At 40.8% G+C, this 130,281-nt stretch overlaps 1 protein-coding gene and 2 pseudogenes across 6 annotated transcripts; 1 reads left to right on the top strand and 2 right to left on the bottom strand.

Moving 5' to 3' along the window:
- The first annotated feature begins 818 nt into the window (after positions 1–818).
- Positions 819–1,535, top strand: LOC139002179 (ubiquitin-conjugating enzyme E2 R2 pseudogene; annotated as a pseudogene).
- Positions 1,536–21,524: 19,989 nt separating this feature from the next.
- On the bottom strand, positions 21,525–116,820 carry CD86 (CD86 molecule). Of its 6 annotated transcripts, none has more exons than XM_070406308.1 (9): positions 83,694–83,855; positions 69,109–69,158; positions 59,459–59,797; positions 56,360–56,665; positions 53,568–53,717; positions 46,360–46,405; positions 45,017–45,087; positions 44,515–44,562; positions 21,525–23,158 (listed from the first exon to the last, which is right to left on the bottom strand). In XM_070406308.1, exons 1-8 carry the CDS (start codon positions 83,777–83,779, stop codon positions 44,516–44,518), a joined length of 1,095 nt encoding a protein of 364 aa, XP_070262409.1. In that variant the 5' UTR covers positions 83,780–83,855; the 3' UTR covers positions 21,525–23,158; position 44,515. The 6 variants fall into 6 exon arrangements, with proteins under 6 accessions (XP_070262409.1, XP_070262406.1, XP_070262410.1 ...); XM_070406305.1 differs by lacking the exon at positions 44,515–44,562 and adding an exon at positions 24,707–24,827; XM_070406307.1 differs by lacking the exon at positions 21,525–23,158 and adding an exon at positions 44,247–44,322.
- LOC139004682 (small nucleolar RNA SNORA28) lies at positions 90,755–90,865 on the bottom strand (annotated as a pseudogene).
- Positions 116,821–130,281: the final 13,461 nt, after the last annotated feature.

The raw sequence follows: 130,281 nt of genomic DNA, 5'->3' as shown, positions 1-130,281 counted from the left end.
TATTTGCAGGGCCACTTTCTTGGCTGGGGCCTGTTGGACCCTCCAGATGGTCCTGGGGATCTCAAAGTTATAGTTGGAAGGCTGGACTTGAATGGGGGCCTGTAGCTGGGTGTTGTTCAGGATCCCGGGGGTATCTGATTGGCCAAGCGGCCCCGACCTCTGCCAGGGCCGCCTCAGAGGCCAACTGTGCTGCCATCGCCAGCCCACCCACGTGGCCCCCTCTCCCCCCCGGGCTTGCTCACCCCCCCCACCCCCAAAACACTCTCCCTCCCCCTCCCCACCCCCGGCCGGGTCTTTCCATTCTCTCTAAAAGTCAATGGGAAAAATGTCCTTGGGTAGGGATTAACAACAACAACAAAAATAATCCTCTAGGTGATATGGTTTCATACTAATCCTGGGGTATAGACATTTAATAGGAAGGCGGGTCGTTAGGGCTAGTGTGCCGTAAAAATGAGTGACTCTTGATTAGATTATGTGTATGGAGGTTATTTAGGGAGATTAATTAGGGCGTGAAATTAATCCTATCTAAAGACCTCTGAAATAATATCCTTAAAAGAAGTAGGCGTGGCCTTTAGAGAATCAAATATAAGGACACTCATGGAGCACAACTTAACCTTCTCCAGAACAGAGTGTCTTGGGAACTCACCTGGCTGGGGACACTTCTGGAAGAGACTGCAACCACACACCGAGGCTTGATCCTTGAGCTGACCTCTTCCTATTTTTCCTGCGACGGAAAGCCCTGCATCTGCTTCGTAGGTGAGCGCACAATTGCCCATTCGCACTATTCTAAAGAAAAGGCCGGTGGTTGGGTCGGTGAGATGGCCCAGCAGCGGAAGACCAGCTCCCAGAAGGCCCTGATGCTGGAGCTGAAGTCCCTGCAGGACGAGCCGGTGGAGGGCTTCCGCGTCACCCTGGTGGATGAGTCCGACCTCTACAACTGGGAGGTTGCCATCTTCGGACCCCCCAACACCCTCTACGAAGGCGGCTACTTCAAGGCGCATATGAAATTTCCTACTGACTACCCATATTCACCACCTACCTTCAGATTCTTGACCAAAATGTGGCACCCCAACATTTATGACCACGGACACGTATGCGTTTCAATTCTTCATCCACCCGTAGATGACCCACAGAGTGGTGAACTGCCCTCCGAAAGGTGGAATCCGACTCAGAATGTCAGGACTATCCTGTTAAGTGTCATCTCATTGCTTAATGAGCCCAACCCCTTCTCCCCAGCCAATGTGGAGGCTTCAGTTATGTTCAGGAAATGGAGGGACAGTAAAGGAAAAGACAAAGAATATGCTGAAATCATTAGAAAACAAGCTTCAGCCACTAAAGCCGAAGCAGAAAAGGATGGAGTGAAAGTCCCCACGACCCTGGCGGAATATTGCATCGAAACTAAAGTGCCTTCCGATGACAACAGCTCAGATTGGCTTTATGACGACTTGTACAACCTTGACATTGATGATGAAGATGAGGAGGAGGAAGATGCCGACTGTTATGATGATGATGATTCTGGGAATGAGGAGTCGTGATCTGCTCCTTCAGAGCCCCTGGACTGCCCTGCCATCTCAGGCCAAAGGGAGGGAAGCAAGTGGGGACCTAGCAGTGGCCCCTCTGCAAAAACCTATCACCGGGGGTGGGGAAAACAAACATGGTTCCTACTGACTCCCTTGTGGATCTCAGTTTGCTCCTTTTGATGGACCTCTTAATGGAGAAAAGGTAATTGTGAACGAAAGGGGCCACATGCTGACCTGACAAGCTCAGGGGAGGCCTGCATGGCAGTCTTACAAACTCAGAGACCTAAAGTCACCACAAAGGATGGTCTGTAATTAAACTTTAAGTAAAAGCACTTATGGTGGGCAGTTTCGTCCTAGACGGGTATCTTACCTGACAAGGTCAACCTTTACCTGCACCCACCTAAGTATGTATCCATCATTTCACTTTTATCCAACCCCAGGGGTTTCCCTGCTTTGCTTTATCCCTCCTCCTTAATCTATCACCAATGAATTTCATGTAACCCACCTATGTCCCTCCTTTTTTTTTTTTTTTAAATATATTTTATTGATTTTTTACAGAGAGTAAGGGAGAGAGATAGATAGTTAGAAACATCGATGGGAGAGAAACATCGACCAGCTGCCTCCTGCACATCTCCCACGGGGGATGTGCCAGCAACCCAGGTACATGCCCTTGACCGGAATCGAACCCAGGACCTTTCAGTCCGCAGGCCGACGCTCTATCCACTGAGCCAAACCGGTTTTGGCAATGTCCCTCCTTTGATTGCAAATGTATAAATACAAATGTAACCCCGCCATTCTCTGGAGCATTATCTCAATTTGTTGAAGTTCTGCTTCCCAGCATATGTCGATAGTTTGGCTCAAATAAACTCACAAAAATTCTTAAATAAATAAATAATTAATTAATTAATTAAAAAAACAAAACAAAACACGTAGGGAATTCAGCCACTGTGACTTTCTTGATAGCTGTCTTTCCTCCTGTGTCCCCAGTCTCTTATTTACTCACATTCTGTAGGGTTTTCTCACACTCTGACCTGTGGCCCATGTCATCTTTTTATTTTACCTCCTCTCAGGATACTTTAAAAACACTCAAATGGGGGCCTATCTTTTTTGTTTGTTTTTATTGATGACTTTTATTGAAGTATAACATGTTTAGAAATACGTGCAGTTTGACCAGCACCGATACCTTTTTCCATTCTATAAAAACCAAGAGAGTTACTACTATCCTGCCTTACAACACCATGGATTACTTATGTTTACATTAGTGGAATCAGTCAGTAAATACTCTTTTACATCTAACTTCTTTCATTCCACAATTTATGAGATTCAACCATATGGTGGAGGCATTTGTTTCTTTTCATTGCTGTATAATATTCAATTTTGTGACAATATTAGTTTAGTGATTCATTTTACTGTTTGTTGGCATTTGAGTTGCTTCCAGTCTTGAGCTATTATGAGTAACTAGAGGCCTGGTGCATGAATTCATGCATGGGTGGTGTCCCTCAGGGTGGCCTGTGGGGGTCGGGGCCAAAACCCTCAGTCCAACACTGCCTGCAGCTCCTACCTGCTGCTCTCGCTCATCCTGGCCCCACTGTGCCTGCTGCGGGCTCATGCCCAATCAGTCCCGATCGAGACAGGTTCACAGCGCCACAGCAGCTCTCACCAGCCATGAGCCCTGTGTCTGCCACCCTCCTGAGGGGAGTGGCCTGTGGGATCGGGCCGAAACAGGCTCTCTGACATCCCCCGAGGGGTCCCAGATTGCAAGAGGGCACAGGCCAGTCCAAGAGACCCCCACCTGTGCACGATCGTGGCCAGGGAGGGACTTTGGGAGGGCTCCAGAGCATGTCTGGCCCATCTCACTCAGTCCCGATTGGCCAGATCCCAGCAGCAAGCTCACTGACCAGTTGGAGCGTCTGTCCCCTGGTAGTCAGTGCACATCATAGCAACTGGTTGACCGGTCAACTGTCTGCCCCCTGGTGGTCAGTGCACATTATAGTGAGCGGTTGAGCGACCTTAGCATATCATTAACATATTATGCTTTGATTGGTTGAACAGTCAACCAATCACTGCACAACCAGACACTTAGCATATTAGGCTTCTGTTATATAGGATGTTGCCATGGATGTTTCTTTATGTGTTTCTTGGTGTACATGTGTTTGCATTGGACTATATATAGGAGTAATATTACTAGGTTAAAAGATATGCATATGTGTAGCACCAGAAGATACTACCAAAGAATTTTCCAAAGTAGTCATAAAAATTTATATTTCCACCAGTAGTCAATGAGAGTTCTTATTCATTCACCTACTTACCAGCACTTGTTATTACAGATATCTTTTGAAAAACATTTATTACTCTTGTGGGTGTAAAGTGGTATCTCATTATTGCAGTTTTAATTTGCATTTCTCTTATGACCAGTGAATTTGAATCCCTTTTTATATATTTATTATTTGAATATTCTCTTTAATGAAGTGTCTCTTCATGTCTCCCTCTCCCACCCCTTTTAAAAAACTGAGTGATCTCTACTTCCATATGTGTTTATTTTTTATTTTTTTTAAATATACTTTTTTATTTTAGAGAGGAAGGGAGAGATAGAAACATCAATGATGAGAGAGAATCATTGATTGGCTGCTACCTCCTGCACACCCCACACTGGGGATTGAGCCCGCAATCCAGGCATATGCCCTGACCAGGAATCAAACCTGACCTCTTGGTTCATAGGTCGATGCTTAATCACTAAGCCACATTGGTTGGACCATATGTGTTTATTTTTTAAAAAAATATTCTAGGTTTATATTCTAGGTTCTTTATTAATTATTGATATAGAAAATAATCTTTTCCAATCTTGTGGTTTGACTTTTCACTTTCTTTAGAGTGCTTTTTCCATGAGCAGAAGTTCTCATTTCTAATGCAGTTCAATTTATCTATTTTCCTTTTACGGTTAGTGTGTTTTGTCATGCTTAAAAAAAATCTTTCCCTATACCAAGTCATCAATATATTCTCCAATGTTATCTTTTTTTAATTTTTTATTTTTAATTGTTTTATTGCTTAAAGTATTACAAAGAGTATTACATATGTGTCCTTTTTTCCCCTCCCTTGACAATCCCCTGGCCTCCCCTTCCCCCCAGCATCTTATGTCCATTGGTTATGTTTATATGCATGCATACAAGTCCTTCGGTTGATCTCTTACCCCCTCCCCTCCTGCCCCCCATCCCTCCTTGGCCTTCTCGCTGTAGTTTGATAGTCTGTTCGAGGCTGCTCTGCCTCTGTATCTATTTTTTTTTAAATTGTTTTATTGCTTAAAGTATTACAAAGGGTATTACATATGTCTCCTCCCCCTGCCCCTCCCCCCCGGCCCTTGACAATCTCCTGGCCTCCCCTACCCCCCAGCATCTTATGTCCATTGGTTATGCTTATATGCACGCATACAAGTCCTTCGGTTGATCTCTTACCCCCCCTTCCTGCCCCCCTACCCTCCCCGGCCTTCCTGCTGTAGTTTGACAGTCTGTTCGAGGCAGCTCTGCCTCTGTATCTATTTTTGTTCATAAGTTTATAATGGTCTTTATTATCCATGAATGAGTAGATCATGTGGTATTTTTCCTTCATTGACTGACTTATTTCACTTAGCATAATGCTCTTCAGTTCCATCCATGCCATTGCAAATGGTAAGAGTTCCTTCTTTTTTACAGCAGCATAGTATTCTATCGTGTAAATGTACCACAGTTTTCTAATCCATTCATCTGCTGATGGGCACTTAGGCTGTTTCCAGATCTTAGCTATGGTGAATTGTGCTGCTATGAACATAGGGGTGTATATATCCTTTCTGATTGGTGTTTCTGGTTTCTTGGGATATATTCCTAGAAGTGGGATCACTGGGTCAAATGGGAGTTCCATTTTTAGTTTTTAGTTTTTTCCATAGTGGCTGCACCAGTCTGCATTCCCACCAGCAGTGCACGAGTGTTCCTTTTTCTCCACATCCTCTCTAGCACTTGTCGTTTGTTGATTTGTTGATGATAGCCAGTCTGATAGGTGTGAGATGGTACCTCATTGTTGTTTTGATTTTCATTTCTCGGATGATTAGTGACTTTGAGCATGTTTTCATATGTCTCTTGGCTTTCTGAATGTCCTCTTTTGAAAAGTGTCTATTTAGGTCCTTTGCCCATTTTTTGGTTGGATAATTTATCTTTCTTCTGTTAAATTGTATGAGTTCTCTATAGATGTTGGAGATTAAACCCTTATCACTGATAACATTGGCAAATATGTTTTCCCATGCAGTGGGCTTTCTTGTTGTTTTGTTGATGGTTTCTTTTGCTGTGCAGAAGCTTTTCATTTTGATGTAGTCCCATTTGTTTATTTTCTCCTTAGTTTCCAATGCCCTAGGAGCTGTATCGGTGAAAAAATTGCTTCGGCATATGTCTGAGATTTTGTTGCCTTTGGATTCCTCTAGTATTTTTATGGTTTCCTGTTGTAAATTTTAGTCCTTTATCCATTTTGAGTTTATTTTTGTGTATGGTGTAAGTTGGTGGTCTAGTTTCATTTTTTTGCATGTATCTGTCCAATTTTCCCAACACCATTTATTGAAGAGACTATCTTGACTCCATTGTATGTTCTTGCCTCCTTTGTCAAATATTAATTGAGCATATTGGTTCGGATCCATTTCTGGGCTCTCTATTCTATTCCATTGATCTATATGTCTGTTCTTGTGACAGTACCAGGCAGTTTTGAGAACAGTGGCTTTGTAATAGAGCTTGATATCTGGTATTGAGATCCCACCTACTTTGTTCTTCTTTCTCAGGATCGCTGCAGCTATTTGGGGTCTTTTTTTATTCCAGATGAATTTTTGGAGAGTTCGTTCTAGGTCTGTGAAATATGTCGTTGGTATTTTAATGGGAAGTGCGTTGAATTTCTAGAGTGCTTTGGGTAGTATGGACATTTTAATGATGTTGATTCTACCAATCCAAGAACATGGTATGTTCTTCCATCTGTTTATGTCTTCCTCTATCTCTTTTTTCAATGTCCTGTAGTTTTCTGAATAGAGGTCTTTTAACTCCTTAGTTAAATTTATTCCTAGGTATCTTAATTTTTTTGGTGTGATGGTAAATGGGATTGTTTTTTTAGTCTCTCTTTCTGTAAGTTCACTATTGGTGTATAGAAATGCCATAGATTTCTTGGCGTTAATTTTGTATCCTGCTACATTGCCAAATTCATGTATTAAGTCTAGTAGTTTTTTTGATGGAGTCTTTAGGGTTTTTTTATGTACAATATCATGTCATCTGCAAATAAGGACAGTTTTACTTCTTCTTTTCCAATTTGGATGCCTTTTATTTTTTTCTTTTTGTCTGATCACTATGGCTAGCACTTCTAGTACTATATCAAACAGGAGTGGTGAAAGTGGGCATCCCTGTCTTGTTCCTGTTCTTAGGGGAAATAAGTTTAGTTTTTGCCCATTGAATATGATTTACGGATGTTGTACCATCCTTGCATCTCTGGGATAAATCCTACTTGGTCATGGTGTATGATCCTTCTGATGTACTGCTGGATCCGATTTGCTAAGATTTTGTTGAGGATTTTGGCATCTATGTTCATGAGAGATATTGGCCTGTAATTCTCTTTCATTGTGTTGTCTTTACCTGGTTTTGGTATTAGGGTGATGCTGGCTTCATAGAATGAGCTTGGAAGTGTTCCTTCCTCTTGAATTTTTTTGTAGTAGTCTGAGGAGGATAGGTTTTAGTTCTTCATTGAATGTTTGGTAAAACTCCCCTGTGAAGCCGTCTGGTCCTGGGCTTTTGTTTGCTGGAAGCTTTTTGATGACTGCTTCAATTTCTTCCATAGTTATTGGCCTATTGAGATTTTTAGATTCTTCCTGATTGAGTTTTGGAATGTTGTATTTTTCTAGGAATTTGTCCATTTCCTCCAAGTTGTCTAGTTTGTTGGAGTAGAGTTGTCCAAAGTATTGTTTAACAATCATTTGTATTTCTGTGGGGTCTGTTGTTATTTCACCTTTTTCATTTCTGATTTTGTTTATTTGGGTCCTCTCTCTTTGCTTCTTGGTGAGCCTGGCTAGAGGTTCATCAATCTTGTTTATCCTTTCAGAGAACCAGCTCTTGGTTTCATTGATTTTCTGTATTGGTTTTTTGGCCTCTATGTCATTTATTTCTGCTCTAATCTTTATTATCTCCTTCCTTCTGCTCACTCTGGGGTTTTCTTGTTGCTCTCTTTCTAATTTTTTGAGTTGTAGAGTTAGATGATTTACTACCATTTTTTCTTGTTTTTTGAGATAGGCCTGTAGAGCTATAAACTTCCCTCTCAGGACTGCTTTCATTGTGTCCCATAGGTTTTGGATTATTGTGTTTTCATTGTCATTAGTTTCCAGGATGTTTTCTTTTTAACTTCTTCTTTGATCTCATTGGTAACCCAATCAATATTTAATAACATGCTATTCAGCTTCCAAGTGTTTGAATATTTTGGGTTGTTTTTATTGTAGTTTATTTCTAATATTATGCCACTGTGGTCTGAGAAGATACTTGGTATGATTTCAATCTTCTTGAATTTGGGGAGACTTTGTTTGTGGTCCAATATGTGGTCTATTTTTGAAAATGTCCCATGAGCTCTTGAGAAGAATGTATATTTTGTGGCTTTGGGTTGAAATGTTCTGAAGATGTCAATTAAGTCCATCTGATCTACTGAGTCATTTAAGATTGCTGTTTCTTTGCCGATTTTTTTTTTTGTCTAGAGGATTTATCCAGTGATGTCAGTGGTGTATTAAAGTCCCCTACTATGATTGTATTATTGTCGATCTCTCCCTTGATATCGTCTAGGAGTTTTTTTTTATGTATTTGGGTGCTCCTGCATTGGGTGCAGATATGTTTATTAGGGTTATATCCTCTTGTTGTATTGATCCCTTTAGTATTATGAAGTGGCCTTCCTATCTCTTGTTATGGCCTTCACTTTGAGGTCTATTTTGTCCGATATAAATTTTGCTACCCTAGCTTTTTTTTTCATTTCCATTTGCCTGAAAGATATTTTTCCATCCCTTCACTCTCAGTCTGTGTGAGTCCCTTCTTCTGAGGTGGGTTTCTTGTGGACAGCAAATGTATTGGTCATGTTTATTTATCCATTCAGCCACTCGATGTCTTTTGATTAGAGCACTTAGTCCATTTACATTTAAAGTTATTACTGAAAGGAACTTGTTTGTAGCCATTTCTATTTTTTGTGGCTGTTTTCTTTCTGAGCTTTTTATTTCTTCTTTTTACACCAGTCCCTTTAGCACATCTTGCATTGCTGGCTTGGTGGTGATAAACTCCCTTAGCCTTTTTTTGTCTGTGAAGCTTCTTATTTCCCCTTCAATTTTGAATGATAGCCTTGCTGGATAGAGTATTCTTGGATTCAGTCCTTTGCTTTGCATCACTTTGTAAATTTCCGTCCATTCTTTTCTGGCCTGATGTGTTTCTGTTGAGAAATCATTTGATAATCTAATGGGAGATCCCTTGTATGTAACTTTCCGTCTCTCTCTTGAAGCCTTTAAGATTCTCTCTTTGTCCTGAACATTTGCCATAGTAATTATGATGTGTCTTGGTGTGGGTCTTTTCGGGTTCACCTTGTTTGGGACTCTCTGTGCTTGTGTGACTTTTTTCTTCCCCACCTCAGGGAAGTTTTCTGATATTATTTCTTCCAATAGGTTTTCTAACCCTTGTTACTCTTTCTGTTGTTCTGGCACCCCTGTTATTCGTATGTTGTTTTGTTTCATCTTGTCCCATAGCTCCCTTAGGCTCTCCTCCTGTCTTTTAATTTTTTTCTCCATTGCAGTGCAGTTTGGGTGTGTTTTGCTTCCCTGTCTTCTGATTCGCTAATTCGGTCCTCTACTTCTCCTAGTCTACTATTGAAACTTTCAATGGTGTTTTTTATTGCAGCTATATCACTCTTAATTTCTTCTTGGTTCTTACATAATTTATTGATTTTTTCATCTGTTTCTTTCTGATTCTTACATAAGTTGTTGATTTTTTTCCTCCATCTGGTTTATGCATTCTAGGACCCTTAATCTGAATTCTTTTTCTGTCATGCTGCATGCCCCTGTCTCATTTAGCTGCTTTTCTGGCAAGTCCTCCTTTTCTTTCCTTTGGGGGTTTCTTTCTCTACCCATGTTTGATCTCACTGACATATCTAGATGTTGAGTCGTTCAGGGGCCGCTCCTTGGGTGGCAGTGGCTCCTCGGGCTGTGGTTGCTCCTCAGGCGGTTGTGGTAGCAGCTGCTCCTCAGCTGACAGCAGCTCCTCTGGTGGGTGCTGTTCACAGCTGTGGTGGCTCCTCTGGCTGGTGGGGGGAGGCTTCACACACAGCTGCTGTTCCTCAGACAGAGGGTGTGCTGATCATGAGGCTGCTATTCCTTGGATGGGGGCGGGCTACACTCGCAGCTGCTACTCCTTGAACTGGGGCGGACTGCTCATGTGGCTGCTGATCCTTGAATGGGGGCTGGCTGCACATTGCTGTTGTTCCTCTGATGTGGTTGGGCTGCTTGTGGGGCTACTGCTCGTATGACCGGCTGCTGCTCGTCGGACAGGTGCAGGCTGTTGTGGCTCTGCTCCTCGGACCGGTGTGTGCTGTGTAGGGCTGCCGCTCCTCGGATGTGGACTGTCTGCTCGTGTGGCTGCTGCTCTTCGGACCGGGGTGGGCTGCTGCTGCTCCTCTAATGGGGCCGGGCCGCTCGCAGAACTGCTGTTCCTCAGATGGGGGCGGGCTGCTCTCACAGTTGCTGTTCCTTGGATTGGGCAGGCTGCTCACGCAGCTGCTGCTGCTTGGGCGAGGGCAAGATACTTGTGTAGCTGCTGCTCCTTGGACTAGTGCAGGGTGCAGGCTGTGCGCAGCTGCTGCTCCTCAGATGGGGGCGGGCTGCACAGGGCTGCTGTTCCTCAGAGATAGGAAGACTGCTCGTGCGGCTGCTGCTCCTCGGACAGGTTGGACTGCTCACGTGGTTGCTGCTCTTTGGACGGGGAAGCGGCTGCTCACACAGCTGCTGCTCCTTGGACAGGGGCAGGCCACATGAGGCTGCTTCTCTTAGGCTCGAGGCAGGCTGCTCACGGGGCTGATGCTCCCTGGACAAGAGCGCAGCGCTCACGTGCCTGCTGCTCACGTGGTTGAAAAAGTAATGTGAAAAGAAGTAGGAAATAAAGGAACAAACAAAGAAACAAACAAAAAAAAGGAGAACAAAGAATGAAGCAAAAAAAGCAACAAAAAAGCTAACAAAATAAAAATAAAAATGGAAAATTGAAATGTCATTCCTTTGGCTGGCTTAAGATCCCAGTTTTCTGGAATGTCTGTGATTTTTGTTGTTGTTGTTGTTGTTGTTGCTGGGAGTGAAAGCCCCTCTATAGGCCAGACCCTGTTCTCCAATGTTATCTTTTAGGAATCTTACTGTTTGCCTTTTAAATTAAGATCTACAATCTTCCTGGTTCAACTTTCATTTTCCCCCAATGAATATCCAGTTGACTTGTCACCATTTATTGAAAAGATCAACCTTTTCTACTGTTCTGTGTATCACCTTTGCCATAAAGTACCCATGTATGTGTGGGTCTGTTTCTGGACTCTATTGTATCTCATTGGTCTATTTGTCATTTCTTTTGCCAAAATACTACACTGTCTTATTTATTGTGGCTTTAAAGTTTTGAAATTTGGTACAGTAAGATCTCTAAATTTATTCTTCTTTAAGATCATTGTGGCTCCTCTTGGACCATATATATTTTTAGAATTAGCTTGTCCCCCCCACACACACACACCAATACATTTTAAAAAATTGATATGAAAGAGATACATTGATTGGTTGCTTCCCGTACACTCCCCAGCAGGAAATTGAACCCACGGCCTTCTAGTGCACAGGATGGCATTCCAACCAACTGAGTCACATTGGCCAGGGCACCAATACTTTTTTTAAAAAAAATTAGGACTACATTGAATCACTAGGTCAATTTTGGGGGAAATTGACATCTTTATAATATTTAGATATGCCACAAACATGGCATATCCTCCCACTTGTTTAAGTCATTTTTAGTTTCTCTCACTAATAATTTATAGTTTTCTGTTTATCAGCCTTGCACATATTTTGACAGATTTGTTTCTAGGTTTTTATGCTTTTTGATGTAATTGTACCCTTTTAAAATTTTAATCTTAATTGTTTGTTGCTGTAGTTTTTCCTTAGGACAAATCACCACCTGACATATATTTATGTTAATGTCTCACAAAAAGTAAATTTTGTGAAAATAGAGATTTTTGCCCATTTTGGTTACAGTTTTATCCCATGCCCCAAAACAGTTCCTAACACATAATAGGCACCATAAATATTGCTGAATTGAGTAGAATATATTGTTGAGTATATTGAGCCGAAATCTTCTTGCAACCCATACTTCCTTCCTCTAGGACAGTGGTTGGCAAACTGCGGCTTGCGAGCCATATGCAGCTCTTTGGCCCCTGGAGTGTGGCTCTTCCACAAAATACCACGTGCGGGCGCGCATGTACAGTGCGATTGAAACTTCGTGGCCCATGAGCAGAAGTCGGTATTTTGTGGAATAGCCACACTCAAGGGGCCAAAGAGCCGCATGTGGCTCGCGAGCCGCAGTTTGCCGACCACTGCTCTAGGACAATACAGAATACATTTCATTCTTTTTTATGATGGCTCTTCTGCTGTCCCGCAGCAGCATATCCTTCCCAAAGCCAAGCACTTCAGTCCTTCAGAAGTTCCTCACAGGCAAGTTTTAGAGACTTTCATCAGATTGTCTGCTCCCTTATATGTGCTTTGGTTTGCCAATGTTCCCTCTCAATCTGGGCTCCCACAACTGATTTGACCAATGCATATGGTGAATTTAGAATACTACTTGCCTGAGCTGGCTCATTTTTTATTTGCTGTGTCACAATATTGATGCATAGTAAGATTGTAATCAGACGATACCCCCCAGCCTATATTATTGAAATAAAGTTTAGTTATTTCAACATAAATGCAAATTTTTTTTTGCCAGAGTAGTTATACCCTAAAGCTAATGAAAGCTTAAGCTTCAAGGGCCTTCATTTGTCAGGCCCCTGTGAATGCAAGGAGATTCTGAAAGCTGAATAAAGTGAGCTAACACCATGGCTGTGATGATTTCTTTATTATGTTAATAAATATTTACTTTTGTACTTTATTTTTTGTATTCATAATGTTACTTTTTTAAATTAAAGAGGGGCTTCCAAATTCTATAGGCTTCAGGCCTCACGAAACCTGGATCTGACTCCACTAAATTTTAAACTAGAATTCCAGTTAATTGAGATCATTTTGAGTCTTGATGCGATCATCAATTATATTATTAACTGCCTTATATATCTAGAAAACTTGATGAGCAGGTCCAAGTAACTTAACACCTATAAACCTAGACAGGGCTAAAGTCCAGGTCCTGCTGCTCTTCACTTATTTATACCTTTGGGTAAATACCAATCCCTTTACCAACCCTCTTTAGATGTATTTGATCAGTAAGCTACAAAATTGCTGACCATATTACCATCTAGTTCTTATTTAACCATCCAAGTAACTTTACTTTCATGAGAGACTTGCTAAACTCAAGAAATCTAATAACACCTTCCCTATTGTATGCCCAGTAATTCTGTTAAAACAAGAAGCAATTCTATTATTTTGGTTCAACTTGTATCAATCAATTCAATATGACTCTTGACTCTAAATACTAAAAAAAGTATTTAATAATTTATTTTGTTTTCTTGAATTTTGCCTGGAATCAACACTTACCTTATCTGTCTCTTGTGTCCAGAATCCATTTGTTGTCTCTTATTTGAAAATAAGGCAGAAATTGGCAGAATAGATAAAAAACATGAGTCAACTATATACTGTGACAAGAGATATACTTTATTTTTTTGATGTTGAATTTCTTTTTTTTAAATAATTTTTTTTATTGTAGAAAGTATATGTCCCCTTTTCCCCCCACTGACTCCCTCCAGCCTACCCCTGCCCTCTCACCCCAGGCCTTCAGGACACAATGTCTCTGAAGAGACATACTTTAGATTAAAAAACACACATAGTTTTAAAATAAGAAAAAGATATACCATGCAAACAGTATCCAAAAGAGAGCTGGAGCATTTATACCAATATTAGACTAAATACACTGTAAGACAAACATTATTGACAGAAACAAAGAAAGTAATCTTTTAGTGATAGAAGGGTCAATTCACCAGAAAGACAACAATTATAGACATATGTGTCATAACAATAAAGTGGCAAGACACACAAACTAAAACCTGACAGAAATGAAGAGAAAAATAGACAACTCAATAACAATGATGAAGACTTCAATTCCCCACTTCCAACAATGGATAGAACAACTAGGAAGAACATCAACAAGGAGATAGAAGACTTGAATAAAAGTATAAACCGATTAGAACTAAACAGACATTTGTAGAACATAACACCCCTGAATAACAGAATACACATTCTTCTCAGTTATACATGGAAATTCTCCAGTATAGACAGTACTATAGAGTAGACTGAATATTTGTGTTTCCCCAAAATTCATATGTTGAAACCTAATTCCCAATGTGATGGTATTTGCAGATGGGGCTTTTAGGAAGTGATTAGGTGATGAAGGTAGAGCCCTCATGAGTAGAATTAATATCCTTATAAAAGAGGCCCAGAGAGCTCCCTTGCCTCCTTTCCCCATGTGAGGACATGGCAAACAGTTAGTTATCTCTGAACCAGGAAGAGAGCCCTCACTAGACACCAAATTTGCAAGCTTCTTAGTATTGGACATTTCAGCTTCCAGAACTGTGAGAAATAAATTTCTGTTGTTTATAAGGCATCCAGTTTGTGCTATTTTGTTATAGTAGCCTGAACAGACTAAGACAGATCATATGTTAGGCCATAAAACAAGCCTCAATTAATTTAAAAAGATTAAAATCAGACAAAGTCTGTTTTTTTTACCACAATGGAATGAAATTACAAATCAATTACATAAAGAAATTTGGGGAATTAGCAAACATGTGAAAATTAAACAACATACTCCATATAGCCAATATGTCAAAGGAGAAATCATAAGGTAGATTAGAAAATTCTTTGAGATGAATTAAAATGAACAACCTAACAAAATTTATGGGATGCAGATAAATCTGAAGGAAATGTATAGCTATAAACATCTGTAGGGAAAAAGAAGAAAGATCAATAATCTTGCCTTTCACCATAAGAAACAAACAAAAAGGCATAAAAACTAAACTCAAAGCAATCAAAAGGAAGGAAAATAAGTGAAATAGAGCATAGAAACTAATAAAGAAAATCAATAAAATAAAATTTGGTTTTTTGAAAAGATTGACAACATTTTTAAAACTTTAGCTAAACTAAAAAAAAGAGTTAAGACATGCATTATTAAAATAGGGAATGAAGAAGAGAGATTACTACAGACTTTATAGAAATAAAGAGGCTTACTAAAGAATATTATTAAAAACCAGAGGCCCGGTGCATGGATTTATGCACTGGTGGGGTCCCTCGGCCTGGCCTGTGGGGATTGGGCTGAAACTGGCTCTCCGACATCCCCTGAGGGGTCCTGGATTGCAAGAGAGTGGTTCTTGGGTGATGCACCCTGGAATCGGGCACTCTCCTCTCTGGTTCTGGGTGTGTCACCTGAGAACTGCCCCTTGGTGGTCAGTGCGCATCATAGCTACTGGTTGGATGGTCAAATGGTCTGATGGTTGCTTAGGCTTTTATATATATAGATAGTATGCCAACAAATAAAAAAACCTACATGAATGACTCAGAAAGAAATACAGAATTTGGAATAGGCTTATAACAAATAAAGAGACTGGATTAGTAATAAAGTAACTTCTTACAAAGAAATGTCTAGACACAGATGGCTTCACAGATGAATTGTACCAAACATTTAAAGAATTAACAGCAACCCTTCACAAGCTCTTCACAAACATAGAAGAGGAGGATATACTTCCCAACTCCTTCTATGAAGCAAGTATTACTCTGTTACCAAAGCCATTCATAGACATCACAAAAAAAGAAAATTATAGACCAGTATCCCTTATGAATATAGAAAAAAAAATCTTCAACAAAATACTAGCAAACCAAATCCAGCAGTAACACAGAAAGAATAATATATCATGACCAATTGGGATTTATTCCAGTAATGCAAGTTTGGTTTAGCATCAGTAAATCAATTACTGTGATATAGCATATTAATAAAATAAAGGACAAAACCACATGGTCATTTCAATAGATGAAGGAAAAGTTTTTGACAAAATACGGTACCTTTTCATGAAGATAAAAACATTGAATAGACTAAGAAAAGAGAGATCTTTCTCTACCTGGTAAAAGACATCCTTTAGAGGTCTACATAAAGGTTAAAGACTAGATGTTTTTTCCTTCAGATAATAAACAAGACAAGTATGTCTGCTCTCACTACTTCTATTCAACAGTGTTCCGGAAGTTCTCTTACATGGATGTTTCTCTCTGTCTTCCCTCTCTCTTCCACTCTCCCTAAAAATCAATGGAAAAACATCCTCAGGTGAAGATTAACAAAAGCAAACAAACAGAAATTGTTATGCTAATGAAAGAAGTCAGACACAAATGCCACAAATTGTTTGATTCAACTTTTTGAAAATTCATAGAAACAGAAAGTAAATTAGTAGCTGCCAGAGTTTGAGGAGGTAAAGAATGGGAAATAACTATTAATAGGTATGGAGTTCCTATAAGGAGTGACAAAAATCTTCTGGAATTAAATAGTAGTGATCAATACACAACTCTTTAAATACCACTGAATTATATACTTTAAACAGATGAACTTTTTGGCATGTGAGTTGTATTTCAATAAAACTGCTATTAAAATTTAATCAAGACAAACTATAATATTTGAAGAGATCAATAAAATAGAAGAAATAGAAAAGTAGTCCAAGTAAATAAATGGAGAGTAATGCCATTCTAGGTATAAAAAGTTTTAATACCATTACCAAGAAATTTTCACCAGATCTATAATAATCAAAGAGTAATATGCTAATTAGACTGGACATCTTCTGGATGTCATTCTGGACATCCTTCCAGATGAAGCCGGGGCCCAAGGAAGCCAGCCCGGGTCCCGGGTGCCGGAGGGAAGCCAGTGCCAGCAGCCAGGGGAAGGAAGACCTACTCTTGCACAAATTTTAGTGCATCGGGCCTCTAGTCAATATATAATTCAGTGTAATATCAATGAAAAATTAATTGATTTAAAAAGTAATTATCTTCCAGATTCTTTTAAAGTTCATCTACTAAAGTAAATACATAAGAGAGACCAATAACATTTTAAAACAGGAAAAATATCAAAATAACAAAAGCTATTATGAGGTTAATAATTAGAGACTGTGAAACTAGGTCCAAGAAAACTATGGCTTTAGTTTGTGATAAATGAACAATTGTTCATCATTTTTTAGAAAAAAAAAAAGAAATAAAATCACACTTCATAATATATACAAAACTAAATTCCATATAGATTCAATAGCCAATTTAAACATCAAAATGATTAGAATAAAACTTCTGAGAATATTTTTATAATCTTGGGTAAGACTCTCCTCAGCTAGACAAAAGCAGTTACCAAAAGGGAAAGATAGATGGATCTGACCATACACAATTTAAACTTTGTGTACAATAAAAATATAAGTAGCTAGTAATATGAAAAGATGTGTAGCCTCTCTAGAAGTTAATGTAAACTAAAATAATAAGATATTTTGACCATCAGATTGAACAGAAACAGGTATTTGAAGTTTTATAATAACCATAGTTGCAGAGAGTATAGAAGAATGAGTATTTTCATACACTGTTGATGGGAATTCAAATGGCATGGCCTAGTTGGGAGGCAATTTGGTATTACCTACCAGTATCTAAGAAATGCCTGTCAACCTCTAAAAATACCTGCCAGTCTTAACATCTCCCTCCAGAGAATAAATGGAACTTAATAGCAGGCTTCCCTTGTGCAAAAAAACCTGAGATTCTCATCAGTATTGATGGGAGGAAAAACAGCTTTACTAATATTTATCAAAAGTTTGAAAATTTCATACAATCTGACCCAGTATATTCCATTACTGGTAATTTGTCATGAGGAAATTATCCTATGATAAAACCTTTATACATAAATATGATCCCTAGCATTATCAAACTTGCTAGCAAAAAATTTTAATGTATTCAAAAGTCCAAAATGGGAATAAATGAAATAATCCTTGGAAAATCTGCTCAATAGACTACAATTTGAAAATGGTATTTATGGAGATGTGTTATTAACATAGAAAGTGTTTTTGAGATTATATTTGCAAAAAGGTCAGGGTACTAAATTAATATGAATTATCATATTAAGCTCCTTTCTATATAAGCCCCAAGGTCCTCTATCCCCATCTGTGTATTTGCCCATTCCCCGCCCTCCTCTGCAGGGTTTCTCTCGTGTCTCTATGAGTTTGTCTACTGCAGCCTGCCTTTCCATTGTTTTCTGGCTTCTACATTTTTTCAGCATCTGGTCCTTCCCTCCTTACCTCCCCGCTTCCCCCCGCAGGCTTCACTCCATTCAGGCACTACCCTTCTTCTTCCCCAAGGCTTCAGGAATACAGGTGGTTGTCTATACTAGATACTGAAGGGGTAGAGATTTCAGAGGGGAATTTGAACATAGTTCTGAAAAGAGCATCAAAATGAATGTACATTACTGTTGCTGGAACAAATTCTCTTCTCTGTGGTATTCTGGTGCCAACTATTAAAATAGTACTGTGCTTTCCTCTCCTTCTAAAAAAAATAATATGCATCTTTGAACTAAGGAACTATATGGTGGTTTAAATCTCACATGTCTACTGTGGTTGATGGAGCTGCCAAGAGCTCTGTCTGCTGGGGCTGGAGGAATAGCGCTGGCATCTGCATGGCCCAGGGAGGCCGCCAGTCAGCCACCTGAGTCAGGAGAATCAAACCTTGATAGCAAACCTGGTGATCAAATAGGATTATAGGCTGAGCCCGTTTCCACAGGCAAGAGAGGAAATTAAATTCTGCAGTCTCCGAATAGGAACAGCTTTTGCTGTCCCAGAAGCACGTTGGACAAAATTGTGCTTCCTGCAAATGGTGCTGCTCTCACATCCGTGCGCTGGAAGAAAGATGACTCCTGGGGCTCCGTGCCCTGGTCAGCCACGTCCACAGGAAGAGCAGGAAATGACCCCGAGTTGCTCACCGCAGTTTACAGCTGGAGGGGAAAGCGGCCAGTGTCTTCAGGATTATTTAATGGGAGCTGCAATCTTATTAAGCTCCTGTTAATAAGCACCGCTTCCTTATTTATCAGCATAATGCGGTCTGGGATTAGAGAGAGAGCCTAGTCTTTAGCTTTCAGGAAATAAACTATTTTTTTTCTGTCTTACCCCACAGCTGTGAACCCAAGATTAACCATTTTTACTGTCACAGTATTGACCTTAACTGTGATGTACCAAGTTCATATCTGAGTGTTTAATTATGTCCCAATTCTTGATTTTTAAAATTGTTGCCAGGTAATTAATAAGAAAACCATAATTACAAATATCAAACGTCCTTTCCAAATAGTGGCTCAGGCTCTTTTGAGAAGAAAAATTCTGGCCTTATTTTCCTTTGTGGTAGAAGCTTGTCTCTTTGAATTTTAAATGATTTAATTGATTGGGTCCATCAAATTTTCCGTCAGAATTTCTAGAATGACCCTTACCCTCTTAGGTAGAGACATGCAGAATGTCTCTCTTCTCCCCTGAAAATCTCTTCTTCTTCTTTTTTTTAAAAAAATATTTTTATTGATTTCAGAGAGGAAGAGAGAGGGAGAGAGAGAGAATCATTAATCAGCTGCCTCCAGCACAGCCTACATTGGGGATCGAGCCCACAACCTGGGCATATGGCCTGACTGGAATTGAACCCTAACCTCCTGGTTCATAGGTTGACGGTCAACCACTGAGCCACGACAGACAGACAGCCAGAATCCCTTCTTATTCAGTGTCATGGACTGATTTGGGACACAGTGCAGCTCAGAGAGATCCCCCTTTTACCCAAATATTAGGCCCCCATGAGCAGAGTCCCTGCAGAGCTGAAGCTGCCATTAAACACCCAGGGAAGCAGCTAGAGGAGGGGGCCTTGTAGGCAGGTGGCCACCCCAATTCATGTGCTCAGCGCTGTACTGGGTGGTGAAGCAGATGACAAAATAGAGAAGATACTTTCTGCAGCTCCTTTGGGAAAGTTATAACATGAGCTTCCTGAAAACCACCAGGCATGGGATAGAGCTCTGGTCAGGAAAGAGAGCTCAGAATCCTGGTGTGGGGCCTGGAACTGGGTTACTGTCCTGCTGGGGAAAGCCCACTCTATGCAATTTTGTGTTGGGCAGGTGGTTGGCAAAGCCTCCCTGGCCAGCCAGAGTTTTCCTTTTAGCGAAGCTTGACTAAGAATGTTCATAAGCATTACCCCGTGCTTTTTATATATTTATTTTAAAAAAATAGAATATTCAAATTGTTCTCTTGCTTCTGTGACCATGTCTTCCTAGGAAGGTGGGAGATAAATGGGTCCAGCAACGCACTTGGACCAGGTAAAGGGAGGAAGTCTTTTCCATGCTGGGGGCTTAGCTGGGCTCAGCCGTCTTGGAATGCCTTTGGGTGAGATCACCAGGCCCCTGAAAGCCTCTGTAGGGCGGCAGAGACCACCTCCACATTTTCTCAAACATGCAGCCTCTGTATTTGAGAGAGGCCCCAATAATAAAAGCTAATTCAAACAATAAAATATTTATTGGCCACCGAATATGTGCTCAGCACTGAACGGGGTACTGAAAAATTATATATTATAAAGTTATAATGCCTATCATATTTAGCAGCAAAAAATCGATGAGTAGCCCATTATTATTACACATTATATACATGAAGAAACTGAAGCAAAATAAGGTTAGAAAAAAACCTCCCTAAGATCATGCAGCTGATAGAGCAGAGATTGATTGTACTAGTCAATGGCAGGCCCTGAGCTTGAGGAAGACACTAGAATGTCCTTCCCTGTCATTTTAGGACTTCTGAGATCCTGGACCTGGAGGATATAATGGTTTATTTTCCAGACGATGATGATAGGGAAAATTTGGATTAATTAGCTGCATATTCTGTCTTCTAATTTTGTCCCAGTCCATACATTTAGGTTTGGGTTTGTGACAAGATTTCTATTATAACTGTGAGGGCCTTTCTCAAGGTACAGGAGGCATTTCCACACCACCGTTTCAAACAGTACTCAAATGTACTTTTATTTACTTCACTATCTGTTGGTTCATCTGAGCACGGAGTATTTTATCTGGATCAGGTTCATCTGATAATTCCAAAGTGATTTTTCCACCCCTACATGCTCCAAATCCCTTGCGTTAGGAGTTTTATTTTTCTGTCACCGGTTTGTTGGCTCATTTTTCTCAGAACTTTGTTTCTCAGAGCAAGAATGACTCATACCTGTGCTAAGTCAGCAGGGTGGCCAGGAGAGAGGGAAATGGAGTCAAACCTGGAGTTTATCCATGTTAGGGATGATGGTTCAGAGAGAAATGCTGTCGGACAAAAGATGAATTGGTGGCCAAGGCATAAAAACCACAGGGTTCAGACAATTAGAACAAGACATGATGAGAGCTGGCCTGGAGGTGAGCCAGGCACAATGAAGCTCCAATGCCCATTTTCTCTCACAGCACCTGTTCTTCGTTTTCATTGTATTTACTACAATATATCATTGAGTTTGTGGAAATTTGCTACAGCAACTTTAGGAAACTAATAAAGTGAGTGATCTGGTAAATGTGTCATTTCTATATACTGCAGGAATAAGTTTACTTTTCTGTGGAAATTGTCATACATGTTGGTGGGTGTTTAATTTGGAACAAGCTCCTTTGGAAATTAGTTTGACTTTCTTTAGTAAAACAGAAGCTAAGCATATCTCACGACCCCATAAACAAATCCTAGTGTACGTGTATACCAGGACATGTGTATAAGAATGTGTTAAAAAAAAAAAACCACCCACAGAATTCAAGTGAGTACATTTGAAGACCCAATTGACTTTATTAGATGACATAAGAATTGGGCAGCAAATAGAAAGGCGCTATGAAGAGTTGAACAAAATGGAAAGGTTTTATGGACAGAAAGAGGGTGGGGCAATGGAGCTTTTGCAAAATAAAAGAAAGGATTGTTTCAGGCCAGGTCATCTTTTATTTGAGGGGAAAGGGAGAGGCAGGGGTCTCATGAAAATTATCTTACTAGTGCTAATCAGGATACTTTTGATTAACTGCTCGAAGTTCACATTCCTAGAGGAGGATCTGGCAATTAGGTCTTGGTTTGCTGTCATGGGGGCAAATGACTCCATTTTGGGCTTATTCTTTCATTTTTAACAATTCCCCCCTTTTGATCAAACAGCTGAGAGATGCGACAAAAAATTAAGGCATTAGTGCCACTCTCAGCTACCACTTTCTAGTTCTTGCAGCTTTTGCTGATGCTTTGTGTGGTATTCCTAGGTCATGACATGGTGCTGAATCTTGGAACTCTCACAGGCTGTGACCCCTGGCCCACAGCTTTCAAGACTGTCACTTTCTCTTCCCTCTCAGGTACTCCAGTCCTAGGGAGGTCATTTGCTGAGTAGTTAGCAGCTGTGAACATGCATTTACACTTCCCCAGGAGTGCTGAACCAGGTACAGCAGGTAGTGTTGGCCACAGCAGACACCTCCTCGCTCAGCAAAAGTATAATAGAAGGTTATTCTATTATCAAGAACAACTTTGGCTAGAGAATGTAAAGATTGGGATGGGGGGTGAGGGGTAGCTATTGCTTTCACAGCAGATTTCTGCCTCATTTGTATTTATTCCTAAACCAGAGAAGTAGGGACCTGCCAAAGGTCCTTTTAAAATTTAAAGTGAAGCCTCCTGTAAGTACTTTCTAACTCAACAATGTAGATTCAGAGAAGTTGACCAATGAGGAATCCCAGTTCATTTGTGAAGTTAGGGTTACAGTTAGATAATCTAAGAGGCATTGCCTGGCTGTGTGCTATGGCAGAACTGTGAGCAGACTCATTTTTCAGGAATTTCTGCATATACCTGTTCAAACCAGGGGTCAGTTAGATTTTTAATGCATATGGGAAGAGAATCTCCTAGCCTGAAACAAAGAGTCATCCTATATGCCTTGTAAAAATGGGTGCTGCTGTTGAGGACTCTTAATAGGTAGAGGAAAATCTTAGCTTGTTAATTATGTATAAATTGGAATCTTTGATAACAATCCAGCAATCTGAAAGGTCATCCTCTTAGTAATGGCCTGCGAGATGCATGATGGTTAGCTTTCCAGGCCAATGCTGGAGTAAAGGAAAGTAAAAGAAGACGAAAATGTTCCAAATTTATTGAAGTGGGAAGTCTTGACCCTTTGTCTTGAACAGAAGCACTCTAATTGATGTCAGCTCCTTCTCTTCCTCATCAGTTTGATTTGGAGGTCTCCAGCGTCTATACAGGACCAGATGTCAGGTAGAGCCTGATGCACACCCACAGCTCAGTTTTGTAGCAGTAGCACTTGGAAAGGTCCTTTCTAATGGGGCTCATGGGCTGTCTTCCTCTCATGATGCTTCTGGAATACCAGGTTCTAGACTGTAATGAACAGGAATCTTTGAATTGGGATCTGGTAAGTCTTCTTTAACCTGTTGACAATAGACTTGTATTAGAAGACATTAAAGATGTACAGTAGCTGATCATACTAGCATGGGCAACAAGGGATCAGCAGATGGTTGTATCCCAAAGCCCTGACTGTTCATTTAATTTACAGACATTGTTTACCCATCTTAATACTCTACTTCTGGAGCACACTGTTACCATGTCATAAGAGCATTAGGATGGCAAAAGTCTGGCAATGAGGGATCATTTTTGGCAGGTCAACTTTGAACCACTAGAGCCACATTTCTGGCCCTACAGAGATTTGCAAGACAAAGATAGTTGTTTTCAGTTCCCCAAGAACTGGATTGCAGCCTGAATAATATCAAAGCAATGACCCACTCATCCACTTACTGTTGGAATGGTTCTTTTCTAGTTTTAGCATAGGGACAAGGTGTTAAAAAAAAATTCCTACCAGGCTCTGAATATCAGCTTCCAATTTGACCAAATTTGTGATCAAAGGTTATTAATTCCTTTCAAATATCTTGTCAGGTTTTAGTTAAGACAAACAGTAAATATTTCTGTTTCCTGTTTGCTGTTTAAGAGAATAGCATAGCAGTTTTCTAGAAAATCTCTCAAGAGTCCCATCAATTTTAAGAGGGGCTCCTATGTGGCCCTCCTTTGAAGGTAGGTGTGAAGGCCTTGGATAATTTGCAAAGGATCTTGAGGAAAATTTCTTCTCCAGTGTTCCAGTTGATTACAATTAAGACATCAATTTCTGGGCCAGTGTTTTGATACTGAGGAGAGTATAATGTGGAGGCCTAAGGTGTTGTTTTAGATACCTTTCGTAGCTTTAATTTTTTATTATTAGCATTTTGCAATGAATCTTTCAATGAAGGCACTTTGGAGTATAAAGGCTTTTGTAAGTTTCTGCATATCAATTAAGGTAGCCATTCCATTTCTTTATGTTTAACTGGCATCCTTTGCTCTCAAGTGCATTTCTTAAGTGAACATTTTTGTCTAATTGGACCATTCCCTATGATGACCATTGTTAATACTTGGCCATTTTGCTAAATATCTGCAGTTTTGGGGACTATAGTTGTCAAATTTTTGGATACAAAGGATCCCATTTCCCTTAACCTTTACCTGTAGAAAAAAAGACAAACAAATTTGTGCACCTAAATATATCAGCAGTAACCAAGAGATATTACTGCATCCTGGCCAAGAAAAGGCCCTGTGGACACCACAGACAATTCCCACGGAACCATGGATTAGGGAAAGAATTGAACCAGAAAATCATAGGAATGGGACTGTGGACTAATTCCAAACAAATAGAGAATTGCAACTGCTACCACACCAACAGTTCCCAACGTGGAATCTGGGAGCAGAATCAAGGGCCAGAGTTTTCCACTACTAGTATATTGCCACTAACCAAGCGATGTTACTGAGTCCTGGCAATTGTGGTCTGAAAGGCTAGGGGCTTGGTTCTGGGGAGAACGCCCTAGCCAGCTCAAGCAGACCTACCCAGTAAGGGAAAGCCAATTAAATCGGAAGCTTAAATGCAAAGAGAGTGGAGCTCAAAACTGAGAGGAACTTACAGACAGCCCCGGAAATGGTGGGAAAGACAGTGAACTCAAAAGGGTTCCTGGGTACCACACTCATGTTTCTCTTCCCTGATGCCACTGGAAATCTCCTTTGATTGCATCACTGCCCCCAAATCTGTCATAAAACAAAATTTAACCAAGTAAATTTAAAGATCTAATTGGCTTTATTAAGTGATTCATGAATCAGGCAGCACCCCATCTAGCAACTAGAAGGGTATTCCAAGGAATGGTACAAAATGGAAGGTTTTCATAAGAAGAAAGAGGGTGGGGCATGGGAATTATTTGAAAAACCAAAGAAAGGTTGGTTTGGGGCCAGGTCATCTTTTTTAAGGGGAGGAGGGTAAAGAGAATGGTAGGGTATTATTATGCAAATTACCTTACTGGTGCTAATTGGGAAATTTCAGATTAATTGTTTAAAGTTCACATTCCTGGGAGAGGTTGCAGTTAAGTTTTGGTTTGCTAACATGGGGGTAAATGACTCCATTTTTATAGCCCCCATTTATTGGCCTGTTATTTCTTTTTAAACAAATGTTAACAATAGTATGCTATTTAATAAAAGGCTAATATGCAAATTGACTCAACGGTGGAATGACCAGTTGCTATGACACACACTGACCACCAGGGGGCAGATGCTTCATGCAGGAGCTGCCCCCTGGTGGTAAGTGCGCTCCCACAGGGGGAGAACCGCTCAGCCAGAAGCTGGGCTCACGGCTGGCGAGTGCAGCAATGGTGGCAGGAGCCTCTCCAGCCTCTGCGGCAGCACTAAGGAGCAGTGAGCCCAGCTGTAAGGAGCAGTGAGCAGGTGGGTGGTAAGGAGCGAGGGGTCCTGGACTGCAAGGGGGATGTCCAACTGCTGGCTTAGGCCTGCTCCCGGAGGCCTAAGCCATCAGTTGGACATCCCCTGAGGGCTCCTGGACTGCGAGAGGGCACAGGCCGGGCTGAGGGCCCCCCTGCCCCGAGTGCATAAATTTTGTGCATTAGGCCTCTAGTTCTTCATAACATCCCTAACTTAGGAAAAATTAAATTGCTCGGCAAGAATAAGTGAATTCTCAAAATTATGCTGAGTGAAAGAAGCCAGTCAAAAAAGTATACATACTCTATGATTTTCATTTATGGAAATTTATTATCCATAAGTTAATCTACGTAATCCATGATTTATAATGACAAAACACGATTGATAGCTGTCTGAGGGCCAAGGATGGAGAGAGGGATGGACTGCAGAGGGAGTGCTGAATCTTTTGGGAGTGAAGGAAATGTTCTGAATCTTGGTTTTGGCAGCAGTTTCATGGGTATACAAGCAGTATGAATTAAAAACTTGAATGTAGATTGACAACCAAGATGGCGGCATAGGTAAACACGGGAGTTTGCTGCCTCGAACAACCACTTCAAAAATACAACTAAAAGACGGAACGGACATCATCCAGAACCACAGGAAAGCTGGCTGAGTGGATGTTCTACAACTAGGAGGAAAGAGAAGAGCATACCGAGGCTCAGAGGAGGCGCAGTGCTGAAGTAAAATACTAAGGTTCGGAGTGCATGTGGAGCGGGCTGGAGGCTGAGGGCGCGGTTGTTTTCAATCGGGAGGGAGTCTCAGGCTCTGAGCTCCAGTTCCGGGCGAGTCTCTAAGGACCCAGACTCATACGGGAGAAGCGGGACTGTCTGGCATCGCTCAGAACCCTAGGGCAGCTTTCTCTCTGTGGGGCTTACAGCGACTACTGGGACACTGAGAAGCAGAGCCTCTGAGGGCAAGACTGAGAGCAGCCATAATTGCTAACCCCGCCCTGTTGATCCCGTGGGACCCGCCCCGCCCAAGCCCTGCAGGGAGGCTTTTGCTGGATAGCCTCAGGCAAAGGCTAGATTAGCACCTCCCTAGAGATCCAGGAGCCAGGAAGCCCAGAGGTCAGAGTGGGACCATCCAGCTTTAAGCTCCGTGGAACCATAAAAGACACACTCAGGAGGCAGACTCAGTGAGCACCAAAGCCCCATCGAAGCAAGTCTAGCCCCAGAGGGGTGTCTCCAGCACAGAAGTTCTCCCACCGCAGACACAGCTGATTCTCACAGCCAATTGACCTGGAGGTCAATTCCTCACAGTGATAACTACAACAATCAAGGCTTAACCACAACAAGACTGTGCACAAAGCCCACAAGGGGGTGCACCAAGAGTGTCTACCTTAGGTAATTGGGACACTTAGCACAGAAAGGCACTCTATCGACACAGCGAAGCATAAAAAAATGCCGAGACAAAGAAACAGGACACAAACGACAGAATTGGAGGAAAGCAAACTGTTGGATATAGAGTTCAAAACCACAATTTTAAGGTCTTTAAAGAACTGTTTAGAAGCCCTCGAAAAGACTGGTAAGACTGCCGATAAATGTAGTGAGATCCTCAAGAAATCTAATGAGACCCTCGATGTTGTGATAAAGGACCAACTAGAAATTAAGCATACACTGACTGAAATAAAGAATATTATACAGACTCCCAACAGCAGACCAGAGGGTCGCAAGGATCAAGTCAAAGATTTGAAATACGAAGAAGCAAAAAACACCCAACCGGAAAAGCAAAATGAAAAAAGAATCCGAAAATATGAAGATAGTGTAAGGAGCCTCTGGGACAGCTTCAAGCGTACCAACATCCGAATTATAGGGGTGCCAGAAGATGAGAGAGAGCAAGATATTGAAAACCTATTTGAAGAAATAATGACAGAAAACTTCCCCTACCTGGTGAAAGGAATAGACTTCCAAGTCCAGGAAGCGCAGAGAACCCCAAACAAAAGGAATCCAAAGAGGACCACACCAAGACACATCATAATTAAAATGCCAAGAGCAAAAGACAAAGAGAGAATCCTAAAAGCAGCAAGAGAAAGAAAATCAGTTACCTACAAGGGAGTACCCATACGACTGTCAGCTGATTTCTCAACAGAAACTTTACAGGCCAGAAGGGAATGGCAAGAAATATTCAAAGTGATGAACACCAAGAACCTACAACCAAGACTACTTTATCCAGCAAAGCTATCATTCAGAAGTGAAGGCCAGATAAAGAGCTTCACAGATAAGAAAAAGCTAAAGGAGTTCATCACCACCAAACCAATATTATATGAAATGCTGAAAGGTATCCTGTAAGAAGAGGAAGAAGAAGAAAAAGGTAAAGATACAAATTATGAACAACAAATACACATCTATCAACAAGTGAATCTAAAAATCAAGTGAATAAATAATCTGATGAACTGGTGATTGTAATAGAATCAGGGACATAGAAAGGGAATGGACTGACTATTCTTGGGGGGGGAGGGGAGAAAGGGGTGTGGGGGTGAGTGAAGAGATTAGACAACAATCGTGCACCTATGGATGAGGACAGTGGGTGGGGAGTGAGGGCAGAGGGTGGGGTTGGAACTGGGTGGAGGGGAGTTATGGTGGGAAAAAAGAGTAACTAATGTAATAATCTGAACAATAAAGATTTAATTAAAAAAAGAAAAAAAAAAAAAAAAAAAAAAAACTTGAATGTAAGACCTAAAAGCATAAAACTCCTAGAAGAAATCACAGGTGGTGAGTTTCTTGATGTATGTCTTAGTAATAATTTTTTGGATTTGACACCAAAAGCAAAGGCAACAAAAACAAACAAGCAAACAAACAAACAAATAAATAAGTGGGACAACATCAAATAAAGAAACTGCAAAACAAAGGAAACCATTGATAAAATGAAAAAGTAATTGAATGAACATATTTTCAAATAATATATTTGATTAGGTACTAAAACATCAAAAATATATAAATAACTCATACAACTCAATAGTAAAAAAAATCTGATTAAAAATGGGCAGACAATCTAAATAAATTTTTCCAAAAAAGGCATAAAGACAGCTAATAAGTATATAAAAAGATGTTCAACATCATTAATCATTAGAGAAAAGTCAATCAAAACCTCACACCAGAAGTGGATGCTGCACAGACATGCTCCCAGGAACAAACTGATATTACAACTAAAATACAGAAAAACTTCCTGAATAACCAACAGAAAACTCACAGGAGAGAACCCTGACACCTGAGGACCGAAAGTGGAGACTGCATAGAGATTGGTAGGAAGGGTGGAGGCGTGAAAGGGTGGTGGGGCGCCCACAGATAGCAACTGAAGTCCTGGAGAGATACTCAGATGTGGGGGGTTGCCACTGAGAACTCTGGGATCTAATCCCCAATATGGGCTCCCCAGCAGAGAGCACCAAAACTGAGGCGGGTACCCACATAACATCTGGCTGTGAAAAGCAGTGGGGTGCTGTCTGCCAGAGAGTAACAGCTAAAAATTCAGGCACCCTTTTAAAGGGCCAATGCACAAAATTGCCCATGGAGCCATCCACCTTGTGCTCTGGCAGAGGAAGGGGGAAGTGGACTGGAGCTGTGAGAGCAGAAGCCAGGACTGGGGACTTGTGGCATAGAGCTCAGAAGGCAGACATCCCAAGTTTCCTGGGCTGAGTCATTCCCTCACACAGCGGAAGACATCTTTTACACATAGACATTTGTCTTGACTGGGGGGAAGACAATTGACACATCCTATTAGAAAACACCTTGCCCTGAGGCCACTTAAAGAATAAAAATAACAATTAGCTTCCAGGCAGAAGCAACTGCCCCACCCTGTTGAAAAAAACCTCTCACCACACCTGAGGACAATTGCCCAGGGGCAAGTCAAGTGGAATCCTGTCAGTCTGTAGGAAGAGAAGATCTCTGGAGGCTTTGAGTCTTTGCCTGATCTAATTAATCAGAAACAGCCTTTAACACTGTCCTGCACTAGAGATTGAGAGGTGTGGAGAATCTATCCTAATACATAGTCACAAAACCAAATAGAAAGCCAAAATGAGAAAACAAACAATCCCCAAATGAAAGAACTAGAGAATTTTCCAGAAGAAGAGGTAAATGAAGCAGAGATAAGAAATTTATCTGAAACAGAGTTCAGAATAATGATGGTAAAGATGCTCAACATCATGAAAAAAGATACAGTAACTATGAGATAAAGAATGACGTAACACAAATAAAGAACACATTGGAAGGAATACATAGCAGATTCGGGGAAACTGAGGATCAAATAAGTGAATTAGAAGACAGAGTTGAAAATATCACTCAATCAAAGAACCAAAAGAAAAAATAATTAAAAAACAGGAGGACAGCTTAAGGAAGCTGTGAGACAATGTGAAACATAACAATATTAGAATAGCAGGTGTGCCAGAAGAGGCAGTAAGGGTGAAAGGCATAGAGAAGGTGTTTGAAGAAATAATGGCAGAAAACTTCCCTAACCTGGTAAAGGAATAAAATCACACAAGTTCAGGAGGCACAGAGAACCCCAAACAAGAAGAACCCAAATAGGCCCATGCTCAGACACATCATAATTAAAATGCCAAAAATTAAAGACAAAGAGAGAATCTTAAAGGCAGCAAGAGAAAAGAAAATTGCCTAAACCGGTTTGGCTCAGTGGATAGAGCGTCGGCCTGCGGACTGAAGGGTCCCAGGTTTGATTCCGGTCAAGGGCATGTGCCTGGGTTGCGGGCACATCCCCAGTAGGAGATGTGCAGGAGGCAGCTGATCGATGTTTCTCTCTCATTGATGTTTCTAATTCTCTATCTCTTTCCTTTCCTCTCTGTAAAAGATTAATAAAATATATTTTAAAAAAATAAATCATAGTATATTCTCAAAGTGGAATTAAAAAAAAGAGAGAGAGAAAAGAAAATTGTTACCTACAAAGAAGTTCCCATAAGGCTGACACCTGATTTCTCACCAGAAACTCTACAGGCCAGGAGGGAATGGCATAAAGTACTCAAGGTAATGGAAAACAAGAATCTGAGACCAAGATTACTATATCCAGTAAGGCTATCATTCAAATAGATGGTCAAATAAAGAGCTTCCCACACAAAAAAAAAGGCTAAAGGAGTATATCACCACCAAGTCAGCATTACAAGAAATGTAAGTCAGCATTAAAGAGATTGCTATAATGAGAAGAAGAAACAGAGAGAGAAACCTAGCCATACAGAATTAAAATGGCTATAAATAAGTACCTATCAATAATAACCCTAAATGTAAATGGACTAAATGCTCCAATCAAAAGGCGTAGGGTAGCTGAATGGTTATAAAAACAAGACCCAACTATATGCTGTCTACAAGAGACCCACCTCAAAACAAAAGGCACACATATGATAAAAGTGAAGGGATGAAAAAAATTTGCCATGCAAATGGAAAAGAAAAAAAAAGCTGGAGTAGCAATACTCATATTTGACAAAATAGACTTTAAAATGAAGGCCATCACAAGAGACAACAAAGGTCACTACAAAATACTAAAGGGGTCAATCCAACAAGAGGATATACCCCTGGTAAACATATATGCACCCAATATAGGAGCATCTAAATATATATGAAAACTTCTAGAGGACTTTAATGGAGAGATTGACAACAATATAGTCATAACAGGGGACTTTAACACCCCTCTGACTTCACTGGATAGATCTTCCAGACAAAAACTTAACAAGGACATAGAGACTCTAAAGGACACACTGAATCAGATGGATTTAATTGACATTTATAGAACATTTCATCCCAACGCAGCAGAATATACATTCTTCTCAAGTGCACATGGATCATTCACAAAGATAGACCACAGGTTAGGACACAAAGCAAGTCTCTACAAGTTCAAGAAGATTGAAATCATATCAAGCATCTTCTCATATGATAGTGGAGTGAAATTAGAAATCAACTACAGTAAAAACACCCAAAAACATTCAAATAATGGAGGCTAAATAGCATGTTATTATACAATGAATGGGTTACCAATGAGATCGAGAAAGAAATAATAAAAACTTCCTGGAAACAAATGAAAATGAACACACAACAACCCCAAATCTCTGGGACACAGCAAAAGCAGTCCTGAGAGGGAAGTTCATAGTACTACAGGCATGCCTCAAAAAACAAGAAAATTCAGCAATAAACTGTTTAACCCTACAACTTAAAGAACTAGAAAGATAACAACAAGAAGAGCCCAGAGTAAGTAGAAGGAAGGAAATAATAAAGATTAGAGCAGAAATAAATAACATAGAGACTAAAAAAACAATACAAAAATATCAATGAAACCAAGAGTTGGTTATTTGAAAGGATAAACAAAATTGATAAACCATTAGCCAAATTAATCAAGAAACAAAGAGAGAGGACCCAAATAAAGAAATCAGAAACAAAAGTGGAGAAGTAACCACTGACACCACAGAAATACAAAGGATTGTAAGAATATACTATGAACAACTATATGCCAAGAAGCTGGACGATGTAGATGAAATAGACAAATTCTTAGAAAAATACAATCTCCCAAGACTGAATCAGGAAGAATCAAAAAACGTGAATAAGCCAATAACAACCGATGAAATAGAAGCAGTAATAAAAAAAAACAACTCCCACCAAACAAAAGCCCAGGTCTGGATGGCTTCACAGGGGAGTTTTACCAAACATTCAAAGAACTAACACCTATACTCCTCAAACTATTTCAAAAATCCAAGAGGAAAGAACACTTCCAAACTCTTTTTATGAGGCCAGCATTATCCTAATTTTAAAACCAGATAAAGATACTGCAAAGAAAGAGAATTACAGGCCAATATTCATGATGAACATAGATGCTAAAATCCTCAACAAAATCTTAGCAAATTGCATCCAGCAATATATTTAAAAGATCATACACCATGATCAAGTGGGATTTATTCCAGGGATGCAAGGCTGGTACAATATTAGCAAATCAATAAATGTGATACATCACATAAAAAATTGAAAGGCAAAAATCACATGATCATATCAATAGACACAGAGAAAGCATTCAACAAAATCCAACACCCATTTTTGATAAAAACCCTCAGCAAGGTGGGAATAGAGAGAGCATATCTCAACATGATAAAGGCCAAATATGACAAACCTACAGCCAACATCATTCTTAATGGGCAAAAACTAAAACCGTTTTCCCTAAGAACAGAAACAAGACAGGGATGCCCAGTTTTACCACTCCTGTTCGACATAGTACCGGAAGTATTAGCCATTGCAATTAGACAAGAAGAAGAAATAAAAGGCATCCAAATTGGAAAAGCAGAAGTAAAACTGTCCTTATTTGCAGATGATATAATATTGTACATAGAAAACCCCAAAGACTCCATCCAAAAACTATTAGACTTAATAAATGAATTTGGCAATGTAGCAGGATACAAAATTAACGCCCTGAAATCTACGGCCTTCTTATACACCAATAATGAACTCACAGAAAGAGAAACTAAAAAAACAATCCCATTTACCATTGCACCAAAAAAATTGAGATACCTAGGAATAAACTTAACTAAGGAGGTAAAAGACCTGTACTCGGAAAGCTACAGGACATTGAAAAAAGAGATATGTTGATGATAGACATTCTGACAGGTGTAAGATGGTACCTCATTGTCATTTTGATTTGCATCTCTCGGATGATTAGTGATTTTGAGCACGTTTTCATATGTCTCTTGGCTTTCTGAATGTCCTCTTTTGAAAGGTGTCTATTTAGGTCCTTTGCCCATTTTTTGATTGGATTGTTTATCTTCCTTTTGTTAAGTTGTATGAGTTCCCTATAAATGTTGGAGATTAAACCCTTATCACTGATAACATTGGCAAATATGTTCTCCCATGCAGTGGGCTTTCTTGTTGTTTTGTTGATGGTTTCTTTTGCTGTGCAGAAGCTTTTCATTTTGATGTAGTCCCATTTGTTTATTTTCTCCTTAGTTTCCAATGCCCTAGGAGCTGTATTGGTGAAGATATTGCTTTGGCATATGTCTGAGATTTTGTTGCCTTTGGATTCCTCTAGTATTTTTATGGTTTCCTGTCTTACATTTTGAGTTTATTTTTGTGTATGGTGTAAGTTAGTGATCTAGTTTCATTTTTTTGCATGTATCTGTCCAATTTTTCCAATACCATTTATTGAAGAGACTGTCTTGACTCCACTGTATGTTCTTGCCTCCTTTGTCAAATATTAATTGAGCATGTTGGTTCGGGTCGATTTCTGGGCTCTATATTCTATTGCATTGATCTATATGTTTGTTCTTATGCCAGTACCAAGCAGTTTTGAGAACAGTGGCTTTGTAATAGAGCTTGATATCTGCAATTGAGATCCCACCTACTTTGTTCTTCTTTCTCAGGATCACTGCAGCTATTCAGGGTCTTTTTTTTTATTCCAGATGAATTTTTGGAGAGTTCATTCTAGGTCTGTGAAATATGCTGTTGGTATTTTAATAGGGAGTGCGTTGAATTTCTAGACTGCTTTGGGTAGTATGGACATTTTAATGATGTTAATTCTACCAATCCAAGAACATGGTATGTTCTTCCATCTGTTTATGTCTGGAGAGGAGGCAGAGAAAAAGGAACACTCATGCACTGCTGGTGGGAATGGAGACTGGTGCAGCTACTATGGAAGACAGTATGGAGTTTCCTCAAAAAGTTAAAAATGGAAAGCAGAAACATCAATCAGAAAGGATATATGCATCCCATCTGTTCATAGCAGCACAATTTACCATAGGTAACATTTGGAAACAGCCTAAGTGCTCATCAGCAGATGAATGGATTAGAAAACTGTGGTACATCTACACAATGGAATACTATGCTACTGTAAAAAAGAAGGAATTCTTACCATTTGCAACAGCATGGATGGAACTGGAGAGCATTATGCTAAGTGAAATAAGCCAGTCAATGAAAGAAAAATACCAGATGATCTCACTCATTTATGGATAATAAAGACCATTATAAACTGATGAACACAAATAGATACAGAGGCAGAGCAGCATTGAACAGACTGTCAAACTACAGCGGGAAGGACGGAGAGGGTTGGGAGGGGGGTAAGAGATCAACTGAAGGACTTGTATGCATGCATATAAGCATAACCAATGGACACAAGACACTGGTGGGTAGGGGATTCCAGGGGAAGGTCAAGGGGGAAAAAAAGGAGACATATGTGATACTCTTTTTAATACTCTAAGCAATAAAACAAAATTAAAAATAAAATAAAATGTTATTTACTGCAAAAAAAAAAGAAAAAGAAAAAAGAGATAGAGGAAGGCATAAACCAATGGAAGAATATACTGTGTTCATGGATTGGTAGAATCAACATCATTAAAATGTCCATACTACCCAAAGCAATCTCTAGATTCAATGCAATTTCCATTTAAATACCAACAGCATATTTCACAAACCTAAAACATACTCTCCATAAATATTTAATGTTTATTGCATGTAATGCTATATTTAAAATGGTTTTTCTTGAAATTTAAAAAAAACCAAAAACCTCACAATAGTTAGAAAGGCTATTACAAAAAAGACAAGAAATAATAAGTCTCAGTGAGAAAGTGGAGAAAAGGGAACCCTTATGCACTATTGGTGGAAATGCAGTTTGGTGCAGCCAATATGGAAAACAGTATGGGGGTTCCTAAAAAAATTAACATAGAACCATCACATGATCCAGCAATTCAACTTCTGAATATCTACACAAAGAAGACTAAAATACTAATCTGAAAACATATATGCACCCTCATGTTTACTGCAGAGTTATTTACAATTGCTAAGACAAGGAAATAACTTAAGTATCCATCGATGATAAAACCAACTTTTAAACGAAGATAGAATTAGGGGAGGAGGTTCCTGTATGAGTAAGGGCAAATCTCAGAGAGAGGGAAGCTGTGGGTTATCAGTCAACATTCACAGCACCTGGGGAAGAGGTGCATTGGCCAGGTAAAGGGGTCCTGGGTGGGACACCAGCAACAACCATTACACCACCTTTCCTCCGTTCCATGTATTTAAGTTCGGTTTGATTCCATTCACCTAGGATTTGGGGGAGGGAGCAAGAGAGAATAAGTTCCAAAATCCCTAGTCATGGTCATAGCTTCTGGGATAAACTTGTGACTTAAACAAGCCCAATCAGCATCCTCTTAAGGACATTCTGCTGGATCCAACAGAGAAGATACTCTGGACAACATAAGCTGGAGCTGCTTGTGGCCACCTTTCCTGGCTGCATTGAAGGAACCTGCTTATAATAGGAGAGGATATCAGCAGGCAAAAAATCTGAGCCAAAATAAAGTTGAAGAGAGAAAGAGAGTGGCCTGAAAATACTGATTGTGCCTTTAGTCTCAGCCGGGCCAAGGCTTTCCCATTCTGTAATGCAGCGGTTCTCAACCTGGGGGTCGCGACCCCTTTGGGGGTCGAACCACCCTTTCACAGGGGTCGCCTAAGACCGTCGGAAAACACATATATGATTACATATTGTTTTTGTGATTAATCACTATGCTTTAATTATGTTCAATTTGTAACAATGAAATTGGTGGTCACCACAACATGAGGAACTGTATTAAAGGGACATGGCATTAGGAAGGTTGAGAACCACTGCTGTAATTTATCAATTCAGAACATTTTGTTGTCTTGAACAGAAAGTCTGACTTAAGGAATAAAATCAACTCTAGGAATAAAAAGGGATGTGAGGAGAGGAGAGGGAGAGAGAGAAAAATGACTTATTGGCTCACATAACTGAAGAGCCCAGGAGTAGATTTGTTTCAAGGATGGCTGGAGGGGCCTGCCTGACCTCACTATGATCCATCTCTTGGATCTACTTTCTTAGGACTGCCTCCATCTTTGGGTTCAATGTGAATTAGACAATAAGCTGAGTGACAGATATTCTGGTTTCCTCAAAATCTACTTACTCCGTTTAATAATAGTCCCATGATTCCTGAATCAAACATCCAAACCTGGGTTCTCTCTTTCTTTAGGATAAATTATTTCTGAGTATTGCCAGTTCTTCCCCATCACTTCTTTCCTCATGATCACTTATACCAGAGCCTTAGTGTAGGACAATTTGGGTTCACATTTCATCATCCTGCCCCAATACAACAAAAATGGTAGGTCACTAATCTACTGCTCTCATAATTCTTTTATCTTCTCTATATTCTCATACTATCTTACTTCAGTATGCTTTCTTTTTGGTTCTCCTAAAAGTTACTAAACTTCTAAAAGATGATGCAAACTTTTCCCTTCTTCCCAAGATAATACACGTAAACTGTTTAACATAGTTCCTGGCACATGGTGGGCTCAAGAAATAGAGATGAAGATGATGATGCAGAAACATCTCTTCCTTACATAGGTTTGGGAAGATTTGAAAGTTGTTTCCAATGCTTCATACCCTAATGTAAGATGTTCTTCATGTTTCACTGATATTTTCTGCTACAAATAAACCATTGCTAGTAAGTTCTGGATATAAGCAATTACTTTGAGAGAATGAAAGTTTTTAAAATTCTCATTGATCTGCCATCTTGTTTCTCTAAGTCTTGCTACAGTACTTTTTTTTTTTTTTATCCAAGACTGTTTAAACCCTGAGAACATTCATACATGTTAATAATATGCATGGCTGGTTTGGACACAGAAACAGATTTATTTTTAATGTTTGAAAAGCAATCCTTTTCTTTTTTTTTAAATTGATAGAGTCTCAAACTCTGACACACTAAAAGAATTCAATAAATAAATTTAAAACTAGAGAAAATATTAGTAAATCCTAAAAAAAGAGGACTGATTTGATTGTTTGGATCAGCTTTTTAAAAATGGAATAGATGATGTTTTCCCATCAAGTGGACACAGCTCACTTGTTCTTACAGAGGTTGTGAGGTCTGAAGCCTGAGGGCAAATACGTGATGTGTACAGTTAAAAAGTGGCAGGTGGACTGGTGGAAACAGCATATAACTGGTAGTTTGTGCTACCAGTCAGCAAGGTAATCATACCCTGGCACATTTTAAACTTCACATATATGCTTTGGGTTGCCAATACGAATTTAAGAAATTCGTATCAAATTAATTATTTGATAGTCAGGGATCTGGAAGCAAATAGCCCTTGCTTTTCGTTCTGTGTCTATTGTCTCTCATATCTGAAATTAACCTTTGCCCTAACTCATGCTGGGTCTGTGATATAGAAAAGGACCTTTTCACCTTGGTGACTAAATCAAAGACTGATGTATAATACTATTTTTAGTCTTCTAGCTATGGCGGATCATCTAGCCTTTCCAACTTTGTATTTTAGGATTTCTTTCCTCTCATTCAGACTGAGTACAGAGAACTCCTGTGATCTACCTCTAGTAGAGCAACTCCCTTAAGGTTCCATTTCCCTGTCATTTGGATTCACTTCTGTAGTGGAGTCTACTCGGCCATGCCCTGGTCTAATGAGCACAGGCACCAGGATCCACTCTGGAAATGTCAGGAGGCTTTGCCTAGTTCGGCTTCTTAGAAATGTCATGCTTGTGCCAGTTTCCTAACTGATTTTCCTGCCTCTGATATACACACTCATCTCCCCCACAAACCATCTTCTGTATGAGTGCCCTCTAAAATGGATGTCTTTCAAAATCTTGGCTAGGGATCCCTGCCCCCCTCCCCCCTTTTTATCTCAACCTGACTGCTTAGAATTTTATGTTCTATTTAGCAAGAACAGAGCTCTTGCTAAATATCAACAGAGGAGTAGAGATTTGGGCAATGTCTGGAAATAATCTTACAAAGGGGAGGTAAGGAAGGTCTTAGAAAGATGGCTTTGGCCTCAGATAGTAAAGATGGAAAAGTCCCCTGGGCTGAGATGCTGAAAGGCTTCTTCATGTGATGCTGATGTAGCAATGATTGTAGGAGCATTTGTGGCTTTCATCAGGGTGTGCAGGGACTTCTGGTTTGAGAGTCATATGAAAATCGACACCCACCCCTATTACTCCATGATGACTTCCTGTTCCAATTCTCTCACTACTAATCCTCCCTCATCACTCTTAACCCCACTCTAATTACAGGTTTGCTGGGGCTCTTCTCCTCTCCTCTCCTCTCCTCTCCTCTCCTCTCCTCTCCTCTCCTCTCCTCTTTTCATTTGTATAATCCTCATATCTTCTAGATTGTCCTTGATCTCATGAGGTATGTATGTTTTATTAAGCCTATTTATACATAAGGAAACTGAGAATCAGGGAGATTAAGTAATTTGCCTAAGGTCACAGGCCAACTATAACAGCGTCAGGTCTATCTGACCCAAAGTCCATGCTCTGGCTGTGTTACACTGTGCTGACTCCCACTTCACAGCTCTTCCAGGGAACAGGAAGAACAGAGGGTCTGAGTAAGGTGGAAAGCACCTTGGTCTGAAGATTGGGAACCTAAATTCTGCTCATGGCTCTCTTTGGTGTTTGGCGAATCTTCTCTTTGCTCTCATTTGCCACAAAAAAAGAAAAAGAAAAAAAAGGATACTTTCTACATGTCTCCCATTTCTAGTAGATTGTTAGGACAATTTAGTGATTTTTTCCTCTGCACTCTATACATTTGGGAAACCCATGAGTTCACAGCTTTTAATCTCAGAACAATGATATACAATTAGGTTTTGGGAAGAAGTCACTCTGCCATATGCTATGAGTAGCGCTGAGCTGGCACCACTGTCAGGCTAGAGATATACTTTCTGAAATAAGTTTGTGTATATTTTAAAAAGGTATATTTTCATAATAAAAACACTTAAAAAGTACTGGGCACTCTCATCTCTACGTTACAGTTGTTTATAAAAATACATTATTGTTCTTGTGTATATACGAATAGGAAACAGTATGATTGGTGCCAGGATGAGGAGGAACACACACACACACAAACCTCTTCTCTCCTTTGGCTCCCAAAATGCTGACAGCCAGACTTCTACCTTCCAGGCAAAATACTGCAAAACTACCAGCCTAAGAGAAAAGACCTTTTAAAGAAAAGGCTCACCAGATTCCTTTATAATAAAGCTAAAGTTAATAAGCCCATCCATAGATTCAGATCCTCCAAACAAATTTTCAGCTTCTCACTCTTACTCATGAATAGACAATCAAAGTTAATCAGACATCACAAGGAGCCTCCAACATAGATGCTATAGACCAGTGGTTCTCAACCTTGGCTGCACATTTGAATCACCTGGGAATCTTTTTAAAATCCTGATTTCTGGGCCTCATCCTCCGGAAATTCTGTTTCTTTGTTATGGGGTGGGGCCACAACATTAGTAACAAAGAAACAGAATTTCCGGAGGATGAGGCCCAGAAATCAGGATTTTAAAAAGATTCCCAGGTGATTCTAATGTGCAGCCAAGGTTGAAAACTACTGCTACAGACCAAGGTAAACAAACAGGAAGAAAAAACTTGGAGGATACAGAGACAATACAGGAAAAAATAACACTTAAAAACCTACCAATATCTTCAGAGAGTTAAGAAATGATACTGAAACAATTAAGGACAGGCTCCTTAGAGAAAGAAATATTCAGAGAACAAAAAGGAGCTCTTGGAAATGAATATTTGATAGCAGAAATTTAAAAATACAACAGAAAGTTTGGAAGATAAAGTTATGGAAATCTTTAAGAAACAGAGCAAAAGACAAAAAGATGGAAGAGGACAGAAATGTAAGAAAATAGAAAGATCAGCCTAGGACAGTGGTTGGCAACTCATTAGTCAACAGAGCCAAATATCAACAGTACAACGATTGAAATTTCTTTTGAGAGCCAAATTTTTTAAACTTAAACTATATAGGTAGGTGCATTGTTATTAACCTAATTAGGGTACTCCTAAGGCTTAGGAAGAGCCACACTCAAGGGGCCAAAGAGCTGCATGTGGCTCACGAGCCACAGTTTGCCAACCACGGGCCTAGGAGATCCAACACTGAAATTCAATATCCTAGAATGCAGATTAGAGAAATAGAGAGGGGGAAAAAAATCAATGAAACAATTCAAGAAATTTCCCTAGAGTAAAGGATGTATGTTTTCAGATAGAAAGTACCACCTCAGTGCTAACCACAGTGGTCATATAGGCATTTCATTACAAAATTGAAGAACAATGAGATAGACAGAAGATCCTAAAAGCTTCCATATAAAAAAATAAGGAGCCAGAATATCTATAGATATTTATAAAGCAAGACTGGAAGCTGGAGACAATGAAAAGAATTTCTAACTCCAAATTCTATATCAAGACAAATGATCAATTAAGTAGGAGGGTAGGATAAAGATATTTTCAGATACACAAAAATCTCATTAAGTTTACTTCTCACATATCCTTTCTCAAAAAGCTACTGGTGGGTATGTACAACTGAAGTGAGGAAGTAAGTCAAGAAAGACAAATATATGAGATGCAGGTAATAGGAGATCCAGTTCAGAATGACTTATTCACTAGACCTAGGGTTTAACTTGTTATGATTGGAGCACGTTCAAAAATTTGTGTCTAAGGACAGTGCAAGACTTTGTATATGTTTGTATTTTTCCTCCTGGAGTACACAGGTGGCGATGATGAAAGCCAATGGAACCTCACTTTTATTATAAGTTCCACAAGAATGCTGGTATATGGATGAGACTGAAAACTGAGTATGTTTGTAATCATCTTAACAAGAGCTTTATGTTTATGTTGATTAGGTGTAGAATAAAACCAAACCTGAATGAAATACATATATATAAAACATATGGAACACATATAAATAAAATAAATATATACACATATATGTGTGTGTATATATGTATATATGCACTATATATACACATAGACTCATACACACTATATATATGTATATATGTATATACATAGTGTATCTATGGAAGGATACATAAGAAGCTGGAGATTAAACTCGCCTCTGTGTGGTTAGGGAAAAAAAAAGAATGTGAGAGAGATCTTCTTTTCTCTATTTACCTCCTTGTTCCCTTTTTAAAAATTTATTTATTTATTTATTTATTATTGTTTAAAGTATTACATATAGTATTACATATGTCTCCTTTTCCCCCCATTGACCTCTCCTAGTCCACTCCCCCCTCCCAGAACATGCCCTCACCCCCCTAGTGTCTGTGTCTATTGGTTATGCTTATATGCATGCACACAAGTCCTTTGGTTGATCTCTTACTTCTCCCTCCCGCTGCCTTGTGTCTTTTGATATTTTGGACAAAATGCAGGGTAAGAGAGAGAGTAGACTGGGGTCATTTTGGTTTTGATTGTCAGTTCTTGGAAATAAGAGCCTGGCCGAGAAAAGGAGTGGATGCTGAAGCTGGAGGGACTTCTGGCCTGGTTATGACCAAATGTGGCAATACAGTGGAGGTGGCAGTGGGTGTTGAGGGAAAGGTCGGAGGGCAGTAGTCAGAGGTGACTGTGCTTTCTAGCTTGGGTTAACACGTGAAGTCGCTGAGTGGATGAAACTGGCTTCAGAATGGTGGAGGGAGGAGAGTGAATTGCAAAAGAATAGTAAGTGGCAGGGGTGTAGGGGGAGGCAACAATTATAGTTCACTTCCCCCCTGACCAAAAACTCATTTTCACTGGCCACATCATAGGCCTTATGAGATGATGAATGACTTCTGGAAAAATCAGTGGCAGGTCCTCTGCAGGCACTATCTTGGGTGACTGAGCTAGTGTAACAAAAGATGTGGTGTAAGCACTCACCTGCTGTCTCTTCTATGGTCAGAAAACATGGGGCTGGGAAAGAAAGGAATGAGGGGTGGGGATAATGCTTTTAAAAAGTTTCCCCAGCTCTGCCACTTACTAAGTTGGAGACCTGGGATAAATTGCTTTGACTACTCTGTGCCTAAGTTTCCTTATCAGCAAAACAGGCATCATATCCCAATACTGATATCACAGGGTCATTATGAGGATTAAGTGGGATAATACATTTAAAGGTTTAGAGGAGTCCCTGTTACAAGGTGAACCTCTTTTAACCTTACTTGGCTTTCTTTTCCCCAGACTTGGAACACAGAGGTCTAGATAATTTAATATACAAAGGAGGGATTTTTAAAAACCAGATATTAATACTGAATGAATAAGTATTAATGTTTCATTCAATAGCTAAACAAGTAGTTTTGAGGTTCTGTCTTAGTTTCCTGGGATTTGTTGGTGAAGAGGTTAGATCACATCCCTGCTCTCACAGAGCCTAGACAGTTTCCCCCCAGAATTTCCCTACATTTATTTATTTATTTTTAATTGAGATATAATTGACATATAATGTATTAGTTTTAGGGTTACAACATAATGACTTAATTTATTTATATACTGTGAAATGGTTACCACAATAAGTTTAATTAACATCTATCACCATACATGGTTACAAATTATTTTTTCTTCTGATGAGAATTTTTGAGATCTATTCTCTTAGCAACTTTCAAACATAAAGTACAGTTATATGAATTTATTTTATAGTAATGTATTTTTAGAAATACTTTTTCATTAGCCTTTGTTTAGTGACTATACAAGCACATAATTTTAAAGTTACACAGTATAAAAGTTTATAAACTGAAAAGCAAGTATCCCTTCCTTCACTCTAAATTTCCCAGTTGTCTTCAGAAACAACCTGTCTTAACTAATCTTTTATGTGTTATTACTGAGATTAACATATAGAATTATATTAGCTCCTCTTTCTCATACAATGGTTAGGGGAAAGGGAAGAGGAGAAGGTTTGGGATGAGTCAGAGGCTTCTAGCTTGGGTGACTGGAGAATGGGGCTACCACAGAGACGTCAAGAGGAAGTATATTAGGAAGACAGAGGGAGGAACATCAGACTACAAGCGCTGAGTAGTACTCCGGAAATAGAAGCCAAACATAAATTTTTACATCAACTTAATGAAAATTTATTGAAAACTTCTCTGTACAAAACTCTAAGCAAGATGCTTAGAGTCTAAAGAAGGCAGGAGCAGGATAGAACACACAAATGGCAATTTTACAAGGACAAGCATGGCTAGCACGGCTGTCTATAACCCTCTAGGCCGGCTCTACAGAACTATTTCTATAGCGTGAGCCCCCCAAAGTCCTCTTTAGGTTCGAACCGAAGCTGCCCCATCTCTTAGTGATGTTGCTTTAGAGCCAGGGTCTCTTAACTTATTTCTGCTGGGTTAGTATTTTTGTCTCTTGTCACCCAGTTTTCTTATTGTTGAAAATGATGCTCATAGTTCTCAGACACAAGTTCACTAGCACTGCTCTGGGCTGGCCAATATGTTCGTAGGGCATCTGTGGGCTAAGTCAACTTCTGGAGGATTTGCATGCTGGTCAAACTAATTTTATTCCAGCTCTTTGTCTCTCAGCCATCAGTTGGAAAAGTTCGAAGTCTCCTTCCATTTATCCCACGATCAAGATGATAGCTCTCTACCCCAAGCTCTGCTTTCAGCCGGGTAAAACATCACAACCACCTGGTATCATCGAAACCCCTCACTGGCCACCCAGGAAACTACTGTCTGTTTTAAGTCCATTTGGACAAACTGTCCATCTGTGACTTGTCCCCAAGGCTTGTCGAAGGACGGGACAGACTGAACATTCATGGTCAAGATCTTTCTCTTTTCCCTCTCTCTCTTTTTTTTTTTTGAGTATTGTGATCTCTCTGTTGGTTCTTGCACAGTTGCCCAGGTCACGATCTCAGTCAGTTTTTTCAAGAAGAGAAGTAGGGTTCACGAGGCACGGCACTGTCCTGCATTATCCAGCGCTCTCTCCTAAGGCTTATCAATCGCGTGTTGGTCACATGGATCTTCCTTAGTGTTAGCAACAGCCCATATAGAAATGGCTCCAGGGTCCAGAGTGCTGCCATCTCCGTCTCTCTTAGTCTCCCAAATTTTGAGTTTGTCTGCTTTCCTTACTGACCCTGACAGAAGAACAACAACTCCTTGGCAGAGGGTGGACATTTCTCAAAGCACATAACTACATTAGTAGAGTACATTTTTTATATTTCAAAATGTTAATATTAACACTATAAAGCCATAAAATATATAGCCCCCTCTCAGACTGAAGAGGTAGGTGTTCAGTCATAGGTATACAAGATTGGTTGTAGCATTACCTTAGAATTCAGAGTAGATAAAAGTCACTATTCCAGGTAGTGGGAGTTCTACAGAAAACACAGTTTGTAAAATTAAGAAAAGAGGCCACATCTGACACAGAAGGCATTAGTCCTAAACATTAGGATCCAATCCAATCCAATCCAAGTGTGTTCTGAAAAGAAGCAGATAAAATCTGCTCCTGGCATAGGGAGCCGAGATGGCATTATAAGGAGGCTATTTGTATAGAGGGAGTCCTAGAGCCTCCACTATTATTTATGGTAAAATTTTCTCACCTTCTGGGAAGGTTTAGAGAGACAAAAAAAAAGTCAGCCAAAAACTTGAAAAGGAAAGCATATGTATCATAGAATTTGTACACTTGAAATCTACATAATTTAATAATCAATGTCATTCCAATAAACTTAATTTAAAAAGGGAAAAAAGAAAGAGGAACCACCCACATGGTATAAAAAATAGTCAAATGGACATTACTCTTTAATTAAAAATGTGTAGCACTTTTGTCACCTGAGTCTGTCTTTGAAATGTTGACAATACACTGGGCTTCATTAGATCTTTCAGGTACACGGTTTTCTACTCTGGAGAAATAGAAAAAAGAATTAAGTCAGATTTCACAGTGGAGCCACTTCCTTTTCTAGATTTCAATGACAGGGCCAAATATAGGGGACATTGCAATAACAATGAGGAAGAACAAACTATTGAAGAGCGAGGTGAAGTGTCACCCACACTTTTTTCAATAGCTACCCTTTATTTTTGTCTGGCCTGTCCCTGCCCTAGGCTGAGTCCCTGCCACCTTCACTCTGTAGGCTCTTCTGGACTATTTCTGAACTAAGTCTGACAAGGGCAGGCAAGATCTCAGGACCCTGACTCACCATCCAGGACCCCGACTCACCATCCAGGACTCCTAGACTCACAGTGGCTGGAATATCCATATAAGTGCTGGGCACTCTGGGTCCCATGTGCCCTTGGGTCCCAGCTGTGTCTCTGTGACCAGGCTCTTCACTGAGGGCTGCTTTGAGCCCACAGCCATGCAGCCAGAGCCGTGATATTTTTGACAAGCTCAGTTCCTCAGGAGGGACGGAGGTATGGACAATCTAATTATACCATGTGGTGAAAGGACTGATCACCAGGAATCTTCATGCATCCCTTCATGTATTCATTCAATCTTTCAACAAATATGTATTGAGCACCTACTATATGCCAGGCACTGTGCTGGTTGCTAGCAGCACAATGATTAGTTTAACTAATATGATCCCTGCTCTCTCTAGAGTCTAGATTTATAGAGTTTAATAATATGTTAATACTGTTTCTTTATAAAGAAAAAGGACAGGTACACATGACACTATAATGGGCTGACATAATCTAGTTTGGGATGGGTTTTTAAGAAAGTGCTGCTTGAATCAAGATCTGAAGAATGAGATGAAGAAGTGGCAGAAGAATATGCCAAGCAGAAGGCACAGCAGATTCAAAGACACAGAAGCTAAATGGAACATATTATCATTCCTCGTTTATTCATGTACTCATTCCACACATGTAGGAAAGCCACTAGTCAGGCACTGTGCTAGGTACTGGGGTTACCGTGGTGAATAAGATGCAGCCCATGCTCCCCGTGTCAGGCCCTTTTGGTATTGATTGTTTACTTGGCCATGACTGAGCATTGTGCATTGGACTCCCTGCCATCCATTTACAACTAGGACATTTCCTCCTGGTCCTATTAGTTTCGCTTTCCTTTCCCTCTCCATTAGTTCATGTTTGTTGGAGTCTCAGCAGGCCTCACATGTCAGTCTATTCAGTTACAGACCCTCTGGGAATCAGACCTCTTTCAACAATGTTATAGGGTCTGGACTCACCTTTCCTTGGCCTGTTCACTCTCTTCCCCTTCCACTCTGATGACTTCTGAAAGAGAGCAAAACAATCTCAGAAAACGTATTGCCCATTCATCCTAAAAAAGGGAAAGTTTGAAGAGGCTCCAAAGTCCTACTCGGAGAAAAATCCTTGTAGCCTTACATGTGAAATAGACGGTTACTTGATGCAATTTCAGGGGGAGTGAGAAGGAGCTCCTTGCATCCAAAAAGTAAATGCCTTTACTTGCTCACTGTGCCTTAAGTTCTAATGTTGGAAATAGGATTTTCGCTTACAAATCTAGTCTTTGCTAAAATAAAAATACTAGTGGCAGGGGGAACACATTTAGTTTTAGCAATCATTTAGTGATCAGACAAGAATTTCCAATCCTTTTCTGAAAATAAGACTTAGGAGGAAAAGGAAATCTTGAAGGTGTTAATGCTGAAGTGGGTTAGCCAGCGGACACTACCAACTACACAATACCGCAAGGATGGACCCACGTGAGAAATCTCCAGCTGGCTAGATCTCCCAAAGCCTGAGTTGCTACTGGAATGGACTTACTACCGACGCAACTTGGAGTGTAAAGTCCTCTAGGTTGACTGCTGTGACAGTGCTATTGTCCCACTTAGAGCCTTACAGCAGGGGTTGTTAACCTGGGTGTCCACTGAGGAATTTAGGGATCACGGGAATCCTCTCAACAGCTCCCCTGATGGTTTTGAATATTTTCTATCATTGGCAGTTCATGCGTACACAGGTGCAGGTATGTGTGTGTGTCTCTGTGTGTGTGAATGCGCATGTGTGTGTTGAAAAATAATCAGCTTTATTGAGATACTAGAGGCCTGGTGCACGTGCACTGGAGGGGGTGTCCCTCAGCCTGGCCTGCACCCTCTCACAGTCCTGGAACCCTTGGGGGATCAGGCCTAAGCCAGTAGTCAGACATCCTTCTTGCAGACCGGGGCTCTCGCAGTCTGGGACCCCTCACTCCTTACCCCTCCCTCCCACCTGCAGCGGAGGTGGGAGAGGCTCCCGCCACTGCTGCTGTGCTCACCAGCTGTGAGCCTGGCTTCTGGCTGAGTGGCGCTCCCCCTGTGGGAGCGCACTGACCACCAGGGAGCAGCTCCTGCATTGAGCATCTGCCCCCTGGTGGTCAGTGCGTATCATAGTGACCAGTCTTTCCATTGTGCGGTGGATCTGCATATTAGCCTTTTATTATATAGGATAATTAATATACAATAAAATTCAATCAATTTTCATATAGATTTTGGTGAGTTTAACAAATGTATGCAGTCATGTAATTACCACCATAACCAAGATATAGAACATTTATATAAGCCCCCAAAGCTGCCCTTTTCTCCCACCCTGTTCCCTGGTAACCACTGATCTGTTTAATGTCACCAGAGTGTCACTTAATTTCATGTAAGTAGGATCAGATAACGTGTAGTGTTTTAGTGCCTGGAGTCTTTCACTTAGCATACATAATGCTTTTGAAATTCATCTGAGTTGTGGCATGTTGCCAGTACTATACCACTATTAGTTTATTCATTCACCAATTTGGGATGCCAGGTTTTCAGTACCATAGGCTGCTGTAAAGATTTGTGTAGACATGGTTTTTCTTTCTCAGTAGAGGCCTGGTACATGAAATTTGTGCACTTGAGGGGGTGTCCCCTCAGCCTGGCCTGCACCTTCTCATGGTTCCAGACCCCTCGTGGGATGTCTGATTGCACTTGGGGGGGTGTTTCCCTCAGCCCAGCCTGCACCCTCTCATGGTCCCGGACCCCTCGTGGGATGTCTGACTGCCAGGTATCGGGTCTAAGCCGGCAGTAAGACATCCCTCTCGCAATCCGGAATCCCTTGCTCCTTATGCTTGGATCACTGCTCCTTAGCCCTGCCGTGAAAGCAGGAGAGGCTCCCGCCACCGCCACTGAACTCACCAGCCATGAGCCGGGCTTCTGGCTGAGCTGCCACTTCCCCTGTGGGAGCTCACTGACCACCAAGGGGCAGCTCCTGCATTGAGCATCTGCCCCTGGTGGTCAGTGCACATCATAGCGACTGGTCGCTCAGGTAGTTCTGCCGTAATGGTCACTTAAGCTTTTATTATATAGATGGGTAAGTATCTAGAATTGCAGGGCTGTATAGCAGTGCATCAGGATTTCAGCTGTTTCACATCCTCTTCAAAACTTGGTATTTATTAGTCCTTTTAATCTTTGTCATGTTAGTGGGTGTGTAATGGTATCTTGTTATGCCTTTAATGTGTATATTCCTAATGATTAATGGTGTTGTGACTGTGTGACTATGTTTACTGGCCATTTATATACCTTCTTCTGTTAAGTATCAGTTCAAGTCTTTTGCTCCCTGCCTTTTGTTAAGTGAATTTTTTTTCTTATTACCCAGTAGTAATCTATAATTATATATTCTGGATATAAGCTCTTTATCAAATATACATTTTTGCAATATTTTCTCCCAGCCTGTGGCTTGACTTTTCATTTTTTTAACAAAGTCAAAGGATAAAAGTTTTTAATCTTGATGAATTTCAGTTTATCAATTTGTGTTTATTGTGTCTGTCTAAGATTTGGGTAAGGTAAGGTCACAAAGATTTTTTCCTATGTTTTCTTTCAAAAGTCTTTTAATTTTAGCTCTTATATTTAGATATGTAGTTCACTTCAAGTTAATTTTGTGTGTGCCTAGGTTCATATTTTTCCATGTGGATATCTAATTGCCCAACACCATCTGTTGAAAAACTATCCTTTCTGCATGAAATCATTGTCACACATTTGTCAAATAAGTTGACCATATGAATTTATTTTTGGACTTTCCATTCTGGCCCATTGACTGATGTGTCTGTGCTTTCACCAGTATCATGCTGCCTTGATTACTATAACTGTATAGTAAACCTTAAAATTAGGTAGTATAAGTCCTCTGTTTCTTTATTTTTCAGAATTCTTTTGGCAATTGTAGGTCTTTTGCATTTCCACATGACTTTTAGAAGCAGGTCTTGAGTTTCCACCAAACAGCCTGCAAGGATTTTGATTGGTATTGCATTAAAACCATAAATCAATTTAGGGAGAATTGGTATCTTAAAATCTAGTCTTTTGATCCATAAACATGGCATATTTCTCCATTTACATAGGTCATTTAAATTTTTGTGGGTTATAATATTTTTTAGTTTTTAGTATACAGGTCTTGAATTTGTTCTTAAAATTTAATTCCCAAGCCTTTAATATTATTTGATGTCATTGTAAATGGTGTTTAAATTTTGTCCAGTGTCCAATTGTTTGTTGTCAGTATATAGAAATACAATTGATTTTGTGTGTTGACCATATATCCTGTGACTTTGCTACACTCAATTAGTTCTAATATTTTTTAATGGATTCCTTAGGCTTTTCTATAAACATGAGCATGTTATCTGCAAAAAAAAGAGAGTTTTGCTTCTTCTTTTTTAAATATGCATGCCTTTGTTTCTTTTTCTAGACTTGTTGCACTGGCTAGGACCTCCAGTACAATGTTGGGCAAAAATAGTGAGAGTGAACATTTTGCTTTATTCTTGATCTTAGGGGCAAAGCAATCAGTCTTTTGTCATTAAATATGATGTTAACTGAAGGGTTTTGGTAGATGTCCTTTTCAGGTTGAGGAAGTTCCTTCTTATTCCTACTTTTATAAGGGTTTTTTCTTGCTTTTTAAAAATCATAAATAGATATTAATTTGGCCAAATGTTTTATCTGTATCCAATGACATAATCACATGGTTTTTCTTTCCAGTTGTCGATATGGTGAATTTTAGTGTTTGGTTTTTGTATGTTAAACCTGCCTTATGTTCCTGGAATAAACCCCATTTGACCATGATGTATCATACTTTTAATATATTGTTAGATTTTAGTTGTTAATTTTGTTAAGTATTTTGACATTTATGTTCATAAGAGATATGTGTAGTTTTATTTTCTTGTAATTTTTTTCTAGTTTTGATATCAGGGCTCCCCCTACCAGAGCTATGTGTTATTTGACTTAGTTTCCAAACAAAATAAATCTGTTTAGATTCTATATTTGTCAAAGTTCCTCTTGAAAATAATGGCACTTATAGTTGAATGAAATATTTCAAATGTCTGTAGACCAATCCAGAATAATTAAGTTATCCTTTTATGTCCATGACAAAAATCATCACCATTAAACACACACACACACACACACACACACACACACTTATGTTTTAAAGTGAAAGCAGATAATAAAGATAGATTTCTAACCTTTTAGGTTTGATTATAAATTTAGCATTTTGAAGGGCAGAAGTGATGATATCACTAACTTTCAATTTTTAAGCCCTGTGAAGGTTTCTGCTTAAATAGTGGTTGAAATGTTTTCTTTTGGAGAAAACACTTGCCCTTTAAGAGATCATTCCTGGGAAAGCCAAGACTCAGGTTTGGTGGAAGGAGGCAAGTTGAAAAAAAACAACTGTTGGTTGCTAGGGCACTAATATATACAGATGTCAGTCACACAAAACCAAACAAGGAAGCAAAATTTCAGGAGGAGTTTTTTTAGTCTTTTTCCTGAGTGGGTAAGCTGACAGGTAGCTTTTGGTTGGGAAAAGACAGTAATTCAAGATGACATTTTCTCATGCCTTATCTGTCTTATTTGATAAAAATACAAAATAAAAAGAGAAGAGAAATTGGAAACCAGCTAAATAACCATGCCATTTCACCTTTTTAAAAATTTAACAGGTTAAACAGGGTAAATATGTATGGTTTAGGGGAAAAACCCAACATAATTATGAACAAACACTGGAAAGGACTTTTGATGCCAAGTTAGTTTAAGGATTGTTCTCCTCTGAGGAGAGGATTAGTTTTGGAATAGGAGGAAGCTCCATTTTTGGAGAAATTCCTACAGATTATCAGTAAACTTGTGCCTCTCTGAAGGGATCACAACTGCTTTCATGTTTGTCTATTGGCAGAATTTAGTTCCTTGTGGTTGTAGGACTGAAATTTCCATTTCCTTGCTGGCTTTCAGGTGAAGGCCATTCTCAGCTTCTAAAGGCTGCCTACATTTCTTGGCTAATGGCCCCTTCCTCCATCTTCAAAGCCAGAAATGGTGGGTTGAGTCTGTCTTAAGTTTTGGTTCTCTTCTCCTTCCATCTTATCTTTCTAACCAAGCTGGGAAAAGTTCTCTGACTCATGTGATTAGACTGGGTCCACCTGGATAATCCAGGATAATTTCATTATCTTAAGGTCAGTGTCCTAATCACATATGAAAGTCCTCTTTGCTGTAGAAGAAAACATTATAGATTCTGGGGCATGTGAGGTGGACACCTTACTGTGGGCATTATTCTGTTTATCACATAGCTAATGCCAGAGGAATTCACAAAGCAAATGTAGACATTGCTGAAGTTATGGAACCCAAATTTACAAACATCTCATATCTACACGTCATAGTTATTCAGTACATCTCCTGTCCTCCAGTGATATCAAGGCTCTTCTCTTTTATCAGATTCACTGGCATAAGTGACTGACCAAACAACGTTTTCCTATCAGTACTTTTTATCACATTCTTGTGGGGGGAGGGGTTCATATATGTGCCGTGCTCTCTTGTCTTCTGCCTTTTACCATGCATAGCTCAATTTTACCATCTTATATGCACAAATATAGCTTCTTAAAACTCTTTCCAATTTCTTTCATGTGTATACACACATCCTCCTCTTTAATTCCCTTCTCTAGTCTCCTGAATTTTTCTGATTGCTTCTTGGAGGAAGAAACATTCTTACTTTCTTTTTCTCTATCCCTTCTTCTTTGTTTCATTTGTAAACTAATTATTCCAATGTGAAAGCAAATTTTGGAGACAGCTTCTTCCCTAACTAAAGGTTGTTTCTGCACATTTAGCCAATTCTAAAGGCAATGAGATTGAAAAAAAGAGAAGCTCAAAACCTTGACCTTGAAAAGTCAAAGCCTGGACAAGCATAGTAAATCCATACATCTGATCCTCTGTACTGAATTTTCCGTACATTAGCAGCTTGAACTGCTCTGCCACATGCTTTGTGTCAATTTGTTGAAATTGGATAATCACTCCTAAATTTCCTGTTTTAAAGCAGGGATGAAATAAATAACTGCTAATATCATCCATCTATTTTCTACATGGATCTTAAAATCAATATAATGAAGTTTTAAATAAGATGCTGACCAGAAGCATTATTCTTTTTACCATAAGTGAGTAAGAAGGTTACCTGAATTATTAACACCAACCAAACTTCTACTAGAGGCAATTACTGAGATGAAGTCCAACCTTATTTTACAACTTTATCCAAACCAGCCCAAACCATATATAGGGATTATTCTAAAGACAGGAACCATTTTCCCCACTAAACAAACACAGGCCACTTTTACAACATATGTGGGAGGCTGCTAAATGCAGTGCTATTTACAATAGCAAAAGATCCAAGTGTCCAATGATATAGAGTTGGTTAAATAGATTAAGGTATACCCACATAATGGAACATCTCGCAGCTATTTAATGACATTGAATATTTTTTGTACATTTAGTACAAAAAAGTTAGAAAACATGTGAGATTATCCTACTTGTAAAACAAAATAGTCCTTATAAGAGTATCCCACTTATGGAAAAGAACAGATTTATACATAAAAAGTATCTGGACGATATAGACTAAATGCTATCAGTATAATAATTTTTTTCTTACTACTGGAACGATAGGTGATTATCACCCCCCCTCCCCCCCGCCCAGTACATTTAGTAATGCATATGTAATGCTTGGTAATCAATAAAAGTTCATATTCTTTTTTAAAGTTAGTGAGGAACAATTCATCTAACTGCTCAGGAGACCTATTTTAGAGATGAGAAGGCAAATCTGATGGTTATCTAATGCTCCTCTTCTCCCACCAAGCATCCCTGCTTGAACATCACCAGGTCTATAAGTGCTTTCACCATTTTCCTTCATTGAATTCTGAAAGTAACCTTATGAAGGGAGGTAGGTAAAGCAAGGAATAATCTTTTATATTTGTTAAGTCTTAGGTTAGAAATGTTGCCTTTCCTAGAAACCCAGAGCAATGTTATCAGTTGCTGAGTCTCATCTACAGGGATTCCAGATCATGAGGGGAAACCTTGTCTTCCAACCTATTGTTGACTTTTTGCCAGTCTGGCCTCAACCAAGGAGCTGCAGGAGGCAGCAGATGGGGAAGTCCCTGCAAAGTGGCACTCTGCAGAGAGGACAAGCACTGACTCACCACATTCATGAGAGGGGCCAGGCTTCTTCTTCCTTTTCTTGAGTGTTATAAAGAACACTACCATCGCACACACAACGAGCAGCAGTACAGGTAGAGCAGTCAGGAGGACATTGTCTGGGACAGGCAGGGGTGGCTGAGGTGGCTTTGCATCTAAAAATGACCACAAATTTTTAATTAGCCAGGAAGATTGGTTATAAAAGGTTTATAATGGCCACTGTTCTCTTATTTATATGCCAGCTTTTCCCCAGGGCTCTACTGCCAGAGAAGCCAGAAATACACAATATGAGGTGTTAGAAAGTCCCAGTCCAGGGTCTTCAGCAGTTAACTAATAACCAAGCCAGTGGCTCTGACCAAATGCCTGGACTGAGCTCCCTTACCTTCCCAGAGGCTGGGATGACAATGACTGTGATCTAGAAGAGGGTTGACCTTGCCCTTGGAATCTGGGTAAGGTACCTGTGCCAAGGCTCTGAATGTACAGTCCTCTGTGATGCCTGCATCCTCAGCTCCCTGTGTAGATAGGCCCAGGTCCTGAAGTTTCCTCCATAATAATTCTTCCATCCACTATCATCTCTAGATCAGGCTTCAGACACCTCTCACCTGGACAAATACAATGACCTCCTCACAGGCGTTCTACCTCCAGTTTTGTTTTTGTTTGTTTGCCTTTTACACTGAGGTCACAGCAGATTTCCCTAAGCAGGGCTGTCAGCATGTCTCACCCACTAGAAAAACTTTGCTGTCTTTTCATGCCCTGAGGAATCAGGGTCAGATTCAGCTCCTGGGAGGTCAAGACTTATTTCCTTGCTTGGAGACTCATAAGTTTCCAGGGAGTTGAAAAAGAGGCTTTGGCGGGGGGAAACTGAGAACTGAGGGGCCCATTTCATAAACATTTATGAGAACACTTCCAGTAGTTAATCCTAAATTACAGGAAAGCAGGACCTCCTGTTAGCTTAGCTGCAATTTGTGGACCCATGCCCTGATCCTGGGGCATTAAGAAGAGGAGTTATTGCAAGTCTTATTCAATACTTTCTGAGTCTGTCCCAGTTCATCTCACTTCAGCCTATTTGGTGTTCCCAGTAAAGGGGGGATGGGAAGGTTAATACTTGTTAACCTGGAGACTGCTACCTTTTGACACCCCAAAAGATTCCTTGACTCAGAGTCTAACCTAACTCTGATCAAGCCATAGAATAGGGTCGCAGAGAGGCCAGCCCCAGCTTCTTGAGGCAGCTGGAGCTGGAAGTTTCTGAAGATGGTGGTAGCTGGGAAGGTTTCAGCAGTAGTTGAGAAGCAGAGAAAGGTGAGTCATGATGAGGCTATCTTGGTGGCAAGGCCCTATTTATTTGTTGACTGTGGGAGCCATGGCAGAGGGCCCCAGAGCATGTCATGTGTGGTGATGTTAGGGGCTCCAAGAAGGTGCTGAACTTCAGGGGTGGTTTGGAGAGCCCTCTATCAGGCTACAGTAGAAGCAACCAGGACAGGCTGGGTGGCCTCACCATTTACTGGATTCTTAGAGGGGGAAGTACTTGAGTGGAGGAAATCAGTACCAGGAGAGAGAATTGGCCCATTGGTAAAGTTGGCTTTTAGGAAGTGGCCCCAGAGGCTGTACATAAAAATATGTCCATAGGCCAAGATATGTTTGAACAGGAAGACATCAGGATAAAGAAGGCAGCAAAGCCAGAGGGTAGAGCTAGGAGTTGGAAGGATGACTTAGGGAAAGACAAATCATGGGGGCAGAGTTGGAGAAGGGGCCAAGGCAAGCAGAAGGCAGATAGGTGGGGGAGGGGTCAGCATCAGAACCAGCAGCGAGGAAGACAGTGTGGGAGACGGGTGCCTCTATTCCAGGAAAGAATCTTGCAGTCACTGCTCCTCAAAAGTGGGGTTTCAAATATGGATGCATTCCCTCAAGGGCAAAGTCATGACTTTAAAATGGCAGGCTCCCATTAGTGGACACTGCTTAGTCTCCATGCTTTCCTCCAGCTGGACTGGTCTCCATACTACACTATCAACATGCCACAAGAATTTCTGCTTCTGAGTCTTTCCTTGACATATATGTACATTACCTTTTGTGCCCACATTGCTAGTCCACTGTGGTCCTCACCTGTCATCACCTCACCACCAATTCTTTCTTTTGTTGTGTTACAAGAGCCTACCTCCTTTAAAAAGACTTCCCCTGACCCCCAAGAACTTGCCTATATCTGATTGCCTATAAGACTAATTATAGTCACTTTAGTTTTTAATTTTACAACTTATTTCTATGGAATATAATTTAGATTCCAATCCAATCTTTTTAAAATACAGATTTTCATGTGTATACATCATGAAGTTCTAATTCTATTGGAAGGTCTTTGAGGACAGAGAGCATATCTTATACCTTTTAGTTTTCATCCTTGCAACCAAGAATTTCTAGAATGGTTCTATATTCACAACAAGTGCTATATGTATGTATGCCTGGTGTGTGTTTTGGGGGTGAGAGGTGTGGGTGTGGGTTTGTGTGTATTTTAATGAATGGAAGAATTCTAGCTCGGAGGAATCTTGCATTTTCTGACCTAAACTTCAGAATTGTCTATCCAAAGGTAGCCCAAAAGACTGGGTTAGTTTCAGGGCTTAAGAACATGCTTCCTCAAGTGCAGAATAGGTTCATAATGTTGGCTGTAGGTTCATAGTGTCCTGGACCCTGCAGCACCTCTGTCAATATAAAATGGCTCAGTTGGAGGTTTCCTGGGACATTGGATGATCTGTCATAGCATTTGTGTATAAGACCTGGTAAAAGACATAGTCTTGGGGAGAAGCCTTACCTATATTGTAAGGTTGGGAGAAAAGCTCTGTCTCTGTTGGCTCAGGTTGCAGGACACAGAAGATGCTCACATTTGTTTCTGGAAACACCAGTAAAGACAAGCTGATAGAAACATTGTACAGTCCTGTGATATTATCTTGAATTATTTCCATGACAGCATCATGCTCAGATGTTGAATTCATGGTTTTTAGCTGAAAATACATCTTCGTAGGTTCTGGGTAACCTTGTACAGATGAGCAGGTCACATTTATGTAGGAATTTTCTGTTCTATTAGAAATTAGCATTATTTCAGGTTGACTGAAGTTAGCTGAAAGCAGAATAGAGATACAAAGAGAGAGAGAGAGAGAGAGAGAGAGAGAGAGATCAATCAAAATTTAAAAGTATTTAGAAGAGAATAGCAAATGACTAGGTACCTGTTCTGGGAACTCTCTGGGGGCACATCTGGGAGCCCCAGAGTGCCTCAAGCATGGGTCTCAGACCATGGTAAGAGCCACATAAAGGCCCCATATTTAATTTTTAAAAATGGAGTTTGGGACCATGCTTACTTTCTGTTTACCCAAATCAAGGGGATGCTGTCTGAGTGATAGGAGGGCTAAATTTAAATCATCAAAAATTTATAGTGAGCCCTAGCTGGTTTGGCTCAGTGGATAGAGTGTTGGCCCATCCACTGAGTTTGAGTCTGGTCAAGGGCATGTACCTTGGTTGCAGGCTTGATCCCCAGCCCGGGTTGGGGTGCATGCAGGAGGCAACCAACTGATGTGTCTCTCTCACATCGATGTTTCTCTCTCTTTGTCTCCCTCTCTCCCTTCCATGCTCTCTAAAAACCAATGGGAAAAAATCCTTGGGTGAGGATTAACAAAAATAAAATCTTACTCCTACCATTTGCAACATCATGGATGGAACTGGAGAGCATTATGCTAAGTGAAACAAGCCAGTCAATGAAGGAAAAATACCACATGATCTCACTCATTCATGGATAATAAAGACCATTACAAACTTTTGAACAATAATAGATACAGAGGCAGAGCTGCCTCAAACTGATTGTCAAACTGCAATGGGAAGGCCAGAGAGAGTTGGGGGGCAGGAGGGAGGGGAGTAAGAGATCAACCGAAGGACTTGTATGCATGCATATAAGCATAACTAATGGACATAAGACACTGGGGGGTAAGGGAGGGTAGTGGTTTGTCAAGGGCGCGGGGGGGGGGGGAAAAGGATACTTATGTAATACCCTTTGTAATACTTTAAGAGGAAAATAAAAAAAAAAAAATTAAAAAAAAAAAAAAAAAAATAAAATCTTTATAATGAGGCTACTTCTCTAAGAAATAAAGTCTTTGGAAGGAGAAGTGGTCTGACTTTAGGACCTAAGTGTCCCATGGAATATATTCCAGGTCACTAGACCATGAGAACAGAATGGGATTGAGGCTAAAGTTCCACCAGGAACCAACAGAGTTCTGGGTGCTGGTGTGCTCTGGGCCCTATCTTCCAGAAATTCACACAGGACGGTGGGAAGTGAGTGGGTGGGGACTTTGGATTTAGATAATCAAAATACTGGTTTTGGGAAGGACTGTCTAAGTATCTTCATCATATATTTTAAGATGAAGGGCAAACCTAGCCATTTTTAGGAAAAAATATATGCTGTTAATAAACACAGAGCTTCTCTTGCCTTGTTTATTGTTCAGATTTTTATGGCTGTTGAGGATTGCTGGCACCTATTCCTTCTGCCAGAAAAATAGCTCACTCTCTTTCCAGAGTTATGAGGTCATTTCCAGGTTCTACATACTAATGTATACTTTAGCATGTTGTCTCTGAAACTTCAGTGATTTGCATGACATACTACAAGCTCTGCTATATCAACACACTACTTAAGCATTCGGCTTGTAACTTTATGTGGTCTATCAAAGGTGGAATGCCATGGTACTACCTACTGTAGCCTTATTAGCAATATCTATGAAATTATAGGTTTTATAAGATAGGCTTTTATTAGTTTTTCTAGTACATATTAAAATAATATAAAACCATTAAAATTTTTTTAAAAAAATGATTGTCTGTGTCCCACCTAAACCACACCATGTTTCTCTATAGAAACTGGCCACACTTTGAAAATATCGCTATAGCATTTGGTTACATTTCCCAAAAAGCCCTACAGCCTAGTTGAGTGACACTTAAAGGGAGCAACTTCCCATTCCAATTCTATTTTTACCTCTGCTTTATTCTGGTTTCAGAATTGTTGTTAATCTGCCTTTTTCAGTTTCATAAAAAATTAATCTGTGTCTACGCCTGGCCAGCATGGCTCAGTGATTGAGCATCAACCTATGAACCAGGAGGTCATGGTTCCATTTCCAGTCGGGACACATGTCCTGGTTGCAGGCTCGATCCCCAGTGTGGCGTGTACTGGAGGCAGCCAATCAATGATTCTCGCATCATTGATGTTTCTATCTCTCCCTCCCTCTTCTTTCCTCTCTGAAATCAATAATAACATATTTTTAAAAATTAAAAACAATGCATTTTATTGTATTATATTTTTTTAAAATCTATATTGACAGGTTTTTCAAGGCCTGGAGGAACAAAGGAGCTGGTTTACTAGTTTTTAGACTCTGTGCATTGGGTTATTTCCTTTCTGACTACCAAGCTCATGGTTGGGCAGAAAACAAGTCATAAACAATCTCTGGAATGTTGAAGGGAAAACCCAAATTACTTAGCTGTCACCCTCACTAGGAGCTCCAGGCAAAGATTCAGGGGGTGAGAATTCTTGGACCAAAGGAGAAAATAAATGTAAAAGAGATTTGAGGTCTATGTGATATATAAACTTAGTAATGGAAAAATTACCCATGGTTTTACATAGCCACATTACCTTTGTTTAGTTAGCTCTATTTTGTCCCCAAAGCGAATTCTTACTGATCTTTCAGAAGCAAACTATACAAAGTACAAAGGACTTCTAGTTCCCTACTCCCAAACCCTGCATTACCTTCAAGTGGATTTCCCAGAAATGACTGTCCTCTGCCTTCTCTCTATAGGTCACCCCTGCCCCCACCAGTGTTTCCCTGATCACTGCAGTCTCATCTAGAAGGCCAGGGATCAGGACATGCCATTGACAACATACCAAGCACTGATAGGTCGATATCATTTTGGTGGATGAGAGTCATTCCCTGGAGGTTTTTGCGATGATAGATGAAACATTGATACAATCTCTTGTCCTTGATCTGAATATTGTGGAGTCTCAGGGTCCAATTATCCTGGTCCAAGCTTGTGCGGTCCTTGTAGTTGGCATCAACACTTTGAAGATTCTCTTTGCCTCTGAATAGTTCATAAAGAACCAACTTATCCTGGTTCTGCCAAAATACTACCAGCTCATCCAGGCTTATGTTTTCAGGGTTTGTAAAGTGACATGGAAGGTCTCCAGTTTTGTTGAAATATGCCTGACTCTTCATGGAAGCAGCACCTAAAAAAAAGAAAGATGGCTATTGGGGAAGGAGAAACAAGAGGGAAGAACAAGAGCAACAACTCCATTTTTCTTTATATAATACCCAGATGCTACCTTATCAGTAATGAGATCGAGGAACTAGATGTTAAACTCTGGAACAGTTGCATACGTGTTGGCATCTGGAGGATGGGACTTTTGTTCTCACTCTACAGCTAACTAAATCTGTGTGGCCTTGTGTAAACTGCAACTGCTATGAGGCTCAGTTTCTTTATCTGTTTAATGAAGGAGTGAACCAAATGTTCTAAGGATCTATCCAGTACTATGGGTCTGTGAATTTAAATCCTAAAACAGGGAAAACCAGCAGTTGGACAACTCATTTGCCCATCTGTTACATTCCTATAACCTGAACACTAATTCACTGCAGCTGTTACAGGCTCCATTACTTCTACACCATCACCAAAAACTCTCCCTTTTCCTCCCCATCCCCTTATTCCTTAGCCTGTATAGAGCTTCCCTTATGACTGCATATTTCATGGACAGCTCTCCCAAGGATATAGTACAGTTTGGAAATGACATACATAGCCAACCAAGGCTTCTAATCTCAGTGACCTCTCTAAGCTCTTTCAGGGATCAGAAAGAGAACTGAGCAAATGCGATGGCTGTTTGGGATTGTGGTAGTCAAAGACCATTTAAGGCACATGAATGAAATACTGAAAATGAATCATAGATGGGAAGGTGAGAATGTGCTTTTTGGAGTATTGGGGGAACCTCAATTACCATAAACTTGCTCTTCCCAGGATGCATTGCTCTGGCAGTTTTTGAAACCCCTGGAGGACAGGCTGGGAGAGTTCAGAGAAAGGCTTTCCTCTCCAAGGACATTTGGAGTTTGTGGAAGGGATTTTGTGTGATTGATTATATATTGTAATAATTATGTATGGTGCTAAGTACTTGAAATATCAGGGTGACACTTTGTAAAGTATATGGTTGTCTAACCTGAAATAATATAAAATAATATGAATGTAAACTGTAATTAAAAAATAAAACTTTTTAAAAATGTGATTGATTATAGGGTTTTTGTAGGACCTACTCTGAGTCATGGAATTAATTGAGACTTGGCCAAGAAATTAGTGGTGGGTGAGAAGTGCAGGGTTGGGGGGAAATGCTGTTTCTTAGTTAATATGAAGTTAGCTGCCACCTTGGAGAGGAAGTTCAGGCGGGTTCTAAGTAAAGCTCCATTGTTTAGGACTTTATTAAGGAGGAAAGTGAGGTGGGTTGGTGAGAGAGAGAAGAGTAGTTTCATTCAAGTTGTTTGTTGAGGGGTGCTAGGAGAAGTTGAATTGATCTAATCCATGAGTTTCTCTTTCAAGAGAAAGTAGAAGGACAAATAACAATGACATGCACTTGTCAAAACTGGACTGCGTGCAGAATGGCCCAGTGAGAACAAATAATCAAGGGGGTTGGTAGTGGTCTTAAATTTGAAGGGAAGAGGACTCCAGGCATCAGTGAGAGCTGGCACAAATTTGAATCACCACCTATTACATTCTGCTCAGTAGAACTCTGTGAACCACCTGAAAGTATACAAATGCAGTATCCATATAGAATACATTCCCATATTGGAGGGAAGTGGAAAAATCTACCTGGGAACCCGAAACAATAATGAAAGGGGGCCTTAAAGAAGATTTACTATATTGAGAAATTATCTTACAAGGCAACCTTGAGGCTCCTGCTCCTACTTTGCTAAACTCTGAATGATAAGGTAAGGGTGCCACCTACTGTAAAAGCTTCTAGCAGCGATCACTGGGTTATATCAGTGACTTGCCAAATGAGGGCAAACGACCTAACAGAGAAACCAAACACAGTTGGAAATTCTGCCAGTTAGTGGTCAATATTAGATTATTACTCAGGGATCAATTGTGTCTTCTGGGCCTGGAGATGACTTAGCCTTAGGCTTCTGTCTTTCTGATTTATGGTTGTTTCTCTGTTGAGCCTCACAGTACCTTTTCTCCTTCCCAACCACTCTCTTCACTCACAAATCAGTCCAACTTCTCTGACCTAAGACCCCTCTCCAAAAGATTAAAAGGGCTATTTCATCCACATGTCTAACTGTGCCCCTCTTCACCTACCAACCAAAAGTGTGGCCTGTGTTCTAAAGGCATCAGCATCAGGGAAGGCTCGTCAGAAATGCACATGTGCCAAAACCGGTTTGGCTCAGTGGATAGAGCGTCGGCCTGCGGACTGAAAGGTCCTGGGTTCGATTCCGGTCAAGGGCATGTACCTGGGTTGCGGGCACACCCCCAGTGGGAGATGTGCAGGAGGCAGCTGGTCGATGTTTCTCTCTCATCGATGTTTCTAACTCTCTATCTCTCTCCCTTCCTCTCTGTAAAAAATCAATAAAATATATAAAAAAAAAAAAAAAAAAGAGAGAGAGGATAACCAAGATGGCGGCATAGGTAAACACCGGAGACTGCTGCCGCAAACAACCACTTCAAATATACAACTAAAAGACGGAACGGACATCACCCAGAACCACAGGAAAGCTGGCTGAGGAGAGACTCTTCAACTAGAAGGAAAGAGAACAGCATACCGAAGCTCAGAAGAGGCGCAGTGTGGAAAATATAAAGGTACTGAGGTGCGCGCGCACAGCGGGCTGGTGGCTGAGGGCGCGATTGTCCTTTTCAATCAGGAGGGAGTCTCAGACTCTGGGCTCCAGATCCGGGTGAGTCTCTAGGGACTCAGACTCAGACGGGAGAAGCGGGATTGTCTGGCATCAGTTGGAATCTGAGAGCAGCCTTCTCTCCGAGGTTTGCAGTGGCTGCCGAGGTTCTGAGAAGCAGAGCCTCTAGGACCGGGACTGAGAGCAGCCATAACTGCTCCCTCCACCCGCCCTGTTGATCCCGCCCTGCCCAAGCCCTGCGCAGAGCCATTTGCTGGATCACCTCAGGCAAAGGCTAGATTAGCACCTCCCCAGAGGACAGAAGTTTTCCACACAGCTGATTCTCACAGCCGGTCAGCCTGGTGGTCAAATCCCTCTAGTATTAACTACAACAATCAGGGCTTAACTACAACAAGACTGCACACAAAGACTACTAGGGGGTGTACCAAGAAAGCGTAAAAAATGCGGAGACAAAGAAACAGGACAAAACTATCAAGGGAGGATATTGAGTTCAGAACCACACTTTTGAGGTCTCTCAAGAGGCTTCTAGAGTCTGTCGATAAACTTGATGAGATGTACAGGAAATCTAATGAGACCCTCGATGGTATGATAAAGGACCATCTAGAAAGTAAGCATACACTGACTGAAATAAAGAATATTATACAGACTCCAAACAGCAGACCAGAGGAGGGCAAGAATCAAGTCAAAGATTTGAAATTCGAAGAAGCGAGAAACACCCAGCCAGAAAAGCAAAATGAAAAAAGAACCCAAAAATACGAAGATAGTGTAAGGAGCCTCTGGGACAGCTTCAAACGTACCAACATCAGAATTATAGGGGTACCAGAAGATGAGAGAGAGCAAGATATTGAAAACCTATTTGAAGAAGTAATGACAGAAAACTTCCCCCATCTGGTGAAAGAAATAGACTTACAGGTCCAGGAAGCGCAGAGAACCCCAAACAAAAGGAATCCAAAGAGGACCACACCAAGACACATCATCATTAAAATGCCAAGAGCAAAAGACAAAGAGAGAATCTTAAAAGCAGCAAGAGAAAGAAACTCAGTTACCTACAAGGGAGTACCCATACGACTGTCAGCTGATTTCTCAACAGAAACTTTGCAGGCCAGAAGGGAGTGGCAAGAAATATTCAAAGTGATGAATAGCAAGAACCTACAACCAAGATTACTTTATCCAGCAAAGATATCATTCAGAATTGAAGGTCAGATAAAGAGCTTCAAGATAAGGAAAAGCTAAAGGAGTTCATCACCACCAAACCAGTATTATACGAAATGCTGAAAGGTATCCTTTAAGAAGAGGAAGAAGAAAAAGGTAAAGATACAAATAGTGAACAACAAACATGCATCTATCAACAAGTGAATCTAAGAATCAAGTGAATAAATAATCTGATGTACAGAATGAACTGGTGATTATAATGAATCAGGGACATAGAAAGGGAATGGACAGACTATTCTTGGGGGGGAAAGGGGAATGGGAGATGCGGGAAGAGACAGGACAAAAATCGTGCACCTATGGATGAAGACAGTGGGTGGGGAGTGAGGGCGGAGGGTGGGGCGGGAACTGGGAGGAGGGGAGTTATGGGGGGGAAAAAAAGAGGAACAAATGTAATCTGAACAATAAAGATTTAAAAAAAAAAAAAAAGAAATGCACATGTTCTGGCCCCACTCAGACCTACTGAGTCATAATTGGCATTTTAACAAAAGCTCCAGTTTGAGCCTGGTCAGTGTGGTTCAGTGGTTGAGCATCGAACAATGAACCAGGAGGTTAGGGTTCAATTCCTGCTCAGGACACATGCTGAGGTTGCAAGCTCAATCCAAAGTAGGGGGCATGCAGGAGGCAGCTGATCAATGATTCTCTTTTATCATTTATGTTTCTATCTCTCTCCTTTTCTCTTCCTCTCTATGATATAAATAAAAATATACTTAGAAAAAAAATCTCCAGTTTGAGAAGCTGCAGTAATGGGTTTCTACCTCTGTCTCTGAGTGAAACAGAGGAGATTATGACAAGAACATTTGTTTCCATCCAAACCCTCTTTCCTAATCTGGAATGGAAATCAGTCTGAAGCCCATTCTGGGTGGAACTGAAAGTATTTCACAATTTTCACTCCACAGTTCCTCACCAACCACTGGCTTCCATGACATCACGTAGAGCTACGCATGCTAAGCCCCTCCCTTACAATATGGGAAAGATTTAGCTAAAAGTCTATTTTCCCTAAGTGGCTTCAGGCCTCCCCTGTTATGACCCCAAATCCTAGACCACATAGCTACTGGGCTCACTGGGACTCCATTAGTGGGAAAGCATTGAGAGTCTCTCCTTCCCCAGCACTTGGGTGATAGATATGTTCTAGGTCTAGTTATAACTGACTGCTATGATGATGTCAGGAGCTAGGAACTCAAGAATCCATCTAGATACCTCCCTAAACAGCTGAAGGAGTTTGTTTCAAAAGACACATGAGAACTTCCTCAGCAGTATACTGTTTGACTATCACACAAAAACTATAGTCTTCTAAACTTGTGAGGTCTCTGACCCCATGTGGGACTTCATTCTTCCCTGGCTACTACCCCAAATGCATGTCTTATATAGTCAAGGGTCATCTGTACTTATGAATTTTCCTCCTTTTACTAAACTTCCTTCAATGTTATGCAGGGTAGGGCAAAAGTAGGTTTTCAGTTGTTGGTATGGAAAATAATATATCCTATATTAAAAGGCTAATATGCAAATTGTCCTCTCAACCGGAAGTTCCACTGGGAGTTCGACCAGGGGGCAGAGCCGCCAGGCAACCACCCGCAGCCCCTTCCCCGAGCCGGGCCCACCCCATCAGCCCAATCAGGGTGGGCTGGCCAGATCCCACCCATGCATGAATTCATGCCCCGGGCCTTTAATTAATAAATAATAATACAAGAACAAACTCTGTCTCACGTACTCACAACTGTAAACCTACTTTTGCCACACCCTGTATGAGGCCCTCTGGAAACTTCATTCCACTGTAATAAACTATATCTTCAATCTCTTCATCAAATGTTTTCCCCAAGGTTGTGCTTCCATTGAACTCTGGCCCTACCCAAAGGACGTCATTTGTCCCAGCCACTGCTTCTTTTGGCATACTTCATGGAGACCTTGTGCAACACCCTTCCCCTTTGAGGTGTCCCAGTCTCTCATTGCTGTCAGCGACTAACAGCAACATCATTACTTCCTTGTTCACTGAGCATTTTAGCATTAGATACAGATCTTTCTTTTCGACCAATTATTACTATCAATTTGAGTGACTTCAGCAAGGATGAGTTCACCAATACACTTGCTTAAAAGTTCTTTGATCTTTTCCACTCCGAAGATCTTCATCCACAGACTATTTTAGCAGCCCCTCTCCCATGACATAACCCTAAACCTTATTTCTAAGAACAGCTCTGCTCTAAGAACCTTAAACATCAATGTACCTATCTCTGACCACAACATTTGCTCAATTACTTCACCTATATCTGTGTTTTACTTCATCAAGACCTCAACTCCATCCAGTCTAGACCCTATAGCTCAGTGCTTTCCAAAAGAGCCCTGCAACAATGGAAAAGTACTGTATCTGTGCTGACTAATATGGTAGTCACTGGCCACTATCACTGAGCCATTGAGCACTTGATATATCACTAGTGTGACTGAAAACTGAATTTTTAATCTTATTTAATTCTAACTAATTTAAATAGCCACATGTGGCTAATTGCTATCATATTGGACAGCATAGTGACAGTATATCTTTTCAATCATGCTCTTTCTCTCTTTTTTAAAATATATTTTATTGATTTTTTTACAGAGAGGAAGGGAGAGGGATAGAGAGTTAGAAACATCAATGAGAAAGAAACATTGATCAGCTGCCTCCTGCACACCCCCCCCCTACTGGGGATGTGCCCGAAACCAAGATACATGCCCTTGACCGGAATCGAACCCGGAACCCTTCAGTCTGCAGGCCTACTCTCTATCCACTGAGCCAAACCGGTTAGGGCTCTCTCTCTCTCTCTTTTTGTTAATCCTCTCCCAAGGATATTTTCCCCCATCGATTTTTTTAAATATATATTTTATTGATTTTTTTTACAGAGAGGAAGGGAGAGAGATAGAGTCAGAAACATCAATGAGAGAGAAACATCGATCAGCTGCCTCCTGCACACTCCCCAATGGGTATGTGCCCGAAACCGAGGTACATGCTCTTGACTGGAATTGAACCTGGGACCCTTGAGTCCGCAGGCCGACGCTCTATCCACCGAGCCAAACCCGTCAGGGCTCCCCCATCGATTTTTAGAGAGAGTAGAAGGGAGTGGGAGAGACAGAAAGAGAGAAACACCTATGTGAGAGAGGCACATCAATTGATCGCCTCCCACACGCACAGTGATGGAACCTGGAACCCAGGTACATGCCCTTGATTAGAATTGAACCTGGGACACTTCAGTCTGAAGGCCAACGCTCTATCCACTGAGCCTAACCAGCTAGGGCTCAATTATTCTTTTGCCAGCAATTCCAATAAACTTGCCCTTTTGTGCAGAATTCATCCTAAGCACACTCTACTTTTGATCTTCATATCTGTTCTTACAATTGAATGTTTGAGCGCCCCTGAAGGAAATTATTCCATTATTTGAACTGGTGACATTATAAATCTTATCCCACTTAACTTGGCCTCTGAGCTGCTCACCCTGCTTACCACCCTCTCCCTTCCTCACATGGTTCCCTCTGTTACTACTTTTAGTTTCTCTTTCTCTTATAGTCAAACTCCCTGAAAGAGTAAGCAGCAATTGCTGCCTTCATTCCAAACCTCTGCCCCCCCACCTCTCTGCTGAAACTTCCCTGGCAAAGATTGTCAGTGACTTCCTACCATTGCCAAATTCAGAGCTCTTTCCAGATTTCACTTTATTTGACCACTCTCTTGACCATTATGCTGCTGGCCATCTCTCCTTGAAACTCTATTTTTTCCCAATCACTGATCTGGTCAGTTTTCTCTGATCACCCTTTAAATACTGATTATCTTGAGTGCCTGCTCTTGATCTCCTTACTCTCTACACTCTGTCTAGTTTTTCTCCTTTAGTAAAAGAAAATTCATGAGGACAAATAAGCATGGATTCATCTACCAAATATATAAACTAATAATTCACAGATGCTAATCTTCAGCCAATAACTTTCACTAGAGTTCCAGACATCCATATCCAACTGCCTGCTGGATACTGCTATTCAGATGCCCATACCTACTCTGTTCAAACTTCCCTGTCCTCTATTTCAGTGAATGATTTCCCCACTTGCTGCTGTCAGTAACCAAATGAATCATCTGTCTGAATCATCTGTTGACAAAACCTAAAGAGGGTCTGCATAGGTGTGGCTGAGGAGAAACACTCAAAGAGGGTCTGCATAGGTGTGGCTGAGGAGAAAACAACCAAAGAGGGTCTGCCAAGTGTGGCTGAGGAGATCTAGAACTGCCACAGGCAGAGCTGAACTCATGGCTGGGCTGGGGAGTCAGGAGCGGCCTGGTCCTGCTATGGCCAAAGTGCAGGCTCAGCTCCCCCTCCCTGTCTGCCCCACACCAGGATGGGTGTGTGAGAGCGCTTCCCTCTCTGTGCTGAGGGTGGGGTAAATGAGCAGCTGGAAGGGGTAGGACAGTGGAAACTAAAGGCACCCAGTCACAGGGTGGCAGGAACCTCCACCAACTCATTAACAGATGAAGAAATTGAAACTCAGAGAGGAGCTGCAAACAGGGAAGATCCAAGTTCTGTGAAGCATGACACTTTTAAAATTCCTTTTGGGGGCAGGGATCCCTTTAAGAAAAAAAATGCAGAATTCAAGTTCAAAATGCCCATGGCCAGTATAATACCTGCCAACTGTCTGAGAATGCGATGGAGAGAAAAGTTGCAATAAAGAAAGGCCGTGGTCTTGACTTATTGTGGGTAAGATACCTGTCGAAAATTTTACCAAAGCATATGACATGTGACCATACTGGTAGGGCCCCTCATGGGATTTTGGAGGGGCTTTGGATAGAGCTTGTGCAAGTGAGAAACCCTGCAGCTCAGCTTCATTAGCGTCATAGTAAATCGGCTGATACAATTAGCTGAAGGTCACTAAAATAGGTAGTAGCAGGGCTGGGGTTTTTTATTCTCCCAGTAAGCAGTGGCTACTATGATCTATGGGTGTGGGCGGGTGGGGGAGGTAGAGGAGGAAGAGAGGAAAGGTATGGAACATGGAAAGCAATGCTCCTTAATGAAAGGAGGCTTTTAGAAGCCCATGAGCTGTTTCCTAAAAGCCTGAGACTTCCAGAAATGAAACAGAGAAGACCAGAAAGGAGTATGTGTGGAGCAAAAGAGTTAAGCCTCAGGGATGTCAGAGGAGGGACTTCTCTTTGCTTCCTGGGTGCTACTGGACAGACGCGTCTACCCTCCTTTGTGAGATGGAAAAGAAGGATGCACAGAAGGGATAGGGCTCCATCTGAGGCCAGGCCTGCTATCAGCTGAGATATCTGTTCTTCTCCACCAAAGATGTTTCCTTCTTCTCCACCAAAGTCTTTTTTTGCCTGTGGTATTGTGCAACACGGGGTAGAAGGTGAATAAAACCCACCAAGTCTCAGGCCTGGGCTTGCAGCAGTCAGACTTAACACAATGAAAGGATTCTAGGACTTTATAAAACCAAAGGTTCTTACCAGAGAGCAGGAAGGCCATCACAAAGAGAGTGGTACTCAGTCCCATAGTGCTAGAGTTGAAAAAGAAAAGATAAAACATGATTAAAAAGATGAAACAAAACCAAAACATGACAAGTGGAGTTTGATATTCATTTAGGTCCATGGGTGTAGTAGAGAAGGTTCACCAAAGCCATTTCCTTTCCCCCCTAGCTCCACAGATACACCTATTTCCCAGCCTCCTGTTAGTTAAGAGGGCCATGTCTTTGGGTTCTGGCCAACGGAACTGTGGAAGGAAAGTAGGTGTTACTTTCAGACCTGCCACTCCCTTGCTTCGTGAATGCAGAGGATCCAGAGGAGGAGTCCAAGGGTGTAGAGCAAGAATGTCAAACTTGTGGCGCGCAGGCCGAATTCGGCCCACAACAAATACTCATTAATGATTACTTGTTTATTTCAGCCCTTTGTATTCAGCATGTCTCTATCGAAATAAATGTATGTTTCTATAAAAATTGAAGCTTTTGTTTTTTGCAGACCACATAAATTTAAACCTTGTTTATTTGCCCCTTGCTAGCCTTTGAGTTTGACATGCTTGTTGTAGAGCAGTGGTTCTCAATCTTGGCTGCACATTAGAATCACCTGGGAATCTTTTTAAAATCCTGATTTCTGGGCGTCATCCTCCAGAAATTTTGTTTCTTTGTTACTAATGTTGTGGCCTCACCCCATAACAAAAAAACAGAATTTCCGAAAGATGAGGCCCAGAAATCAGGATTTTACAAAGATTCCCAGGTGATTCGAATGTGCAGCCAAGGTTGAGAACCACTGGTGTAGAGGATGGCAAAGCCTCACTGTGAAAGGACACTGATTTGCTGAACAAATTAACAAGACAGCTTTCTCCACCCCCACCATGATCCATACTGGACTGTGACATGAGCAAAAAATAAATTTTTTACTGTATAAAGCTAATAAATTTTTGACATTATTTATCGTAGTGGCTGGCATTACTTGGCCAACACAATGGGTGTGATGGGGCAAATGGAAAGTATTTATGTTTAGAAATCAACATTCTTTTTGTTTCCCCATGCTTCTCAAACTTTAATGTGCATAAAAATTATCAGGAGAGTATGTTAAAGCAGTTTTCTGGGCCTCGTCCACAAAGATTCTGATTTAGTAGGTTGGGTGAAGACCCATGTATAACAAACTCACAGGTGATGACGATGCTGCTTGGTCTGAGGACCCCACTCTGTACAATGGCACTACAGTATTCACTTAATCTACATGATAGAGCCAATAAAAACGACGGGCACTGCTTTATAACCTCTATCTTCTCTTTCTTCCCCTCTCCCTCTCCCCCTTTCTGCCCTCACCCACTTATCCCAACTTAGACCAAAAAGGCTATAAAGTGGCTTACAGGGAAGCATAGACTAAGGAAAGATGAGCATTAGAAACAGGTGAAAAGAAAACCAAGTGCAGAAACATAAAATGGATCCAAGTACAAGGCCAGTGCTAAATGCTTACCATAGAAATCTGCCCACCCTGCATGGTGCAGGTCACGAATTTGGCTTATAGTGTTTAATGGCCAAAGGGAAAGGAAAAGCTAGCTGGTGAATTTATTTATAGATCTGCCTGGAAGATACAGTCAAACCGATGCTCAGGAAAATGTGCACAACTATTCCCGATTCAATAGCAGGAAGTTCTTCCTTGAGGGCGGATAGAAGCTATCGCCAATCCCTTCGGGCTATGGGAGATGCCTTTCCTCTGTTCCCATGGCACTCAGCACAGGGCTTTGAGCTCACAGTGTCTATTTTGTTTCTTCCCTTGTAGACTGAAACCTCTCTTTTTATTTATTTATTTTTTAATTCTTTATTGTTGAAAGTATTACATATGTCTCCTTTTTCCCTCATTGACCTCTCCCCGCCTGCTCCCACCCCCCCAGCACAGGCCCTCACCCCCCTACTGTCTGTATCCATTGGTTATGCTTATATGCATGCATTGAAGTCTCTCTTTTTATCTATCTATTGATTGATCTATTTATTTATTTTTGTTAATCCTCAACCAAGGATATTTTTTCCATTGATTTCTAAAGAGAATGGAAGGGAAGGAGGGAGGGGAGGAGAGAGAGAGAGAGAGAAAGAGAGAGAGAGATCAATGCAAGACACATGACGCATCGATTGGTTGCCTCCTGAATGTGCCCCTACCAGGGCCAGGGATGAACCTGCAACCCAGGTATGTGTCCTTGTGCAGGAATCCAACCTGAGATTCTTCAGTGAGCAGGCTGACACTCTTAACTCCTGAGCACCACCGGCCAGGGTGACCTCTCTTTTTCTTTAATTAAAAAAATTTGAATACACCATACCTGCATATGGTATTAAATTTAAAAGGTAAAGGTGATAAATAGTGGAAAGCAAGTCTCTCTTCCAACCCTGTCCCTTAGCTATCTAGTTTTCCTCTGTAGACACAACTGAAGTGACCACTGTTACCTGTTAGCAGTTTCTTGCCTTTACTTGCAGTTATTTTAGAAAAAAACATAGACTGACATTTTTTTCATTTTATTTTTAAACACCTGGTAGCACAGTACATATACTTTTGCACACTAGCCACTACCTTGGAGATTGTTCTGTTTCAGCACATACTGTGTATCCTAATTCTAACAGCTGCATATAGTGGATGGTAATAATTTATTTTTCCAGCCCCTATCAATGGCTATTTATGTTGTTTCCAATCATGTTGCAATGAGAAAACCTTGATCATATGTCAAATCACATATGTGGCAGAGTAAATTATCTTGAGTTGCTTCTGCCTTTTGGTGATTGTGAATAATGCTGTCACAAACATGGATATACAAATATCTCATTTCTTTTGGGCAAATATTCAGAAGTGGAATTACTGAGTCACACGGTAATTCTACTTAAAAATTTTTTTAAGAACTGCTATACTGTTTACCATAGCAGCTGCACCATTTTACATTCTCATTAATAGTGCACGAGTTCCAATGTCGCCATATCCTTGCCAACATTTATTTTCTGTGTATATGTGGGGTTTTTGTATCATTCCAATGGGTGTGAGGTAGTTCTCACTGTGACTTTTAAATGAATGTTTTTTATTATGAGTATCAGCATCTTTTCAAAAGTATAAGAGGTTATATTTGGTTCCATGCTGTGTATACATTTCTTTTGCTGACTTTTAATTTGGGTCTTTAGGCCTTTTCTTATTGATCTGTAGGAGCTCTTTTATATTTAAAAAAATAGTGCTAATTAGTAACTAATTAGAAAATTAGTGCATTGTGACAATGAGCTGCAAATATATTTAGTCACTAAAGCACACTGTGAGTCCTAGCTGTTTTGGCTCAGTGGATAGATCATTGGTCTGCGGACTGAAGGTTCCCAGGTTCAGTACTGCTCAAGGGCACAGGCCTGGAGTTGCAGTCTCACTCCCCAATAGGGGGCCTGCATCATTGATGTTTTTATCTCTCTTTCCCTCTTCCTTCCTCTCTGAAATCAACAAAATCCTAATATATAAAAACCCTGGGTCTGTCAAGACCAAGGCTCAACCAACCAGAAGTCAGTCCTGCAGTCAGCGCTGGGTTGCCATGGAGACCCAGCACTGACTGCTGAGGGGGCTGCGAATCAGGCCCAGAGTGAGGTCTGAAGAGAGAAGCAGGGTCTGATCTGTAGCCTCTGTGGCAGCTGTTGATCAGCACTTGCCTCTCTCTTTCTCTCCAGCAGCCAGCTTCCATTTCTCTCCAGGCCCACCAGGGCTGCTGATCAGCCCTGCCTTTCTGACCAGGCCCCGTTGATAGGCCCAGAGATGCTGACTGGCATAGAAACCAACCAATCAGAACCAAATTTGGGTGAAGTGTGAGGAGCAAATGGCTATTTAAGAGGTGGAGCTTTTGACACTGACTGGCATAGAAACTGACCAATCAGAACCAAACTTGGGTCAACTGTGAGGAGCCAATGGCTGCCTAGGAGGTGGAGCTTTTGACGCTGACTGGCATAGGAACCAACAAATCAGAACCAAATTGGCCAGCAGAGGAAGGCAGTTGGGGACAAGATCAAGCCTGCAGGGGAGGGCAGGGGAGGGCTGTTGTGGAAGAGATAAGGCCAGCAGGGGAGGGCAGTTGGGGGGGGGGCAGGCTTGCAGGGGAGGGCAGTTGTGGGCAACCAGGCCAGCAGGGGAGGGCATTTGGGGGTGAAATTAGGCCGGCAGGGGAGGGCAGTTGGGGGCGATCGAGCTGGCAGGAGAGAAGTTAGGTGTTAATCAGGCCAGCAGACGAGCAGTTAGGGGGTGATCAGGCTGGCAGGCAGAAGCAGTTAGGGCAATCAGGCAGGCAGGCAGGCGAATGGTTAGGAGCCAGCAGACCCCAGATTGTGAGAGGGATGTCTGACTGCCAGTTTAGGCCCGATCCCTGTGGGCAGTCAGACATCACCCAAGGGGTCCCAGATTGGAGAGGGTGCAAGCTGGGCGAGGGACCCCCGCCCCCCCCCCCCCCGCCCAGTGCACAAATTTCATGCACCGGGCTTCTAGTATATATATAGAGAGAGGAAGGGCGTGTAATAGACTAACATGTAAATTGACTGTCCCTCCACTACGATCACCAGCCAATCAGGAGAGTATGTAAATTAACCCAACAAAGATGGCTATTAATTTGCATACGTAGGCACAAAGCGGCAGAGTGGGAGTGGCAAAGACTGAAGGCTCTGGCCGGAGCGAAGGCCTGGGTCCCGGGTGCCGGAGGAAAACCGGTGCTGGCAGCCAGGGGAAGAGAAGGCCTATTGCATGAATCTCTTCATGCAACGGGCCTCTTATATATATATTTTATTTATTTATTTATTTATTTATTTATTTATTTATTTTATTTATTTATTTTTTTAAAGTAAAACACAAGGTGTCAACATATGAACCTTACACTGCTCCTGATTGCTCTCTCTTGCCCTTCTAGTGATTTCAATAGATCTCAGAGCTTGGGCATTATCTGTTGGGCCAAAGCTGACATCGCTCAATGGTAGAACCTCGACACAGAGTTCTCTATTTGATTCTTGTGCACTTCCTCATATTAAATCATCACCAGCATCCTATTTATCATAGAATCTGAGGGCCGGAAACCCTTTGAATCTGAACTCTCACCTAATATAGGAATCTCCTATTGTTTTCAAACCAATAATAAGTTAAACAGGGGCATAAAATCAAATTATATTTTGTTACAAATTTAACTAATCACCTTGAATTCAAATAATTACAAGAAATGATTGGCCATGGGAAATCCTGGATAAATGATCCATCCCTGTAAGTCACACTGTGGGAAGTAGCGCTGGGGTATGACAAGGAAGTCAACACCATTTTTGACTTCTCTATTTGGAAACTCTCTTCCCCTGAGTGAGAAGCTGCCTCCTGGTAACTTCCTCTCATTGACACTGGTGTTGTTCTCTGAAACTGCTCAGGATAAGCCTAACACACTTTGCCAAAGTCCTTCAAGGTTTTGGGCACAGTGATCACATTCCTCCTCAAAATCCTGCCCAGCCGCGGCAGTCCCAGTGAACTTCACTAATATTAATTTGGAGAGTGTGCGCTGTCTTGGACAACACTTTGGACACAGGTTTGTCAGAGACCTAATAAAATATGGTGTTAAAATTCTTGAGACTGACATGATTCTCTTTTATAAAGTATTCATGCCCCATGTGAAGAATTTCAACTCTAGCTGTCATGTGGGCTGGGAGTGGGGCTGGGGGTCAGGGGAGGGGGGAGGAAGGGTTGGGTAAGCCAGTCCCTTCAATGTTGTTAGCTCTGAAAAAGAACAGAAATGTTGCTGCTCCCTCAGGAATGAGGTCTCAGCCACAACCACGAGTCCTTGCTTTCTCCAGAGGGCCTGCGAAGTAGAAACTTGCTTTTGGAGGGAGAGAGCCAAAAGGGGAATGAGAGGGGAAAGAACCTAAGAGTTTACAGGGGAGATTCTCTGAGAGATTCCTGTCAGCTGGGAGCAGACTGAGGTCTGTAGGTGAACGAACTGGTCACACACCTGAAACGAGTAGCCTCCATGTAGCTGGAGGTTCACTTCAGAAACAAAGAAGCACACCCATTCTACACTGTTTTCCCTTACTTCAGGGGTGGGGAACCTTTTTTCTGCCAGGGGTCATTTATATCATTCACAGGTCATACAAAACTATCAACTTACAAATCAGCCCACTATATTTGGTCAAACATTTAATTAACTCACTCCTAATGCCTTGGCTGGGCCAGACCAAATGATTTTGCAGGCCTTATATGGCCCATGGGCCGGACATTCCCCCACCTCTGCTTTACATGTCTGGTCCATCATGGAGCGTGAGTGAGAGGCAGCTGAATGACTATACTATTAGTCCTCAGGATAAGGTGGGATTACTTGCCCTCACATTACAGATGAAGAAATGGAGTCTCAGAGGGGTTAAGAAACTTGTCCTAGCCACTGGCGAGTAAATGACAGAGTTGAGGTTTCAAACCCACGCAGCCTCTCTGTGTTCTTTTAAAACACTGGTGTAGTTCCTTTAAAAGTTCCAGCCAGTTTCAGCTGTGCCGTGGGAGCAAGTGGAAAGGTTTCTAATTCTGCCCACGCTTGGAGTAACAGGGAGCAGCCCATCCCCAGGTCAGCTGTGCTGGCAGCTACTGGAATCAGAGTGTGATGCTCAGGGGAACATGCGGGGATGAGGTGGGAGGGGACCCAAAGTGTCCCTTTGTATCAGGGGAGTTTCTGAGCTTCCATTCATTCCACAACTATTGCTTAAGCACCTGTTATGTGCCAGGCAGAGAATGCGCCTCTTCCCCCCAGCCTTGGACAGATCATCAGTTTCCTGTTGTGAGTTTAGCTCCAGGCACGTGTTACAACTAAGCCTCACCCAGAAGAGCTCTGCGCAAAGATGAGTACTTGAGCAGAAAAAGGAGGAAATACACAGAAGGGACCTTTTACCTCTCCAGTCTGAAGCACATGTGAGATCTAGTTCAGGCAAGAGGCAGCAGGAAGGGATGTGGACTGCGGGTGGCCAGCAACGGGGTGGAACAGGGAAGTACAAAAATGACGACACGGAAAGTGAGACAAGGATTCCAAGGCAGAAGTTGGGGAGCAGCAAATAAAATGTTCCTTATTTCACAGCTTTGTCTAGAATACGTATTAGTGGTGATCAGGGTACTAGGAAAAAATGCTAAGTTTGCTGTTGTCTTAGGAAGGTTGTTCACTGAGACCAGCTCTCATACAAACATTTACTGAATGTAGTGTCAGGCTTGCTTTAGAGGTTGTGGGGGAACAGAAAGATGTGTAGGTCTTGGTCCCTCACCCAGTCCTATAAAGAAAGATAGGGTCCACAAATAACTACCATGCGAGCTCCAGGACTAGTGTGGAAGGTGGCAATGCCCATCTCCTTCCAGCAAATACAAGAGTCCTTGTTCCAAGCAAAAAGCAGGACAACTTTGTGGTCACACGGTCTCTAGCTCAGCTACTCAACCCTATCATTGTAGTGCAAAAGCAGCCACAGATGATAACTAAATAAATGAATATGGCTGTGTTCCAAGAAAACTTTGTTTGTAGATATAGTTGATGTGTAGACTTTGGAGGGAGGACCAGCGTGGTCTCAGCCCACACTCGGCCTGGCCCTTTGCCTTCACCAGTTCATACTGTGACCAGACAAGGCAGCCTTGATGGCCAGGCACTGTCAGCCAGGTGAGAGGAGAGTGACATGCAGGAGGAGCACAAGCTGCCCAGGGCCCTGGCTTGCCTGTGTGACATACCACATGGATTACTTCTCAGAGCACCAGAACCTTTAGAGCAGCTAGTATTACCTTGGAGGTACCAGGAGGAATAAGGTCGGCTTATTTCCCTTTTCAATAAAGTTCCTTAACTGCAAATTAGGAAGAGTTTTGGGAATTGAATGTATCTGAATTTTCACAAGGCTTCTGACAAGGTGTCATATGATATGCTTAAGAGCAGTATGCGGAAATGTGGGATTGATATTAGTATGCTTACTTGGCTGAAAAGCTGTGCCCTAATATTGTTCAACAAATTTTTATTGAGCCAGGCATGGTGCTACATGCTCGGAATTCAACAATGAACAAAACCAGCAACAGCTCCCCTTCATGGGGTTGCTTACAGTTAAGTAGAAGAGCAAGATAATGATCAAATAATCACACAAATAAATATAAAATTACAATGATGACAAGTGCTATAAAGGTGAGGCTATACCATGAGTATTCTAAACATGAAGAATGATGTGGTAGATTAAACATGGACAAACATGGACACATTCTTTGCTACCTCTCCCATGAAGAGGTGGAATCTAATCTTTCCTTGAATCTGGGCTGGCGTGTTTGACCAATAGAATGTGTAGAAGGGAGGTTTGGGACTTCTGAGGCTAGATCAAAAGAAGCTTCACAGCTTCTGTCTTTCTTGGAATATACTTTCTGGAACCTGGAGCTGCCATGTATGATGTTCCACTACCCTGAGACCTCTGTGCTAGGTGTTTGGGTCAATAGTCTCAGCTGAGCCCAGCTTTCCATCTCTGCCAAGCCACCAGGCATGTGGCTTGAATTCCCTAGATCAGAGGTCATCAAACTACAACCTGCAGACCAAATCTAGCCAGCAGCTATATTTACAAACAAAGTTTTCTTAGAACACAGCCATACTCATTTATTTAGTTATTATCTCTGCCTGCTTTTGCACTACAATGGTAGGGCTGAGTAGCTGAGACAAGAGACCATGTGACCACAAAGTTGAAAATACCCTCTATCTGGCCTTTTATAGAAAAAAATACCTTGCTCCAGATCAGCACTATCCAATAGAAATGTAAGCCAAGCCACATAACTTGAACATTTCTAGTAGCCACATTAACAATTGAAAATAGGTGAAATTAATTTTAATGATATATTTTATTCAATCCAATATCTGTGAAATATTATAATCTCAACATAGAATCAATATGAAAATTATTAATGGAAAATTTACATTATTTTTCTGTACCAAATCTTCTAAATCTTGTGGTTATTTTACACTGATAGCCCATCTCAATTAAGACAAGCTGCATTTCAAGTGATCAGTAACCACAGGTGGCTAGTGACTGCCAAGTTGGACAGTGAAGCTCTAGAGAAGTCCATTCATTAGCTTAATATCACCAAGTGACCTCAGTTGATGCCATGAAAACCAAAACAATCACTTAGAAGTCTGCCCAAATTTCTGACCCACAACACTGAGAGAAAGAGAGAGAGAGAGAGAGAGAGAGGGAGAGATTTATTGTGTCAAGCTGCTAAATTTGGGGGCAGTTTGTGATGCACCTATAGGTAGACAGAAGAGACTGAATAGGTGCTAAGTAGTACAAGGTTGGGGAATGGCTTGGGAGGATTCTAGGCAAAGGAAACAGCATGTGCAAAGGCACTGAGGCAAAAGGTAGATGTGCTAAAGTGAACAAAGAGGTGGGAGACAAGGCTGGAGAGGTTAGTAGGAGCCAGAACATGCTTACCTTATGGGACAGATAAGGATTTTGGTCTTTATTCTGAGAGCAATGTGAAACGCTGAAGAAATTAAAGGAGAGGAGTTACATAATCAAGTTTGCATTTTGAAAAGATGACTCTGGCTGCTGTTATCAAATGGACAGTAGGGAAGCCAGAACAGATGCCAGAAGACCAATCAGTTGACAGGCATTCAAGTATAAGAAGATGGCTGTTTGGCCAGGCTGGAAGGGGCAGAAGTAGAGAGAAGCTGCATGTAGAATTCTAATCAACAGGATATGGTGATAGATTAAATATGGGGGATGGGGACAAGATATCAATTGGTTCATTGATTGATTCATTTATTTTTTTGATTCATTCATTTATTTATTCAACAACCAAGTGCCAGGAATTATTCTTGTTTAAAAGGCTGATATCAGAGGGGATGCTAAAGGCTCTGTTTTTTACTTTTTCACTTTCACATATTTAGTAAAACAATGAATGAAAACACAGAAACCATGCTTCTGCTTTCAAATGTGCAGATGACCCAAAAATGAGCCAGATAGCTACTGGTCAGTTGGTCAGCTGAATTAATAATTATGAATCCTGAAAAGAGAGTCTGATGCTAACATGATGAAACTCATGATTCATAAAAGCATAAAGAACTTAAGTTTTAAAATAACAACTGTGAAGTGGAATAGCTTATCCATAGTCAATGTAAAAATCACATAAATGCTAGTGTGGCATGACTAACACAAAAGTAATTCTAATCTTAGTGAAGAATGTGGTTGCTATACTCTGTGATTATCAGACCACATTACTTGTGGTATCACGTTCAGTGAGGGTGGTTATACTTGAATGACAATGACAAATCAGAGTTGTTCAAGGGAAGGAGCAGCACAATTCACTAGAGAATAATGAAAGCGTGTCAAATGAGGAACAGTTAAAAGAACTGGGGGCAATAGACTTGAAGAGAAATTTACAAGCACATGACAGCTGTCTGCAAATACTTAAAGGCCCTCTGTGGGACACATACACTGTTGCTGGAGGGCAAGTAGTTTCAATAACTGGAAGTCACAGGGATCCAGATTTCAGTTTCAGATAATGGAGAACTTTGAATAGAGTGCTACGACCAAAGACTGGATGTTCTTGTGAGGTAATGAGCTCCTCATCACCAGCAAAAGTGGGGTAACAATGCTTTGGAGACATTTTAGGAGGGATTATGGAATTGGGTGGGTGGTTGAACCATATAACTTTTACGTTTCCTTTAAGCTTCTCTTTACATTCCAAGAAAGAAGGGAAAATAAAGGAGAAACCTGGACACACCACCTTTCTTTGCCCCCCGCCCGAGTCCATTTCTCTAAGGTGCATTTACAGGATCCACCTGTCTATGGAGGTTCTGCTGAGCTGGCTACAAGTAGCCCAGGACTTCAGAAGAGATGAAGAATAGCAAGCAACCCTATAGCCCAGAGGGTGGGGTGAAGGTGTAAAAGTAGGTCAGACTTGGTCTCAGAACTGTACATTGGTGACAGAACATGGTGTTATTTGCAGGAGAGTCTATTTCTGTTAGAGCAGAGGAGGCTTTTACCCAGTATTAGTTCCAGCTGAGCCCATTCATTCTGATACTCTCACTCCTGAGAATTGCCTACAGAATGTTAGAGAATTGCTATTTTCTTTTCACATTAGCATTTGTTGATTTCCTAGAACTCAATGTAATGACCTTTTGCCTCTGTCCTTAAAACGCTTTGCAAGCTTCCAGCAATTCTCATGACAGCCCTTCAAGCAGATTCCTGAAGAGGTACAACCCTGCATCCCCGGCATCCCGTTGATATGTCTCCAAAACTACTGCCTCCTGATGAATCACTTTTAAATGCTAGATTGAGTTCCACTGGATAAATATTTCGGCCATACTCTTGATACACACATGAATAAGAACAGAGGCACAACTCTGTTTAATATTTCCTATTGGTATAATAGTCTTTGACAACTTTCTAAGTCACAGCCAAATATAATACATAGTCTATAAGGACACATGGAATTGGGGGCATCATCATGGCCTTTTGTAGGACACTAAGAAGAGCTGACTAGACTGGAAGAGAGGTTGCCTTTGGACAAATGATGGGACATTAGCTTCTGTCAGTAGGGTAGGATAGCTTAATGGGGCCTAGACAATGAGATAAGGGGTTTATATTTGATTTGATATAGAATTAGGAGTTTGGGACAGAAAAGTTATATAATGAAAGTTTAAAGAAAACAAGCCTATCAGAAGCCTGAGAAAAGAGGTGAGGACTGGTAACAGAGCTCTCAAGAATGCCAGTATTAAAGGCTCGGAGACTTGACATGAAGAGGCTGAACCAGCATGGCGACCGTAGGCATGACAAAAAAGATAGGAGCATAGGTGATGCCTTGACGAAAACATGAACACTTTCCGGTGTCTGGTAGACACGTGAGATGATTGGCTATGAGTACATGTCACCCACCCTAAGCTCTGCTTTCCTTGTGCTCCCCCACCAGCCACATCTCCTTCCATGTCAGGCTGAATCATAGGTCTCACTTGGTTTCCAGTCGTTTCTTGGAGAAAATCCCCTAGAGCCCCCATCTTTGGAGAAGTTTTCTACTTAACACTGTCTTCCCTTCATTAGCTGTCTTTTCCCTCGCCCATTTGGGAAGACAGTATTTCCACATGGATATGAGGGTATAGGTACAAAGAGGTATTGGGTACAAAGAAGACATGCCTATGCAGATCCCTAAGGAGCAGAGGATGCTTTTATTCACTCCCCAATATTGTAAGAACTAAAGGGTTAAAATTAAGAGTCCATTTTCCTCACTCGCTCAGAAGAAGGAGCACAGCATGGCAATGCATTTAGCTTTTCTTATCTCCCAGCAGCAAGTCTGTATGCAAGACAGATGCCCAGCTCTCCTAGGCATATCTAGAATCAGACCTTTCTGTGTCAAGGAGCATGTCTTTTTCAAATTAGCAATGGCTTCGAATACCACTTCTTCCATTTTGCCAAAAAATGCCTATAGGTAAGCATCATACAAAGTTTTATAGGTACTCTAAGTCCATGCACATCTAGTCAAGGGCTCTATATGCCAAGAATAAAACCCACAGAACTCACTAAAAGGCAGCCATGCTGATTTTGGCCCCTGAAGGAAGCCCCTTCCTGTTCTCTCAGGACCAGAATCCTGGCCAAAGAGAGAAAGTCAATGTTTCAAAGGCACAATTTGAGAGGTGTCCCCCTCTCCCCATTTCGAGTTACCAGCCCTACCCTGGTGATTGGAATTCCCAAATTACTCATTCCTTGGGTTAAGGCGTTTTTGAAAACCCCTGTTAAAATGCAAGTGCTAGCTGGAAGGGAGAAATGTGTTTTTGTTTTTAGCCATTAAAAGTTAAGTTCAAGTTACTTTATCTAAGTAGGGAATGGAACTCAGAAAGGAGTCATACTCACAAAAAGAGAAAGAAGAAAAGGTAATAAGACCTTTCTCATCTTGATGGGAGATGAAAGTGCCGAAGACACTTTTCTTCCTAACACATTCAAAATGTCATCTCTTTCCCAAACCTCAGCCTGAGTGTATGCCAATGTACAGTTCAGAAATAAGTCTGTATATTAGAATAAAGAGGAGGATAAGGGTCCAATAAAGGTTGTGTGCCCAGCCTATGGACATTCTCCCTTCCTGCCTCCCAAAGACTTCTGTCTGCCTGACCTTAAAAGGCGAATTGTCAACACTTGCATGGACTCGGCTAACTCCCACAACCCTCCCCACCCCTCCCCCCACCTCCTTGCTAGTTTCAGACACGGTTGGTTCTAGTTCTGTCTCTTCACAGCTTCAATCTTCTGGCCCAGAGACCCCTAAACTCACTCCCACGTCTATCTGGTATTTGATTTTCTCCTAAGGAACCTGGCTTGGCTCACCTTTTCAACCTTTCATGTTCTCTTCCTCTCCTTCCCACTCCCACTCCACCTCCACCAGAAAGGGACATCTGACCTCCAGGGATATCAGAGTAGCCAAAATATCAAACTCAAAGACATAGTGATTAAACTATGAGCCACAGCCACAAAGACTTACTTCCTTCTCTTCGAAGTACAGTTGCTATGCTGTTATTTTTTTAGGCTAGAAGCTTCAAGGGTATAGGGACTATGTCTTTTATGCTCTGTTAACAGCTCAGCACCTGGGACACAGTAAGCATTCAATAAATATATTTACAGACACAAATGAACAGATTTAAAAAGCTCTCATTATGTACAGGACAGCTCATGTAAACAGCACTAACGGTATCTGCAGAAGACATAATATAGAACTGTGAACTTGTGCACATAATTAAGCAGACTCATTGTAGTGCAAAGCCTTAGTCCTAAGATTGAGGCTGCAGGTCAGAGAAGCAGGTCATGTCCTTCGTTATAAAAATTTGAGAGGAGTGGGAAGTTCCCTTGGCCCCAAATTACTTTCACCTGTCTCTCCAGAACCTTAAATAACTATTAATGGAGGCATTATTTTAAGCCTATTTGCAAATGCAAATATGTTCATGGTATACAGAACACAGTAAACCACTGCTCGGCTCTTTTTTTTTTTTGCCCAGACTGTTTCCTATTTCTTTCCAAATGAGCTATTGAGGTCTCTGATACTAAGGGGGCCCAGTATTGGGATGGGGCACTTGGATGGGAAGAAGAAATGGGGAAAGGTTTCTGGACCGGAGAAGGAAAGGGCCAAAGGAGAAAGCAGATGCCACCGCAGAGGCTGTGAGTTTAACCGCCCGCTACCTCCGCGCCCCCTGCTAAACCACCACTGGCTTCCCACTGGTGCGAAGGGCTCAGGCCAGCATCCTTGGATAGTTTCTCCTGAAGCAGAGCTGCTTGGAGCCCTGGCACTCTAAGACCAAGAGAGGGTATCAGTTGTTTAAGTGGCCCCTTCTATTTCCTGCCTGTCCTGTGGCTAAGTTTATCAAAGCAGACAAAGGAATCTGGCTGAACCACAGTTTTGTAATGCCCTACCTCGAACATAACCAGTCTGAGAATCAAGCCTCATGGTCTATGGTTTTAAGCATGTACTCCACACCCCTTCTTACCCGCTCTCTTGCTAGCCATCAGCCCGACCACTGAACATCTGCCGCAGACGCACCTTTACCACACACCGAGCTCCCCAGGCACGCGAGCTTCATTAGAACATACCTGTCACAAATGCCCATCCACCGTAGCTCCCAGAGACCAGATGTATAAGCCCAGTGGCATTCCCAAGGAACACAGAAGCAAGGCATCAAGAAAAAATGAAGAGGAGCCGTAGTGAGCTACCCATTTTTCCCAACACTCCGTGTAGAGAGAAAAAATGTTAGCGCCGAGGCCAGAACTCAAATGCAAAAAGGGGAACTGACTAGAGAGAAATAACACCCAGAAAGGGCTGGGCTCTTGCTCCAGATAAGATTGGCAGGTGGGCATTTCCACTGATCATAATGACTATGAATGCACTCTCAGAGAGTGAGTGAGTGTAAAGCCCTGAGGAAAACCCCCAAAGACAGCCCCAGCCACAAACATGAGAAACGCACATTCCCTAAAAGAGGGACAGATCCAGGCGTGCAGCCTTTATCAGTATGGAAAGATTCAGCTCAGTTCAACAAATGTTTTACTGGGCAGCCATGTGTTAGGCACTGTGTCTGGCGTGGAAGGACTTCAAGACCAGAGAGAGCAAGGAGACCAGATGTTTCACCTGGCACCTTCTTCCCAAATCATTCATTGAGTACCTACCTCTCCATGGATCCTGCTAGAAGCCAATGATATACACAGCCCCTACTTTCATATTATCCCAATCTAATCCTAGATGTCCTAATCTAGAATGTTTCTATTACCTTGGTCCACTATTCCTAGAAATGAGTGGTACTCTTGAGACTGGGTAAACAAGTCAAAGTGGAAGTGTAAAATATATGTGAATGCCCAGTGGATTTTTCCAAGCCTGGTGCTTCAGCAGGGACAGGCTTTACAAATATAATCCTGCCCTCACATTCATGGCTTCTTTTTCTGACCTCATCAGGCCCTGCAAAGTTTCCTGCCCAAGGGGAGAGACATTTATATGCCTTTGAGTCTGCAGCATTTGAGCTCAGGAGAGAGGCAGCCCTCTCCAAGCACGTCTCCCCACTCTCTTGGAGGCTAGCCATGTCCTGCATGGCTGGAGAAATTAAGTGACAAAGTGAAAGCTGTTGCTGTCTGGGGTTGAGGACGCTCACTCAAGCAAGGATGTGTGGTGCAGGGGGAGCTATTGCAGGCTTGGAACTGGCGGTCCACAGTCAAATCCTGGCTTGACCACTACATGCTGGGCAAATGACTGAGCATCTCCCAGTCTCAGTCTTCTCATCTATGAAATGTAACAGCTTCCTTGCTGCATTGTTGTGCAAAACAAAGGAGATTTGCATGTAAGTCATCTGGCACAGAGCATGCCATGCAGCTATTTAGTCTTCACGATTACTTTCCTCTCTTCTTTTTGGACTTTCCAATTCTAACTTTGAACTTTCCACAAAGATCTTCCCTCTATCACTGGAAAGGTGATGATCATTCTTCCTAAAACAGGTCTGTAAAACCCTTCGCCTTCCACACGGGGCCCCTCAAACCCAAAGGACTCCTGTGTGGGTCCTGGGCCCTGACTCACAGGTCATCACTTCCTCTCAGCCCGTCTATGTGCATACCTTGGAAACTTCATCCTTTATCGAATAGGCCCCACCTGGGGTTTTCCTCTGGATTTTACAATCATATCATTTTTTTTTTATTCGCAAGGGTCCATTTGGTTTCTTTATTGTAACACGTGAAATAACCCACCCATCCGAGCACAGGAGAATTAATTCATATCCTACTTAGTTTTTAAGTTTTCTTCTTTTCCTGGTACTCAGCAATCAAAACACAAGATAGGCTAAATTGGAAGGTCCTGCTATCAAAACACTTGGGATGGTATTTCCAAAACTACACTCATTTTAGCTACTAGTACCACTTTATATCCATGTAAAATCGGTGTTATTTGTTATTCAATGTTTTTCTCTTAACTCTAAGTAAATTTATTTTAAACAGTATCTTCATGTTAACACTAACACTTTTTTCTCAAAGCAATACCATTTTTCATAAATAAAGGATGGGTGAAAATAACAGGTCACGTTGGGTTTTAGAGTCACAGAGATCTGTGTTCAAACCCTAGCTCTACTAGTTAGTGCCTGTGTGTCCTTGGGGAAGTTACTTAATTTCTCTGAGCCTTCATTTTCTCACAGAAGTAAGACTAAATACCTCACGAGTTTGTTGTGAGGATTAAAGAGGATGACATACATATGGTGTTTAGCACAGATTCTGGCATATAGTAAGTTATTTTTTTAAGTTGTTTAATTGTTTTCTCTTTTCCATGACCCTTCCCTCATCTACTTATTTCAGTTTCTTCCTAGAGCAGCTCCCCCTCAATACTGTGAGTCAGGCAGCAGAAATAAAGAACGAGATGGTGTCATGGGATTCTCTTATTCGAAGACAGAGTTGCAAGGTTGTTTAAGGAATCTCAGAAATCATTCTAGTCTCTCATTCAAGCAAGGTCCCCCTGATGTCATCACTGATAGATGGATAAGCTTTGTTTTCTCACTTATGTTGGAAAAACTCACTACCTGATAAGACAGTTATAAGAGAAAGGTCTTCTTTCTAATAACCCCCAATCTCTCCCACCCCTCACTCCCCAGCCCCGTAAGTACCATCAAGTTGTCCCTGTCATGTTTTCTGGACCTATAAGAATATATATATATAATTTCCCCCTTTATATAAAACACTCCAAATACTGGAAAGCAGATTTTATAAATTGCCTTAATAGTCTCTTCTCTCAACTAAATATAGTCAGTGTCCTCAACTGTTCCTCATATGATGTGGTCTGTAGACCTAATTAACTTGACAGCTCTCCCTCTGGCACCCGGGGCCCCTGAGTTTGTCAACATACCTCCTTGCAGAGGGGGCTCACAGGATGGAACGGACAATGACAAGATTACTTCCGTTCATGGGTCAGAGATCAAATTTACCTGTAAGCAGTTGCATTGGGAAAGTGGCTGGCCATGATTTTTTTTTTTATATCAAGTCAGATCACCACCCCTTGGCCTCATTTTGTTTGTGTGTCAGTGTTTGGGGCCAATGAAAATAACTCTGAATCTGCCACATGTCATCCACTGTATTTGCCATCCCTCTTGAGTTTTGTGCCACTCCAAAACCTGAGAAGGAGGCCTAACCCAAAAGTTATAAGAGCCAAGCGCAGAGAAGTTTCAACACTGGCGGTGGCCAAATGGTGGTCAGCAATATGAAATGCTGAGAGGAGGTACGGTAGCATGAAGATCAATTCCTGTGGGGAGCCAGCACGGCCATGGCATACTCAGCCCTCGGGCGCCTTATGTGCCATGCCAGCTCAGCCTGGTTCAGTGACCCTGAGTGGGGGTGGTGAAAGGCTTAGAAAAGACAGACATGAGAATGAAAAGCTGGGTCTCAGTGGGGCGCTGCTTCCCTGCTGAGGAGACAGCGCCAGAGCCCACAAGCGTGTCTTTAATTTTCAGCAGATGCCAGGAGGCAAAGAAGGAGCGTGATCAAGATGTTTACAACATTCTCGGTGCACCTGAACTCTATCACACAGGCACATGGGGCCACATGTTCGGACCACAGGTTCAAGCTTACAGCTATAGCTATTGGCTATAATTGTGCTGGGAAGGCCCTGCCCTTTAGCTGGGACTTGCACATGGCAACAAGAGGACTGGGCCCTCTCCTCAGTCCAAGGCTTGAACCTGTCCTAAACACTGTAACCATGCCCCATGCATTCCTTGTGTTTAGAGGGAAGGAAGTTGCTGGTAACCTCAGAAAGCTACTTTCTTTGTGGGGCTGCTTCCTCCAGCACCTCACTCCCGGGTGCTCTCAGGTCTGAGGAAGCTAAGGCTAAGCAGCAGGAAGGGAGTGGCTACAGATGGTCGCGGGGTGGGAGAAACAGACACCTTCCTGGTAGTCCCAGCTCAACATTGCCCAAGAGAGAGGTCCCTGGGACCACCTAGTTAGGATCCACTCTGTGAGGCAAAGCTGGAAACCTGCAGGCATTTGGCAACATCTAAACACTTAGCTGAAAGATTCAATTCCAGCCATGTATTTGTGGCCCTCTGTAGGTGGCTTCCTGTGGCCAGTGGTCAGGAGGCCGTCTAAAACTATGTCAGGTGGTGGGGTGCCAATATAGGGTAAAATAATCTCCACAAATAACTGCAGCAACATTATTGATTGAAATGTTCATTAGTGTTTGTTTTCTGAGTTTTCTTGACACAGGGATTTTGGCAGGTGTGAAAGTAGGAGAAACCCGTACTAGTACTAGCAGTCAAAGGCGCTTCTGAACCCTTGAGAAAGCCCATGGAAGACACAATCCAGGTGCCCTAGAAGGTGAGAGAAAGAGACAGAGTGCTTTTGAGATGCAAGAGGAAGGGAGGGAAGGGCACAGGTGTAAGGATACTGCAAACAGTGGGACCAAGCATCCTGTCTCAGTGCTCCCAAGGGGATAACTACCTCAGGGGTGATGGCTCATTCCTACAGAGGAGGTGCCCTTGGCTCAGGGAGCCCAGACTAGCAGATAATGTCGTCCCCCACTGTGGCATGGAGGCAGAGAGCTGCCAGGCTTCACAGACCACTATGGGCTAGAGAGTGAAGTTGCCAATGACAACCAAGACAGACCGGGGACTTGAGGTCCTTTGGCCACTTTCTAGGCACCGGGTAAGCTTCCTGAATTTTGACTAGGCTGCAGGAGGGGTAGGGGATCCCGGTATGATCAAGATAGAGTCTCCTGTCCAACTGGTAGAAATGGGGGCTCAGAGGTGGTATTAGGTTGAATAAAAGGAGACAAAAAAGTGATAATCTCTTGCATACTTGGATTCATGGACAGCAATTCATACCCGATGCATAGTAGCATCCATGCAAGGGGGGCCCAGGATTGGACCGTAAACACAGTTCCCAAATTGTTCTTGATTTAGAAGTGGTGCAGCTCCAGGTGGGGTCCTGTTCCCATTCCCAGCCCTGCTGCACAACCTCTAGTGATACGGGGTCGTCAGCCACAGCCTCTGGGACTGGACTCTCCCCTTCCAATATAACTCTGCTGGGCCCACAGGCCGGGTTTCCTGACATAGCCTGAGGGAGAACAGAAAGCATTTGCTATGAAATCTTCCTTTTGCTGCTATTGTAACATTGTATTTTAAGAATCCTTTCTCCTTAAATCATAAATATACTAACTGTTAGGAAAATGAAAAGACAAATCACAGACTGTGAGAAAATATTTGTAAAACATATATATGATAAAGGACTGGTATCCATAATATACAAAGAATTCTTAAAACTCAAAAATAAGGAAAACAGACCAATCAATTTAAAAATGGGCAGAAGAATAAACAGACAAAATTGAAACAGACTCATAGACACAGAAATCAGTCTAATGATTGGTTGCCAGAGGGGAGAAAAAGGGATTGAAAAGTACAAATTGGTAGTTATAGAATAGTTATGGGGATGTAAAGTACAGCATAGGGAATGTAATCAATAATACTGTAATAACTATGTACAGTGTCAGGTGGGGATGTGAAATATAGATGGGGGAACCACTTTGTAAAGTATATAATTGCCTAACCACTATTCTGTACACCTGAAACTAATACAAAATAATATTGAATGTAAACTGTAATTGAAAAACGATGTTTTAAATGAGTAAAATATCTGATCATACACCTCACCAAAGAAGATATACAGATGGCAATTAGTACATGAAAAGACGCTCAGTATCATATGTCATTAAGAATTTGCTAAGTAAAACAATGAGCTACTCCTACACCTACCTTTTCAAATGCCTAAAATCCCCCCCCAAAAAATGACAACAGCAATTGCTGACAAGGCTGTGGATTAATAAGAACTCTCATTTTTTGCTGGTGAAAAAAATTATATAGGCACTTTGGAACACATCCAGTTAGTGTCTTATAAAAATTAATGATTATAATATAAGCCTACCATATGATCCAGCAATCATGCTCCTAGGTGTTTACCCAAATGAGTTGAAAATTTATGTCCACACAGAAACCTGCACGTAAATATTTATAGCACCTGTACTCATTAACTCCAAAGACTGGAAGCAACTAAGATGCCCTTCAATAGGTAAATGGATAAACAAACGATGGTACATCCATACAATGGAATATAGTTCAATGATAAAAAGAAATGCACTATCAAGCCACAAAAAGATATGGAGGAACTTTAAATGCATTTTGTCTAACAGAAGAAGCCAGTCTGAAAAGGTTACATACTGTGTGATTCCAACAAGATGACACTCAGGAAAAGACAAAACCACAGAAATAGTAAAAAGATCAGTGGTTGCCCGGGGATGTGAGGACAAATAAATATGTGCAGCACAGTCAAACTATTCTTTATGACACTGTAATGGTGGATTTGTTATTATACATTTGTCACAATCCATAGAACTATAGAATACCAAGAGACAATCTCAATATCAAGTATGGACTTTAGTTATTAATAACGTATCAATATTGATTCATTAATTGTAACAAGCATATCACACTAATGCAAGATGGTTAAAATAGGGGAAACTGTGTAGGGAAGGGGGGTGTTTGGGAATTCTCTGTACTGTTTGCTTAATTTTTCTGTAAATCTAAAACTGTTCTAAAAATAAAGTTTATTCATTTAAAAAACACACACACTAACCACATGCACTGATTCCTGGTAAAGCAACGAAATTGATGGTGTGGCATTTTAGACGCCTTCTAGACTAGTGGGTGAGAAAATTAGCATCAATTTCACAGTCCAAAGGTTCACTTCTCCACATTGCAGACATATAATCAAATACCATACACACCCTATTGCTGTGCAAAATCTCCGGTTTTGTATTTCTGCCTTCTATTTTGACATTTTCTGCAGATTGCTGGTGCAGGTCCATAGATTTTTATGTCAATTCCTTAGGTAAATTAAAGAAAAGCCCCATTGTTTTCTAAGGGCCAGATCAATTTAAAAAATAGCTTTCAGTTCCATGTTTCTGGAGGAACATTCTTAGAAATGTAATAAGTTTCTTTTTTTTTCTTTGAGGTGGTGATACAGTCTTGACCTACACTTAAAAGCAACTTTTATACAGTTAAGCATTAGAGGTTGAGTCTTTTTCTTTGTCTGAGCCAAAATTTTGCCACCTCCATGGTTTTGTGTGTGTGTGTGTGTGTGTGTGTTTTAACACTGTCTAAGTCTATATAAAGGCATAACGGCTTGTCTCATAGAGGAGAGCACCGGAATAGGTTAGACTTTGTTGCCGTAGCAAGCTCAAATTGTGTCACACAGTGCCACCTCCATGTTTAAATCCTACAACTGAGTCTGAGGGAGGCAGAGACCCTCACTCTTACAATCTCTACCACAGGCTGGCTTGTTTGGTCTCCCTGCCCTGAGGTACCTTCTTTTATGACTTTCTCAGGATGCAAATTCACAACCATCATTCATGCATGCTGTAAAAAAGAAAAACTCAGAAAGGCAAGCCAGTTGTTTGTAAGACGCCAACAGTTATTTGTAAGATCCTATCAAGTGAGTGCAAAAGATTCTTGTCTGCACTTTCTCTCAAAATCAAATGGTGGGTAAATAAAACATACCTGACTTCAGCAGCAAAATACACTGAAAATTATATTAGCGCATATTAAAAGGAGGTTAAGCCAGTCAGAAAATGAGTCACATGATCTCACTCATTTTCGGAATATAGACAACAACATAGACTGATGAACAGGGACAGATCCAAAGACAGAGAAACTGCGATCAGACTATCAATCCCCAGAGGGAAAGAAGGGGAGGGAAGGGGTAAGGGGGAGAGATCAACCAAAGGACTTGTATGCAGGCATATAAGCCAAACCAATGGACACGGACAACAGGGGGATGAGAGTATGAGAGGGGGGTGGGGGGAAGGTTGGGGGTTAATGGGAAATGAGGACACATTTGTAATACCTTAACCAATAAAGAAATTTAAAAAAAAGAAAATTTTAAAAAAAAGAAAAAAAAAGGTTAAGAAAAAAATGTCGAAAGGGTAAGCATCGTGATGCATGCAGTTTAGAAAAAGGAGTACCATCGTGCCAGGGGTAGGTTTGGCCTTCAGATGACCTATGAGTTTAGCAGTGTGGGCAAGTGGGCGAGATGAGGAAGGTGGGGTTGGGTAGAGTTCAGGCTAGGGACAACAACCCCAGCAAGTGAGGAGCCGATCTTTCCAAACCCAGGGTCTGAGAGGGGTTGGTGGTCTGGTGGAATATGGCAGAATGGTGGGGGCGGGGAGTAGAGCTGTGGCACCCCCAGAATCAAGAGTTTCTGGGAAGTGTGGTATCTATAGTGTGGTGGAAGGAGGCACGTCACCATTTCTTCCTGTGGAACAAGGCCCATCCCTGGGGAACAGCCCCAGGAGCCAGTGGGGAACTGGACCATGGGTCAGGAAACAAGGCTAAGCCAGAGAAGGACTGCAGTTTGTGGAACTGAGGGACTCATAACTCACCCCCTGGAGACTAGAGATCAGGATTATAACCACAAGAACACACCCAGAGCAGCTGTCCCAGCTTGCTTGCCCACCTGTGAACAAATACCTCATGAAAGGGCGTGGGCAGAGCTGCAGGGGTGGTGCCAGGGTGTCCATCAGAACCGGTAGTAACTATAGGCTCTAGTGACACGCAAATTCACACATTTTTATGCTTTACATTTATTCCTACCCATTTTTGTATCTCAGTAACATTTAACATTTTCCAACAATACTTTAACATCAATAACTATAATTGCACCATTTGGAATTTCCACTTTTTACTTTGCCATCATTCGTTCAACAAATACTGAACCAGTCCTGATTGAGTACAGGCCCTGGGCTGGTCCTGGGATCCAAGGTGAGTCCTTGCCTTCCCAGAGCCTGCAGATGAGTGTAAGAAACACCTGCACAGGCACATCCCCAGTAGGAGATGTGCAGGAGGCAGCTGATCGATGTTTCTCTCTCATCGATGTTTCTAACTCTTTATCTCTCTCCCTTCCTCTCTGTAAAAAAATCAATAAAATATATTTAAAAAAAAAGAAGAAGAAGAAAAGAAACACCTGCACAATCTAATAATGTCAAGGTACTTGCCACCAAGTGATTTTCAACATAAACAACTTCACTTATGTATCATAATGATTAAATACCATCTTAAGAGCATAAAGTAGATTTACTAGGTCATATAGGTCACAATTAAGAAAAAAATTTCCCAGCCCTTGTCAGTGTGGCTCAGTTGATTGAGCATCATTCTGTGCAGTGAAAGGTCACCAGTTCAATTCCCGGTCGGGGCACATGCTCAGGTTGTGGGCTTGATTCCTGGACAGGGTGTGTGCAGAAGGCAGCCAATTAATCTCTCTCTCTCTCTCTCAAATCAATAAAGAAAAAAACATATTAAGCAAAAAATTCCCCAGGCCCTCTATCTCAGGAATGGGCTTCTCCAAGAGATATGGGTTATTCTTCACTTTATAATTTAAATGGCCATGGTGTCTGCATGACCACTAGTCATGGATGGCATGGTAGAGACAACTCACTCACGGGAAGGGTGGACTAAGTGGTTTTGAACTCCTAATTTAGTAATCCTATATTCTAGCCATTCAGTAAGGTTTACAAAACAATACACAAAAGGTGGCCTATTAGTGAACAAATAAGACTCAGTAAAATATTTCCAAGATGAATGAAACACATACAGCAGCAAGCTTACACATTACCAATAAGCTACCAATATCAGTGATGGCACTTTCAGAATTCAACAAAGTATCTGATTCCAAGCTTATCACCCTTTCAATCTTTGCTGTTCCCTGGGAATGTTAAACCTGAATTCAGAAGATTGTGATCTCTGAATGGAAAGTGGCCCGTTTGCTTAAGGGTGTGTGCTTACACATTCTGATAAACTGTCATTTCTTTCACAAAGTATCTGCCACCTGCCATTTCCTTTACAACCTCAGAAGAAATAAAATGAGCTAATATTCCGAATGTAAAAGTTGCTTGAAGAGTTAAGTCCATACATTTTTTTTTCTACATGCTCAGAGGAAAGAATATAATGCAAAACAAAACTAGCACATTTTAACAAATGGCAGCAAATTTCAAATTTAGGGAAGCATGAAGATGTGTGAAAGCACCTTTTTATGCAAAATATTTATATAAGAGTATAAGTAAAATATGCCCTACAGAGTAAGATAAAATAGATTGGAGCATACAGAACACAGACAATATGACTAAGCTTGTTTAAAAAACAAAACAACAAAACAAAACAAAACTGGATGTTTTGAAGCTTCCATTTCACAACAGGGTTAAGGGAGAGGGCATTGCACCCCCCCCCCCCCAAAAAAAAATTCACTTCCCTGTGGCGTCTTAGTAACCAAAAGCAATGCTCATAGACTTCTGAGAACCCTTAAAATATGCATTTATCAACTTGCACTTGTAGTTTTCAAGTGGTGGTGCAGAACCATAGAGGTGTCATTTTGCAGCTCTCTTTGCATATCTTTGCTAAAATATTGCAAAGGTCCGCTATCACAGAGCTGTTGCTACTTGAAAGGAATTTTCCAGTAAAACAAGATGTTACTTCTCTTACTCTTGAGCGATGTAAGGAATGGCCTCTTTTGAAAGGGGCCTTAAATGGCTTTCCTCAGATCTGATTTATGATCGAAAACAATCACACATCAGTCTTATACCGGTTGGCTACAGTTTTAATGTGAGGAGTTGAATGTTTAAGGACAATATTGGTAAACCAATTCGATTTTTGCGTTTTACGGATTGGAGACAAAATATTGCACTCATCATCTCACTTGAGTTGCATTTTCACTCTGCATGGCCTATTTGCATACAAACAAAAGAGATTATTTTTGAAAGAGGTTTACTTTGTTTTTGTTTTGGTCCTTTGGGATGACTGTGGTGTAAGCAAGACCGGACCAAACCATTTTCATACCTTGGATTTCACTATTGTATTATGTCACCCTCCACTTTCTATTTCTCACCACCCACTTCCAATTCATTGGCGGCTAATCTGGGGGTCTACGTCACCTCTTGTCTGAACTACTGTAATAGCTTCCTGGCTGGTTCCCTCTCACTATTCTTTTTTTTTTAAACCTTTTTTAAAAAATCAAATCTATTGGGGTGACATTGGTTAATCCTATAAAATAAAAGCCTAATATGCAAATTGTTTAACCAGGAGTTCGACTGCTCACTATGACGTGCGCTGACCACCAGGGGGCGGTGTGGAACATGGCAGGCATCAGCGACACAGCACTGGCAGCAGGAGGCAGCGGAGGCACTGCCGGCCCCTATGGGTCCTGAAAAGAGTGGGACTGCGGTGGGATGGTGGAGCAGGTGAGTAGCTGGTGCCAGGTCAAAGTGGGTGTGAGCGGGGGCCCAATCACCCTGCCGATCGCCCCACGGTGGCGGCTGGGGGTGGGGCCGCTGCCTGGCTCACAGCACTGAGGGAGCTGAGTGGGGGGCCTGGTCCCAATCTATCGCCCCACAGGTCAGATGGTAGAGCAGGTGCGGGGGTGGCACCAAGCCAACCACCGGCAGCCCTTCCCCCCCAGCCAGTTCCACTCCTGATCAGCCCCCCCTCCCCCGATTGGGGGTGGGGCCTGCCAGCCAATAGCCCATGGCCCCTCCCCCCAGCCAGGCTGGCCTGATTGGACCTCCCACTGGTGCACGAATTTGTGCACCGGGCCTCTAGTAAAATTATAAACGTTTCAGGCATACAATTCTACAATACATCATCTGTATATTGTATTGTATATTTACCACCCCAAGTCAAGTCTCCTTCCCACTCTCACTATTCTTACCACTGCCCTTCATCAAAAACAATCTGTTCACAAAATGTCCTTACTTTAAAGACTTGATATCTGTTCTTCATATTTCTTACCAGAGCACACAAGATCTTTCACAAGTGCCCTTCAAAGCCTGAATGTAGTGTTTCTCTTCTGCTTCTATCAATCACCCCGTATAACTTACCCTCCAGTCATACATGAACTATTCACTATTCCCTGATTCCCAGACCTTTTAAGGCTTTTTGCCTTCTTTGCGTTTGTAGAAGCTATTCCTTCTGCATGAAATGTCTTTCCTGCCTTCTCTGTTTGCAAAACTCTACTATTCCTTTGAGATCCAGATGACTCCTTAGTTCACAGTTGAATACTTCCCAGCCATCCTTCCCTCTCTTTTCACCATATTTGTAGCTTTCTCCCTCTCGAATAACAATATTTATTCTTCCATTATAACAATTTCCTCATTGTGTTAAAAATTCACTGTTCATACCTTGGCCAGGTGGCTCAGTTGGTTGTAGCATCATCCTGTACACCAATGTTTGATTCCTGGTCAGGGCACATACCTATGTTGCCGGTTTGATCCCCAGTTGGGGTGCTTACGAGAGGGAGGCAACTGGTCCATGTTTCTTTCTCACATTGATGTCCCCCGCCCCCGGCCTCAAGTACAAATTTAAATTTTCTTTAAATATGTTTTTTAATGATTTCAGAGAGGAAGAGAAAGGGAGAGAGAGATAGAAACATCAATGATGAGAGAGAATCATTGATTGGCTGCCTCCTGCACGCCCCACACAGGGGATTGAGCCCGCAACCCAGGCATGTGCCCTGACCAGGAATGGAACCATGACCTCTGGGTTCATAGATCAACAGTCAACCACTGAGCCATGCTTGCCAAGCAAAAATATATATATGTATTTTTAATGTCACTGTTCATATGTCTGTCATGTCCCGAGTTAAGGGCAAGGAATATCTTTCATTCCCCTTTGCATTCCCAGTACAGTAACAGGTCCAGTAACTGTCATTAAAGTTAATAACTCTGAGCTGATTGTTTGTAAGTTTAAAAAGTTCTGCTAAGAACTTTAAAAGTATTGGTTCATTTAATCTATACAATAAACATACAAAGTTTTATAGATGAGGAAGCTGAATGTCAAAGAAGTTAGGCTACTAGCCCAGGGACACACAGCTGGTGATCTCAAGATTTTAGCAGGATATAGAATTGAATCTGTTTGAATTTCTAGCCAATAATATTATATGACTATCATTAGAATGTCAGACAGATAGCAGCATACTTTTGGGGGGCATAGGCTTAGCACTTTTTGAGTAAGCCTCTCCACTCTGCCGCTTACTAATTGTGTGACCTTGAGTAAGTTACTACACCCAATCTAAACCTCAATTTCCTCATTTTACTGTTTGATGGGGGGAAATAACACCTCGTTCACATGGTCATTGTAAAGATTCCGGGACAACATAAGTAAGGTTCCTAGCCCCATCCTTGCTCATCACAGCAATCATTTATTCCTTCCTATGAGCCATGCACTTCATATTCCTCCATTCACTCACTTAATCTTTACCATCTGCAAATTTGAAACTATTAAACCTTCTAACAGATGAAGAAACTGAGGCTTAGAGAAATAAGTAACCTGTCCAAAGTTCCTTTAATCTAAGGAAAGTTTTTCCTAAGGTCCCCAGAACTGACTGAGACTCTCAAATCAATACTTAAATAGCGTGTAAAGGAATCACTCTGCCTGTATGTGTCAAAAAATATAACTAGAGACATTTTAAAAACTGGGTTTGAATTTTTTTGTTTTTCTTTTTTCCTAACTAGTTTTCCTGGCAATCATGAATACTTAGCAACTCAGAGAATTCTCTTGGAACCAGAATCTTGAGTGAGCCACTAATTGGTCACATTAACTTCTTTATTCCCTGTGGTCTAAATTCTCCATGTCCCTCTAATTTCCACCTCTCCACTGAGCCCTCAATCAAGCACCCCCACTCCCAATCCACTTCCTTCCAACGCCAGCTGAAAATCTTGGGACCATGTCCAACCCACTCAAAAGGGAACAAAATAAATGGGACCTGCCTTAGGGTCTGGCGGCCTCAGAAAGCGTCTTTCTGGGTTCAGACTTTCAAACACCCTTAGCTTCTGCACTCCCAACTCTCACCTGCCTTGCTCCATTTAGTTATTCCTTCCTACATGCTGATTCACCAGTTGTTACCATAAGGCGACAATTTCCAATTGGTGTGCCGTGGCAGGCACACTGGTGTGCTGCAAGAATTTTTAGGACATGCAATATTTGACTATTTAGTCAGGGGCACTGACCTCTTTTCCTTTAGACTGTCAAATTAAAAAAAGTAACAACAACCAATACAACAATAGCCATCTGGTGTGAGTGAATAAAAATTATATCTTTTTTTTTTGTCAGATCAGCAAAAAAGTATATGTTTTTTTGGTGTGCCGCAGCATTTTAGTACAGTTTATGTGTGCCATGAGATGGGAAAGGTTGAAAATTGCTGCTATAAGGGCACATGGGCCCAGTGTTGCTAAGTATTCTGATTTCCCAGAGGAGCTGGACATCCACATTTATGTGACTTCTCCAGATTTTTAAAGTACTGACAATGAATTATAAAGTTCTTCTTAAAAAATCACTCTTAACCACTACTGTCTGTGTACTATTTTTGGTTTACCAGCCTTTAGTTTTTACCCTCTGCCCCAGACCAATGGCTCCCTATCATTTGGCTGCCAGAGCTTGTTTCAGACCCTGACCCAACACAGCTCTCTCCAACCTCACACCTTTTCATCCACACACTTTTCTGGCTACCGAGAGTTATCTATTCCTCCCCTGATCTTCGTAATGTATAACATGCTTGTCTAGAGCTTTGGTATAGAATCAGATGGGGGTCTGGAATTCCTGCTCTGCTACCAGCTACGTGACCTGGACAAGTCACTTAACACCTCTAAGATTCAGTTTCCACGTGTGGAAAATGGGGAACAATAACAGTATCTACCCCTTGGACTTGTGAGGATTAAATGAAATAATATACGATGTAAAATGGTATACCAAAATGCCTGCCATATGGTAAGAAATGTTAGCTGGGGGGAAATCTCCTTCCTGAGTAGCTTCTAAATAGGATCTCTATCTGATTCACTTTCATTGTCTCAAGATTAAATAAAACTTTATTGAATAAGTCAATAAACAAACAGTCCCAGCCCCCTCCCTTCTAGCCCTGATTCCCTACAGCCTGAAATATAACATATTCCTTAACCACTCCATTCACAATGCTCTCCCTGTCCTCTAATCCTCTGTTGCACAACACAGGTCAGAGGTAAAAGCTGCTGGCCTGGGCCAAATCAACCCATCCGGACAATGAGGCACTATGTATGTAAAAATCAGGAGATTTCACCTATAAGGCTACCTTTCTGACTTCCCTTGAAAAATAAGACTGAGGTGTGCTGGACCTCACTCCTGCACACAGCACAACAGAGTGGTGAGCAGAAGCAATGCTCCAGGTGAGGCTCATCTGCTGGTGTAACACGGCTCCACCATTCACACAACATGAGGGTGTAATAAACCACAAGCCTCCTTCACTCACTTATTAGCAAGGGTTTCCGTAGGCACTCTAGGTTTGCCACTCCTGACTCACAGTCTGTACCTCACCACTCGATTAGTTTTTAACTTGATTTCATCCTGCTCTGCTGAGTAATGTGAATTTACTGTAGATTTAACAATTTCAAGCAAAGAAAAAAACCTTATTTCTGTAATTTTACCAATTTAGAGGCAACCACTATGACTATTTTGACATAATCACTTGCTCTCTTGTTTCTATGCATTATCCTATATAATAAAGAGGTAATATGCAAATTGACCATCACTCCAACACACAAAATGGCCACCCCCATGTGGTCACAGATGGCCACCCCCATGTGGACACAAGATGGCCAGTTGGGGGGACCAGGACTGCAGGGGAGGGCAGTTGAGGGGGACCAGGCCTGCAGGGAAGGGCAGTTAGGGGTGACCAGGTCAGCAGGGGAGGGCAGTTAGAGGCAATCAGGCCGGCAGGGGAGCAGTTAGGCATCGATCAAGCTGGCAGGGGAGTGGTTAGGGGGTGATCAGGCTGGCAGGCAGAAGCGGTTAGGGGCAATCAGGCAGGCAGGCAGGCAGGCAAGCGGTTGGGAACCAGCAGTCCTGAATTGTGAGAGGGATGTTCGACTGCCCTTTTAGGCCCAATCCCAGTGGCAGTTGGACATCCCTCAAGGGGTCCCAGATTGGAGAGGGTGCAGGCTGGGCTGAGGGACACACACACCCCCGTGCATGAATTTTGTGCACTGGGACTCTAGTTTTCTTTATAATTTCACTAGAGGCCCGGTGCATGAAAATTCATGCACTGGAAGGGGGGGGCGGTCCCTCAGCCTGGTCTTCCCCCTCTCACAGTCTGGGAGCCCTCAGGGTCGGGAGGTGACCAGCGATCAGGGGAAGGCAATGCCTCATCACACCTCTGCTGCTGCGATTGTCAGCAGTGCAAGCCTCGGCTGGCCCTGGTTACCTGAGCCTCAGGCGGCCCTGGGCAGCTGGGCAGCCACCATCTGAGGCTTGCCTGCAAGGAGCAGACGCTCAATGCAGTAGCTGCCTCCTGGTGGTCAGTGCATTCCCACAGCCAACCTCCTGCAGCCGGTCAACCTCCCGCAGCCCCTGCTGACTGGCCCTGATTACCCTGATCGCTGGCCAGACTGAAGGACCCTACCCGTGCATGAATTTGTGCACCAGGCCTCTAGTGTCTTTATAAATTAAAAGGAGACATAATAGGCATAAGTTATTTAAAGTTCAGAAGATATGCACATGATTACAAATTATAGAACAAGATTTTATTTTAATGTTTTTGGCATCCTACGTTTACATAAAATATATTTTAGGTGGCTTTTACCTTATTCACCTTCATTGTCTATAATTAGGAGTTCTACTATGGCAACTTCTAGATTATAGGTAAAAATCTATTTGCTAGAACTGAATCAGAAAAGACAAAGCTAAAGAAAATTGAGTCTTAACCTAAAATATAGGAATCCACAAATAAGAAGTGTTGGTGAGGATGTGGAGAAAAGGGAACCCTTATGAACTATTGGTGGAAATGCTGATTGGTGTGACCACTATAGAAAACAGTATGGAAGGTCCTCAAAAAATTAAAAATGGAACTGCCTTATGACCCAGTGATTCCACTTCTAAGTATATATTCAAAGAAATCCAAAACACTAATTTGAAAGATCCTATGCACCCCTATATGCATTACAGCATTATTTACAATAGCCAAGATATGAAAGCAACCCAAGTGCCTACCAATAGACAAATTTATATAAAGGTGGTTCATATATACAATGGAATATTACTCAACCAAAAAAAAAAAAAAGAATGAAATCTTATAATTTGTGACAGCATGGATGGATCTGGAGGATATTTTGCTAAGTGAAATAACTCAGTCAGAGAAAGACAAGTACTATATGATTTCACTTATATCTGAAATCTAAAGAACAAAATAAATGAACAAACAAAACTAAAACAGGATAATAGACACAGAAAACAGACTGATGTTTGCCAGAGGGGAGAGGAATTGAAGGACTAGGTGAAAAAGATGAAGGAATTAAGAACTACAAATTGGTAGTTACAGAATACTGGGGATGTAAAATACAATGTAGGGAATAGAGTAACAATATTGTAATAACTATGTATGGTATCAGTTGGGTACAACAATATCAGGGGAACACTTTATAAAGTATAGATTATCTAATCAGTATGCTGTATACCTGAAACTAATAAAAAATTATATTGAATGTAAATTGTAATTGAAAAATAAAGTTAAAAAGAAAGAATAGATGTTAAAGAAAAGATTGTGAAGCCTAAAATATTTTATTTCCACACTAGAGGCCCGATGCACGAAGATTTGTGCAAGAATGGCCCTACCTTCCTCTGGTTGCCAGCACCTCCTTCACTCCAGCCCAGAGGCGCCTTTCCGCCTTCCCACGCTGCCCAGAGGCCCGGAGCAGCTGGAGCAGTGCAGAATGCCTGCATCGTCGCCATGGCGACAACGCAAGCATCCCGCCCCGCCCCTGGCCACTCAGCACCTGCATATGCAAATTAATCTGCCATCTTTGGTGGGTTAATTTGCATACTCACTCCTGATTGGCTGGTGGGAATCATGAAGGTACAGTCAATTTGCATCTTTCTCTTTTATTAGTGTGGAAGCTTTTACATCTATTATAAATTCATATAGATAGAGAAGCAAGATGGCGGCGATATAGGCAGACGCGTCCCAGGTCTTGTCCCGGAGCAAACGGAGTAAGCAGCTGAAACTAATAACACCCACCCCGAATTGGCAAATTTACTCAGCTGGTGAGACGGCTTGCAGCCTGGAAGGGCAGACCTCCCCTGGAAAGGTTAAAAACCAGGGATCTGGGCAGGAAAGTTTGCCAGACCTGAGCCCAGAGGGTCGGAGGGAGACCGCATGGCAGACAGCCGCGTCTCTTGGGACAGACACAGACCCTGACCAGGGTAAGGAGTTCCGCGGGTTTGCTGGCGCCAGGAGATTTGAGATTTGGATTTTGTGATTGCGGAGAACTGAGACTAAAGGGGGCATCCTGAGGAACTGATCAGACCGTGCAGTGCCCATAAGAGAGGAGCGTTTCCCAGACCATGCAGTGCTGGTAAGAGGAGCGTTTCCCAGACCGGTAAGAGGAGCGTTTCCGCGGCCGGCCGGCGTTTGTCCGTTTCTTTGTTTTCACTGAACCCTGCTCATAGGACAGTTCGGATACAGACACTCACCTGTGCTGAAGAGAGGGTGAAGGTGCAGACGAGGGGAATCTGGGGAGAGGCTGAGGAAAGAGGGGGAGCCGGAGGAGGTGGCAGCGAATTGAATGCTGAGACCCCCCTGGGCCCAGGACTGGGGCAGCCATTCCTCCAGAGGGTGGAATTCCTCCCCCCAGCCCCCCAGGCAAGGAGCACAGCCACACCCAGATTCCACCCTGTATGAGATAAAGGACTAAAACAAGCTGATTAGTCCCTGGGAGTTACCAGGGTCTGGCCTATAGAGGGATTTTCAGTCCCACCAACAACACAGAGCAGGGTAAGGATTAAAAAAGGATAGAGAAGCTGTATAGCCTCAGAGGCCAACCCAAAAACACTGCCACCCAGAGGTTGAGCCACAAACTGACTCTTAGGGGAATACAAATTAAGGCAGACTGGATCACAAATACGGCCTGCTTTAAAATCAGGACTGTGATTTACAACACGGAGGAACAGTGTAATGCAGGCAACACTCTCCTAAATACCTGGCAGGACCAAGGCGAACCAGGCTGAAGAGTAGAAGAACCGAAAGACCATCACTACTGCAAATTTTTTCTTTTTCTTTTTCTTTTTAATTTTTTCACCTTTTTACTAAGAAACCAATTTTTTTTTCTCTTTTTCTTCTTTTTCCATCACCTGATTTTACCCTTTCAATTACCACATTTTTATTTTTAACCAGTATTATTACTCCTACCATTTTACCATTTTTTAAAGTGCCATTTTATTTTCTCTTTATTTTCTTTTGGGATTAGTGTTCTCCATTCTATTTTCATCGTTCCTTTAGCATTAATTTTCCCTATCTCAATTCCACCTCTTTGCTAAAACCCTCTTCCTTACTTTTCCCCTTTTGGTGTCCTGTTTCTCTTACCCTATTCCTGCTCCAGACCTTCCCAATTCCCTCTTTTTACCCCCTGTCTAATTCCACCCTACTTATATATCCTATTTCCAATCTACTGCTCTAAATCCTTATACACCTATTCTTTATCCTTCTTCACTTTCCAACCATTTTTTTTTCTCTCTTATCTTTCTATTGTTTTCTTGATTGTTGAATATATTGGGCTTTTTTTTTTTTTTTTTTTTTTTTTTTTTTTTTTTAAATTTGTTTGTTTGTTTTGTTTTGTGTTTTTTCTTCTTTTTTAGGACTGGTTGTGAGGTTGTTTTTCTTTTTCTTTTTCTTTTTCTTTTTTTTTTCTGCTGGTTTTTCCCTTCCCTCCCCCACCCCACCCCAGCTATTTTTGTGCTTCTGTTTTCCCTTACCCCTCTGGATATTATTGGTGGTTTGTAGTTTGCATTCATCTCCAGGGATCTGTTGCTGGAATTTGTTGAGATTAGTGGCAGTTCTATTGGAGTTTGCTCCTCATACGGGGAGTCTCTTCCCCACTTCTACTTCATTCTCTTTTTTCGCTCTCTTTTTTCCCCCCTCTTTTTTCCCAATTCTATTTTTGCACTCCTTTTTTGTTTGTTTTTTTCTTATTTTTCTTTTCTGTTCTCTCTTTTATCTTCTTCTCTTCTTTCTCCCTTATCCCCTAATTCTCTTAATTCGGTTGGTCACCTTTATTTGGAGTTATTAATATTGTGAATATACTTGTGTTCAGTGCCTGGTACGTTGTGCCTTGCTCTGTTGTATTTTGTGCCTTTAAATCAACGCAGCAGATCCAAGCAACAGCAGCCCCCTGATCACCGCAGCCTCCTGATCACCACAGCCTCCTGATCACCACACCCTCTGTCTGTGGAACAGCAACTGTACGTGAAGCCTCCCCCCACCAGCCAGAAGAGCCAACACAGCTGTGAACAACACCCACCAGAGGAGCTGCTGCCAACTGGAAAGCAGCTGCTACCGCAACCGTCTGAGCAGCAACCACAACCCAAGGAGCCCCTGCCACCCAGGGAGCAGCCACTGAACACCTCAACATCTACATATGTCAGCGAGATCAAACATGGGTAGGCAAAGAAACCCCCAAAGGAAAGAAAAGGAGGACTCGCCAGAAAAGCAGCTAAGTGAGACAGAGATATGCAACATGACGGAAAAAGAATTCAGAATAAGGTTCCTAGAGTACATGCACCACATGTTCAAGAAGCAAGAAGAAACAGATGAAAAACTCAACTACTTATGCAAGAAGCTAGAAGAAACAGATGAAAAAATCAACAACTTAAGTAAGTCCCAAGAAGAAATGAAGAGTGACATAGCTTCAATAAAAAACTCCATTGAAAGTATCAACAGTAGACTGGGAGAAGCGGAGGACCGAATTAGTGAATTAGAAGACAAGGAAGCAAAACACACTCAAACTGTACGGCAAATGGAGAAAAAAATTAAAAGACAGGAGGAGAGCCTAAGGGAGCTTTGGGACAACATGAAACGAAACAACATACGAATAATAGGGGTGCCAGAACAACAGAAAGATGAACATGGATTAGAAAACCTATTCGAAGAAATAATATCAGAAAACTTCCCTGAGGTGGGGAAGAAAAAAGTCACACAAGCCCAGAGAGTCCCAAACAAGGTGAACCCGAAAAGACCCACACCAAGACACATCATAATTACCATGGCAAATGTTCAGGATAAAGAGAGAATCTTACAGGCTGCAAGAGAGAGACGGAAAGTAACATACAAGGGATCTCCCATTAGATTATCAAATGATTTCTCAACAGAAACACATCAGGCCAGAAAAGAATGGACGGAAATCTACAAAGTGATGCAAAGCAAAGGTCTGAATCCAAGAATACTCTATCCAGCAAGGCTATCATTCAAAATTGAAGGGGAAATAAGAAGCTTCACAGACAAAAAAGGGCTAAGGGAGTTTATCACCACCAAGCCAGCCATGCAAGAAATGCTAAAGGGACTGGTGTAAAAAGAAGAAATATCAAGCTCAGAAAGAAAACAGCCACACACACACACACAAAAAGAAATGGCTACAAACAAATACCTTTCAATAATAACTTTAAATGTAAATGGACTAAATGCTCCAACCAAAAGACATCGAGTGGCTGAATGGATAAAAAAACATGACCCATACATCTGCTGTCTACAAGAGACCCACCTCATTAGAAGGGACTCACACAGACTGAAAGTGAAGGGATGGAAAAATATCTTTCACGCAAATGGAAAGGAAAAGAAAGCTGGGGTAGCAATACTTATATCTGACAAAGTACATCTCAAAGTGAAGGCCATAACCAGAGATAAGGAAGGCCACTTCATAATACTAAAGGGATCAATACAACAAGAAGATATAACCCTGGTAAACATATATGCACCCAATGCAGGAGCACCCACATACATAAGAAAACTTCTGGAAGATATCAGGGGAGAGATCGACAACAATACAATCATAGTAGGGGACTTTAATACACCACTGACATCACTGGATAAATCCGCTAGACAAAAACTCAGCAAAGAAACAGCAATCCTAAATGACTCACTAGATCAGATGGACTTAATTGACATCTTCAGAACACTTCACCCCACAGCTGCGGAATATACATTCCTCTCAGGTGCTCATGGGACATATTCAAAAATAGACCACATATTGGGTCACAAGCAAAGTCTCCACAAATTCAAGAAGATTGAAATCATAAAAAGCTTCTTCGCAGACCACGATGGCATAATGTTAGAAATAAACTACAATAAAAACAACCCAAAATACTCAAACACTTGGAAGCTGAATAGCATGTTATTAAATATTGATTGGGTTACCGATGACATCAAAGAAGAAATTAAAAACATCCTGGACACTAATGACAATGAAAACACAACAATCCAAAACCTCTGGGACACAATGAAAGCAGTCCTGAGAGGGAAGTTTATAGCTCTACAGGCCTATCTCAAAAAACAAGAAAAAATGGTAGTCAATCATCTAACTCTACAACTCAAAGAATTAGAAAGAGAGCAACAAGAAAACCCCAGAGTGAGCAGAAGGAAGGAGATAATAAAGATTAGAGCAGAAATCAATGAAATAGAGACCAAAAAAACAATACAGAAAATCAATGAAACCAAGAGCTGGTTCTTTGAAAGGATAAACAAGATTGACAAACCCCTAGCCAGGCTCACCAAGAAGCAAAGAGAGAGGTCCCAAATAAACCAAATCAGAAATGATAGAGGCGAAATAACAACAGACCCCACAGAAATACAAATGATTGTTAAACAATACTACGAGCAACTCTACTCCAACAAACTGGACAACCTGGAGGAAATGGACAAATTCCTAGAAAAATACAACATTCCAAAACTCAATCAGGAAGAATCTAAAAACCTCAATAGGCCAATAACTATGGAAGAAATTGAAGCAGTCATCAGAAAGCTTCCAGCAAACAAAAGCCCAGGGCCAGACGGCTTCACAGGGGAGTTCTACCAAACATTCAAGGAAGAACTAAAACCTACCCTCCTCAGACTACTACAAAAAATTCAAGAGGAAGGAACGCTTCCAAGCTCATTCTATGAAGCCAGCATCACCCTAATACCAAAACCAGGTAAAGACATCACAATGAAAGAGAATTACAGGCCAATATCCCTCATGAACATAGATGCCAAAATCCTCAACAAAATCTTAGCAAATCGGATCCAGCAGTACATCAGAAGGATCATACACCATGACCAAGTAGGATTCATCCCAGAGATGCAAGGATGGTACAACATCCGTAAATCAATAAATGTGATACATCACATAAACAAATTGAAAGAAAAAAACCACATGGTCATATCAATTGATGCAGAAAAAGCATTCGACAAAATCCAACACCCATTTTTGATAAAAACTCTCAGAAAGGTGGGAATAGAAGGATCATACCTCAACATAATAAAAGCCATATATGACAGGCCCACTGCCAACATCATACTCAATGGACAAAAACTAACACCATTTCCCCTAAGAACAGGAACAAGACAGGGATGCCCACTCTCACCACTCCTGTTCAACATAGTACTGGAAGTATTAGCCATTGCAATTAGGCAAGAAGAAGGAATAAAAGGCATCCAAATTGGAAAAGAGGAAGTAAAACTGTCCTTATTTGCAGATGACATGATATTATACATACAAAACCCTAGAGACTCCATCAAAAAGCTACTAGACTTAATACATGAATTTGGCAATGTAGCAGGATACAAAATTAACCCCAAGAAATCTGAGGCATTTCTATACACCAACAGTGAACTTTCAGAAAGGGAGATCAGAAAAACAATCCCATTTACCATCGCACCAAAAAAATTAAGATACCTAGGAATAAACTTAACTAAAGAGGTTAAAGACCTCTACTCAGAAAACTACAGGACGTTGAAAAAAGAGATAGAGGAAGACATAAACAGATGGAAGAACATACCATGTTCTTGGATTGGTAGAATCAACATCATTAAAATGTCCATACTACCCAAAGCAATCTATACATTCAACGCACTTCCCATTAAAATACCAATGGCCTTCTTCAAAGATCTAGAACGAACTCTCCAAAAATTCATCTGGAATAAAAAAAGACCCCGAATAGCTGCAACGATCCTGAGAAAGAACAAAGTAGGTGGGATCTCAATGCCAGATATCAAGCTGTATTACAAAGCCACTGTTCTCAAAACTGCCTGGTACTGGCACAAGAACAGACATATAGATCAGTGGAATAGAATAGAGAGTCCAGAAATTAGCCCGAACCAATATGCTCAATTAATTTTTGACAAAGGAGGCATGAACATACAATGGAGCCAAGATAGTCTCTTCAATAAATGGTGTTGGGAAAATTGGACAGACATATGCAAGAAAATGAAACTAGACCACCAACTTACACCATACACAAGAATAAACTCAAAATGGATAAAGGACTTAAATGTACGACAGGAAACCATAAAAATTCTAGAAGAATACAAAGGCAACAAAATCTCAGACATATGCCAAAACAATTTCTTCACTGATACAGCTCCTAGGGCAGTTGAAACTAAAGAGAAACTGAACAAATGGGACTACATCAAAATAAAAAGCTTCTGCACAGCAAAAGAAACCATCAACAAAACAACAAGAAAACCCACCTCGTGGGAAAACATATTTGCCAACGTCATATCTGATAAGGGCTTAATCTCCAAAATTTATAGGGAACTCATACAACTTAACAAAAAGAAGATAAACAATCCAATCAAAAAATGGGCAAAGGATCTAAATAGACACCTTTCAAAAGAGGACATTCAGAAAGCCAAGAGACATATGAAAACATGCTCAAAGTCACTAATCATCCGAGAGATGCAAATCAAAACAACAATGAGGTACCATCTCACACCTGTCAGAATGGCCATCATCAACAAATCAACAAACGACAAGTGCTGGAGAGGATGTGGAGAAAAAGGAACACTTGTGCACTGCTGGTGGGAATGCAGACTGGTGCAGCCACTATGGAAGGCAGTATGGAGGTTCCTCAAAAAATTGGAAATGGAACTCCCATTTGACCCTGTGATCCCACTACTAGGAATATATCCCAAGAAACCAGAAACACCTATCAGAAAGGATATATGCACCCAGATGTTCATAGCAGCACAATTCACCATAGCTAAGATCTGGAAACAGCCTAAGTGCCCATCAGTAGATGAATGGATTAGAAAACTGTGGTACATCTACACGATGGAATACTATGCTGCTGTTAAAAAGAAGGAACTCCTACCATTTGCAACATCATGGATGGAACTGGAGAGCATTATGCTAAGTGAAACAAGCCAGTCAATGAAGGAAAAATACCACATGATCTCACTCATTCATGGATAATAAAGACCATTACAAACTTTTGAACAATAATAGATACAGAGGCAGAGCTGCCTCAAACTGATTGTCAAACTGCAGTGGGAAGGCCAGAGAGAGTTGGGGGGCAGGAGGGAGGGGAGTAAGAGATCAACCGAAGGACTTGTATGCATGCATATAAGCATAACTAATGGACATAAGACACTGGGGGGTAAGGGAGGGTAGTGGTTTGTCAAGGGCGGGGGGGGAAAAAGGATACTTATGTAATACCCTTTGTAATACTTTAAGAGGAAAATAAAAAAAAAAAAAAAAAAAAAAAATAAATTCATATAAACCTCATGACACTGGTAAGTACTCATAGCCACATTTTACAGATGGGGGCACTAACATTCAGGGAGCTGGGTAGCTTCCCCAAGGTGATACCACTAGTAACATAAAACTACCTATTATTTGACACCAGCCTGACTGACTCAAAACTCTGGCATTGACTCAAAACTTTGTCATTTATATTTATTTTTTTAATCACAGACACTTACTCAAGACACAATGCTGCTTACAGACAAATGGAACAGCTACCTTTGTGCTCCCCGGGAACCTCACACACTTCACTGTCATAAAAAAATCATCACAGTTGCTATATTTACCACTAAGCTGAGCTCCTTGAGGAGAGAAATCATATTTACTTATCTTTGGTGTACTTCTAATGTGTGGCACAGTGCCTGGAACAAAGGTGCTGAATGAACTGAAAACACTAGCACATAGAGAAATAGGCAGTGGCCAGAATGGGTGTTTGCTTGTACAGATGCTTCTCAACTTACGACGGGTTTATTTTCTTATTTTTTACTAGAGGCCCAGTGCATGGATTCATGTACTGGTGGGGTCCCTCGGCCTGGCCTGCACCCTCTCACAATCTGGGACCCCTTGGGGGATGTCAGACTGCCAGTTTTGGCCCAATCCCTGCAGACAAGGCCAAGGGACCCCACTGGTTCATGAATCCATGCACCAGGCCTCTAGTATGCATATAAGATCTTTGGTTAATCTCTTTCTGCCCTCCCCCCTTCCCTCTGAGATTCATCAGTCTGTTCCATGTTTCCATGCCTGTGCATTGAGCATCTGCCCCCTGGTGGTCAGTGCACATCATAGCTACAGGTTGAGCAGTCAGACAGTCACTTAGGTTTTTAATAGTATATATATATAGATAGATTCTAGCCATTCTGATAGGTGTGCAGTGATAGCTCACTGTGGTTTTAATTTTAATTTCCATAATGGCTAATGACATTGAACATCCTTTCATGTACTTACTTGTCACCTGTACTTACATATCCTCTTTGGGGAAGTGTCTTTTTATATCTTTAGTCTTTTTTAATTGGATCATTCATTTGTTTGTTTACTATTTAATTTGATAAATGAAAATATCTAATTGGTGTTTGTCTTGGTGTTTCTTTAATATCTAATGAGAATGAATATTTTTGTCATTTATATTTATATTTTTTAATCACAGTTATTAACTGCACTGGATTGCTTTTGTCATTTTATTTTATTTTTTAAAATATATTTTTATTAATTTCAGAGAGGGAAAGAGAAATAGAAACATCAATGATTAGAGAGAATCATTGATCGGCTGCCTCCTACATGACCCCCACTGGGGATCAAGCCCACAACCCAAGCATGTGACCTTTGACTGGAATCAAAACTGGGACCCTTCTGTCTGTAGGCTGACACTCTATCCACTGAGCCAAACCAGGTAGGGCATTTTTGTCATTTTATAATTGTTTTATATTCCCAGTTAGACTATTAAAACTACATGTTGGCTATTTCTTCACAAAGCCTTAGAACTATCAGGTTCTTGATAAAGATTTATTCTTTAGTTGGTTGAAAATATTTGTAAGATGGGCATGATGATCTAGGTTTATCTTTTGGGTATTTACTTAAGGTTTTGCTCCATGGAAATTTCTGGTTGGTAGTGACTGGTTTACTTCATTCTTTTTATTATTATTCGGTCTTTTATTAGATTTTTTTTAGTAAAATCTGATTAATTTGATTCCCTAATATAGAACTGTGACATTGGGTTATTTGGCAATCAAATCCCTGAGACTACGGAAAGAAAATTTAAGACTCATTTGAGTTCAAAGCTTTCTAAGAAAGTGCTTTAATACTTCTCCATTCCAAGTCTATGGGTTTTTTTTTCCCCCTGCTTATTGAAATAAATGATAGGTGATCCCCAAAATTTCACTCAAACTTGTTTTCTTCTTTTCATCACCAAATTCACCATGGGTTTCATCTTTGAGAAGCCTTGAATAACAACTTTCTATGGCTTAACAAAACAGAGTGGAATCTGTGTTTGTACCAAAATCCCAAAGTGGAAAATGACAACTACGAAAATCGTTTTCTTCCTGAAATCCTTCCCAAACCAGTTTTGAGTGGAATAAGAAGTATTGACTTTTCTCTCCCATGTTTAGCTGTTAAGTTAGAGGATACTCCAGGTTCGGCTGACTCAACTCAAGTTGTTTCCCTGTGGCTCTTTATGAACAGTAGAGGCAAGTTTGGTCCAGTGAAGAGGTCCCCTTTCATCACCGAATTTTTTCAGCAGTAGTCTATTTGCTGTCTCCACGTTCTCAGCTCTCTGAGGTCTGCTCCTACTTAACTGGGAGTATTCTACAAAGGTCACTGAAGGCCTCAGAATTGACATTTTCAGTCATTCTCCTACTTCACCTTTCTGCAGAATTTGATCCTGTGACTACTCTCTGCTTTGTGAAACATTTTTCTCCTCTTCACTTAGGTAACCTAATGGTTTTAGACACTCCCCCTCCCACATCTGAGACATGTATTCAGTTTCTTTCTCTGGCAGTATGCACTCTTATTAAGGTACTAGTGGCCCGGTGCACGAAATTTGTGCTGGGGGTAAGGGGGGCTGCCCTAATTGGTTTGACTCAGTGGATAGAGCGTCGGCCTGCGGACTGAAAGGTCCCAGGTTCGATTCCGGTCAAGGGCATGTACCTTGGTTGCGGGCACATCCCCAGTAGGAGGTGTGCAGGAAGCATTTACCAAATGTATTCATTTATTAGGAATAGTGGATGAAAAGGGGCACTGTAATAAATCTGAGAGTAACCTCACAGAGTGATGTGATAAAAAAAAATAATTCCTAACTGGGCAGGTCCTAGGCTTATAACTTCTTAACTCAAAGGTTTATCTTTGCCTTGACCAAGTCCTGTCCATTGTTTTTGTGCATCTAGGTTAATACACCATTGAAATGCTTCTTTTGCAGACCCCTCAGAAGCGTAGTTACTTTCAAGAGAGCACATAATCTTGTTAACTATCCTGTCATTCAATCCCTGCCTTGCTTTCTTTCACCTTCATGTAATCTTTCCTATATTCCCTTCTTAATTCCAAATGCATAAAAGAAACTGCAAAACTGTCACTCTTCGGAGCATTTGAGATCTTGTTTCCCAGCAATTGTCATCAGTTTGGATCAAATAAACTCTTATAAAAATTCTCTACAGGTTTAGACATTTTATGTTGACAGGATGTAGTAACAAAGTTCCATAACTGAGTAGCTTAAACCACAAAAACGTATTGTCTCATAGTTCTAGAAGTCAGAGTTCCAAAATAAAGATGTTGGGAGTGCTGATTCCTCCCAAGGACTGTGGGGGGGGGGGGGGGGGGGGGGGATCTGTTCCAAGGAGGGATCTTTCATTGGCTTGTAGATGGCCCTCTTCTCCATGTCTGTTCACACCATCTTCTCTCTATCTGTGTTTCTGCATCCAAATTTCTTCTTTGTAAACCACCAGTCATTTTGGATTAGGGCCTACCCTGATGACCTCATTTTAACTTGATTATCTCCAAACATGATCACATCCTGAGGTACTGATGGTTAAGACTTCAACATATGAATTTTGAGGGAACACAATTCAACCTTAAAACTGAGTTGCTAGAGTCACTTTTCGTATTGTACCTCATGTGCTCAATGTAGAAGTTTGGTAAATAAGTTTTGTCTTTCCATGGACACATCCTCCTCTTTCTTGCATCTCTCTCCTGCTTTGCTCCAATCTATGGTCCCTCCTTGGAATTTATTTTGGACTCTTCATCCTACCTCCTTAAATTTCAAAGTTTTACAGGTTCCATCCTTGGCTTCTTCTCACTTTACCATCTCTCGCTAGTGATCTCACCCACAACAGGAATTTCAACTATCAGCTGTACTTATGCTAAAGACTCTTAATGTCTACTCCAGCCCATATCCCTTTCTTGAGTTTTGCCTGTATATCCACTTGTCTACTTTCACATCACCATGCACCTGCTCCACACAATCTCAAATTCAGTATTTTAAAAAACGGACTCAACTTCTGCCCTCTCTTTTCCCCTGCCCAAACCCAATCCACTTCCTATAGATCCCCTATTTTGGGGGGAAGAATGCCACCATGTATTTAGATTTCTTCTTCCAAGCTCCACATCTGTCAAAACCAAAATCCTGTCAACTGTAGTTCTTAAATATCTTTTAAATGCATCCTCACCTCTCTGGTCCCACCATAAGTACCCTGATTTCATGTCCCTAACACCCGTCCTTGAATTATTACAATAGTTTTCTGAATGATTTCCTTGTCACCTCAAATCAATTCTGCGTTCTGCTGCCAGAGGAATTTTTAAAGCAAACTTTATCATTATCTCTGCTTATTTATGTATGACCGCTCAAACTTAGGCTATGACTTTAGGATAATCATGACTGGATGCCTGGGCTCTCAAGGCTCCTTGTCCTGTCCCTCCCAGTTTCTACCTCATCCTCTTTTATTACTATCTGTAAGGCATCTTCTCGTAGCTATACTTGCAATTCCATCATGTACCCTATTTGTCTATTCACCCATACCTTGGATTTTTAAACCAACGTGACACCCTTTCCCATGAAGTCCACAGCTGAAGGTCTATAAAAGTATCTGAGTTATCTCTTCCTTCCTGCACTAGCTCTTTGCTCCAGGATTTATTTCTGTGCCTAACCTCGTTCTTAGCTTCCTTAGCTGCACCCTCCTCTCCAGCATTTGGTTTCCCATTGTGATCAGTCATTCCCTTGAAGTGGTTGGCCTTGTACTTAGGCTCTGCCTGTTTCAGGTCAGCTTCCCTTGCAGCCGAGCCTGGGGCTGTCCTGACGGGCTCAGAGGGTATTAACCACCTGCTTGAAAAAACCTTCCTATTGTCATCAGAAAACCTTCCTATTGCCATCATATTGCCATCAATAGTTGTATAATCTTAGACAAATCACTTTTTCTCTATTTCTAAATTCTAACAGTAATAGTAGTAAAAACAACTAATAATAATTACTGAGTAATTATCAGAACAAGGTCCTAAGCACTTTACATGGATTATCACATTAAAATCTCATAACCACCTTATAACAAGTCACAACTATGCCTGTAATAAACATAAAAAACTGAGGATTACAATTATTAAGCAACTTGTCCAAAGTCATATAGCTAGAAAGTGGGAGAAGCTAGAATTCAAACCCTAGTACTCATGTTCCAAAGTTTAGCCACTTAACCACTACACTATTCTTTCTCCCAACATGCAGCTCACTCTCTAGAGCCATGCCATCAAATCCATAAAATAAGAAAATGAGGGCTCTAATGTCTTCTACATAGAACATCCTATGAAAACAAGCCTATTAGGATCTAGTGAATTATGAGTAAAGTTGGTATATTTGAGGAGGAGTCAAGATACAAAAAAAAAAAAATAAGTACAAAGGGCCAAAGCCCTAACAATGAAATTTTACAAATTCTGAGTTATTGGTTTCTTTTTCTTAGATATTTAAATTTATTTTTCTGCATGCACATATAATCCAAGTTTAAAAACACAAAGTAGAAAATCAAAATTATCTATATTTCTGATTAATGTTGTGTGTATACAGGTATCATGTATGTAATAAACATTCTGATTTTTTTGTTCTTAAACTAAACATATCAAAAATTGTTCTACAATAGAATTTTTAATGATTGTATGGTATATATGGATACTCCTTAATTAACCACTTACCTATGTTCACACACTTATTTCCAAGACTTTCCCTAATAGAAACAATGGCAAGAAAAATATTCATGTCCTAAAACTTTACAGACATTTATGATTATGTCCTTACAACAAAGTCCTAAAAGTTAAACTGCTTGGCTAAAGGAAATACACACTTTAAGGGCTTTTGATATGAATCAACAGATTATTGTCCAGAAAGATATTACCATCGTCTGGTAATAAGGACATAAAATGTTCCTCCCTCCTGAGAAGCATGCCACTTTGATAAAAGAAAAATAGTATTTCACTGTTTTAATTTGTATTTCTTTTATTTCAGATAAGACTAAACATTATTTATTGGTCATTTATATTCTAAAATTTCCTGCTCATAATCAATTTTCAAGCACTTTGAAACAAGGAGAATCTAGACAGTGGCCTGTGGTTCTATAGACATCTACAAGCAGTATTAACATAATTAAGTGGTACCATTTCTGTGGCTCCACAAAAATTATAAATTCTGAAAATATTTTTCACACATGTGTAACATTTCAAAATTCCACTGGAGGGAAAAGTAATCTTTACTTGGAAATCAAATTCTAATCTTCTGAAGAAAAAGGAGCAAAGCCGTTTTCCAAACCAGTAAGCACTGGGTAGATTATTTACTACTGGTCTTAGATTTTCAAAGACCAGTAGTAAATAACAACTGACCCCAGCTGCCACGATCCAAGAGAAGGGAGGTGTGACCCCTTCCAGTAAGTCACAGCCATAGGGGACTGCCAGGGCATGGAGAAACCCTGTGGTGAACAACCAACCGGCAAGAAAGATTTTAGCCCTGACCCTTATGAGCAGTGTGAGCTTTAGCCTTTTCAGCCAGTTATCTCACTCATGAAACAGTGATGATAGCATTTTCCTGAGAGTCATGGCAAAGATTAAAATTCAGTGAGATGACAGTAAAGTACACAGCACACCAAGCATGTTCAATGCCTAGTAGCTAATTGAATTACTCTGCTTTTTTCCATCACCTCACCCCACTCAGAATCTCCCATGGTTTATTTGTGACTCATTATCTGGGTTCTGTATTTTCTTTTTATACTTCATCTTCCTCTTCCTTTTCCTTAGCCTGTCCCTTTCTACCTTCTCTATCGCATTAACCCAGCTCCCTGCCAAACCGACGTTGGTATACACAAAATTTACTATTAGTCATGTTTATGCAGACATTTTAAAATTTCATGATTCTTGACATCAACAACTGCAACGTTGAAATATTTGAAAAACAAATTTACAAAATTAACCACTTAAAAAACAACATCAAGCAATAACAATTTCAGCAGCTCAATAATTCCCTCCTTCAAGTGGCAGTCAAATGTCTTTGACAGAAAATGTCTAAAAAGCTTCCCCGCCTTGGAACTCTGGAATCAACCTAGAGTGGATACTCCAAGAAGGGAAGAATGGCTTTGGGACTTTAGCTAATGTTTCATAGCATCCAGTGGTCGGCAAACTCTTTAGTCAATAGAACCAAATATCAACAGTACAACGATTGAAATTTCTTTTGAGAGCCAAATTTTTTAAACTTAAACTATATAGGTACATTGTTATTAACTTAATTAGGGTACTCCTAAGGCTTAGGAAGAGCCACACTCAAGGGGCCAAAGAGCCACATGTTGCTCGCGAGCAGCAGTTTGCCGACCATGGGCACATAGACCATTCTTAATGCATATTAGCATCTTGGGCAGGAAAAAAAGAAAACAGCACCTTAACCTCAGCCTGCCGCTGAAGTCACTTAATTAAAAATTGCCTTTCAAAAATCATAAGAAAATAAGAATAAGAATAAGAATCACTTACCATCTGAGATCCATCTTGGCTGCTGTGTTCCCCGTTGGGCTAACGTCTGGGAATGACCCCACTTGTCCGTCTGTGTGTTCTGTGTGTGCTCGTGTGCGTTACAGTGGAAGGAGGAGCAATCCGTTCTACTCCTGTGAAAGCCTTCCTTCTCAATGACTTTCTCAATGACTGTACACCCTGTAACTTTCTTTAATAAAAGCTGTTCCTCTTTTCTGTTTTGTCAGATTTTGCTGACAACTGTGGAATTTAACCCTTTCCTTGCATGTGAATTCATTAACCTTGTCTAAATACACGTTTAAAAAATAATTAGTGGCTTGAATTCCAGATACAACATGGAGAGAGGCAGACTAATCCCCCCCCCCCCACGCTTGAATTTCCCTAAAAAACCTAGAAAATAAAATAATTAAAGAGAGGAGGGGAAAAATATCTTCATCTATAAAATAGAATCAAAGAAAATTCTATAGATTTTGGTAAGACAATAAATGTGATCTATTATGCTTCTGGATTGGGAGTGAGCAGCTTTCCCCCTGCTGATTACCACCACTGAGCTGATGGAGGATTTTAATGACCTTTGAGGGCAAGGGGGTGTCCCTCCTCTGAGAGTTGCACAACCCAGCATGGCACCAAAAGCTACTGCTTTTTATTATTTCATTTCGACTATAGCCAAAGATAAAAATGGTCAAATAGAAGATTCCTGAAATAGAGGAATATTTAAGAAAAAGCAGTATCCTAAAATTAAGAGATGTACATGTAAGGGAAACATAAAAGTCATGAAGTAGAGACTATTACCAGAAAAAAAGAAATCTTCACATATGAACTCAAAAGGGCACTATTATGGGACTCAAAGGGGTTGTCAAAACATTTATGAAGATAAATTTTTATTTAGATAATTATTGTGGAAATTTTAAATTCCAAAGACAAAAAGGGCTAAAAACAAAATTTAAAACTGGGGATGACTACAGAGAAAGATAAGCTTGGCCTCTTACTCAACCCTAAATATCAGAAAAACATGAAACAATATCTATGGAGGTTTTTTTTTTAAATCCTCACCCGAGGATATGCTTTTATTAATTTGAGAGAGAGAGAGAAACATAGATTGGTTGCCTCCTGTATTTGCCCTGACCAGGCATAGAACCTGCAACCTAGATATGCACCCTGACTGGGAATCAAACCTGTGAACTGACCCACCTGGCCAGGACTCTATAAAGTTTTGAGGTAGAATATTCTCTACCCAGATAAGATTCCAGTTAAATGTAAAGTCGATATAAATGTATTACCAAAGAAACATATGAATTTGGGGGTACACAATTTAGTCCACAACAAATATATTTTTGTATCTATTAAGGCTATCTCTTTTTATTTCTTTTTTTTCAAAATCTTCTAAAGTCATAGTTACTATTCTTTCTACTTACATTCTGGAGTAATTTTTTTATTTAAAAATAAATCCTCCATTAAGTATTTTTAGAACTTATCAGTAAATTTTACAATTGTGCTATTTTCATCATCTATTTTACTTTTACACAAGCTATATATAAGACAACACATTATTATTACTTTGCTTTGGATAAACAGTTATCCTTTAGCACATTTAAATCTAAAGAAAAAATAGATTTTACTTTCATTTATTCCATTTCATTTACTCCATTATTCCATTAAAATTTTTGTGTATATCCAATTTTCTGATCTATTTCATATTCTTTGTGCCTAAAGTTCCCCCCCCCCCAGATTTATGGAGATATAATTGACATACAACATTGCTTAAGTTTAAAGTGTACAATGTGATTATTTGATACTAGAGTCCCAGTGCACGAAATTTGCGCACTCGGGAGAGGGGGCATCCTTCAGCCTAGCCTGTACCTTCTTGCAGTCCAGGGGCCGTTGGAGGATGTCCTGACTGCTGGGGAGTGGGCCTAAGCCAGCAGTCAGACATCCTTATCGCTGCTATGGAGGTGGGAGAGGCTCCCGCCACCGCCGCTGCACTCACCAGTCAGGAGCCCAGCTTCTGGCTGAGCAGCGCTCAGCCTGTGGGAGCGCACTAACCACCAGGGGGCAGCTCCTGTGTTGAGTGTCTGCCCCCTGGTGGTCAGTGCATGTCATAGCGACCGGTCGTTCCACTGTTTGGTCAATTTTCATATCATCCTTTTATTATATAGGATACATATATATTGCAAAATAATTACAACAGTGTTAATTAACATCTCCATCACCTCACATAAGTACCATGCCTAAAGTTTGTGAACTTTTGTTTTCTTTTGTTTTTTTATACTTCTTGCAAACTATGTATACTGGCAGTGAATTTCATAAATATTTGTCTGCAAAAGCATTTCTCTATCATTTATGAAAAGTATTTTTGCTGAGCAAAGAATTTGGGTTAACAGTTTTCTTCCTTTCAGCACTTTAAATATGTCAGTACATTGTCTTCTTACTGGCTCAGTTTCTGGGGGGTAGGAAGTCTGCTATAATTTCTATCCTTGTCCTTCTGTAGGTAAGTTTTTTCTGTGTGTATTTTTAAGTTTTTCTTTTTTTGTTTTTAGCAGTTTGAATATTGATATAAATTGAATTATGTCTCCCCAAAGCTCATATGTTGAAGTCCTAATCCCAAGTACCCCCAAATGTGACTTATTTGGAGAGATAGCCTTTAAAAGGGTGATTAAATTAAAATGAGACTGTTAAAGGTTGCCCCTAATCCATTATGACTGGTATCCTTATCCTATATAATAAAAGCCTAATATGCTAAGTGTCCAGTCATCCATTCAACCAATCAAAGTGTAATATGCCAATGATATGCTAAGGCCGTTCAACCACTCGCTATGATGTACACTGACCACCAGGGGACAGACAGTTGACCAGTCGACCAGTCACTGTGACACTCTGACTGGTAGGTTAGCTTGCTGCTGAGGTCCAGCCAATCAGGACTGAGCAAGACAGGCCGGACATGCGCTGGAGCCCTCCCACAGTCCCTCCCTGGCCGGCCAACCTCCCACGTCCCTCCCAGCCCCGATCGTGCACCGGTGGGGTCCCTTGGCCTGGCCTGCACACTCTCAAATCCAGGACCCATCAGGGGATATCAGAGAGCTGGTTTTGGCCCAATTCTACAGGCCAGGCTGAGGGATCCCACTGGTGCACAAATTCATGCACCAGGCCTCTAGTAAGAAAAGAGACACTATGGATGACATCCATGGACAGAAGGATGACCATGTGAAGAGACAGCAAGAGGACAGCCATCTGCAAGCCAAGAGGAGGTGGTCCAGAGAAAACCAATCCTGTCAAGCACCTTGATCTTTAACTTGCAGCCTTCAGAACTGTGAAATATACATTTCTGTTGTTTTAGCCTCCCAGTCTATGGAACTTTGTTGTGGTAGCCCTAGCAAACTAATACAAATTTGATATGCCAAGGACTGGGTTTTGGTTTTGGTATTTATCCTTCATGGTGTTTTTTGAGCTCCTTAGGTCTGTGATTTGAGGAAAATTCTTAGCTATTATCTCTTCAAATGTTTTTTCTTGTCTCATATTCTCTCTCTCTCTACTCCAATTGCATGTGTATTTTACCATTTGGTATTTTCCTTCAGCTTTTGGTTGCTCTGTTCTGTTTCTTCCACATTTTATTTTTTTCTCTTCCTTACCACTTTATAGAATTTCTATTGACTTATTTTCAAGTTCCATCAGTTTTTCTTTTGCTGTGTCAAGTCTACTGATGGCCCTCTTTAAGGCATTTTTCATCTTTGTTAGTGAATATGTTTCTTTTAGCATTTCTATTTGATTCTTTCATGTAGTTGACATTTCTCTGCTATCTGTCTGATTCTACATGCTGTCTAACTTTTCCATTAGATCCTTTAACATCTTAATTATAATTATTTTAAATTCCTTGTAATATAGTTTCAACAACTGTGTCATATTTTTGTATGGTTCTGATTATTACTTTGTCTCTTCAGATTTTTATTTTTCTTGCCATTTTGTCTGTGTGCCCCTCCCCCCATCATATGTTGAGGCCCTATTTGGAGATGGAGCCCTTGGGAGGTAATTAGGCTTAGATAAGGTCATAAGGATGAGGCCATTATAATGGGATTAGTGCTCATCTGAGAAGAGACATCAGTGAACTTTATTTCTCTCTCTCTTATTGTATGGAGACATGAGAAGACAGCCATCTGAAAGTTAGGTAGAGAGCTCGCATCAGAACCCAACCATTCTGGCACCCTGATCTTGGACTTCGCAGCCTCCAGAACTGTGGGAATAAATTTATGCTGTTTAAGCCACCTAGTCTATGGCATTTTGTTATGGTAGCCTGAGCAGACTAAGACAATTTCACAATTATTTTTTGTCAAAGTCAGATGTGTTTTATACATAATAGATACTGAGGTAAATATGTTTTATCCTTAAAGATAAGCCTGCCTCGACTGGTGCAGTCACTGTGGAGAACAGTATGGAGTTTCCTCAAAAAATTAAAAATGGAACTCCCATTTGACCCAGTGATCCCACTTCTAGGAATATATCCCAAGAAACTAGAAACACCAATCAGAAAGGATATATGCACCCCTATGTTCATAGCAGCACAATTCACCATAGCTAAGATTTGGAAACAGCCTAAGTGCCCATCAGTAGATGAGTGGATTAAAAAACTTTGATACATCTACATAATGGAATACTATGCTGCTGTAAAAAAGAAGGAATTCTTACCATTTGCAGCAGCATGGATGGATCTGGAGAGCATTATGCTAAGCGAAGTAATCCAGCTAGAGAAAGATAAATATCACATGATCTCAATCATTTATGGAATATAATGAACAACATAAACTAATTAATAAAAACAGATCCAGAGACAGAGAAGCATCGATCAGACTGTCAAACCCCAGAGGGAAGGTAGGGGAGGGTGGGGGTAAGGGGGAAAGATCAACCAAAGGACTTGTATGCATGCATATAAGCCTAACTAACGGACACTGACAACAGGGGGGTGAGGGCATGAGTTGGGAAGGTCTGGGGGGTTATGGTGGGATAAGGACACATATGTAATACCTTAATCAATAAAGAAATCTAAAAAAAGAAAAAGACGGACAAAGGCCCTGGAAGGACCATGAGTGTGACCCTCAGACACAGTGGTCAGTTCTTCTGGGGACTTAGAACATCTTCTCTCATGATCTTGGGGCAAAGCACTTCAATGAATGATGCCAGGACAATCACATAAAAAAAAGAATTGCCTGTAAATCCTGTCAGAAGAAACCCACTTACAAAAGATAAACATTTAAACTTCCTGTCATCTCATCTTATCTCATCTCAAAGAGATGAGCAAAGGGTAAATCTCACCATAGCCCCTTTCCTGAAGAATAAATCATTAATTTTATCATTAATGACTACAATAAAAGGATGTCAAAGGAGCAATTAAAAAAAAAAAAAAAAAAGATAAGCCTGCCTTTTCTTCTGATAGGCCCTTAGTAATGTTGGGTATTTATGTTAATTTTGTCTGGAGTTGAGTTGGTTTTGAATTTTATTGTTGCTATAGCTAACCTTAGTGCACCACAGGCTTCAGCTTTCTCCAGTGACCTTGTGTGGACTGTTTGCCAGAGTGTTTTTCTCAATATCTGCTCTCCACTTGGCTTCATGTCTCTGCTTTGTTTTGAGTCCTTCCTTTGAACTGCTCCCCAGGAGGAATCTGTCTTTTGCAGCTTTTGTAGCTGTATTCCATTCTTATTTTTACTTAACACTTTTTAGAGTGGTGATGGGAGTGGGGATAAGGAAGTCAAAGTTCTCTGGTCTTCTCATTGTTTCAGTTTTAGTCAGACATTGTCAACTTGCTTCTTATGGGCCTCGACTAGTGTTCTTGCCCTTCTTTCAGATTTAGTGCTGAGTCAGAATCGATTGGGGTAAATTTTTTCTTCTTGTTTTCTTCCCCCAGTGTTGATGGGCTCACATCAATGTTTTTGTTTCCATTGTCCCTGCAGATTAAGTTTTTTGTTCAATAAGGGAGATAGAATAGATGGGTTTGGGCAGAGTTTAAACAGCAATTTCTAGTTCCCATCATCCAGCCATTCCTGTGAGGAAAATTTCCATAGGATTTTTTCCAATCTTTCTTTGTGAGCTCCTGATGAGGGTCTCACAGAAAAACCCTGCAAAAAGGTGCAAAACTCCAGGGGCTTCACTAGCCTACATTCAACCTTTAGTCATTTATTATAATACTAGAGGCCTGGTGCACAAATTTGTGCATGGTGGGGTCCCTCAGCCTGGCTGGCAATCAGGGCAGTCTTGCCCAGTCCTGATCGGGCCAATAGGGGCTGGCCAGCTGGAGAGGGACCATGGGAGGGCTCCAGGGCATGTCCGGCCTGTCTCGCCCAGTCCTGATCAGCCAGACCCCAGTAGCAAGCTAACCTACTGGTCGGAGCATCTGTCCTCTGATGGTCAGTGCACATCATAGTGACTGGTTGAGCAGTCAACTGAACAGTAGAACGATTGGTTGGACACTTAGTATATTAGGCTTTTATATATATATAGATTCCAGCTGACTCTTGTTACTGGATTATATGGCATCTAGAGGCATCTGCCGCAAGTGCTCTGATCTTGTTTTACCATGTAGGATCTTGACTCTCCTAAATTTTAGATTACATTTTTGTCCTGTGACAGAAGGTGTCTTAAGGAGTCAAGAATGTACATTAGTTTGCAGTTTGTCCAGCACTTTCTTATTGTAAGGGTGGGAATAATTCTCTTTTTAGCTCTCTACATCTCTGACGTAAAACCAGAATTAATCTCTATAATTCTTCACATGCAATTTTTGGGACTTGACAAAAATAACTAGATACACAAGTTTGATGAAAAGAAAGTCAACATATATAATCAACTGAATTTCTATATGCCAGCCACAAAAAAAATTAATGATACGATTTACCATCAAACTATATTAACACCTAAAAAGAAGCCCTGATGGCGTATGACATTTCTACTCCTGCCCTCCCCACCAAAGAAACTAAAAAAAAATTATTGAAAGAAAGTGAAAATATAAAAATACATGGAAGTACACACTAAGTTCAAAAATTGGGAGGCTCAATAATATAAAAATGGCAATCCATCCCCCCAATCCTAATTCAGATCCTACCAGATTTTTGTGGAAATTAGTAAGCTGATTATAAAATGTGTGTTGAAATGCAAAAGACTAAGAATAGTCAAGGCATTCTGAAGAAGAAAAGGACTTGTTTTGTAGAAGGATTTCTCTAGTAAATATCAAGACTTGTTATAAGGCTATAATAACTAAATGAGTGTGGTATTGGCAAAAGGGTTGGCAAATGAATAGACCAATGGAAGAGGATAGAAAATCCAGAATCAGATATACACATGTATGTACACTTGAGTATGGAAAAGCTGACACTGCTGAGTAGAGAAAGGAATTAATTTTCAATAATTGGGCTTGGTCAATTGGATGTCCCTATGAAAAAAAGTGAAGCTTATTTCCCTACCTCATACCTCAGTTTTATGTGGACTATAGATATAAATGTGAAAAGCAAAATATAATGCTCCTAGAAGACAACAGAGGAGAATATCTTCATAACCCTAGAAAAGGTAAGTGCTTCTTAAATAAAACATGAAAACCTTCAGGATATTCAAGGAAAATATTAATATAAATAATAAAAATATTAGTTTACCAAACAATATAGTTAAGAGAGCAAAAAGACAAGCCACAAATTGAGATATTTTAACCTATATAACCACAAAAGGACCATATCCAGAATACATAAGAAATTCCTACAAATCAATAAGAATATAAAACTGAATAGAAAAATAAGCTAAAGATTCCATTAAAGCCAACAAAAGGATAGTCAGAAGTTCGCTTAACATACAAAAAAGTGCTCAACTTCGTTAGTCATCACAGAAATGCAAATTAAACCACAATGCAATACCGTTACACACCCACCAGTAGAGCTATAATTGAAAAGCTGCCAATTTCAAATATTGCTAAGGATGTAGAACAATTAAAACTTTCATGCACTGGTGTTGTGTAGGTAAATTTTAAAAAATCTTTAGTATTTTCTACTAAGACTGGACATATACTTATTATACTGATAATCTATTGGTGCATAATAGCAATATTGTTCTAGTGGCTTAAAACAGTACAAATATTTTCTCACTCTGTGGAATTTGATAGTAGCTTATCTCTGTATGGTTTTCAGCTCAGGTTCTCTTATGAGTTTACAGTCAAGATGTTAGCTCCTCTAAAGATTTGATTACAGTTAGAAAATTTCCTCTCAAGATGGTTCATCCACATGACTATTGGCAGGAGAACTTAGTTCCTTACCATGTAGACCTCTCCATAGGACTGAGTGTCCTTATGATATTGCAGCTGGCTTCCCCAGGGCAGGAAAGGAAGAAGCTATAATGCCTACACTTGAGGGTCATAGATTTAAGCACCCACCCTTTTGAAGGGAGAAGGATCAAAGAATTTATGGACATATATTAAAATTACTGCCAAAACCGGTTTGGCTCAGTGGATAGAGCGTCGGCCTGCGGACTGAAGGGTCCAAGGTTCAATTCCGGTCAAGGGCATATACCTGGGTTGCAGGCACATCCACAGTGGGGGGTGTGCAGGAGGCAGCTGACCAATGTTTCTCATTGATGTTTCTGACTCTCTATCCCTCTCCCTTCCTCTCTGTAAAAATCAATAAAATATATTTTAAAAAAACAATAAAATAAAATAAAATTACTACACATACCCTATTGACCAAACAATTTGATCCCAAATTGTAGAAGCAAAAATGGATGAGTGTTCAAACATTTATAAGACTGTTTATAGCATCATTAGTCATAATAGCCAAATAGTAGAAACAAATCAAATGTCTATCAACAATAAAATGGATGTATAATTTGATGTATATTCTAAGAGTGGAATACTATTCAGAAATAAAAATTAATAAACTAAACTACCAATACATGCAAAACCATAGATGAATCTAATATAATATTGAGAGAAAGAGATAAACCCCCAAAATGTATACTACATCATTTCTTTTATATAAATGTTAAAAGATACAAAATTAGTCTACAGTATAAGAAGTCAGGATGGTGGTTACCTTTGGAGAGGAGAAAGGAAGGTGTGAATAAGAGGGATATGAGGGGGAGCTTCTGAAATGGTGATACTGCTACATAACTTGCCCAGAGTGGTAGTTGTAAAGGTGTGTTTTACATCATTATAGTTCATTGAGCCATACACCTCTGATTTGTACAGATTTCAGAATTATACTTCACATTTGGAAAGTTTAGAAAGATACCAAGGAAAGAAAAAAGTATTCTGCAGGCAAAAATAAAACAGGCCTGTCTGTGTGCTAAATTTGGATGGCAAGTAGACAGTGTGTAGTATCTGTTATAGACCACATTTGGTAAGTACCATCTTTGGCAGGCCTCAAAGCATATGTGTTATGATAGACTTTGGTAGTAGCATAAATCTATTCCTGTAGAATTTAGAATTGTCTCAAGTGGGTTCTGGAAAAGACCTCTGGATCATTTGATCCAGTGATTTTTCAAACCAACCTCTGTGACAGAGGCAACCCCTTTCATACGACGTCACAAAATGCCAGAGCTTCTTAGAACACGGTATGAAAACCACTGATCTAGTCGACATTCCTTGTGTTCCAAATAGAGAAACTGAGACTTAGAGAAACTGTGTTGCTTGTCCTACACAGCTACTTGGCGGTAATGTCCTAAGATTAACTTCCATCTGATGGTTCCACGAGTCTGTTACGCTGTCTTGGTGAAGAAGCCAGAACAGGGAAGTTACACATCTCAGGAGCGTGGGCTTTGGAGTAGAAACTCTCCTATCACTCTAGGTAGTGGCAAAGCGAAGTTACCAAAGAGAAGCTCAGATAGGAAATATGTTGGAGAATGTTCCAGTTAGGGACAACCCTGGGGAATGCCCTATTTGGTAACAAACCCTTTATCTATCCTTTCAACTCTGGCTACACATTAGAATCCCCTGGGAACTTTTAAAAAAATACTGCTAATTTAACCAGGCTTTCTGGAGTGGGCTGGAAAGAACTGGATATTCTGACCTTTATTGGAGCTTTACTAAGGGGTGTGTGGACTGAGTTCATTATCTCAGAGGAGTCTGAACAGCAAATTGTTCTTGTGGTTTGCCACAAGAGGAAGAAACACCAGAGAATAAGGACACATATGTAATACCTTAATCAATAAAGAAAAAAAAATACTGTACATAAAAAAAAAATGCCTGTGGTGGTAGCAGAAGTTCAGGCTCTCTACCTTTGCTTCTATGACTTCTTCTCTATGGCTTCAGTCTCAGGAATGCAGCCTCCCACTTGCCCCTGGTTTCTCTTCTTATAATGAACTATTGAGAGAACCAGATTCTTAGGCCTTACAGAACACGTGCAGTTAAAGTACTTTGGTTTCATGCATGACTTCAGCAGATCATGGAGTCTCATCCAGTTTCCCAAAAGTGACTTATATATAACATTACACTGGATGTCAGTGGGAATGTCCTGACACAAACATACTTGGTCTGATTCCACACTTACTACTCACTTTTTTTGTGTGTCTTAAAAGTATATTTAAGCCCTAGCCAGTTTGGCTCAGTGGATAGAGCGTTGGCCTGTGGACTAAAGGGTCTCGGGTTCAATTCTGGCGAAGGGCACATGCCCACGTTGCGGGCTCGATCCCTCCCAGTAGGGGGTGTGCAGGAGGCAGCCAATCAATGATTCTCTCTCATCATTGTTGTTTCTATCTCTCTATCTCTCTCTCTTCCTCTCTGAAATCAATAAAAAAAAAAAAAATTTTTAAGTATATTTAATTACAAAATATGCCAAAGGTACCAAAAAGCACATAAAATAATATAACTAGTACCATTATACCACTTAAGTTTAACGGATTTTACATTTTTAGTGTATTTGTTTAAGATATTAATAAAAAAGGGTACACATTCAGCTAAAGTCCTTCCTGACCCATTGCTCTCCTCTTTCCTCTCAGGAGTAATGACAATCTAAGATTGGGGAATCCCAGTCTCCTGGTTGTTTTTATACTTTGTTCTGCGTATATATGTATCTTCCATAATTCAATACAGGGTGTCCCCCAAAAAGGTATACACAATTCAACAGCTGATAGCTCAATTTCAAAGATGAAATGTATTTTAATGAACCTACCTTTATAATTATTCAAAGTGTATGTATACATTTTGAGGGGACACCCTTTATGATACTGTTTTGGTTTTTTTTGTCATAACATTTGACAAATTTCTGTACATAGTATCTTTTAACTTCTTTATTTATTATATTTTCAATATTCATCCATGCTGTAGATGTTAATTCATTTTTTTAATATATAAGTTTTAAATTACACGCGTTTTTTTCTTTTTGTTAATCCTCATTCGAGGATTTTTTAAATTGATTTTTAGAGTGAGTGGAAGAGAGAGGGAAAGACAGGAGAAATATTGATGTGAGGGAAACACATTGATTGGTTGCCTCCTGCGCGAGCCCCCAACCAGGGCCAAGCTGGGGAGGAGCCTGCAACCAAGGTACATGCCTTTGACCAGAATCGAACCCAGGAGCCTTTGGTCCACAGGCCGAGGCTCTATCCACTGAGCCAAACTGACTAGGGATGTTAATTCATTTTAACCATGGCATATTATCTCATTCCATTGATAAGCCCCAGGTTATTTATTTATTCTTCTTGATGAAAAGTTGTTTCCCAGTTTTGCACAAATCACTTTGCAATGAACATCCTTGCACATGTATCTGTTTGCATAGAGTGAGAAGCCCTAGAAGGGAAATCACAAGGTCCTAGGATATGTGCACCTTCAATTTTATGAGGATTTTCCTCAAATTTTTCTCCAAAGTAGTTGAGGCAATTTACGCTTCTTACATCTTTACCAACACTTGGTTGGCTCAGACTTTTACATCTTAACCAATTTTCCAGATGTGAAATAGCATTTATTGTTTTAAATTTATGATTTCTGGTTACCAGTCAAGTTGGGCATCTTTTAATATCCTTAATAGTTACTCAGATTTCCTCTTATGTGAATTGTCTGTTCATCTCCCTTACCATTGGGTTGTCTCCTACTTACTTTTTAGAAATTTTTTAAATCTTACTGGTTATATTTCTTTTGCTTTTTAAATGCATAGCAAATATCTATTTCTAGCTTGTGACTTGTTTTTTCATTTTGTATATGTTTTCTTTTGTTTGTAGAACTCTTTAATTTAATATAGTCTTATGTATGTCTTCCAAAATGAGTTATTCTTTTTGTTTTTATTTAAGAATTTACTCTTTTCTTCAAGGTCATATGGGTATTCTATCAGACATTCTTCTAAAAGCTTAAATTTTTTTTTCTTGTAACAGATTTTAATCAGTTTGGAATTTTGTGTTATAAAGAAAAGATATAGGCATACCTCCTTTTATTGTGCCTCGCCTTATTGTGCTTCACAGATGTGTTTTTTACAAATTGAAGGCAAGACTCACTACCATCAAAAAGACACAGAAGCATGGAACAGACTGTTGAATCTCAGAGGCAGGGGTGGGTGAGTGAAAAGAGATCAACCCAAAAACTTATATGCATCTATGCATAACCCATGGACATAGATAATAGTGTGGTGAAGGCCAGGGGTGGGGGGCAGGGGCAGGCTAGAAGGGGTCAATGGGGAAAAGAGTATGTAATACTTTCAACAATAAAGATTTTTAAAAATGACAATAGCAGTACAATAGCCATTGGTTTGAATGAATCAAAATTATTTTAAAATGTGATTAACAGTTCTTATTTTATACAGCTATTATGGGAATTTAATGAGATAATGCATGTAAATTACAGAGAACATTGCTTGGTACAATAATATATAAGTGGTGAAGGAAAAATTGATGTGTGTAAGAGACAAAGGAACATATAAAGTTAACCATAAAGAGTTCACTCCAAGGGAAGCAATGGAGGTAGAAGTTCAACTGAATAAGTGATTCCCAAGAGAAAATAAGAAAATTCTAATTCTCCTGCACCTGGATAAACTTTGTTAAAGTCTTTTTTTGTTGTTGTTGTTCTTATAGAAGTCTCCAACCCCTGCCAATTAGGATTTCCTAGAATATGTTCCATGGAACATCTACCCTGAGATATGTGTGAAAAAAAAAAGATTTTGTGATTGAATAATGCTGCAAAATATTCCCTTGGAAATTCAAATATACACTAGCACCCTAAGGGTTTGACAAGTCCTTAAAAAATGTTTAATTTTGTTTAATCCAGCATTTCTTGAATTTATTTGATCACAGAGCCTTTTTCCCGTATACTATTTATTAACATTCCATGAAACTACTGTTCCATGAAATAAACATGGAGAAATTCTGGCTTCAATGAATATTAAAATGACCTTTATACCAAAACAAGGGCTGAGGGGCATGGTTGTAGGTGTGGGAAGAAGAGTGTTCATACTTTTTTAGACTGAGATTGAAAATCTGCCTAGAACAATTCACTAAGCCAGCAACTACACAAATCCCTCAGCGTCACAAACACTCAAACACATACAATGTTCCTGGGAGTATGTGCAGGGTCTCTGGAGACGGGAAGGAGAGTACCCCTCACTCACATTGCATCTTGCTGCTGCTGTGCTGGGATCCCACGGTGCAAGAACTAAAGGCTCCTAA

This window comes from Myotis yumanensis, unplaced genomic scaffold (genome assembly GCF_028538775.1).
Source record: "Myotis yumanensis isolate MYYU_CA2020_CCGP unplaced genomic scaffold, mMyoYum1.0.hap1 SCAF_2, whole genome shotgun sequence".
In the NCBI taxonomy this organism is placed as follows: domain Eukaryota; kingdom Metazoa; phylum Chordata; class Mammalia; order Chiroptera; family Vespertilionidae; genus Myotis; species Myotis yumanensis.
The sequence above is the reverse complement of the archived record's forward strand: the minus strand, read 5'-3'. Positions and strand labels throughout refer to the sequence as shown.

Excerpts from the sequence above, each read along its gene's own strand:
- CD86 (XM_070406304.1), bottom strand. The coding sequence starts at position 83,779 with ATGCCTTGCTTCTGTGTTCCTTGGGAATGCCACTGGGCTTATACATCT. Across the intron at positions 53,718-56,359 it reads CTCCCAACCTTACAATATAG|ATGCAAAGCCACCTCAGCCA; the intron begins GTAAGGCTTCTC and ends GGTCATTTTTAG. Across the intron at positions 44,323-45,016 it reads CATTTCAAAGACAGACTCAG|GGTCAGTAAGGAAAGCAGAC; the intron begins GTGACAAAAGTG and ends TTCTTCTGTCAG.